Source organism: Lotus japonicus, chromosome 1 (genome assembly GCF_012489685.1).
Source record: "Lotus japonicus ecotype B-129 chromosome 1, LjGifu_v1.2".
Classification (NCBI taxonomy): Eukaryota; Viridiplantae; Streptophyta; class Magnoliopsida; order Fabales; family Fabaceae; genus Lotus; species Lotus japonicus.
This window is the reverse complement of record NC_080041.1, coordinates 134,223,210-134,343,239: the sequence shown is the minus strand read 5'-3', so window position 1 is coordinate 134,343,239 and position 120,030 is coordinate 134,223,210. Positions and strand designations below refer to the sequence as shown.

Below are 120,030 nucleotides of genomic sequence, written 5' to 3'. Positions count from 1 at the left end.
ATTTTTTTATGCTAAACAACATTGAATGGAAAACAACATTATTTAGTGTAAGATCAAGTTTTGATCTAGTAGTACAACTCTATGTTTTGATGATTACAAGTTAACCTTTTGATATGAACAATTTGTGTACTCTAACGTGTTTTTCTGAGTGTGGCTATCTGCAGGCTCTGACCTCAACTCAATCTCACACAAATCAGAAGCACTGTGTATAAAGAGTGACCCAAGCAACGCTTTCGCATTCACCATGTTCAGTATGAACAGTGGAAAAGCTTCAGAAGTTCTGAAGTTATACAAACTCTGATGTGGACTCAGTCACTAGAAGTTCTGAAGATCCAGAAAGTCTGATAACCAAGAAACACTGAAGGCTCAGATGTTCTGATGGTGTAGAAGACTCTGAAGATCCAGAAGCTGAATAGTGGAAACTCTGAAGTCCAGAAGCAAGAAACTCTGAAGGCCATGTTCTTCCCTCTGAGTTCAGAATCAGAAGATAAATGGTCAGAGGATCTGTGCTTTCCCTCTGACTCTGATCAACCGGCTCACAAGTTCCAATATGAAGCATTCCCCTGATCAGAAGTCTCCTAGGTTTAAAGGTCGCGTCGCTATCCAAGTACAAAAGCTACTGTACCTTCCTGACGACCTACCTAAGTTCTCAGCCACAACAGAAGCTGGATTTTCCAGAACTGCCCTCCAACGGTAGCATTTCCCATGCATCGCTCAACCCTAATCCTTGGAGTATATAAAGAGGCTGAAGACTGAAAGAAATGGCTAGAAGCATTCACATACGCAAGACAATCTTAAATTCTTCTAAGTTTTCTTTCATCTGAAATTCATTGAGTTTACTATTAGCTTTTCAGAAGCAAATCTCTTGTAAACAATTCTTTGATAAACAGTTTGTTTAGTTCCTTTAGGAGATCAAGGTTGATCGGATCCTAGAGAAGACTAAGAGAGTGAATCTTAGTGTGAGCTAAGTCAGTGTAATTGTTAGTCACTTGTAGGTTTCAAGTGCAGTTGTAACTCTTACCTGATTAGTGGATTGCCTTCATTCTAAGAAGGAAGAAATCACCTTAACGGTGGACTGGAGTAGCTTGAGTGATTTATCAAGTGAACCAGGATAAAATCCTTGTGTGCTTTTCTATCTCTTATCTTTAGCACTTAAGTTCTCGAAAGATTTGTCAAAATCTTTAAGGTGGAAGTTTTATACTGAAAACGTTATTCAAACCCCCCCTTTCTACCGTTTTTCATACCTTCAATTGGTATCAGAGCGCAAGTTCTGATTACCACACCTAACAGTGTTCAGTGATCCGGGCCGGTGTGAAAAACAATGGCTGCCACCACCAGTGAAACTCAAAGAGATGGTTACAATGCAAAGCCTCCTATGTTCGACGGTCAAAGGTTCGAATATTGGAAAGATAGACTGGAAAGTTTCTTTCTGGGTTTCGATGCAGATCTCTGGGATATTATCGTGGATGGCTACGAGCGTCCAGTTGATGCAGATGGCAAGAAGATCCCAAGGTCAGAGATGACTGCAGATCAAAAGAAGCTGTACTCACAACATCACAAAGCAAGAGCAATTCTTCTAAGTGCTATTTCCTATGAAGAGTACCAGAAGATTACAGATCGTGAGTTTGCAAAAGGCATTTTTCGAATCTCTGAAGATGTCTCATGAAGGAAACAAGAAAGTCAAAGAATCAAAGGCATTGTCTTTGATCCAAAAGTATGAATCCTTCATCATGGAGCCAAATGAGTCCATTGAAGAAATGTTCTCCAGATTTCAGTTGCTTGTAGCTGGCATACGACCTCTCAACAAGAGCTACACAACAAAAGATCATGTCATAAGGGTCATCAGGTGTCTTCCTGAAAGTTGGATGCATTTGGTGACTTCAATAGAGCTCACGAGAGATGTTGAGAATATGAGTTTAGAAGAACTCATCAGCATTTTGAAATGCCATGAGCTGAAGCGCTCAGAGATGCAAGATCTGAGGAAAAAGTCCATAGCCTTGAAATCTAAATCTGAAAAGGCTAAGGTTGAGAAGTCAAAAGCTCTTCAAGCTGAAGAAGAGGAATCTGAAGAAGCATCAGAAGATTCTGATGAAGATGAGCTGACTCTGATCTCCAAGAGACTCAATCGCATCTGGAAGCATAGGCAGAGCAAATACAAAGGCTCTGGAAAGGCAAGAGGAAAGTCTGAATCCTCAGGTCAGAAGAAGTCCTCACTTAAGGAAGTCACATGCTTTGAGTGCAAAGAATCAGGGCACTACAAAAGTGACTGTCCAAAATTGAAGAAGGACAAGAAGCCAAAGAAGCACTTCAAGACAAAGAAGAGTCTGATGGTGACATTTGATGAATCAGAGTCAGAGGATGTTGACTCTGATGGTGAAGTCCAAGGACTCATGGCTATTGTCAAGGACAAGGAAGCAGAGTCAAAGGGAGCTGTTGACTCTGACTCAGAATCAGAAGGAAATCCTAACTCAGACGATGAAAATGAGGTATTCGCTTCTTTCTCTACCTCTGAACTGAAACATGCATTGTCTGATATTATGGATAAGTATAACTCCTTATTGTCTAAGCATAAGAAGCTTAAAAAGAACTTATCTGCTGTTTCCAAGACTCCTTCTGAACATGAGAAAATTATTTCTGATTTGAAAAATGATAATCATGCCTTGATAAATTCTAACTCTGTGCTTAAGAACCAGATTGCTAAGTTAGAAGAAATTGTTGCCTGTGATGCCTCTGATTGTAGAAATGAATCTAAGTATGAAAAGTCTTTTCAAAGATTCCTAGCTAAAAGCGTGGATAGAAGCTTAATGGCTTCAATGATCTATGGCGTAAGCAGAAATGGAATGCATGGCATTGGCTATTCTAAACCAATTAGAAATGAGCCCTCTGTGTCTAAAGCTAAATCCTTGTATGAATGCTTTGTTCCCTCTGGTACCATATTGCCTGATCCTGTACCTGCTAAAGTTGATAAAAACCCTCTTAAAAAGGGATCCTTCTCTATGACTAAATATCATGCAAATATTCCTTTAAAATATCATGTTGAGACACCCAAGGTGATCAGAACCTCTGGGGTAACTAACAAGAAAGGACCCAGAAAGTGGGTACCTAAGGACAAGATTATCTATGTTGCAGATATCCTTGATAGCTCCACTGAAACACCAATCATGGTATCTGGACAGTGGATGCTCGCGTCACATGACGGGAGAAAGGCGTATGTTCCGAGAGCTGAAACTTAAGCCTGGAGGCGAAGTTGGCTTTGGAGGAAATGAAAAGGGTAAAATTGTTGGTACTGGTACTATTTGTGTAGATAGTAGTCCATGCATTGATAATGTGTTATTGGTAGACGGCTTAACACATAACTTATTGTCTATAAGTCAATTAGCTGACAAGGGTTATGATGTTATATTCAATCAAAAGTCCTGCCGGGCTGTAAGTCAAATCGATGGCTCTGTTCTGTTTAACAGCAAGAGGAAGAACAACATTTATAAGATCAGATTATCTGAGTTGGAGGCTCAGAATGTGAAGTGCCTTCTGTCTGTTAATGAAGAGCAGTGGGTATGGCATAGACGGTTAGGGCATGCCAGTATGAGAAAGATTTCTCAGCTGAGCAAGCTAAACCTTGTCAGGGGCTTACCCAATCTGAAGTTCGCTTCAGACGCTCTTTGTGAAGCATGTCAGAAAGGCAAATTCACAAAAGTCCCTTTCAAGGCAAAGAATGTTGTCTCAACCTCAAGGCCGTTGGAACTTCTGCATATCGACCTTTTTGGACCAGTGAAAACTGAGTCTATAGGTGGCAAGAGATATGGGATGGTTATCGTTGATGACTATAGCCGCTGGACATGGGTAAAGTTTCTAACCCGCAAGGATGAGTCTCATGCTGTGTTCTCTACCTTCATTGCTCAAGTGCAAAACGAGAAGGCTTGTAGGATTGCGCGTGTCAGAAGTGACCATGGTGGAGAGTTTGAGAATGACAAGTTTGAGAGTCTGTTTGATTCCTATGGAATTGCACATGATTTCTCTTGTCCCAGAACTCCTCAACAAAATGGTGTTGTTGAGAGGAAGAACAGAACTATTCAGGAGATGGCTAGAACCATGCTCCAAGAAACTGGCATGGCTAAGCACTTTTGGGCAGAGGCAGTAAATACAGCATGTTACATTCAGAACATAATCTCTGTGAGACCAATTCTGAATAAGACTCCTTATGAATTGTGGAAGAACATAAAGCCCAACATTTCTTATTTTCATCCTTTTGGCTGTGTTTGTTATGTTCTCAATACTAAGGATAGATTGCATAAATTTGATGCTAAGTCTTCTAAGTGTCTATTACTCGGTTACTCTGAGAGATCTAAAGGTTTTAGATTTTATAATACTGATGCTAAGACTATTGAAGAATCTATTCATGTTAGATTTGACGATAAGCTTGACTCTGACCAGTCAAAGCTAGTTGAAAAGTTTGCAGATTTAAGCATTAATGTTTCTGACAAAGGCAAAGCTCCAGAGGAAGTTGAGCCAGAGGAAGATGAACCAGAGGAAGAAGCTGGTCCCTCTAACTCACAAACTCTGAAGAAGAGCAGAATCACTGCAGCTCACCTTAAGGAATTGATTCTGGGCAACAAAGACGAACCAGTCAGAACCAGATCTGCCTTCAGACCCTCTGAAGAGACCTTGCTCAGTCTGAAAGGATTGGTGTCCTTAATTGAACCCAAGTCCATAGATGAAGCTCTTCAGGACAAGGATTGGATTCTGGCCATGGAAGAAGAATTGAATCAATTCGCCAAGAACGATGTTTGGAGCTTAGTGAAGAAGCCTGAGAGTGTCCATGTTATTGGAACAAAATGGGTATTCAGAAACAAGCTGAATGAGAAAGGAGATGTAGTCAGAAACAAGGCAAGGCTAGTTGCTCAAGGCTACAGCCAGCAGGAAGGAATAGACTACACTGAAACATTTGCTCCAGTAGCAAGACTGGAGGCAATCAGACTGTTGATCTCTTTCTCAGTAAATCACAACATAGTTCTACATCAGATGGACGTAAAGAGTGCCTTCCTAAATGGTTATATCTCAGAGGAAGTCTATGTTCATCAACCCCCAGGTTTTGAAGATGAGAAGAAACCAGACCATGTGTTCAAATTGAAGAAATCACTCTACGGTCTGAAGCAAGCTCCCAGAGCATGGTATGAGAGACTTAGCTCATTCCTTCTGGAGAATGAGTTTGTAAGGGGTAAAGTAGATACAACTCTTTTTTGCAAGACTTATAAAGATGATATCTTAATTGTGCAAATTTATGTTGATGATATTATATTTGGTTCTGCTAATCAATCTCTATGCAAAGAATTTTCTGAGATGATGCAGGCTGAATTTGAGATGAGTATGATGGGAGAATTAAAGTACTTTCTGGGAATCCAAGTTGATCAAACACCAGAAGGAACATATATCCATCAGAGCAAGTACACTAAAGAACTTCTGAAGAAGTTCAATATGCTGGAATCTACAGTGGCCAAGACTCCAATGCATCCTACATGCATACTGGAGAAAGAAGATAAAAGTGGTAAATTATGTCAGAAGCTCTATCGTGGCATGATAGGTTCACTTCTATACTTAACTGCATCTAGGCCAGACATACTATTTAGTGTTCATTTATGTGCTCGTTTCCAATCAGATCCAAGGGAAACCCACTTAACTGCTGTTAAGAGGATCCTCAGGTATCTGAAAGGCACCACTAACCTTGGCTTGATGTATAAGAAAACATCAGAGTATAAGCTTTCAGGTTATTGTGATGCTGATTATGCTGAAGATAGAACAGAGAGAAAAAGTACTTCTGGAAATTGTCAATTTCTGGGAAGCAATCTAGTCTCATGGGCAAGCAAGAGGCAATCAACCATTGCACTATCAACTGCAGAGGCAGAATATATCTCAGCAGCAATATGCAGCACTCAGATGGTCTGGATGAAACATCAGCTGGAGGATTATCAGATCCTTGAGAGCAATATCCCAATCTATTGTGATAACACTGCTGCAATCTCATTGAGTAAGAATCCTATCCTGCATTCAAGGGCAAAGCACATTGAGGTAAAGTATCACTTTATTAGAGATTATGTACAGAAGGGCGTACTTCTTCTGAAGTTTGTTGATACTGACCATCAATGGGCAGATATCTTTACAAAGCCCTTAGCAGAGGATAGATTTAATTTTATTCTGAAAAATCTAAACATGGACTTTTGTCTAGAGTGAAGATGGATCAGAACCTCTGACTATGATACTTCTTGATCAGAAGATGTCTAGTCCAGAAGGTAACTCAATCAGAGTGTGTGTACCCACTGGTACTGACTCTGAAGCTGAGACAATAACACGTGTGTCAGTATTTCTGATGCATAGTTCCTTGTGCCCGTGTGACAGTCTGTTATGATTGCGTGTAGATGTGCTTCTCTCCTGTGTGTGATTTGTGTATTTATTGTTACTACCTATCTTTAATTTTCAACCGTTGATCTTAAAGTGCTTTTTGAATCAACAACGGTTATTTGTTAAAACCCACTATACACACACGATCTCTTTCACTTCCGGTTTTTACTCTCGCTCTCTCTGCTTTTCAAAACCGTTTATTCTCGATTTCTCTCTCGATCTCTCTTCATCTTTCAACCCTCATCTTCTACCTCAAACCTTCAACCGCTTCAAAAATGGTGAGTCAAACCAGAAGATCTACTGCAGATGCACCTCAGTTCCCTCACATGGTAGTTGGTCTAGCAACGGGTCAAAGGGGCCCTGAGAATCCGACACAAGATCAAGTTCAAGCTCAAGAACAGAGTGTTCCAATTGCAGAACGGGGCTGTGCCGTTCACTGTGTATATGCTCCTGAGGAACTCCAAGTCCTGGCAGAATGGAGATTCGACCTCGACAACCTGGCTACAAATGGGTATGATCTTCGTCCTGAAGTCCAAGTTCAAGGTTGGGGAAATTACTTCAACAGACTTCGAGGACCGGTGTATGATAGATTGGTCAAGGAATTCTGGAAGCACGCCGACTGCGATGATACTCAGGTGGTATCTTACATTCTCGGAAGAAAGATCATCATCACCGAGAAGTCTTTCGTGAATTTGCTGGGTGCAGACACTGCTTATGGGTATCGTTTCCAACTCACGGAATCGAAGCTGAAACCCAGCACCAAGGATACAATCAACCAGGCCCTGTACACCACTTACAAACCGGGCAAGACGAGTTACAAGGTGATGGACCTTCATCCCAAGCTCAGAATCTGGCACAAGATCCTGCTCCACTGCATAAACCAGAGACCAAAGGGCAGTTCTCCAGACTACATCAACTTCAACCAGAAGGTGATGTTGTTCTTCATCCAAGACCAGAAGAAGATCTGCCTTCCCTACTTCCTGTTCTCCTACTTGAAGGAATGCATCCGGAAGTCTCGCACCACTGCCTCCATCAAGTCAGCCATCAAATATATCCCCTTTGGGAGACTGCTCTCAGACTTTCTCATTGAAAGCAACCTGGTGCAAGATCTGGTCAATGCTGGATGTGTAGAGGATCTGAGCACCATGGTCAGTGATGTCTTCACTGCAAATTCTCTGAAGAAGATGGGTTTGGTCCAGAAGAAGATTGCTCCTGCTCGTGAAGACACATCTTCTGAGATCAGAAGTAGAAGGATGCCTCTGAATGACTACCCTCTGTGGACACAGGCAGACAATCCTGACGTCATTAGGTGCTATGTTGATGACCTAAGGGCTCAAGGATTCGAAATTGATCTTGATGATTTCGTCAGCAGACTGCCGCCAGCTCCAGAGTTTCCTTCTCCTCCCAAGAAGAAATTTCAGAGGAAGATGGTCCTAGAAGAATCCTCTGAGGAATCAGATGTCCCTCTGGTCAAAAAGAAGAAGAGAAAGCCTGATGATGGTGATGATAGTGATAATGAGGATGGTCCTCCCAAGAAGAAGAAGAAGCAGGTCAGAATCGTGGTGAAGCCTACTCGGGTGGAACCAGCTGCTGAAGTGATCAGAAGGACTGAACCTCCTGCCAGAGTGACTAGATCATCAGCACATTCAAGTAAGTCTGCACTTGCTTCTGATGATGATTTGAATTTATTTGATGCACTTCCCATTTCTGCCATGCTCAAACACTCTTCAAATCCCCTCACTCCTATTCCTGAAACCCAACCAGCTGTACAAACCACCTCTCCACCACATTCCCCAAGATCTTCATTCTTTCACCCTTCCCCTACTGAAGCACCTCTCTGGAATTTGCTTCAGAACCAATCCTCTAGGTCAGAAGAACCTACTTCTCTCATTACCATTCCATACAACCCACTTGAACAACCAGAGCCTACCCACACACAACCTGGACCCAGAACCTCTGATCACTCTGTCCCAAAAGCATCAGAACGTCTGGCTCCCAGAACTACTGATACAGACTCTTCCACAGCCTATACACCTGTATCCTTCCCAACCCATGTTGTTGATTCTTCTCCCTCCAATGACTCTGAATCCATTAGAAAATTCATGGAGGTCAGAAAAGAAAAGGTGTCTACCTTAGAAGAGTATTACCTCACTTGTCCAAGCCCTAGGAGATATCCTGGCCCTAGACCTGAACGTCTAGTTGACCCAGATGAACCTATCTTGGCCAATCATTTACAAGAGGCAGACCCTTTGGCTCAACAAGCTCACCCTGCCCCTGACCAACAAGAGCCTATTCAACCAGAACCTGAACCAGAACAATCTGTGTCTAACCAATCCTCGGTTAGATCCCCTCATCCTCTGGTTGAAACTTCAGAACCTCACCTTGGAACCTCTGAACCCAATGCTCAAATGTTTAACATTGGCTCTCCACAAGGTGCCTCTGAAGCCCACAGCAGCAATCACCCAGCCTCTCCTGAAACCAACCTCTCCATAATTCCCTATACTCACCTCCAACCCACATCTCTCTCTGAGTGCATCAATACTTTCTATCATGAAGCTTCTTTGTTACTACGCAATGTGCACGGTCAGACTGACCTCAGTGAGAATGCTGAACGTGTGGCTGATGAGTGGAACAATCTGGGCACTTGGCTAGTGGCTCAAGTTCCAATTATGATGCAGCTCCTGCATGCAGAGGGAAGTCAGAGCATTGAGGCTGCAAAGCAAAGGTTTGCTCGAAGGGTGGCTCTTCATGAACAAGAACAGAGACACAAGCTTCTTGAAGCTATTGAAGAAGCCAAGAGAAAGAAAGCTCAAGCAGAAGAAGCTGCACGTCATGCAGCAGCTCAAGCTGAACAAGCCAGACTAGAGGCAGAGCGACTTGAAGCTGAGGCTGAAGCCCTTAGATGCCAAGCACTTGCACCAGTAGTGTTTACTCCTGCTGCTTCTGCTTCCATTCCAGATCCTCAAGCTGCTCAGAATGTTCCTTCCAGTTCTACTCAGTCCAGCTCATCCAGACTCGACATCATGGAACAGCGTCTTGACATTCATGAATCCATGCTGATTGAGATGAAGCACATGATGATGGAACTTCTGCGACGAACTGATAAACCTTAGTTTTTAGGATCTCTTCGTTTTTCTTTTTCTTTAACGTTGTTTTATTTTTGTTAAACTCTGTTTCTTTTTACTTACTTATTCTACTTTGTTCGTTTGTGATTATCTATGCATATCTATATATACTTGTGTCACATATGTTTGCCAAAATCTTTTTATTCATAATATCTTTATGTTTACATCATACATTCTTTCCCTAAAGTCTAGAATGGAGGATCTCTCCTCATTCTTCTGCACTCCTGGCGCTGCTCTGACCTATCCTTCTCCAGACGCTCCAGTGCATGCTGGATGTTGCTGAGCCTGTCCTTTAGCTCATCCCTCTCCAGAATCTCTTCTGCGGTCTTGAGCTTCTCTTCCAAACTCTCTTTTTCTTCCAGCAGCTTGAGTTCAAGCCGGCTGAGTTCTTGCACCTCCTCCACGAAGGCAAGAAATTCCCTCAGGTCTCTCTTCACCTCTGGACGCAGGTCCTCCTCCAGCAGTGTCCATGTTAGCTCCGAGATGGTCGTCGTACCCTCTGGATGCCTGATGTTCAGGAACAAGTCCTCCTCAAAGGCCTTCTTCCTCAGCTCTTCTAGTGCTACGATGTATGATGCCATTTTCTTTACTGACAATTGTTCGAAGTGTGAAGCTTACCTTTCTCTCCAACACTTTATATAGGCTTCACCTTCTCTCTGAAAGTTAATGCTCCTACAGTTTCTCGCGGTTAAGTTCTTGGTAACTGACCCTTCTCTTTACTCCCTTGACCGGTGATAAACGTTCTTCTCTTGCATTAACTCCTCTATTTATTTCGCCTAACTCTGATTCTTGCATAATTTTCATTTTCTTTAAACTTAGACCTTCTCTAAGGGGGAGTACCTTGTACTTCAAGCTAAGTTTTTCACACCCCGAGCTTTTATGCTTATGACAAAAAGGGGGAGTAAACCCAGTTTTTGATGTGTAAGATGTGTTAGTGTGATTTATTTTTCTTTTGGAGATTTTAAGAGTTCCACCTTCATGACCATAGATGTGTCACTGGGCAAATACAAGGAATACATTTCACTTCTTCTGAAGTGATTATAAGTTGACTCTGATACCCAAGACTCTGATACCTTGTCCATGACTCTGATTATTTATGCGCTCTGATTACTCGTTTTTCATCTATGTCATAAGTTTTTCACTCTGAACTCTTATATCATTTAGCTCAGAATCTAGACTTTACTAACGTTTTCATCAAGTATTAGATTCAGGGGGAGCTAAGCTCAGAATCAAGCAATGACTTGAATTCAGAATGAGCAAGATAAACTATTCACATCAGGATAAGTCTTGTTCTATATCTCTAAACTCTGAGTGAATTCAGTTTAATGTTTAAGAATTGTTCATCAAAAATCTTAGTTTTGTCATCATCAAAAAGGGGGAGATTGTAAGATCAAGTTTTGATCTAGTAGTACAACTCTATGTTTTGATGATTACAAGTTAACCTTTTGATATGAACAATTGTGGTACTCTAACGTGTTTTTCTGAGTGTGCTATCTGCAGGCTCTGACCTCAACTCAATCTCACACAAATCAGAAGCACTGTGTATAAAGAGTGACCCAAGCAACGCTTTCGCATTCACCATGTTCAGTATGAACAGTGGAAAAGCTTCAGAAGTTCTGAAGTTATACAAACTCTGATGTGGACTCAGTCACTAGAAGTTCTGAAGATCCAGAAAGTCTGATAACCAAGAAACACTGAAGGCTCAGATGTTCTGATGGTGTAGAAGACTCTGAAGATCCAGAAGCTGAATAGTGGAAACTCTGAAGTCAAGAAGCAAGAAACTTTGAAGGCCATGTTCTTCCCTCTGAGTTCAGAATCTGAAGATACAATGGTCAGAGGATCTGTGCTTTCCCTCTGACTCTGATCAACCGGCTTCACAAGTTCCAATATGAAGCATTCCCCTGATCAGAAGTCTCCTAGGTTTAAAGGTCGCGTCGCTATCCAAGTACAAAAGCTACTGTACCTTCCTGACGACCTACCTAACGTTCTCAGCCACAGCAGAAGCTGGATTTTCCAGAACTGCCCTCCAACGGTAGCATTTCCCATGCATCGCTCAGAGTATATAAAGAGGCTGAAGACTGAAAGAAACGGCTAGAAGCATTCACATACGCAAGACAATCTTAAATTCTTCTAAGTTTTCTTTCATCTGAAATTCATTGAGTTTACTATTAGCTTTTCAGAAGCAAATCTCTTGTAAACAATTCTTTGATAAACAGTTTGTTTAGTTCCTTTAGGAGATCAAGGTTGATCGGATCCTAGAGAAGACTAAGAGAGTGAATCTTAGTGTGAGCTAAGTCAGTGTAATTGTTAGTCACTTGTAGGTTTCAAGTGCAGTTGTAACTCTTACCTGATTAGTGGATTGCCTTCATTCTAAGAAGGAAGAAATCACCTTAACGGGTGGACTGGAGTAGCTTGAGTGATTTATCAAGTGAACCAGGATAAAATCCTTGTGTGCTTTTCTATCTCTTATCTTTAGCACTTAAGTTCTCGAAAGATTTGTCAAAATCTTTAAGGTGGAAGTTTTATACTGAAAACGTTATTCAAACCCCCCCTTTCTACCGTTTTTCATACCTTCATTTAGTAGCACTTGCTCTTAAGTGTGTGTTTTTAGCTACTTCTCTGCTTGCTACCTTTTGAATTTCATATAAGAGTTATGATTTCTTAAAACAAACAACACTCTCTGATCCATCAAACATAAATTGATTCAACTAAACTATACATCAAGCATAAATTGATTCAACTGAATTAGACATGAATCGATTCAACTGAACTAATCATCAAATAATAGGGGGAGAGATAGAGAAGAGCACCAGAGATGGAGAAGTAAACCAAACAAACTCTGATTTCTATCTTCAGGAATTGGACAAGCCGATTCAGCAACAAATTTGACCTAGCTCTGAAAATCAAATCACAATCGGTGATTACCTTCGATTAAATCCCTAATTCCTGAACAAAAAACAACTGTAATTACCTTTGATCCAAATCACAGTGGTTATCATCGATCTAAGACTGAGTGGGAATGAAGAGAACGAGATGGTTACCGTCGAACTATGAATGAGAGAGAATAAAGGAAGAGGAAGATGATGTAGAAGAAGAAGATGTAGAAGAATTATCCAAACGAGTGAATTATGTACTACTTTATGCACTCATTTATACTGTTGAAAACAAAAACACGGACACATGGGAGATTCCTGATCTTAACACATTGCATTTGTATCCCATATGCCTTGTTCTTCATGGTAGCATTTTTATCCCATATGCCTTGTTCTTCATGGTAGCGTTTGGTCCAGTGCTGGTAGTGTTTTGTATAAGGTTGGAATGGAACATAACAACAAGACAAATGACTTATATTTTGTGTTTGTCATGTTTTTAAGATCGAACATAACCGTAACGGGACAAAAACCTCTTAGAACAGGACATTGGAATGGAAGGAATAGAACAGAACACACTCATTAAACTTTTAAATTGACAAAATTATCCCTTTCACCACTTTCTATTTTCCATGATCATCTCTCCCAATCTTTTTTATGCAATTACAGTTCCAATATTCGGCCCAAAGCATCAAATCGATGGTAAGATCAATTTCAATCGTTCTAGGAGATGAGAGATTAAAATTAGATAATGATCAAATTTCGGCGCAATGATATAATCGATGAGGTTTATCAATTTCTTGGCGAATTATAAATCACTAGTGTTTTTTTTCCCGTGCGTTGCACGGGGAATATGTCTATTGTATTTTATATATCAATTAATCATGAATGTGATTATGTGTGTTTGTTTAAATCTTAGATAATTAGGGTAAATATTTTAAAATTCGGTTTCAAGATCTGTTTTGGAATTAGGAAACACGTGTCAACAAAATATAAGTTATCTAATTCTTTTCTAATCTATCTATATAATAATATACTAAAGAAAGGTTTTTTTCTAGAAGGTTTTGCCACGTGTCGCTCCCACATCATCCCAATAAAAATTAAACAAATTTTGTTTTTCAATATTAAATCTGCATTAAAAAACAAATAAAGATTTTGTTCAATATTAAATGTGCATTAAAAAAACAAATAAAGATTAAAAAAATAAAGATTTCAAAACAAATCAAAATCTGCATTAAAAAAACAAATAAAGATTAAAAACTGTTTTAAAAAAAAAACCATCCAAAAGATTTCTAAAACAAATCAAAATGTGCATTGAAAAAAAAAATAAAGAATAAAAACTGTTGTCGAGGTGAAGATTAGAAACTGTTTAAAAAAAAACGTATAAAATAAGGATTTCTAAAACAAAAATATCCGTATACATCATGCACCTTTTTTTTTCTTTCCAAATCATGCATACACTCATACGTAGATTGTAGAATTTTTTGAAATAATCTATTTTTTAATGAAATCATGCACTTTTCTTTTTTTCCAAAAACTATTCGTATACATATTTGAATACATATTTTAAATTAAAAACAAAACCTATTACCCACCTAAAACAAACCAAATGAAAGATTTTGATTTGTTTTTGTAAGATTTTGATTTTGATTTGTTTGTCTACCCAGGGGCTATTTATACTACGTTTATGAGACTAAAATATCATATTTTTCATCACATTGTTAGTGACTTCATAGCTAAACACACAATGAACTCTAAGGTGGAGTCTAACTCTAGAATCAAGCTAACCTCCAACGGAAATAATACTGGGAAGATAGTACCCCTATATCATCCCAAAAAAAATACAAATTTTGTTTTTCTTAAATTTGAAATACATATTTTTTAAAACACTATTAAATCTGCATTTAATTTTGGTATCTTAAAATCAAATATTGAACAAAAATCCATCATATATAAAAAAGTGCAATATTTGTGAATATTTTAGTTTTTTTTATCCATCCAATATTGATCTAATTAATTGATTACAATCATTAAATTAAATTTGACAATATTTTTCAAAATTCTTAAAAACCTAATGATTTTTTTCCTAAATTTGTCTAATTATTCTACCCACCTTTTTCAATCTCTTCCAGGACTATTTATTAAGGTGAGTACTGGGGTGTTTGGTTCTATAGTTTTTTTGTTTTTTAACATGATTTCTCTTAATCCTTTGTTTTTACGTTTTCTCTTCTCTTGAGCTTTCAACCCACGCATCTTTGGTTAGTTGGATTTTTTTTCATTCATCTGGTATGTAAATACTAAATATGATGCCAGGTACGCTCTAAAAGTTAATTTTTTTCCTCTCATTATATATGTTTTTTTAATGTATATCTTACATAGAGTTCTTTTGCTTTTCTAAGCACTTCGTAAATTATTTGTTGTCTTATGTATCTTATATGAATATGGATATGTATTTTTTTATGGTTCCAACTTATTGTAGTTTTTTCTGTAATTTATCAGGGGTGGTGATTGATGATAGAGAAGAGAATATTGGAATGAAGTGCATGGCTTATGCTTTTCAATGTTGCGGTATAGAATATTGGCATTGTGCTGATGACCCTTGGTTGCCTCCATGTTAAGGTACAATGGAAACATTCAATAACCTATAGTTCTTGATCATAACTTTCACTAGAAACACATTTTGTGCTTTTTTTTTTGCTATTAGATTTGCATGCAATTTTTGTTGTTCATTTGTGTTCAATTCTTTTATATAGAATTGAAATATTCTATGAAGGTTGTCATAACATGCATGGTCGTGCACACACAACAAAACTTTAAGGACTATAAAAGGAAGATTATGCATCACTGGCAGTTGCACGGAGGTAATATGTTTTAAACATTACAAAGCTTGTGATGTCCATGTTGCAGGTCATGGGATGATTGTGAGAAAGGTGTATGGTTTGTGTTTGTGGCCTCTCATTTTTTTAAATATTTTTCACTTCATACCATGTGTTCTATAGTTGATAGAAGGTTTTGTTTCTTTTTTCTGCATTGTCCTGCATTCATATGAATCTAAAATGTGACATGTGTGTTTTTGGTTTATTGATCACATTCTTTCTTTTTGTCTAGCGTTAGTGCACTTTGTGATTCAGATTTTTGAAGATAATGCAGAGCCTTAAAATTTTACAGTTTTTAAAGATACATGTTTCATGCATGATAAGTATATGCATAGGAAGGACATTCACTTCACCTCTTTATGGCAAGATGGTGACAAGAACAATGTTCCAAACTGCATGACTCCTTATGTGTCTAACTTTCCAAGGGGAGCATATGTGAAATAATGACATCTTGATTTTGAATCAATTACAATAAGTGCTTCGATTCATACATATTTTAAGGATAACTTCAACAGTTTGGTGAAGATAAATACCAGAGTAGATCCTGAAAGTGTCTTTAAGCATGAGTAGAGCATTCCACCACTTTCAATCAAATACAAGAAATGGTGAATATAAGAAAAACTTAGACGAGTGTCTATATTTGTGAAAGGGATGATTAAATAGCTTTGAGCTATTAAAATAAATTCAGATTTCTTACTTTGTATGAGTCTCTTTGATTTTTTTTGAAAGTGGCCTCTTTGATGTTGTAATATATATATATATATATATATATATATATATATATATATATATATCTATCGGAAATTAGATGTTGTAATATATTGATTAAGAGCATATATTAATGTTGGTTAAATTTGTACAAAATTAGCAAATATAATCTATTATATATGATACTGTAATAATATATATTTCTATTCTCCCAATCAATTATCATATCCATCTGATTTAATGTTGTATGCACGGGCCCAAACGAATATCACTCAAATATATATATATCAATCTTTTTCTAACATATATCACTCCAAGTCCCAACGAATCTAACATATATCAATCTATTTTGTTCATATTTCCAATGAATCTAACATATATCAATCTATTTTGTTTTGAACTACCAATTTAATTGTGGTTATTTTTAACAGTATTCCAATCAGTCAATAATTTGTAATCAATGCAATGATTTTACAAATTAACTTAAGCACCTTCTTACCTGCTTGATAATTTCTCCAACTTGAGCACCAATTAGCATGGATGCCAGACAAGCTCAATGGAAGAGACAGTTGATATTGAGAAATAAAAGAAAAAGACAACATCACATCAACCATCCAAACATAATGAGTTACATGTATGAAAATGTTTTATTGTTTGTAAGTATAAATTTTGTAATCTTTAGTTTTAACCTAGAGATAGTAGAGAACCATGACACATTCTAGCTATAGCAACCAATACCAACAAAGCCTATATAGAGAACCATTATAACGTAACTATTGGTATTTGATAATACCATTTTGATGGAGAAATTGTGCTTCCTGTTGGACTCCAGACATGGCCTAAAGGATAAAGGCCCTTGACAAAATCTCTCAAACCAGGTAGATATAACTCTTTCAGAGCTTTCGCCCATCAACATGATTTGGATCTTTGTTTCTATATTCTACAAGTACCCGATCATTGGAGTTAAAAAGAAATTTGCTCATGAAACATAAGTCGAATTGAGATAGGAAATTGCAAAGAAAAATCTAGAAGGCTAATGCAAGATCAGCACAAACCATTCTGCACCAAAATGTTCAAAAACTAAATCATAATGGAAGAATTAAAATCATGTTAACTAAGGGTTTAGGCATGTGAATTTACTAAGCTTGCAGATCAACATTCATTTCCTTTCTCAGCCTTTGTACTAATATTACTAAAGAAGCAGGTAGATATAAAAATATTGAAGTAAATATGAAACCTTTTTCAAAGTAAGGATTAGTACTGATTGCTAAAATTAGCAAACGAAGAAATAACCATTTAACTCACAGAGAACTCCTTCGTTCTTTTCTCCTGTGTGAGAGAAGACCAGTAGATCATCAAAGTTATCCTACATGTATCAATAGTTTATGTCATGCATCAAGAACAGTGGTTGGAATATGAATTGATAAGCTTTTGGGGCTTTTAGGAATGAACAAGGGTTGTTGAACCATAGATTAGAGAAGGAACGTGATTTAGTTGTCAATCTATCTAAAAATTTTGGTTACACCTTAATATTATATCTTCTACTTTACAAGAAATTACTGGCTCAACTTGTTATATCTGGTCACTTTAGACGGCCTAAAGTAACACTTTTTTAAAACTGGTCCATATTATGTGACACACTTAGTTAAAGAAGAAAACTTTTGAATCCCAAAGCAAATAGATGGATAATACATGAAAGACATAATCAGCCAAAAGAAAAAATGCAAATGTAGTATAAAATCACAGAGAAAAGGCTTACTCACATAAAGATGGAATTCATTTGAAGAGTTGAAAAACATTCAAGCATGTTAGGCGGAGCTGCTTGCTAGGCTTAGGTCTGTGTTGCATGGGTACGGGTACGGTACCCGGTACGGGTACGGTATTGGGTACGCGGTACGCGATTTTTGAAAAAATAGGGGTACAGGTACGTTAGATATATATATATATTTTTATACATAATATTTAAATATAAATAAATTATGCAAAAATATATATATATAACTAATTAAAATAACATCCAAGACATAATATTAAAAACTTGCACAAAATGGAACTTTCTAAACAGAAAAATGCTTGTATGCAAGACCCACCAAAAAATTGACAAGCTTCAACCACTATGCAAGCAATACACAGAATCAAAATTGACCAGGACATCAACCATTCAACCAAATTCAACAAAGCAGAGGAAGAACAAATGAAAGGAAAAAAGCAACATAAAAATGATGTGGAGGAGCGCGGCTGCGCGGGTACCTGCGGTGGTGGCCGGCGGTGGAGAGGGACGGCGGAGGCGCACGCTAGAGAGGAAGGTGGTGGCCGGCGGAGGCGCACGGTGGAGAGGGACGGCGGAGGCGCACGCTAGTTTCCTTGTGGTTCGTGAACTGAACCCTTGAGAAGCCAGACTGTTCCCTTTTCACGCGATTTGTTCTGTTTTTTTTTTTTTAATGGCCAAAACGACGTCGTTTTGAGCCAGGGGAAAAAAAATAAAAAAAAAAGGCCAAAACGACGTCGTTTTGGCCCGGAACCCCCCCTTTTTTTTTGAAAAAGGTACGTACCGGGTACGTACCGTACGCGTACCCGTCGCGTATTCGTACCGGGTACGTACCCGGTACGGGTACGCCGCCCAAATGAACGTACCCATGCATCAGAGGGTAAATCACACAGTCCATCAATCATACTAAGTTCAATGAACTCTTTCTTCTTTTCCTCAATGATCTCCCTCACAAACGCAATTGAATCTTCAATATCATGTTTTGGTTTCTCTAACAAGTTGACCAGAACATAGTTCAATTTTCCATCTTTTTTTTTCCTTCTGCAGAAACATATATGTGAAAAATTAATATCAGGATCCAAGAAAGTGACAAGCCAATAAAAATTAATATAGGATCCAGAAGACCATAGCTATAATATAAGAAAAGGTACCTTGAGAGAGCATGCTCCAGCAGGTGGAATAGCATGCCATGTTGGATGTGAGTCTGGCATTAGCAATTGCGCTATGGAGTGGCATCGTAGACTCAACACTCCCCATTTCCGACAAAATCCTTCAATCAAAAACACATAAACAACACAAATTAACGCTAAAATGCAAAAAAAAAGCCAGAGTTTGAAGTTGAAGTATGTTCATTGTGTTGTACCTTGATGCATGAGTAATGCCCGCAGAGGAAGGTGAAGAGAACAAAGAGGGAATCAACGATTTCTGAACGAAGGTTCTGAAACGATTTGTGAGGGACCTAGAAGCTACTCTCAACGCTGAGTTGCAGAACATGGAAGCCATTTCTGATTTCTGAGCTTTTTCTTTTGGTCAAAAGATTTATTAGCTTGAACTGAACCCTAACTGACTGAAGGGAAAACCCTGCCAGTATTCTTTTTTTATTGGGCCGATCCAGAGAAAAATGGGTTAGGAGTCCAATCTTATTGGGTGTTGAGGTTAAACTTCAAGTACACTCCATTGATTTGCCACGCTCTGGCCCTTCATTCTTCATTCACCCGGTGTTAGAATTTAAGTGTGAGTAAAAACCTTTTAAAAAGTCACACATTGACCGAAAATGTGAGTGTACAATAATTTATAAATGAAATGCGAGTGTTGAATAATTTATAAGTGAAATGACTAAGTGAAACTGCAGATGATGGCCAAGACGACTTCGACGCCATGGTCCATGGTGGGAAGAGAGAGAGAGAAAGAGGTTCTTACAGGATGAGAGAAAAATGATTTAGTGTAAGAATAAAATGGAAGATGGGTGAGTGAATTTTCGTGGAATGTGTGTGGTGGGAAATAAGACTTGACGAGACAACGGAAATACAAAAATATTTCAAGAACAAACGTGGACTACAAATAAATTTAACAATTTTTTTAAAAAAAGTATCATAATAAAATAAGAAAAAAGATCACGGTAGATCAAAACACATTGTACTACTTAATTTTTTTTTATTCAAAACACATATATTTAAAACAATGGTTAAGATGTATTTACTCAAAAGATTAAAAAAAATAGTGTTACAAAACATTAAGAATTAAAATTTTAATAAACAAAAAACAACTAATAAAATAAATTAATTTATGTTTATTTACAAATGCAAAATTATAATTCACTTTAAAATTAAATGCAAAAAAAAATACAAACACAACTAAAAATCAAAATATAACTAAAGTCACCCGTGCAGGGCACGAGTAATTTCACTAGTATATATTAATATATAGAGGGGGGGAGATGACTGATGTTGTATCTTAGACAATTAGGAAAAATCTTTTAAATTTTAATGGATTATAATCTCAGCATTACATATTTTTTTATATTGTAGATCATGAGAAATAATAAAAGGATAAATCACGGGATTCCTGTAAATATGCAGTAAATTAGGCTTGATCTTTTTCCTAATTTAAAGAGATAATAAAAAAGGTTTCAAGATTTGTTTTGGAAATAAATTTAGTTAGGAGTAATCTAGGTAAATCTTAGATAATTAGGACAAATCTTTTAAAATTCGGTTTCAAAATAAAATAACACAACATAAGAGAATCTATCAAATGGAATGACACGTGAATTTTTTTTATGAGAATTAACCTGACAATGACACGTGGAATTTTTTTTAGAGTATTAATTAATTTCAGATAAAAATAAACAACCTAAATCCTAATTAATTTATACTCTAAAAATAACTTTAAAATAAAATAAAATATTTCATGAAATTAACATTAAATAAATAATAAGATAAAATCAAGAAATAAAAAATATAAATCCTAATCAAATCTAAAATCTAAAAAGGTAATAAATAAAGATTTAGAGAAAAACTACAAAAATCTAGCAAATCACAATAAAAACTCATAAAATCCTGAATTAATTAAAAATCCGAAAATTAAATAAAAATACCATAAAAAGTAATTAATACTATAAAAATAAATAATAAGATAAATTATGATAAAATTATGAAATAAACACATAAATCCTATTCAAATCTAAAATTTTAAAATGTACAAAATAAATATAGATAAAAACTATCAAAATCTAGCAAATCACAATAAAAACTCATAAAATCATGTATTAATTAAAAATCCAAAAATTTAATGAAAATACAATAAAATTTAATTAATACTCTAAAAATAAATCAAAAATAAATTAAGATAAAATCAAGAAATAAACAACCTAAATCCTTTTCAAATCTAAAATTTAAAAATGTATTTTTTATGAGAATTAACCTGAAAATGACACGTGGAATTTAAAAGGTATTTTTTTTGGTCCCCTTAAACATAAGGGTCAATTTGGGGGATGAGTATACTATGAGAACTGAGGGCTAAATGCCGTTTAGTCACTCAGAGCCATGTTTAAGAAATGTAGTCATGACTCCTTCAAGGTTATATCAATGTTGTTTAAATAAATCATAGAAATTGCTGAGCCCTGTTTTTGAAATATTTTCAAAAACCATATAAAAATATAATGGAGGTAACTTTATCAATTGAAACTACACTTTACTATATGCAAAAAACACTGAAATCTGAATCTATTAGAAACAATTGAAGGCATTATTACATCTAGAGAGGTTATAGATGTTTGCTCCCTATTGGAGTATGTTATCACCTCTATGCGACAGAAGGATGCAAAATCAACTAAGTAATTATAGAAGATATAATTTATGCTTACATACTTGTCCACCGCTGAATCAGGTCAAGCAATATAGAGAACAAAAGAATCGGAATCCTCAAAGGATCTGAACTCCCCACTGTTTCCTCACCTTGTTACCCTCATCACTCAACAATGTAAATGGAAGTCTGTACTTGTGTGCAAATGCTTGCATTCCATGCATTCAGAGTAAAATAACATGATCAAATGCAAATAATAATAACAAAAAATAACAGTGGAAACTGTAACTTTTGATTTTTACCTTGTGAGATGAAGAATCATCACCATCAACTTCAGCTTCTGCTTTCTTGAACTTCTCATATGAATCCATGAAAGCGCAAGCCTGTAGTAATAAATAAATTAAATTGGCAGTGAGACTACATGATGTAGCATGGTTTTAAATTGCAATTGCGGTTGCAGTAAATACGAACCCAAATCAAGAAGAGAAAGAGCGGTGGAAAGAGTAAAAACATAACAAATAAAGAATGAAACTAAAAACCCTAATGCTATGATAACGGAACAATATGGAATCCTAACTAAACACTGCTTCAAATGATCGAAGAACAATCGTACGGTGGGAAAAAAGAGAAGTGTACGAAAATGCGTTGGTGAGTGGGACGGTGAGAGAAGGGAACAAAGGGAGGAGAAACACGGTTGGAAGAGAGGGTGGAGAACCACGGTTCGACGATGATGGATCAGATAGAGCCGCGACGAGCCCAGATCATGAGATCGTCGACCTTGGAGATTCTTTTTTTTTTGAGAAATAGGTTTAGCCTTAAGGACAAATTTAGGACAATTTTTTTAAAATAATCAACTAAAACATAAGTATGTATATAACACATACTAATTTTTTTTTTACAAATTTTTTAAAATATATAAAATTAAAACATAATATTTATTTGATTTTAAAATAAAATATGTCAAGATAAAATCTAGCAAATACCTAAATCCTAATCAAATCTAAAATTTAAAAAGGTACTAAATAAATATAGATAAAAAATACCAAAATCTAGCAAATCACAATAAAAACTCATAAAATCCTGAATTAATTAAAAATCCAAAAATTCAATAAAAATTAATTAATACTCTAAAAATACCTGAGAATGACACGTGGATTTTTTTTATTAGAATTAACGTGAGAATGACACGTCACTAAGAATTAATCTGGTGCTGACACGTCATGCTAGAAGTTGTTCTTTTCTAATATATATTGATATTGATATTGATATTGATATTGATATTGATTTGAGGTAAAATTAATCGTTGCAGATCAATTTCTTAATAAAGCATCAATCTTTTGAGGTAAAATTAAAATTAACTAATTAATTGAATTTGTATGAATACTTGCAGGAGATGAAAGATTAAAATAATAAATACATGCCAAAAAATCACTATTATGCTTAATCAACCATTAGACATGATAAGGATATATATGTAATTATATTATGGTTCTGTTTTGTCTAAAGTGCACTCCCTCCGTTTTTTTTTAAGGGTCGTTCTAGCAAAAAAAACTCTCCAACCAAGATAGTGGGTTATTGGAGCTCACATCCTAATCCCGAAGTTATAAAGTTTTCAACCAAAATAGTGGATAATTAATTTTTTGTTCCACTCTCTCATATCATTAAACTATTTATCATTCTTCCCACCCGAGTAGTAATAAAAATTTATAACCTCCCTCCAATTTTTAATGTTAACACATTTTTCTATGTAACTTTGAAAACTCTTTTGGGTACTTCCATTGGAATTTAATTTCCACTTACTAGACAAGACTTTGAATTGATGTAATGGAAATTTAATTTCCACTTACTAGTAAGGGTATAATTGAGAAAATAGATCTTAAAACATCAAAACGACAATTAAATAGGAACAAGAAATTTCTTCTAAAACGACACTTAAAAAGGAACAGAGGGAGTAACTATCAAACACAGCGTACATAATATAATTGTCATGTTTCGTTCCATTATGTTCCGTTCTGTTCAACTCCCAAACGCTTAGTTTTTAATATGGAAGAAGAGGAAAAATTGTCTCTATAATCTTATTAAATCAAATGAACATACATGACTTTTATATACTACTATCTCCCCATTCTTATATAACTGTCAAGAAAGAGAAGAAACACACATATTAAGGAGAATGATTAATTTTGTTAATTTTCATGAAAGTATTTTTATTTTTTCATATTTCACTCTTTAAAATGCATTTTATATTTCCTCATTTATTGTTCCAACAATGACATTTCTTGGAAAAACATCATTCAATGCTTTCTTGAAACTCTAAGTGAACAGATGTATATGAACAATTTTTTTCTTCAAAATGAACAGTTAATAAGAAGTAGTAGTAAACTACTCCCTCTGTTTCAATATAAGTGTCCATTTAGAGCAAAAATATTTGTTTCATAATAACTATTCACTTAGAATTCTAAGGTTGTATTAATTGATGTTTTTCCAAATAATACCCCTATGAGAACAATAAATGAGAAGAGATATAAATGCACCTTAAGAGGCAAACTAGGAAAACAAATAATATATTTAACAATATTTATTGCACTTTTTAATATGTGTGCATCTTCTTTAAATGAACACTTATTCTAAAACGGAGGGATGGAGTACTATTTATCTCCTGTAAAGTAGAAAACCATTGAAATAGGAAAATTAAAAGGGTTAAAGTGGTGGTAAATTTTGAGAGTGCTAATTCACCTAGAGATGCAAAAATGGAGTCAAAGAGATTATGATATTGTATCCTTCCAAAACGTCTTCCTAATGTTCCTTTTATTATTTTATAATGAAAGTACTAAACCAAAAAAGAAGTATTAGCATTTTATTCGTATAGATGGAAACGTTTATTTAGAATTTCACTAACTTCAGCCTGCGAGGAACAATTGAATTTAACTTGTTTTACTTTTGATATTTTTTGGGGGGACATTTCAGCCTCTGTGACAGTGCTTTTAGGACATTTTTATTCATTTCAAACCTGAAGTACATGAATGAGAAAAGGATAAACTAGTGACACAGCATCAGAGATTTTGATTGAACAATGAACCAAACACATGAATTAGAAACTTGGGATAAGCAAAGGAAAACGAATTCATAAAAGCAGCTCATGAACATTATTTTGTTTGAATTTTAAACTCAAGGGCTTGATATAAGCATTTGAATTTTATCAAAATATAAGGATTAGTTCCAACTTCCAAATATGAGCATCTATGCCACTGAGAAAACAAAGATCATTGCATTTCAGTGGAAGGCCGAGATGGCTAGAGTGATGTCTTTCTGCTATTTTTCAGGCCTCTCAGCTTGAGAGGACTCCATAGTAAAGATTTGCGTTGCAGTGCAAGGACAGTTGGATGCCTCGCCACCTGGGAATCTGCCTGCGTTGGACTGCCGGCAAACTTACTGCTGTTCCTCATCAAAGTCGGCGAGGTCTCAACTGATGCTGGTGCTGGGGAAAACAATCTTATATCCCACAAACCATGTTAGTTGTGCCCCCAAAACCAAACTCAAAATTTTAACAATCCAATTTTTTTTTTAACAATCCAACCAGCAATTCACCCTGAGTACAAGGTGAATCTTGAGTTGGGGACTATTTCTAGACATTATAGTATAATATCAAGAGTTAGCAATTGCAATTATAGATTGAAAAGCAAGTGTGTTCATATCGGGCAACAACACTTCGCCTCTCAAGCAAGTGGTTGAAGATTTAATTCTCAAGTTTTGTTAATGGAAAAAAACTCATTTGTCAATCATCTACTGCTTAGTGAATTAACCGTGAAGAGATTAATTAGTCTCACAATTATCGGTTGCAAGGATGTCTTGATTAAGAATAAAAAAAGTTATATATTGGAAGAAGAGGTGTGGTTTAGATGATAGAAGGGAGAGAGGAATCTTTGTAAACATTGTAAACAGTGACTCCATTGTAGAAGGGGAAAGTCTCATGGAGAGACTTCTTTCCGTTTCCATTTTCTATATTGTTCCCTCTACTTTTCACTATATTTTCAGTTATGGTATGTGGATTCCGATCACCCACATTAAAATGGCATATGCTAATGGGGGCTGATTGTGACTGAAAGGAAAAGAAAAAGAAGTGATGAGGCATCTGATGCTGTATTGATAAATTGATAGGTCTCTAGACTCTAGTGTACAAATTGAATTCATCTTCAATTACCTCTGCCACTACTCATTCAAGATATTGTTTCTGTATCAACAAGATTTCTCTTGTTATACATATTCTTTTTTGGTGCCCTTAACCTTTTTTCAATGCCAAATTCTTAAATCCTTATTATTCCTTTGCTTCCTAAGCATTTCCACCAGTTTCAGACCATCTCTATCTAGTTTCTATCTTCTGAAAATGGAAGCACCAGCAGAACCAAAACCAGAAGCTAAAGAACCAGAAGAACAACAACATCTAGGACTAGAACCACTCATGTGCAAGGTAAAGCACTGTTCTACAATTTACTCTCCTCTTTTCAGTTTACCAATTCTCTTTCCCCGCAGGTTCTAATCCTCTTACGCCTCTGTTTATCAGAGCTGTGTGTTGAAAGTCTCCATCCACTGTCAAGGCTGCACAAGGAAAGTCAAAAAAGTTCTTCAGAGCATAGATGGTAATGAAATTTGAAACCAAACACTTCCAGTTTCAGTGTGTCTTACGATTTGAGTTATTTGATTTCAATTTCAATTCCTCATGAACTCAGGTGTTTATCACACAACCATTGATCTGAAGCAGCAAAAAGTAGTGGTAATGGGGAACGTGGACAGTGATATTCTGATTAAGAAGTTAACCGCGACGGGGAAACGAGCTGAATTATGGCCGGAAATGGCAGATGCGATCAAGAAGAAGAAAAAGAAGAAGAAGAAAAAGAAAAAGAAGAACAAGGAAAATTCGGAAAACAAAGAGGTACAGACTGAGCCAGAGAGCGGTGAAGATAGCGACCAGAGCGGCGATGGCAACGAGAAGGAAGCTATCAAGGTTGTGGTTCAAGGCGGTCCTGAGGGCGGGAACATGAATAGAAATGGGGGAACCTGTAGAGGCAGTGTGCAATTTCAAGAGCTGAAGCCGGAGGTGAGGCACGTGATGATGTTACCGGCTGGTTATCAGCCATCGATGGCAGCGGAGAAGAAGGTTACCATCGGCGGTGATGGTCATGGGAATGGCGGGGATTGTGGATACCCTCCATCGCATTACCATGCACCAGCATCTCCGATGTATCATCATACAAAATATCATGATCAACACAATCCCATGAGATACAATACATCGTATTATACTACTCCAGAACCGTATTCGAACGCTCACGTGTATGAAGGTACTGTGCCCGAATTGGAAAGTTTTACGTATACGTCACAACCCTCGTCATATTCGTTCGAATTATTAAGCGATGAAAATCCTAATGCATGTTCAGTCATGTGATGAGTGATATGTCAGTTGAATTGCAAGTTTGCAACTACCCTAGCCGACTTTCTTTTGTGATTAGTTGATATTATGATGTAATTAGCTTTTGTTAATCTCATGGTGCTTTGTTGAATCTAAATTATAAACACCAGCTTTGTCAGCTTCAAACTATTGAGGCAAAGTGGCTAGATGCTTTATGTGTGTTGGATATTCATGTGTTAACTAGTAACTACGACATTTAAATGTTAAATTTGACATTTCCAATCACTAACAACATGTTATGCATGATAAATTGATAAGTATTGTAGTAGAGTTTTTAAATTACTTGAATTTTAGAGTTATTATTCAAGAGTCAATTTTAATATTCATACTTTCAAAAAAAAATTTAATATTCATAGTTCAAAAAAGTGATGGTGAGGTAATGTATTAAATTCTTTGTGGAATGTGAATCCAACAATGATATATACCCACCTCACTTCCTAAACACTTCATTTCCACTCATTTTTATTTCTATTTCTCTCCTCTTATCATCTATCACATCTCAAACTTTCCCTCTCTTACTTTTTTTTTTCCTATCTCTCTCATCCTCTACCTCTCTCTACCTCATCTTAGAGGTGTGAACATAATTAACATTATTCATGTGAATCCAACTTTAGGGAGAATTTTTCAAAATTGGAATTAGATTCGGCTAAAAGAATAACTAAATTAAAATTATTCAAACCACTAGTATTAGCTTCTTTAAATCTCAAGAAAGCTCTTTACAACTTTGATTCTCCTTTCAAGTTGAAGCCTTTTTGTACATTTCCTTTTAGTTTTCAAGCAAATGGAATTTACCGAAATTTATTCTTATTCTTTGGAAGGATATCAAGGAGATAAAAATTTATAAGGGTTTGTACAAGTATCACAAAAGTGATTGCGATAAGTGTAATGGCCACTAGAATGGGTTATTTTTTCTCTTATATAATGTATATAATGTATACAAGAAAGAAAAGAGCTTACAAAAAAAAAGGGATATTTTGCAACAGAAAAGTAATCCGTCGCAAAATTCTTGGATAAAAAGATTCGTCGCAAAAGCAGTGACAAGAGTTTTGTGACAGCTTTGTTTTCCGTCGCAAACAATCAATTTCTCTCTGCTTATTTTTTTGATAAAAAGATTTTCGATTGGAGCGCGTTATATTTCCTTTCCCTTTCCCGCCAGGCAGAGGAGAGGAGGAGGAGCGGGGTGAAAGAAATGGAGTTGACGTTAAGCGACAACGCTCTGAAAACCTTCGCGCGATGCATCACCTGTCTCGCGCGTATCGGAAATGAGCTCTCCATTCAAGCTTCTCCCTCTCAGGTAACATCAACTATTGATTTTAGGGTTTTGGAAGCAAATTCACAGTTGCTATTGATTTTTCACAGCTTCTTCTGCACACTATCAATTCTTCACGATCTGCATATCAATCCATCACTTTCAAACCTGGATTCTTCGACGTCTACACCGTTTCCACTAACCCCGTGCAATGTAGTGTGCTTCTCAAGGTTTTTGTGGAATGCTCTTTTCTCATTCAACATTTTTTTTGTTTGCAAATGAAGAGTTTTTGTTCTCACTCGCGTTCGCATACTTTGATTAGGCCGTTTGTGCTGTTCTTAGGACACCGATTGCAAATATTGATCACTTGACCGTGAAACTGCCAGATCCAGATGCTTCCAAAGTTCAGTGGATTTTGGACTGCTACAGTGGTAAGCTACTCAGTACTTCAATACACTCACAATCTCTGGTGGTTGGCTAACAATGAAAGAATCATGTTTGTATGTTAGTAATGTTACTATGAGAGACTAATCATTTACTTGTCTTTTGTAACTGCAACCTGGTTAATGTATTTGGTTTGTAGATCTAAATTAGGTAATTGTTATGGAATCAAAGCTGCTTTTTACTGATAATATGGTCTTTTTTTGGTTAGAAGTGGACTGAATAATGTGACATTTAATTCTAGCTCAGTGTTGTCTAACATTATTTCGGCGAGTAGCTTAGGGGTTTGCTACAGCCCATGACTTTATGTAACTCTAACCAGAAAATTTGAAATTGGCCGCATATGAAGTCTTGAAACTGTATAGTTGCAGTTTTTTCTTAAAGTGGACTCTAGGATGTAGTGTGTGTTTGAGAAAGCTTCCAACACACATATATGTTTCGGATGTCAAAGACTTGAAAGAGAGGGAAAGGGTCTATTGGAGTTCAACGGAATTTCACATCAAGCCAAACACAATAGTAGTAATTCGAAGCCTACTCTAGACATAACATAATACTCAGGGCCAGGGGTACTATGTAAACGGTGTTAGGCATCTCATGATATATGTGCCTATTTTCTCATCACTCTACAATTTATTTATGTGTGTGTGTGTTTCACCTTATTGTGGGTTAAAATGAATGTTATTTATTAACTACTGCAGGTATGAAGAAAACCTACTGGATTACTTGCAATGTAGAACCTGACATACAGAACTTGTCTCTTGATAGGCAAAAATTTCCAAGCAACTTTGTCGTGAGGCCTCGAGATATGAACAGGTTACTTTCTAATTTTCAGTCATCTCTTCAAGAGATCACTGTTATTGCAACAGAACCTGCTTCACTACCTCCTGATTCAGCAAATGACATTGGTGGAAAGGCTGTTGAACTTCGAAGTTATATTGACCCAACCAAAGGTAAAGAAGATGCTTTTGTAGTAGCTTCATTGGAAACAGTCATTTTATGCACAGTGTTTACATGGCAGACAATGACTCGTCGCTACACACCCAGCTGTGGATAGATCCTAAAGAGGAATTTTTGCAGTATGTTCATACTGGAGATCCGATAGATGTGACTTTCAGTGTAAAGGAACTAAAGGTAAAGTAAACCAATCCTTTTGTATTTGGTTGACAGAAGTATCTTGGGCAACTGTTGACACAGACTACATTTACCTGATATTTGGATTTTTATAATGTTATCCTCCATTATTTCTTTATTCTTGCTTTCTCCCATGCTAAGGCTAATTTATTGTTTTTAAAGGCACCTGATGTTCTTGTCATCAATCTGCAGGCATTTCTTTCATTTTGTGAGGGCTGTGAAGTTGACATCCATTTTCATTTTGAGAAAGCTGGCGAGTAAGATATAATGATATATTTAGTTTCGGACATGATTTACACTCCTTGTCCTCTAATATATAAGTTGTACGATTGATGGCATGCATTTTACCAATGAATATGAATGCATGCTCTACATTTTAAGTTTTTCATTTGTCAGTGTACATGTCATTGTCTAGTGAACTCCAAATAAAATCAAGGAAATGAGAAAAATTGCAGAGATTGACTTGTCATATAGGGTTTACAGTGGAGAAACATCCTGCACACACAAACATTGAATTACAAAAAAACCTATTTTTCTTACATTCCATATTTTATGATTAGAGTATTTGATAGTTATGAATTATGATGTGTTATTAATCTTTATTCTTGGATGATATTGTGATTGCCAAGCAGACCTATCCTTATGGCACCTAAATTTGGTTTGGAAGATGGATCTCACTCAAATTTTGATGCGACCCTTGTACTGGCGACCATGTTAACATCTCAACTACATGAAGGCGCTGCCTCAGAACCTCTGGTGGTAGATGCCAGAACACATGCTCAAACTGAAGAAAGAAATGGATCTCATGCGGAGGAAGAAAATTGCAGAACAAATACATCAGAGCTTCAATCTGACCACACCCGTGTTTGGTCAGACCTCTCAGGTAATTTCAATATTGAGATGGATAATATGTTATGGATCTAAATTCATATTTGTTTTTTCATTTTGCAGCAACTGCAGTTAAAAATATGAGTGGTTTGGAAGAAAGGCCGGCACAAGAACAAACAGTTTTGAATGATAATGAGCAAAGAGAAATTCAAAGGATTAGTACAATACGAATTTCAAGAAAAACATCCGCTGCGGGAAATAATCCCACTGGTTCCAACATGTATCCTTTATGTCACCATTTACCTCTGTATCTTAGCATTTCCAGCACCGTGTTTCACTTTCCCCACAAAGTTGTGCCGGCAAATATTACAAATGCTGCATTTCTTACCATCTGTTATCTGGATAAAATTTTTAGAGCAGTTACAAAGCATGCATGCTCATACCAGACCCTAGGTATGAAGCCTTTTATTGGGGTTATAAATTAGCATGCGAGTCCCTTTCATTTAAGCAATTGCAAACTGCAACATTCTCGCAAAATTGTTGAGATGGCTGTTGTTGAAGGTCTAAGAAGCATAGGCACTTACAAAGAGCAGTCACACATGCTCATACTCATATTGAACATTTCATGGACACTAATTTCTAGCTGTATTTTACAAACTTCTTTACTTTTATTTTTTGGACTTATATGCCAATATGGTTGGAAATATCAAAATAATCAGAAAAATTACGGCATTTTAATATTTTATCATGTCTACTATGACTAATGTTTACTTTTAAAACATTAATTCTATCTTTTAATTTAAGATTCAGGTTGTATTAACTGTTTACTAATTATATGTTCTATTTCAGTGGTATTGTGCTGTATCGGTGATTTTCAGCTTACGGTTTAGTTGGGATTTTTATGACCTAATTGTTGGATTTAAGTATTTTTTACCTTGACTGATATCTCAGCTGCCGACCAACTGAAAAAGATAGTGTGCAAGCGCCTCAAGGTTAGCTAACCAGGCTATTTAACGAGCTTATCTGACAGTCTTTTAGTTCTTTCAGTAACTGATATAATCAATACAATTATCCAGATATGTTGCAAGATAATAATCAAGCGTTTTCACAGCATCATCCCAGTAATTGGGTAGATGCTGAGGAGGAGGATGAAGATGATGCGAATGAGAATGAGCAGTACATTCAGGCAACACCACCATATTATGAAGATTAGAACTAGAACTATACTGCAATGGTTCTTCTTTATCTTGGTAAGTGTTCAGGCCATTCTTGTAACATGTTGCTCCAAGTGTTTCTACTTGAGTCAGTAACCATTAACCATTCATCATCTAGACTTTAAAATGACTGAACAGCCATACATTGCTTATTTTCTTGTACTTTGATGTGATTAAATCTGCCAGTTAAAAGCACTGATTCTTGCCTTTAGCAACCATATAATATTTCACGCATTAATGCTGCATCCTTTTATCATATACAGCTTCCCATATCCATGCACCAAAATTTTGATTGCAAAGTACAGTCACTTGAATTGGGCTGAATGGCCTAATTTCTAAGTGTGTTCGGATTTCTAGTACATCCACCTAAAAGTATTTTTTTCTTCAATTCATTGTGAGACATGGGTTTCTGTTCGAACAGCAATCCGATAATAAAGCTTGGCCATAATATTCTCCGTACTCAGCCTTAGGGTGCACAAGTAACCATGCCTTTCTCCTCATTCGACCCTGTTCTTATAATGTTATTTATTACATTGCCTAAACCGTACAACTCATTCCTTTCCTAGGTCCTAACTTCTTTATTGCCATAATCACAATTCCTTAATGATGTTTCCACTTCCATAACCATGATTCCTTGATAATGTTTCCACTGCCATAACCATGATTTCTTCCTTGAATTCGCCTAGTCCAACTAATCGGTCGATCAGTCATAAAATGAGAGAACAATGTGTCTTCCTGATTTTGGATGACTATTATCGCAGCTCTAGTGGTTCAATCAGTCTCCATGTAGGAACAATTTCCATTAACAGTACTTTTAACCATTGCTAACAAAAATCCAAACATGTACTAAGCCCACAATTGATCTACCTTTTTGGCTTCCCGTACAGTGAACGATACAGAATATGATCTTATGATATGGCATATCTTTTCTCTCCTACAATTTTATCCTGACTCCCTTATGTAACCTCGAACTTTACACTAACTAATGAACAACTGAATGCCAGTGATGATTGCATGGTAAATGGCTCAAGGATCCAAGTCATTAGCCATTTTACAGCACCTGATGATATAGGAACTAGTTAAGGAAGCATGATATAGTCCAGAAAAGACAAATGAAGTGATCTGACTGTGAGGAACATCTTAAACAAACCTTGTAACTTTGTGATCCTAAGTGTTAAACAGCACCTTCCTTATGTGTACAAATGGTTAAGGAAAAAGTGGGTGTAATCTCCAATACAGGATCTTAACTACGGGGTCCTCTTAGGATGGGGTTGTTTAACATTTGGGGTAAATTAGACACTCCCTATTTATAGATACTCTTTTTATTCATGACATTTAATAGAACTTTAACATGTATCGGATGTTTCCAGCAGCACGTATCTGGTTGCAAAACTGTTTTTATGAGTGTAACTAAAAAGAATTCATGTGTATCCTCATTTGGGTCCTAGTTTTGTTAGATAGCTTCCGATTTGATGGTTCGTGCATCTGGTACATGCTGCAGATGTGCTCTGGTATTTGCATGTTGATTGCCTAAGTCTGGTATTTTTTATGTTACTTTATAATTTTGATTGCCTTATAGTTTACTTAATATATTATATTTATATTAAAAATATTTACTTATTACCGTTTATTCATAATTCAACTATAGTTAAACCAGTGAAACAGATCATACTTTTCCTGGTCAATAACATGCCTAATTTTGAAGAGTAGCTTACAGGGGGAATAATGCCAATGAATGAACACAAACAACATTGAAATATATATAGTAAGTACTGCGTAAAATAGTTTGTACTATTCATGTATACTAATTAAATTCATATAGTAAATTTGACATTTTATAGTTGCTCCAAACAATTTATTTGCCATGTCTCATCTTTCTGCTGCATCTTTTGCCAGCTATTTTTGTTGACTATTTGGAGGCAAGTGAGCTTGAACCCCTCAACAGAGCCCACCAAACTAATCCAGAAGGTTAAGGAAGTAGGTACTTGCATATTATATTACATTGGAGCATGGATTTTATGCAAAATTAGTTAAGGGAATTCAACTTAATTGTATTGTTCAACGGTTTATACCAAAATTCCATGATTGTACATTTGACTTTGATTTTCTGGATTCAAAATTCCCTACTTTTATGTCTCCAATGCTCCTAGTCTCTAAATCATAGTTACTTGACCAAGAGCTATTACACCCTTATTCTTTAATCTCATTCTATATATTGTATATTGAAAATTATATAATTAGCATATTTTATTGTGTAATAAAGAAAGAAGCAAGGTATGAAAGGAATGAATACCTAGTCTTTTTTCATAATTGATTTGTTACGCGGATAATAAATTCTAATACTACATGTTTGGTAATTATTTTTGTAGAGAATAACAAATTTTTAAGTTCTTTCGAACAACTACAGAAAAAACCTATCTACAAAATGAAAACTTCCACTAAGGAGGGAGAAAACCCCTACTAAAGTGGATATGAGACCTCCCTTAAGGGAATATTCTTCCAACTTATCACATTCTAACTCAGATTACAGATAATTTCACTTTAATTCTGATTCAATGTTTTTATCTCAATACATGTTCTTCAATTTTCTAACAAGGCTAATAGACTTGTTAGATAAAGGAACGTTTCCATCAAATCAAATATATAAAATGTGATTAGAGGTTTTTGTGATTACGTGGCTGGTTTGTTAGAAATAGGAACGTTTCCATCAAATACAAATACTGCTAAAAAAAGCATTGAATAATTATTTGCTTTCATTCATCAATCATCATATCATATCATATGGCAGCTGGAACAAGAAGTGAAGGGAAGGTAGCTTTCGGAACGCGCAAGCACCGTCTAGCTAGATGAACCGTGGGTCCTCCTCTCCACTTCAACTTCCCTATTCTTTGTCTCTTGCTATTTGCTTGATTTGGTTCTTCAGATTCAAATATTCAACTTAATTTCTATTTTTTATTCTTAAAAATGAAAAGTCACCCCACCCTTGCAAGTGATAATATTTGGGGTCAACTTAGTACCTTATGGAGCTTCATGTTGGTTACAACAACAATTTAGTTTAACTAGCTTGAGAGATGTCAAATATTGAATAAATTACTCTCTTATTAACTCTATTTTAACTAGCTTAAGTGCACATTCTCAAATTTAGATTAGTCAAAAACCATACATTCGATAAACTGCCAATATGAGTTGCACTCCTTACTTACTATACCAAATCAAAGAAGTTTTTATGACTGGGCCTCTCTCTTCCCATCTTTTCTTCAAAAAATTATTCAATAATTAATTACTATTCCCTTCTTTGTTTTCTGTCTTTTTCTACCTTGTATGCTTAACTTAGCTGTTATCCATCATTGAATTTGCGCGTTTTCAATATGTAAGCTAGTTAGAAAATTCAAAAGACATTTTAAAAATCATATGAAAGTATGTCTATATTTCATCAAAAAATAATTGAAATTAGGAGTAGGATATAAAACTAACACATAAGTCATGCTGGCTTAGGTTAGAGATATCTGTTTTATATATATATTGTGACTTGTGCGTAACTACTACATGTGAGAGGGAACTAGTTCAGGAAGACACAGTCAACTTGCAGAATTGAATACCATAAACTTTAGCAATGTAAAAAAAAGAAAAACCAATACTTACTAATACTCAGCCGGAATGCTCCACACGTCTATAATCTATTCTTTGCCTTCTTCCCACTCATGCCTTTGTTATTTGTATAACCAAATATTGTATGGAAGGTATTCTTATTCATTAGGATTAGACCTTTCACATTAGGACATCCATATTTCATTCTTCGGTAAATAGTTTATCTTTTTGCCTCAGTCAAAACTTAGTTGGTAAATGTAGGCGACTTGGTTGAAAAAAAGGTAATTTCATAAAATTAAAAAATTGAACGCAACTTTTTTTTCTTTCCTAAGATATCATCACATTCGGGAGCTATTAGAGTAATCATCGTCCAACGATTAGCGCACTAAGCAGTAGGGGAACTAAATTTAATAAGCGAGGATAAATTTAAGCAAAATTAAACATAACAAATAGTACACAAGTTCAAACCCCCGAAAGTCATATGTTCGGAGAGACTCTCTCAGTTTCTTAAATAGATTAACACCAATTGAAAGATAACAAGTTTGTACTGTGCATTAAAATTGTTTTAATTTTCAAGCCCGACCTGAGCTAAGTAATTTGAAATGCCATTAACCTCTCTATAGACATATTCTGAAACCTCATAGCCTCATGCTTTTCCTTCATCTGACAAATAAACTAAACTGAGTTAGAATTCTATAAGAATAAGAGCTAACAAATTTACTTAGTATTTTATTTTGAAAAAAAAAATGTAGTGTAACCATTTGATTGTATAAAACACATATTTGGAAACACAAAACACCTTATTATCCATTTAAACAATATATACATATTTTGTACATGTATCCTCATTCATAAGCAATTCTGATCGAATTAGAAATATCTACATCACAGGGGGTTCAACTCTCACAACAAGATTTTTTTTTCACCTACAATACTCGAACCCGAAAAAAAAAAACGATAGAATCCAACTCCAACCGGATGAAACAGGAGTCAAGTCCAAGCTGTAACCAATGGCACTTATGTAAATAAAGGTCATTCTGGTGTCGTTTTGTAAAGCAAGGGTCTTTTAAACTTGACCCTCTAAAGTTGTTCTCATCATTACTCCTTTCATTTGCAAACACCAAACCAACAACAACCAAAAGGGGCACCACACTCAGCCCCCAACACCTTCTTCTTCTTCTCCATTCCAACCTAGAAACAGCGAAAATCAAGAAGAATCAGCTGCAACACAAGCATCAATCAATGGCGAAGAACAACAACTCGCGTTCATGGCTCTCACTGTTGATTTGCGCCACCGTTCTGGTCGCGATGGCTTCATCAGTGGATGCAGGAGGAGCAGCTGTCGGAATGGGATGGATGTCGGCGAAAACCCTCTGCCAAGGCTCAATCGCTGACTGCATGGGAGACAGCAGCGAGTTCGAGATGGACAGCGAGATCAACCGGCGCATCTTAGCCACAACCAAGTACATCAGCTACGGTTCACTGCGGAAAAACACTGTCCCCTGTTCTCGCCGTGGAGCCTCCTACTACAATTGCCGAACCGGTGCTCAGGCCAACCCTTACAACCGTGGTTGCAGTGCCATCGCGAGGTGCAGAAGTTGAATAATAATTTCCCTTTTTTATTTTTTTTATTTGAAAAAAAATTGAAATTGGGTTTTGTTTGTTCATTTTTATTATACATGAAGATTGGATGTTAATCTCTATTTAACTTTTATGAATGAATACACTGTTATTATTATTATTGTTGTTATTTTTTAATATATTTATATTATATTTGGATTTTATTATTAAAAAAATGTGAATTGTGACATTTTTTGTTGAGTCCTTACCCGTTTATCCAGCACTATGCTAGCTGTCGGTGTATGAATTGAATTGTCGTGTTGTTGATGAATAATTGAATGTGAGTGATTGATAATTGATTTCATCGTCCACTGTTTTCATTTTTCCTTATTTTTCTTTTCTTTTTTGGCGCTTCTCACTATCTCTCTATCAAATGTGGCAGATTCTTCAACGTTCAAATAGTTTCCCGTTAACTTTGTTTGATTGTTCAATGTTTTTTCTGCTTTCCGTGATTGCCTAAAGTATAAATAAAAGTGCTTTGTTTAATTTAATTTTTCTAGGGATTGGAATTAGGAAACTTTCCATAAGTCATGTTGAAGATGATTAGATGAAGTAGTAAAAATTGTGGTAGGGGAACTAGTGTAAGGAGGAGAATCAAATACAACTGTGAAAGAAAATAAGGGGCCAGTTTCTGGTTAAAACGAACTAAGGGCGCATTCGGGTGTAGCTTAATTAAGCTTTCATGACAATGAATGTTTATCGCATAAGCATTTATTCTAAGCAGAAAAATAGTTTATGGCTATGTTTGGCATGTCATTTCAGCTAGCTTATAGCTTATTTGACTAGCTTAAAACTTATTTGACTAGCTTAAAAGCTCTTCAAAAGTGTTTGGTGAATGAGTTTATTTCAGTAGCTTAAAGCTTTAAGCTATAAGCTATCTCAGGTAGCTTATAGCTTATTAAATTTATTCTCATTTTTATCCTTATTATTTTGTTAAAATTTCACCATTACCCTTATATATTTATAAAAACACTAAACATATTTTCCTCTCACACTTACGTATGCAGTTCCCGCCACACCGCTGCGCACCATATGTATTAAAAATATTATATTAATAAAAATAAGTAAAAATTAATATTATATTTTTAAGATGATAAATAACTTGAGTTAATAAAAATATTTAAAGTGATAATAATTTTAATATTAATATCATATATGTATTAATGTGAAAATAAGTAATGTTAAATATAAAAATAATTATACAAGTATGTTCTTTTATGTCATTTTACAATTTCAGCTTGTTTAACAGATAGTTTTACCAAACACTTTTATTTTAATCACGTAGTTTTTCAGCTTTCAGCTAGCTTATCAGCTTTCAGCTAGCTTTTCAGCTTTCAGCTAGCTTATCAGCTAAACATGCCAAACATAGCCTATATGTAAGAATAAACTTATATTTATAAGCTAATCTGATTATGAAAATGATCTCAAATGAGATTATAAGCTTTTATTTATAAGCTAGTTTGAGCAGGTTATGAAAATGATTTCAAAAGAGATTATTGAGAGATCATAGGTTAATTACATAAATTTTTCAAAACACAAAGCGCTTGTAAAATAAATTTAAATAAACTCTTCCAAACAATGCCTAAAAGTTATTTAGAAACCTAAAAGCATGTTTGGATCAGTTTTGTCATCAATCCAATAAATTTTGCACTCTAGAAGCTATTCACAATATTTTTTTCTTAAAATTGATTTTGTCTCAAAGTTTTGAGGGATTGCAAATTCCATTGTTTTTAGGTGATAGTTTACATTACTTCATTGTGAAAAAAGTTTATGTCCTTATCTCAGGTCAATAGAATTATTATTTAATACTTTATGCTTATTTCATAATGATCTTTTTATACTTGTTTGTTAAGACTAATTCAAATGAAAACGCGGAAAAGAAAGAGTTGGTGAGTAGTGAATGAATAAATTAATAGCCAAGGGGCCAAGTTGCCGGCACGAAGAGTTCATAATTTTTTTTTTAAATTAGGTTATTAATTTCCCACCTTTTATATATTTAAGTGGTTGGTTGGTTAATGATGGGTTCCATCGCATTCCAAGTTCAAACATTGGCTAAATTAAAGGTAAGAGTGGTCCCTTTGCCAAACCATAGCTAGGTTTATGTACACAGAAGTGCCCCACAAATAATTTTGGTACCTTTTTCAAATGTAGGAAGGTTACAATTGCCTTTCTATGGAGTTGCTTCCTTCATGATATTATCATAGAGGTGAGATTCAATGGTTATGGAGATTGGGGACCACAGACAGTAGTAAAGAACTGAAATTGTTAATGTGCAAGTTCAATGATTTGGTAAATTTCATTTATTTGCTTACCCGAATCATTGGTGTTTGGTCATCATTTATACTCATATAACCCAACACGTTTTAGAATTAGTAGGATCATTTACTTTGGGGTATTCTCACATGGAAAGGCAGAGCTTGTAGAATGTTTGTTTTGGCGATTGTCATGCTTATAATTATGTTCTAAAATAATTTTATAGTTTAATGGTCATGCATTGTTAATATAAAAATATTTTACACAAACGTCCAACAATTAAGTGTTGCGTATTAAAAAAAAATTATGTTTCTTTTTATTTTAATTAAATTAAAATTATATTTTCTAATTTAACAACTCATCATTGAATGTCTGTGTACAAAATATTTACATTAAATTCATAATGAAATAATTTTCTTTTTTTTTTTTGGTCTCAAGATGTGGACTGTATTCATAAAGGGCTAGGCCCAAGATACAAGGCAAGAGCCTAGGAGCAATCGTTCTGCATGGCTACAATGAGGACAAAGAAAGCTTGCCAGCCGGTTGGTAAAGGAATCAATGCACATGATAAAAGAAAGCAATAATGCAGCATAAACTATTGGAGCAGACAAGACTACCCTGACAATTTAACTCCCATGAGATAATGTTCCCCTTACTCTATTCCCCCTTTAAACTTATCAACCTATGCCTCTTGGTGGATTGTCCTGAATTGGGCAAAGAATTGTCCCGATTTGAATTGGTAGCTGGTTTAGGTGGTTGCTAGCTGTGTTGTGTTGTGGATGGTAGTTTCCTGTGTGGTGGTTGTTTGCTCTGGCTAGGTCCCTGTTTAGAGCTTGAATTAGCTGAGGCGGTTGGCTCCAGATCCAGTGCTCTGGTAAGGTTCCATGGTGGCTGAGGTTGGCTACACAGTGAGCAGGTTGGTTGCCTTCCCTCTTGACCCAGCTGAGATCCCAGTGAGGAAATTCTCTTGACCAATTCTGGATATCATCCACAAGGTGTTTTACTTCTCCTAATTGGATAGTACCTTTGCAAGCTTGAATGAGTTTATGGTTGTCAGATTCGAAGATGACCTTCTGCCATTGCATGTTTGCAGCTGAGAGTACAACATCCCTAAGGATTAGAGTTTCTGCAATAAGGGGTGAGGGGGAGAAATATTTCCTCGTGAGCCCCCAGGTGAGTGTTCCTCTGTCGTCTCTGATGATAATTGACCCTGTGGTTTTTTTGCTGAGTGTGGAGAAGGATGCGTCTGTATTTACCTTGAGGTATCCCTCAGGAGGTTTCTTCCAGCAGTCGTGTTGCTCTGATCTGTTGGGTGTATTGAGGTTGCTTGAAGGCTGAGGGGGGATAGGGAATTGGTTTGATGTGAAGTCGTGGACAGCTAATTGAATTCGATTAATGGTGAGGAGTGGATCTGGTCTTGCTCCTTTGAAGATCAAGCCGTTTCTAGCCTTCCAAATTTCCCAGAGATTGAAACCGAGGATTGTGGAGGGAAGGTCAGTGTGTGGATTAAGAATGGAGGAGAGGGTGTGTGAGAGCCATTCTTGGAAGGTGTCTTGTGTTGCAATGGAGGGAAGGAGTTGCAGTTGGTTTCCAAACCATACAGCTCTAGTCCAAGGGCACCTTAGGAAGGTGTGGAAGGTAGTTTCATCAGCCTGGTTGCGGACAGGGCAGAGGTTGTCAATGGAGCAGTTTCTTTTCCATAGGTTGTGTTTGACTGCCACCGCATTTTGGCCTAGTTTCCAGAGGAACATCTTTATCTTCTGTGGTAGGCTTAGTCTCCAGATCTGGTTCCATAAATTTTGGTGGGGGGGGGTGTGGATGTAGAGGGGAGTTGTGATAAGGTTGAGTGATTGTTCTTGAACTGCCTGTAGCCAGACTTTACAGAGTAGATTCCAGTTTCCCGATGTGGCCAGATGAAGGTGTCGTTGCTATCCATCAATCTAATTGGTGTTTGCAAAATTTTGCCCAGGTCTGTTGATGGTAAGACTTCCCAGATCTTCCCGATATCCCATCTATGATCTGTGTTGTTTATGATTGAACTGACTTTTGTTCCTGTTGGCAGGTTATCACAGTTTAGGGATCCTCCACAGGCAAGCCAGTTTGCAGCTCTTATGTCTACCGTGTCCCCGTTGCCAATTAGCCATCTTCCATTTTCCAGGAGGGCCTCTCTGCCATGTAGGATACTTGACCAAGCCCATGATGCTCCTCTCTTCTTTTTAGCTTGGGTAAAGTTGCAGTCAGGATAGTATAAGGCTTTGATGATTTGAGCCCATAGGGAAAGAGGTTGCTCTATCAATCTCAAGGCTTGTTTGCTTAGCAGGGCAGTGTTTAGTTTCTCAAAATCCTTAAAGCCCATGCCTCCTTCCTGTTTGTTGAGTGTCATAATATCCCATTTTCGCCAATGAATTCCCCTGTTGCATTTGTTCCGCCACCAAAAGTTTGCCACTTTTGCACATAGGTCTGTGCAAAAACCTTTAGGGAATTTCAGTAGGGACATGGCATAAGAGGGGATTGCCTGGAGGACTGATTTTATCAGAACTTCCTTTCCAGCCTGATTAAGAAGAAGGCTTTTCCAGCCTTGGATTTTGTTCAAGAGCTTAGTTTTGATCCAGGCGAGGGATTGGGTTTTGGAGCTGCCCCACTCCGCTGGGATTCCAAGGTAGGTTCCAGGGTTTCCCCACACTTGAATACCGAGGATTGCAGCCAGAGATGCCCTCCGGTGTGTGGGTAGGTTTTTTCCTCCAACAAACCCTGATTTCAAGATGTTGATTCGCTGCCCTGAGGCTGAAGAGAAGTTGTTTAGTATTAGTTGTAGCTGGTAGAACTCCTGGTCTGATGCTTTGGCAAAGATCATCGCGTCATCTGCAAAAAACAAATGGGTTAGAGTTGGTGCTGTTGGTGCTAACTTCAGCCCTTTGAGATGTCCTTGGATTTTGTGGTTTGTGAGCATGTGAGATAGCACGTCAATGCTAAGAATAAAGAGGTAGGGGGAGAGGGGATCCCCCTGCCTTAGGCCTCTCCCCGGAGTAAGTTTGTCCCCAATTACCCCATTGATCTTGAATCTGTAGGTAGCTCCGGTGAATAGGTTCATGATAAGATTTACCCATCTTTCTTCAAAGCCATAGGCAAGCAGTGCCCTGTGAATGAATCCCCATTCCAGCCTGTCGAAGGCTTTGTTGAGGTCTAGTTTTAGAATGGCATTTTCCTTGCTGGCCTCCCCATTAGATTTTAGCTTGTGGAAGGCCTCTTGGACTATGGTCAGGTTGTCTTGTATGAGTCTCCCACCTACAAAGGCGCTCTGGTAGGGGGAGATGATGTCCTCCATGAAGGGCTTCATTATGGAGACAATAACCCTTGTGATGACCTTATAGATAAAGTTGACACAGCTAATAGGTCTGTACTGTGTTAGGGATTCTGGGTTATCAATCTTGGGGACTAACACGACAAGGGTTTCATTGATGTCTTCTGGGATGGTGCCGTTGGTGAAGAAGATTTGTATGGCTTTTGTTACCTCCTCTTTAATTGTTGGCCATTGCTTTTGGTAGAAGAGGCCATTTAAGCCATCAATTCCTGGGGCCTTCATACCCCCTAGGTTGAAGATTGCCTCCTTTATCTCTTCTTCTTCTACTGGTTCCAAGAGGGTTCTATTCATTTCAGTGGGGACCAGTTTGGGGACATGGGAGAGGCATTCATTCAGATGTGTGATGGGAGAAGCGGCGTAAATGTCTTTATAGAGTTCAATGACAGCTTTTCCTATGTTTTGTTTCCCCTCCATCCATTGGCTAGAAGCGTCCTGTATCTTAGAGATGCGGTTTCTTTCTCTCCGTTGAAGGGTTGAGGCATGGAAGAATCGGGTGTTCTTGTCACCCCAATTCAGCCATTTGATTCTGGATCTCTGATTCCAGAAGATTTCCTCTTGTTTCCATAATTGCTTGATTTGTTGTTGTAGTTGCTGGGCCTCTTCACTATTCATGTCAGTATTGGCCTCATTTTGAATTCTGCGAAGGTCCCCCTTTAGCTTTTGGATTTCAGTGTCTGCCCTTTTGAAGTTCTGTTGGTGCCATGAGGTGAGATGGAGTTTGCAGTTTTTACTCTTCGCAAGCCAATTTCCCCAGGGATCTCCATCATTGCTATGTGCATCCCAACCATGGCCCACCACTTGGGCGCAGTCTGGATGCTCTTCCCAGAACGCTTCATACCTGAATTGCTTTTCTGCTCTGATGAATGGTTTCAGGGAAATTTTAATTGGTGAGTGATCGGAGCTGATAATGGGTAGGGCAGTAGCAACCACGTTGGGATATATTGTCTTCCATGGCCAGTTCACTAGCACTCGATCCAGCTTTTCCTTCGTTGTTTGTCCATTTCTGGGATTACTAACCCAGGTGAATTTGCAGCCTTTTAGGTGGAGGTCCAACAGAGCATTGGAGTCTAGGAAGTTCCTGAAGAGATTCATTCTCATCCTGCTGTGTGGTCTGAGCCCCACTTTCTCATGGGGTTCTAAAATCTCATTGAAGTCACCCATTAAAGCCCAAGTCGTGTTAGTGTCTGTACGCAGGGAGGAAAGGAAGTCCCAAAACCCTCTTCTTTGTTCAAAAACTGGGGGAGCGTAGAGAAAGGTGCAGAGCCAGGAGGAGTTGGTGCCATTGTCTTTGATGCTGGTATGGATGTGGTTCATGGAAGAGGAAATAATGGTTACTTGGATGGAATTTTTCCAGTACAAGGTCAGCCCTCCTGAGGTTCCAAGAGCATCCACGCAGTGAAAATTTGGAAATTTTAAAGAAGTATTGGTTCTCTCTACTCTTTCTTGATGTGCTCTGGTCTCCATCAAGAAAAGTATGGTCGGCTGGGATTTGAGGTTGAGCTCCTTCAATTCCCTAATTGTCGCGGGCGCCGCCATGCCGCGACAATTCCAGCAGATGATACTCATGGGGAGGTTGGGGGCATGGGCAGGCCCGCCTCCTCAGCCGTATTGGTGAATTCATTCTCTGTGAATTTTCTTTTAAGTAATGGGGTGGATTTTTGCAACCGAAATAAATGGGCTCTATATATATATTTTTTTTTGTAAATATGGGCTCTATATTTTTAGCACAACCATTTATCTACAAACATCAACCTCGTTCATTTCGGATCCAGGCCCACAAAATTAATTAAGCTAAGGTGAAGACAATTCAATACATTAGACTCAAGAAAGCGACCCATGCCTAAAGGACCTTCCTCCCTCTCCTAATGAGAGCCCTAATGATAGTAGGATCAAGTTTGCCCACAAATTTGGTTGTGAAAATGATGATCCTCTACATAGTGAATAAATCCCGTCAATAATTCAACAACCATAGTGTTTCCTGCTTCCCTTTTACAGGATTGTTAATTTTTATTGCTGAGGTTTGGTCAGCATGTGGAAGAGTACTTTTTTTTCTGGTATGAACATGGAGCTTCCGCTAAACGAATTTGGACAGTTAACAAGGCACCAAACTTATTGCAATTAACCGACTCGTGAGGGCACATCCAATGTCTCTTGAAAGACTGATGTTCAACGTTGGAACTAGTCATGAATGTTTGAGTGATTAGTAGAGATGTTTTATTGATACTTGCCCCCAGTGGCGGATCCACCGCCTGGCCTGCTAGGGCACTTGCCCGACCTCCATGACAAAAAAAAATTTATTGCTTAGGGCGAGGGGCTCTTTTTGGGGGAAAAAATAAGGAAAAACTGGGTAAAAAAAGAGCAGAGAAAGAGAAAGAGGGGCGGAGGACGTGATGGAATCGGGACAGACCAAAACGGCAGCAACAGGAACAGAGTGCGAGCGACGACGGCGGCGTGGCGGCGTGGGAACCAGAGAGCACGGCCAAAATCTTCTTCAGCCGAGCAACCACTGCCACCACACCTGTTTTGGCTGACGACTGTCTTGTTGAGGATAATAAAATCTGATAGAGGGTAAATGAAAGGGTAAATAAATTAGGGTTTGACATTTGGGCTTTTCTTAAAAGAGTTTGGGCCTTCGTTTGTTTTTCTTTAAGTGGGCTGTATGGTTTCTTTTGAAAGATTTTAAAAGGTAAATGAAGTTGAAAAAAAAAAGGTAAATGAAAAAAGTAAAAAAACAGACTTAGGTAAATATTTTTAAACTAGTGAAGAAACCACTGGTTTCGTCAGAAAAAAATCTATATATATATGTAAAGCACACTTGAGTTTTGCATTAAATACATAAGCAAAACACAAGTGTTGCATTGTATTAAAAGCATAGTATTAAATAATAAAATTTTCTTTATAATAAATATATTAAACAATAAAATAAAAAACTGAAAAAAATCATATTATCAAAAACTATTCAACTACTTACATTAAATAATAACATTCAAAAACTTCAAATTTACTTGAGTTTTACATTTCTAATATATTAAAAACTAAATTACAATATAAAATACTTTCAACAAAAAAGTCAATGATAAAATAATATTTATTAAAAAATAATAAAGCTAAAATAGTTTTAAAATTAAAATATTTCTATCTATATATATAAGTAAAGCACACTTGAACCATTACATTAAATACATTAGTAAAGATTGCATGTATTATAATGCATTAAGTAATAACAAATTATCTTTGTAATAAATATATTAAATAATAAGATTAAAAACTGAAAAAATAATGTATTGTCAAAAGCTATTTAACTACCTACATTAAATATTCACAAAAATATCTATATTAAATAATAATAGTTATAATTTTAAAAAATAACTTGAGTTGACAAATATTAAGAATTAAAATTAATTAACTATAAATAATATTTATAATTAATTATTTTAGATAAAATAGATTTAAAATTAAAGAAATATTTTTTATTAAATAATTATTGATAGTTAAAATTATCATAGAGTAATTTTTCTATTTAACTACATATATGATGATAAATAAATTAAATATATTAAAAACTAAGTTAATTAAATTAGGAGATATATATTAAATATGCTATGCATGTCATGTTAGTTATAAAAAATAATAGAATAATTCAACTGTCAAAATTGTTTAATTTTAAAATTTTTGGTCAATAGTAGTTATAATTTTGATTTAAAATATGTTTTCTAATAATATTTAATATGAGTTTAACAATAGACAAAATGTAGTATGCAATGAAGTATTTAATAAAGTTCTTAAATGAAATCATATTTGATATATCTACAATATTTCTTCATTGATAAAATATAACAATCATTCTTAACCAACTTTCACTTTTGCAGATTATTATGCTACACAAGTTTAAGAATCTTTTTTAACTAAGTCCTTATAATTTATTTGTGCTAACCACATGTATCATCTACTGAGAGAATCATGTTCTACTCAAGTATAGTGAAAGTTAAAGGTCTATCATAAAGTACATTCCTTAAGGACGGAATATCAGAGATCCAAAGAGTTTATAACCTCCGATTTGCACCACCCCCTGCGCGCACGTACATGGGCTAGACTTCCAAAATTCTTTTCTTCCCTGACTTAGTTCCTGAGTAATCTTCTATATCTTTTTTAAGATTCTATACAAAAAAAAATTTAAATAAAGGGACAAGACATAAATTGTGTATATAAGATCTATTTTTATTCTAAAAGTTTTAGCTACTTTTGTTTAATTCAAATCATTCGAGATACTTTTAGAAGTAGATAAATTCATATAAATATATGCAATAAATTTGTGCCCAATAGGATTTGAACCTATAATTGACTTGAGCTTTGCATTTAACAAATTTAAAAAATTAAAATTAAAAACAAAATAATATTTATTAATAATTAATTTAGATAAAATACTTTTAAAATAAAAATTTTCTATATATATATATATATATCCATCTATATACATATGTAAAGCAGACTTGAAAAAATAACATTAAACATATAAAAAATAGTAAATTTATTTTGAGTTAAAAACATTAAATAAAAAAATTGAAAGCTAAAATAAAAAATACATCAACTTTATTATTCATTATATTAATTATTAATTGTTAAACTTTTCAATTTCTCATATTTAAAAGTAAATATTAAAATTTAAAACTTTTCAATTTCTCTTATTTAAAATGAAATATTTAAATTATTTAAATTTTAATTATTCATTACAACTTGAGGTGAATTTTTAAAAAATAATAATAATTGAAATTGACTACCTTACATTAATGACAATAATAGATTGTTAATAATAATTTCTTTATATTCTTTACATTATTGTTAATAATAATTATAAATCTTATTAGTTATTAATCATAAGTTGAGAAATTTTAAAAAAATAAAAAATAAAACTTATTACTATTTATTACTTATAAAAAAATATTTATTAATAATTAATATCGAAAAAATAGTTGAAAATTAAAAAAAATGTCTCTATAAGATATTATTACTTTACTACTATATCGAATGTGTATATTATTTGAAAAAATAAAATTAATATGATTTTTGATCTATTATATAGAAGTAAAAATAACTTGAGGAAGCATAACAGAGAAAAATAATTATAACAAAAGTTGAATAAATTTAAATTTACTAAATAATATTTTACGATACTAGAATTATAACTTATTATAATTTTTAAGTTAAAATTATTTCAAGTTCAAAAAAAAGTTAAAATTATTTTATTGTTGATAAAAAGTATAAAAAAAAAAACATGTTATTATAACTTATATTAAAACCTTAGGCTTAATTGCACTTTTGGTCCCCAAACTATAGCATTCCTGTGAAAATCGTCCCCAAACTTTAAAATTAGCAAAAAACGTCCCTAACGTTTACACCCGGTTGCAAAATTGGTTTTCCGTCCAATTCCATCCAATATTTAACGAATTCTGGGATAAAAATAAGAAAATAAAACAAAAACCTAAAAATTGATGAATGTTCATCTTCTTCAATCATCTTCATCACCATCTTCAACATAAAGCTGAAAAAATTCCAGAAAAAAAAAAATCAATCTCCTCAAACCCAGTCACCATCAAACACCTTACATAAAAAAAAACCATCAAACACCTTACATAAAAAAGCAAATCATTTCCATTCTCCTTTCACTCAAAGAAATCACAGTACATTTTTAGGATTTGAGGTCAGATATGTGGGAATCTAGATCCAGCACCACAACCACCTTCTTCTTCGAAACCACTTCCTTCTTTCGCTAGAGCCATTTGCCACCACTTCCTCCTCTTCTTCAAAATCAAAATCTGGCAGTATCACCACCAAACGCGCCGCCACCACTACCTCTGGGTTCGCAACGCCTCCTTTACGTGGATCTCCAGTCCACGAAGCGCCGCGCCATCACCACCTCTGTTGAAGCTCTTCAGTCACCGACCACCGCCGTCGCGTATCTACTCCTATGCCTTCTTCATCTCTACTCCAAACCAAACAAAAACAGGCAAAGAAAGAGAGTAGGATCGAGGGAGGAAGAGAGATGGAGATGGAGGATTCAAAGAGGAGCGGCGGTGGTGCTTCGGTGACGACGAGGAGCGACGGGGTGGTCTATGGCAGATTCAGATTTGGGTTCAATGGAGGTGGGTCAAAATTCCAGGTCAAAACCCCACCTCCTCTTCTTTGGTGCATGTCAAAACCCCACCTCTAAACAATATTTTTGAATTTTTGGATTTGGGTGAGGGAAAAGGAGTATTGGCTTTTATTTCTGGAAATTTTTGTGCTTGAATTTAATATGGGTTTGTTGTTGGGAAGATTGTGAATTTGAGTTTGAGTTTTTGAATTTCTGGGTTTTTAATATGAAGATGATGAATGTTTCAGATACTAAATTTTTTAATTAATTTTTTGAGGAATATTCTGTTAAATATTTGATGGAATTGGACGGACAACCAATTTTGCAACCGGGTGTAAACGTTAGGGACGTTTTTTGCTAATTTTCAAGTTTGGGGATGATTTTCACAGGAAGGCCAAAGTTGGGAGACCAAAAGTGCAATTAAGCCAAAACCTTATTACTTGAAAAATAGAATAACATATGGGGACAATAATTGAGTATCAATGTTTACAACCGGATATATGATAAATCAGCACCTCTGCAATTGAAACCACAATAATAAACCTAAAAACAGAGAACCCAACTCTTTTTTTTTATTTTTTATATTACAACCAAAGTTTTTAAAATTAACTTAATACTAATACAAAAGAAATTTAATTACACTGTAATAATTTTTATACTATATTAAAAAAAATAGTGTAAATAAACTCGTGCAACGCACGTGTATTATTTCTAGTTTATATGTAAATGACACTTCAGTATACATTAAACTAGATATAAAACCCGTGCAACGCACGGGTTTATTGATAATATTTTTTAAAATTATATACAATTATTATTGTTTAATTAAATTTATAAATATTAAAATATTTAATTATAAAATAGATAATAATGGAGGTGTGACATTTCATTGAATAGAATTAGAGTTTTATTGGTGTAAATAATTAATATAACTCAAATTTAATAATTGATGTAAATAATTAATAGACATTTTATTTAAGATTTTTTATCTGATAATATAGAAAATAATTAATTGAATTTGAAATATTTTAAATCAAGTAATAATTTTTGCCCGGTTTGCGTCAAGAGAAGGCTCTCCGCATCGCATTTAGCGAGTTCTCCCGTTGTTCATTATAGCTTCGTTGTATTTGGACATCGCGGTGTAGTTTTTTGTGTTCTTTTAGCCTTCCTCTTGTAACAAAAAAAAGTAATAATTTTTTAATATTATAAATAAGTTATAATGACATTTTTTTACTTTATATCAACAATAAAAAAATTTAACAATCATCAGTGTAAAAAATTATTTATTAAATTTAACTTTATTCAACTTTGGTCATGGTTATTTTCCTCTGTTATGCATCATCAAATCATTTTTACTAATATAAAATCGATCAAAATTATATTTAAATAAATTTTTCAATCAATACACATATTAGCAGCACAAAGTTAAAGAAAGGTGCAAACAACAACCTTTCAATAACCAGAGATAAAGTAAAAGTTAAACTAAGGAAAGGGATGTAATGTTACAGTTTGAATGAAAGAGTTATATTTGAAAAGTAGTTCTGCAATATAAATCATAAAGGAAAAGAAATTTTTTTTCACCGATATCATGAAATGCTATTTATGTATATAGTTAAGCATACACATTACACAATAGTACATCTGAAATACATGTTTCTTCAAGTTTTAGTATAAAATGAAAGGGAATGATGAAGAATAATTAAGATAAAATAAAAAACCACAAAAATTAGTAAAAGAAAAAATGTGCAAAAACTGAAATCCTTGAAGAATTTAGTTTATACATACAATATTAGAGCCTCAAATTAAACACCCCGGCGTGAAAGCTAGCAAGGAAAAAGTGAGTAAGAAACCGAGAAGGGTTAAGCAAGGTGAGGGTAAAAGGGTAGAAAAAATGGTGGTTTCAGAGAATAAAAATATCAAAGTAGGTGAGAGAACAAAGAAGAAGCCATAAAAGGACAAATAAACCTTACCAAAGCGAGATATGAAAACAAATAATAAAAGAAATACATGTTCCACCCAAGATCCATGGCCTCTATCTCCATATATATCTCATACTTCATGGGGGTTGAATGAAAGTTGCATAAAACTCAAACAAATGAGGTGTATTTATACTTGAAGATTAATCATTGAAGAATATGAAATGTCTCACTAATTTTGAATAAGAGGATGAATGATTAATGGCTCATAAAAAATGAAACCGATCCATATTTGTAACCGATAGTATTAATTGAATTTGGGAAAATGAATTGGTGAAGAGAAAGATGATATATTTCCATTAGTCGAAGGGAATTTGCACTTTCAAAAACAATATGTATTTAAATTTGCATTTAGAAAGATTGGCATGCGATTATTATATATCTTTTTCAATTATAGAAGCTATATGTATTATTTTCAAGAGTTACATTATATTAGCATGTGTATCGTAAAAAAATAAAAATTAGAGAGATTCAAAAGTTACATTATAATAAAATAAGTTGAATAGAAATTTGTCCAACTTCATTGTTTAATGCTAGTATTTGTAACATTAAAAAAAACACAAAAAGATTGGAGAGTTTCAAAAGTTACATTATATTAAAAGTTGAATAGAAATTTTGTTCAACTTCATTGTTAAATGCATTCAATACTTACATATATAGAAGATATATATATATATATATATAGAAGATAGATAGATTTAAAAGTATTTTATATAAATTATTTATTAATAAATATTATTTATTATTAATTTTAATTTTTAATATTTGTAAAATGCAAAGCTCAAGTCAATTTTAAGTTTATGAATGTTGTTCTTTAATATAAGTAGTTGAATACTTTTTTATTATATAATTTTTTTTCAGTTGTTAATTTTTTTTTAATGTATTTAATATAAATGTATGGGAGCTTTATGGTTTAATGCATTTAATACATGCAAAACCTCAAGTCTCCTTTACATATATATATAGATATAGATTCATTAGATCATAGAACTCTCATACATTTGTATTAAAATACATTAAGAAACAATAATTTTTCTTTGTAAAAAATATATTAAAAACTGAAAAAAAATTATTGTCAAAAACTATTCAACTTCTTACATTAATGACAACATTCATCAACTTAAAATTGACTTTAAAAAAATGAAATTGTCTTAAGTTTTGCATTTGACAAATATTAAAAGTTAAAATTATTTATAATCAAATAATATTTTTAAATAAATAATTTTAGATAAAAATTTTAAAACTTAAAAAATGCCGCTAAAAGGTATTTAATATTAACTAAAACATATATGTGAATTATCGAAAAAAAAATATTAAAATATATCATGAGTAAAAATTACTCTACTCGAGGAAGCATAATAGAGAAAAATAATAATGTCCAAAGTTGTATAAATTTTTGTTGTGGAAGAGCTATCCACTTAACGTGATCGTAAAGCCTCGAAGGATGAGTCTCATGACTATCATTTGTGAGGAAACATTTAGAATCCAAATAAGTTGAATAAATTTAAATTCACTGGATAATCTTTTACGTTATTTAAGTTATAAATTATTATAATTCCAAAAGTTTAAATTAATTTTTATTCGTGGTCTTGACAGGTCCCAACAAATATTGACTTTTTCGGTTAAAGGTATAAAAAATAATATTAAAACTTATTTCATGATTTTTTAGAAAGTAGAAATATATCCATTATAAGTGAGGGAAATAACAAGATTCACAACTCTCCTCAAAGGGATCAAAAAAGTGGCAAAACCAGATAGTAACCATACAATCCCCAAAGCCTAAGATTACTAACCCAAAGAACAACGAAAAAAACTTATTTTATGATTTATTTTTGTTACAATTTAATGATATTAAACACTTATTACTTAACCTTTTTTCCTAAATTTAAATATTTCAAATTAATTTAAATAATTTTTCATATTAAAATTATAAATAAATTTATAAATTGTTTTTATACTAATAATAAAATATCAATAATTATATTTGAGTATTATTAATTATTTTCACACAAAAAACTCTAATTATATTTATTGAAATTTCTTAACACAAATTTTCTATATTTTTAATGAAAAACAAATTTAATTTTAATTTAATTTTATTATAATAGTTTATATAGAATTTTAAAAAATATTGTAAGTAAACCCGTGCAACGCACGGGTGTAATATCTAGTTAACTAATATTTAGTTCATATATATTGTAAAAAGTTTGGCCATATGTATTCATGTTCTATGTTTCAATATTTAAAAAAAAACTTACCGTTATTCTATTAGGAAAAAATAAGTGAATGTTTTAAATTATGTTTGGTAGCATGTTTAAAGCTCAAATAATTAGTATAGATTATGATTACTATTTTACAAAATATATTAAAAATATTAGAGTGATATAAATAATTATTTCTTTTAATATATTATATATGTTGTTAAAAATAATATTTTAGTTATCATCGATTCGAGTATGTCAATGTTTCGAATAATTATTATCTCTACTACTATTTATTCAAGTAAAAAAAATTCACAATAATAGTCACTGCAACAGACTATTTACGTCGCTATACCGCAACACCTGCAATCACGATCACAATTTAAAAACATGGGTGAGACACCAGGTGTGGGCAATTAGGCTCAGGCTTAACCTTGCCCAGACTCCACAAAATTCCTGGTTCCGCCACTGCTTGCCCCTACACCCTTATTTTAAGAAGGTAATTGTTTAGCGGAAACTGAGTGAGCTAGGGTGATACATAGATATAAGCATGTTCACTCGAATATTAAAAAAGACTAAGTTTTGAATTCTTTTATGCTTCTTAACTTGATCTCTAAAGGTTCACTTCATAAACATTGACGCCCATTGTGGGCTATATAAAATATATAAAATCATGTGATTGAACGTATTTATACTAATTAAGTCATTAACTATTTTTGGTATTTGACGAATGTCACCACCTGTTCAGGAAACAGTTGTATGTCAATCTCAACAAATACTTTTTCCGTAATTTAAACTTGTGCTCGCATTCTCACGAGTCTAGTTTGCTTAACACTCACCCAATACCTATCAGTTAAATCTATAAATGTTAATTTTAACATCTACATTTACTATTTTACCTTCAATCAAATAAACAAAAAGAAAAACACTGGTGTGTCAACACAGAGAGACACACACTCACTCAACTCACGCTTGTTATATTGGATTTTCCGGTTGAAGTGTGAGTGTGTGCACCCGAATTGTTAGCGGAAACATGATGGCTACGTATTTGCGAGTACCCGCAGTTCCCACTTCGATTCCCACTTCATCTTCTTCCTCAAACTCTCAACAATCCCTTCCTTCCAGAAGAAGATGCAGAAATCTCAGGTCATTTTGCTCCGTTAACGCTACAAGAGCCAAAATTCCCACACCCCATCTCAACCCTAATGACCCCTTTCTCTCCAAGCTCGCTTCCGTCGCCGCCTCTTCCCCCGAAATGCTCCTCAACCGCCCCGTCAACTCCGATACCCCTCCTTATCTCGATATCTTCGATTCGCCAACTCTCATGGCTACTCCCGCTCAAGTAATTTATCTTATCTCTATTTCCATACACTTATTTCAAGGTTTATTGATTTGTGCTATGCACTTTTTTTCATGAATTCTAGATTTGTAGTCATGGTTTTCTTTTGGGTGATTAATTGTGTGGTTGAATTAGGTGGAGAGGTCTGTTTCATACAACGAACACCGGCCCAGAAGGCCACCGCCTGACCTGCCTTCCCTGCTTCTCCATGGTAGAATTGTTTACATTGGAATGCCTGTAAGTCTGCAATTGTGATTTGGTTTCTACATTCTTGCATTTTAAGTGCCAATTCCTATGTTTATGAACTTAGGTCCCATTTGGATGAGTTTCTTTGAGCTTATCTTATAGTATAAGCACTTATACAAATGTCTGGAAAAACTTATATAAATAGCTTATGACTTGTCTATAAACTGTTTTGAGTTTATTTTCATAAGTTGCTTAGAATAGCTTATGACCTGCCTATAACGTATTTTGAGTTTATTTCAATACACATCTCAAATTAGCTTATGAATAAACGATAAACAATTATTTAATAAACGACTATTGCCATAAGCGCTTAATTAAGCTGTTTACCGAAATGCACTCTTAATGGATTATGCTGTGATGAGCTTAAGTGTTGTACTTATCGGTAGTTCTCCTATCAATACCCTTAATTGATTTCATTGTTTCTACCTCTCAGTTGGTGCCGGCTGTTACAGAGCTTATTGTTGCAGAGTTGATGTACCTGCAGTGGATGGATCCTAAAGAACCGATATATATTTACATAAATTCCACTGGGACTACACGAGATGATGGAGAAACGGTAATTGGCTTCCAGCTCGCAGTTTATACGAAACGTTTGATGTACTATGGATAATAGGGCACGTTCTGCATGTAGTGCTTATATCAATAGTTTAAAATAATGTACTGTGCTTCCCTCCTTTCTTTGGTCTCATCTCATGCATTTTAGTTCTTTCATTCAGGTAGGGATGGAGACAGAAGGTTTTGCCATCTATGATGCAATGATGCAGTTAAAAAATGAGGTTTGTTTCTTTCCATTAAAAATGCACTTCGGATGATTATTTACTCATATTTCTTGTTGACTTTTGTTGATGATTGTACTGAATAGTAATATGATGAGACAATAAAAGGGGTTGCTTTGGGGTTTTGCAAAATGAAGAATGGCGGAGTAAATATGATGATTGTGATGCTATCACATCAACTACTGGGTTGTTGGATAGATGATTCCTGCTATGGGTATACCATGGTGGCAGTGCCTTCTGTTTATGATGCATAGATTTATTTAATGTACCACAGTTCAAGTTTTATTGATCTATAACCTGGAATTTATGTTATGTCTTAATCTTAGTAACTTAAATTTAAACAATTCTGATGGACAATAGGTTTATTTTTATTTTATGTTTAATTGTGAGACTTAGAAATGCTGGCAAACCCTCTCTACCACACTCCTTTCATTACTCTCTCTGTTATTGGTTGAAAATCATGTGGGATCCACTAAATCTTATGGACCTCACTCCCAATCTCGTGGGTCTCACTCTTTATTTGATGGAACCTACATGAATTTCAACCAAGAAACGAGAATGTGTTGAAAAGTGAGTGTTAGAGTGTGTGTTGGTAGCTCTCCTCTTTATGTGTAAGCATTCATCCTTTATGAGCTGTGTGCTTTTCTCTTCACTAACATTTGGATATATCTTTCCTTGTGTATTTGGCTTCTGTGTCTTGAGTAGATACACACAGTGGCAGTTGGAGCTGCTATAGGTCAAGCCTGTCTGTTACTTGCAGCAGGGACTCAGGGTAAACGCTTTATGATGCCACATGCAAAAGGTATCGTGAAGAGCCCGTGGTTTTTTAAGTTTGCGAATTCGGTCATATTCCTATAATTTTCACAGTTGTGATACTTCTCTATTAATTACTGTTTCAGCCATGATTCAGCAGCCCCGTATTCCATCATCTGGGTTAATGCCTGCGAGTGATGTTCTTATTCGTGCAAAGGAGGTTAGTTAATTTTATTTGTTCTACATTGCATTTTTTCATATTACGAACAAAAAACTTTTGTGGTATTTTCAATTTTCTCCCATGTTATTGTTGTCCAGCAATTGGCATGTAATACTACCATACTATTTTTCCTAGTTGCAGATTTGCCTCAAATATTTAAGCAAAGTCTCATTCTGTTTTTCTTTCTTTCCGGTCCTAGTTTCCCCAATTAGCTGTGAAATGTAAACTTGCACACCTTTGTAGTTGTAGAGTCTCCAACTCTATCTCCACTTACATACATAATTGTAAACTCTTGATGGAATACCTAGTCACAGATTTTCACCTTACAGTTAGGAGTATATGTTGAATCTATCTTTGTTTCTTTTCTATAATTAGATGCTAAACGTGAACCTGAAAATCTTTCTTTTACTTTGTCCTGTCTTCTCTTGAAGGTCGTCTATTTTTGACCTAAATGTCCAGTTTACATCTTTGAAAGTTTGAAACCTTTTTGCTGCTCATTATTTTTGCAGGTGATAATAAACAGGGACACTCTGGTTAAGCTACTTTCCAAACACACAGGAAATGTGAGTATCACTTGTACTAGATGTCATATTTATACGGGGAAGATGTGGCAGAATCTAATATTTCCATTATTTGCTTCTTTTCTATATTACTAGGCAGAGGAAACAGTAGCTAACGTGATGAAGAGACCGTATTATATGGATTCAACAAGGGCTAAGGAATTTGGGGTCATTGACAAAGTAAGTGCTTATATACATTGTCTCAGTAGTTCATCTTCTTTAGTCTGTTTTCAGACATGCATTGCTGACCAAACCAATGTTGAAACACACTGTTCCCAGATTCTTTGGCGTGGCCAGGAGAAAGTTATGGCTGATGTTGCTGCTCCAGAGGAATGGGACAAGGGTGCTGGCATTAAAGTTGTGGATGGATTTTAGCTCCTCTTTTATGGATATATCTCTTGTCAATGTAAGTGAATTCAATCTGCCCCTCTCAATTTGTTACTGCAAAATGTGGAATCTTTCGCTTATTGGCGTTGCCGCTGCTCCTATTTTGGAGGATGTAGTGTTAACAGGCTTGCAGCATGAGATTTGATAGTAAGAACTAAGTAGATGATATATCCCTCGTTATAGCTCCTAAACTCCTGTTGGAAGAAAATTTATAGGAGATTCTTATCTACTTTATGTGATTAGTTTGCTCTGGCATGTGATTAGTTTTATAAGAATGCTCAGTGCAAGGTGGTTACTCATTTTTGTGGTGTAGGATCTGATCTGAAGTTTCATGATGCTGCCTTGCAGGTCATATCTTTAGAGCGCTGGTACCATGTAAAAGAATGGTTGTCTATGGGTCCTAGAAATGCTCCATAGCTAATCACTGAAATATGAACTGCAGAGTGATGCAGATTTTCCTTACAATGGAAAAAAAAAGCTAGAGTGATAGTTCATCCATGTGGGGGTATATACTATGTAGTGTTTGGTTCGGATAATTAGTCAACCATTGATTTCGCACCGGCTCCTTACATAGGAATTGATATTTTCTCTTACACAATCTAATGACAGAATACATGGACAGTTTGTAATCTTAGTTTTAATGTCTATCAATCAGAGATGAGCTAAAAGTTTATCACTGCAAATCACATACTGCGCCACATTCAGTTCATTGTGTTTTGACAGGGAAAATATAGCATTTCGTTACTGTGTTAGAGATCATTACAAACGAATAAGTGATTAAGGCCCCGTTTGGATAAACAGCTTAATTAAGCGCTTATGGTCATAAGCGCTTATGACATAAGCGCTTATTCATAAGCTATTTTTAAAAATTTATTGAAATAAATTAAAAATAAGCTGTGTATAAGCATAAGCTGTTTTTCATAAGCTATCCTGAGTAGCTTATGAAAATAAGCTGAAAATAGCTTATGACAGACCATAAGCTGTTTGCATAAGCTCTCCCAAACACTGGCATAAGAGCTTATGCTGTCAAATAAGCTCAAATAAGCTCTTCCAAACTGGACCTAAATTTATGAACATTTTTTGTATGTTTGAAACCGGTTTGAAATACGAATTTACTTGATTTGCAGTTCATCATAGTCCAAGCTTGTGATGTGAGGGAAAAAATAATCATCATAATTTTTTAACTTTTTCATTATTTCATTTTTTCTTTACTAGATAAAACTCATTAGATCATACTTTTATTTTTATAAAGAACTTTGATCTATCTTTCTTATGGAAATGATACCTACATGAGCTATAAGAAGAAACAAGATCGGTGGAGAATAACTATATTGTTGTCTGTCAGCTTCATCTTGTGCCAAATAGAGTTTCTCATAAAAGAGGTACTACATGGCTTTGAAAATTAATGCACGAATTCAAGGAACTAGTGTAATAGGAACCGCAATTCATGGAAATCATACCAATGTGAGCTATAAGAAAAAACATGACTAATGGAAAATAACTACAATGTTGTCCGTCAGCTTCATCTCATGCAAAACAGAGTTTCTCCAACTATAACAAGATATGGTAGACTGATGTGTGTATAATTCTTTCCCTTTTGATTTTTGTCAATCATATGTGTTTTTGCAGCAAGTCCTTTGCGAATTATCCTTGAAAACTCATAACAAGTTCACAATTTTTCTTTTCTTTCTATCTTTCAGATTAAAGTAACATTTAAACATTCTTATGGATGTGTGTTTAACCCATTTAGCCTGGTTTGTTTTCTATATTGGGTTCCTATGCATTTGTAGGGAGAAGTAACAAGTTTCATGTGTGAAAGTCAATGAGAGGGTGAGAACGCCAGAAACAAATGAGACACCCCTCTCCTTCAATCTCTTTGGGGCTGGCAATTTTCCTCTCATTTTCCATTACGACGTCGTCACAACAACACTCATCTTTTCCCTCAATAATCCCATTCTTCTCCAAACGTGACGACGCTCCTCTTTCGTTCAATCCAATCCCCAAAGCCACTCCCTCAGACTTGTTATCTCTGTTAGGTTCCAATTCTCAGTCTCAAACCGTCAACCCCGCCGTAGCGCGCCACCTCAAGTCATGCCTCAAGTTCCTCGTTCCGTTTTCTCCGCCGGAGCCTCGTCATCGGAAATTGGGATTGGGCCGTGCCGGCACTAGTCTCACCGGCGCAACCGGTAGAGACACCGCGAACAACTTAATTTGGTTCCCGCCGGAGCCTGTTTTGGATCTGGCGCGCATCGCCGTCGATTCCGGTGGTGATCCTGCTGCTATTCAACGCGCTCTTGACCCAACCATCATCCCAGTTACTCTCTCTCTCTCTCTCTCTCTCACGCTTCTCTTTGCTTTCTCACCAATGTAACTTAACTTGCACTCTTTGTTGTTGTTGTCATCGCTTAGGTACCTGATGTTGAAGGATCAAACAAAAACCGTTGTCAACTCACCAGAACTCCCTATGGCAGACACTTCATTTCTCAGGTTTCTGTTAGATGAACAGTCTACACATTACACAGTCTTATACTGAGCTAAATATTTAGTTTAGTAGTGTTATTCAATTTGGAATCAGTAGCTATAGCTATCGATGAAAAGTGCTTTTGCCTTTTTGCCGTTTCAACTGTTTGTTATGCAAAATAGCTTGAGAGAGAAAAAAGAGGGTGCTGATGTTACATTTTCTCTCAAATTGCAGGAGTTGAACCTGTATCTTAAGTTTTTGTTTGAACTCATTGCTGATCGTGCTCCCTCTGTTGGGTTCAAGGTTAGCTTGAACCGGTTTGATTTGTTCCACGGTCACATGTTTCTGGCAGTCGACACTGGAAGACTTGGTATATTGTATGTTGATAGAGAATTAGCGATACCTTTCTCTGATTGTTACATGTTTGAGAGGCACATTTATTTCCTGTATCATAGATATATTTTACTTTGTGAAAGTGTTTCAGCTCGTTAGAAATAAAAATGCAATGATTTCATGTTTGACAGATTCCATGCACGGGAATACCCCGCATATGATGAACAAGTATTCCCGTACAATTTGGGTTTTTGTCAGAAAGGTGAATTACTATCTGCTTCTATAAATGTTATGGATAGTTCAGGTTACATTCATCGATGTTAATCTTCCAATTTTTTGTAGGCCCTGTGTTTGGAAGAATATAGTTTTGTAATCTGTAAATCTCGTGTGTTGCTTCTTAGTTTTTCTGCGCACTTGCTTGTGAGGGAGAGAACATGACATAAGAGCTCCTTGTAAACACAAACCCATATAAATTTTTTATTGTCTATTATTTTGATACTGAAATTTTAAGAAGCTTCTGTTCTTCTTTTAATCTGCCACTCTTCTTTCAGGGACCAATGTGACATATGATGATTCCATGAACTTGAGAAATATTCTCTGGCTGGCTCCATTACCTGGTGATTCTGCAAAATCTTGGTTGGCACCAGGTACCCCCAGTACATCTGTATAAATTTGAGTGCTTTTCACATCGTATAAACTCTTAAGTTCCACGTTAACTTTTTAATATCAATAATGGGATCAACCTATCACTTCTACAAATCAACCCATGCAGCATAAGTTTGTCATAGCTTAGGTATGTGGACCTGAATTTGATGGTAAATGAAGTTCAGAAGTTGATATGTTCTTCCTGGTTTCTGAATTTATCTGTTATTGTCGCTCTTGGTAGCTTGGACTAAATAGCTTCCTGTGTTAAACTCGTGACGTCATTGTCTTATTTGTGGCTAGTTGCAAAGAGTCCTCTTTAATGTTAGGTGAAGGCTCATGAATACCTTCATCACGTCACTAACATCCTATAGATATATTTTGAGTGGAAATTACCAGAGACTTAGACTAATTGATCTTTAAGCTTGTAGCAAATAGAAATTAGTGTCTTTTGGCTGTATTTCACCAACGTTTCTAGACTAGGATAATTACTATATAGCTTAATACCAATTGCTCAGGGGTTCTGGTAGTGCTGGATGCTCGTCCTGATGGAATCATCTACAGAGATCTAATACCCGATTATGTAGATTTTGCAAGGACAATCTATGAAGGTTCTAGTTTCTATTTCTTTTCTATACCGCTAATTTGCGTAGACTGAAACTTAAATTTTTTGAGCTTTGAATCCTTTTCAGAAAGGTTGACTTTATTGTGCTATCACTTATTTTTCCTTGTAGATGATCTAGGGAATTGTGCCGTTGATGTGAACTACTTGAATGTGGGATCTGAAACTGGAAATTATCAACTATTCATATGCTGATGAAGTGATGCTATCACATGGTAAATGAAGATGGATATGATTGCAATGAAGATTGCATATGAAATTTATTCGAACTCTAGGTAAATTGTAGCTATGTTCAAGTGCTGTGTATGTCGATGCAAATTTATTAATTGGCCGTCAAACTCTATGCACTTCATTTGTGCAACAAATGTTGTTTGAGTTCTTTCACTTACTAAATTGAATTTGCACAGTCCGGCAGTAATCATGAATGATTTACTACTTCGGTACTCCTAAACTTTTGATGGTTCTTATATAAGACTGATTAGAAAATTTTAGAAGTATTGTTTTGTATTTTTTGTTTGCCCTTTATACTTATTGAACCTTATAAATCCAAAGCTCTTTGCTCGAAAGGTGTAACCGCAAGGGATAGGAGGAAACTGTATGAAGTTTGTCCCATTACTCTTGTTCGTGAGCTTGGTAAGTATCTTGGTTTCCCACTTAAGAGTGGGAGAGTCACTTGTGATAGGTTCCAATACCTTCTTGATCAGATTCAGAACCAGCTCTCCTCTTGGAAATCTCGCCTTCTAAACACGGCGGGAAGAATTTGCCTCTCTAAATCTGTGGTTACTGCGATTCCAACACTATGCAAGTTGTGTTGCTTCTGAGGAAGGTCACATCGGATGAATCAGGTTACCTGTGATTTCATTTGGTCCCTGGAAAATGGAGGGGGAAGTTGGCACATGCTGAATAGGGAGACCTTGTCAAAGATTAAGAGTAAGAGATTCTCCTTCAAACTGGGGGATGGCAGATCGGAGTGGGCAGAGTGCAAATGCCCCCAAACTACCGTATATTCACATTTCAAGTTTCCGATTTTTTGTTGCGTGACATTATTACAGATGCTGCCTGGGATGTATCTTTACTGCATACAAATCTTGCCTCAACAGTTTTATGGTTAGGGGTGGGAGTTGGGGAGTGGAAGATATTTTGATCAAATTGCTAATTGTGAGAATGTGAGGGAATAACTTTTGTGGCTATAAACAAAAAGCTATTTTTTGTTTCTTTTAGTGCGGCTAAACCCAAAAGCTGAATAGAAAACCAAACATGCTGTTTTTTTTTTACGGTCCAAACATATCTTTTTTTATAAGTAAATATTAGTTGTTAGTATTAGTAAATTAGTTTGTTCCCCTATACCTTTCATTCCCGCGCCCAAACATGCTGTTTATTTACTTGAACAAAATCCACGATAGGCCGACACAGTAAGAAGTTATAAAAACCATTACAACAGTAATTGGAAATTCATTTAAAACCTTCACCATTGAGTATTGACATGAAACCTTGTTACGATTGTATTGAGGTCAGGGATGACTAAAATATCTCTCACTTGGGGTGATGTGTCATGTTAACATTGATCCCTATCCATCCAAATCCGCTAATGAAATTAATCAATCAATCAATTAACTATTTGAGAGCGTGTAATAGATAGGTAGCATTAGCAATGCCCTAAGCTTGGGCGTTCTCTAAAGTTAGCACAACACGTTGCTACTTTGAGCTTTCTAAGTTCTAACTAACCGCACCGCACACACAATTTCTGTGTTCGAGATTTCAATCTCTCTCGCCGTTTCAATGTATTCGCCGATGCACCGTCTTGATCGCGGCGATGTTTGGAAGAGCAAGGCCCGATCCCTACAGTTACAGCTCAGGGACCGCCTTAGAGTCGCCGTCGACCGCCATTGGCGCCGCCGCCACCACACCCTCACCCTCGATTCCGACGGCTACTTCTCCTCCACTCTTCAGCGCTGCCTTAACCGATTTCGCGATTTCCGCAGGGACTCCTTGCCTTCTTCCTCCTCTTTCTATCGCAAGCGAGGTAATCTCCATTCCTCTTTTTATTGAAATTTTCCGTTTGAATATCATTGTTATTCTCATGCCTGTAAATCTCTACAGTGACTAGGGATTTCAGTTCCGAAGAAGATTCAATGCTTCTTCGTATGATGCAAGCCGTTGCTGTTCCTGTTCTAGGAAACGTTTGTCACGTGTTTATGAACGGATTGAACCGTGTTCAGGTATGCCATTACGCCAACTATCTGGTCTTCTCTTTCCATTGGTGTTTGATCTGAAATTCTGAATGCTATGTGTTTGCCGATAACAGGTTTATGGTTTAGAGAAACTACACTCTGCTTTGCTTGAAAGACCTAAAGGCAAACCTCTTCTTACGGTATGTGCTCTTTGAAGCTATGCTTCTCGGCTTCTCGCAAAGTGTTTGAATCAGCTTGGTTTTGATTTTTGTTTTTGCTGTTCCTTTTCAGGTCAGCAATCATGTTGCTTCCATGGATGATCCCCTAGTTATTGCTTCGTTGCTTCCTCCACAAGTTCTTTTGGATGCTAGGAACCTCAGATGGACACTTTGTGCAACAGATAGGTGTTTCAAAAACCCTGTGACATCTGCGTTCTTTCGATCCGTAAAGGTCTTGCCTGTTTCTCGGGGTGATGGAATTTATCAGGAGGTATACATCCAAAAACAAACACTTGCTAATAATTTGTTAAGATTTGGTGAATGATTCTAGTTAAATCTCGCGGTCTAATTTGAGGCTTTGAAGTCTGTCTAGTGTCATACTAGTTAGCTTATTGTGAAATGGCAATCTCTCGGTTATTTGTTTTATAATCTGCCTTCACTTGAATTATTCAATTTACCTTGTTGTTCTGTTCTGAAAACCATTTGTTAAGTCCTTCTTGTTGTGACTATTATGAGGGTGCTTCTTTCTGTAGTGTTATCAAACTGAGTATCCCTGTCTCTATCATTTCGTATTCCTCTCCAAATTGGATGGGTAATTACTGTCCCTTCCTTGTCCCTCCAATGAAACATAAGCCCTCAGCAAAAAAATGTTGGAGATAATTTTTTTGCGAAGTGTAATGATTTTATTGGAGGAACATGAAGGAAAGGAAAAGGGGATATGTGATGTCAATTCCTCCAGACTGAAATGTGTCCACTTGCACTCATTGCTGTAGGGAATGGATATGGCACTTTCCAAGTTGAACCATGGTGCTTGGGTTCACATTTTCCCTGAAGGTAGTCGCTCCCGGGATGGTGGAAAAACCATGAGCTCTTCCAAGAGAGGTGTTGGGAGGTAACAATCTTCCATAGTATTTTGGAGTTAATACTTACTGAAAAAATTGCTTGTTTCTTGTTACGAAAGCTGGTTCTTGATATTTGCTTGTCTTAGGAAAAAAAAAAAACTGATATTTCAAAGCATTATTGTTGAAATTTTTGAATGAAGAAATAGTTTGTTCTGTATAAAATCATTGAAATTGTTCCAGTGGTAACTTCAGAATGGTAAAATTACCAGTTTTGCTCTTGACATGATTGTTAGTTGTGATCTGTATTTTTCATCTAGTTTCCATGACTTCACTTTATTTCTGCTATTTCGTATGTGTTAGAGCGATACATCTTTCCTGATATAAATCTCCTCATCAGGTTGGTCCTGGATGGAGATACCATGCCCCTTGTTATTCCATTTGTACATACAGGGATGCAGGATATTATGCCAATAGGTGCCAGCTTTCCCAGAATTGGCAAGATGGTATGTAAATCTTCTGAATATATTTCACCAACATATGGGGAATTAATAAAATTGGTCCAGCTTTAATCAACCTAGGAACCTTCTGAGGTTTGAATTACTGGAATGGTGCTAAACTACTGCTAGCTGTAGAGGATGCTGCACTCTTTGTCCATTGACTTGGGAACTTATGTTCCACTTCCCCATAGAATAAGATTTTCAATGACAGAATGTAATTTCTCATGGCATGATTTTGATTTATCTTTTTATTTATGTGATGAGTTGAACTTTAACTTTTTTTAATTCTAAATAAACTTCATTCTGATTGTTTTGACGTGCTTGGATTGTCTAGGTTACAGTACTCGTAGGTGATCCGATCAACTTTGATGATATACATGACTTGGAGGAAAGTCTAGATGTTCCACGAAAAAGACTATATGATGCAGTAGCGGCAAGAATTGGTGATCGCTTACATGAAATGAAGGTCCAAGTTAACACTATAGCATTAGAACAACAAATGCAGCTACAAGATCACTACTCAGACAGCATGGAACGAGCATATGGAATCTGGCAGCAGGTTGATTGGGAATTATTTGGAATGGACGATAGCTTCATTTCTGCAGATCATGATTCCAAACAGAAACAAGAAACAGTTGTCCTCCCTAATATAAGTGTTCCTGAGCATGAGCAATCTCATAGCAGGAGAGTGGGTTTTTCATACAGGATGCGTGGTTACATGGATCAGATGGAGCTCATGTCCTTTGCAGCTAGAGGCTTGTTTATGAATATTAATACAAAGAACTCTGCTAGCTGTAGTAGAGAGATACGCCCTTTGAAGGCATGGAAACAGTTTTGTGAAGCTAACCTATTAAGGCAGTGGAATTATGCCCTCTAGAGGGTGTAAGCTCAAGTATTTGGTTCTTAATTAAAGTAATTCTGAGACATTGTTAGGCAAACAGCTTAACATGGAAGGATTGCTAAAATTTTGTAACTCCAATGGTTAATTTATTAGTTTAGTTGCTGGATTGCTGTAAGTAGAAAGGCGGTTAGGCGGGGAATCATAGGAAGTACCTTGTCGCAGCAGTAACTTTTTGTAACTAAATTGTGCAATAAGCCTTTATCCTCGGCGATAAAGAGTGTCTTTGGTAAAGAGCTGTGGACAGACTCCAATGCGCGTTTAGGATACAACTTGGAGCTTCAACTGGATAGAAGCTACAACTTGGAGCTTCAACTGGATTCACGGGCTTCAAACAACCACGAAGAAGCAAAGGAACCAACCAAAGCAGTTTTAGTGGGTTAGAGTTTTCACTAACAATATTTTGTAGTACTATTTAAGTTTATGTAAAAAAGGAATTTCAAAGACAAATGAACTTCCGTAGAAATTTGTAGTTTGAAGGAGTTGTCTTTCCTTTTCTTTTTTTTTGTCAAATTTGTATGTCTTTAATTTTTAATTAATATGGATTAAACAGCAAAAGCTTCAAATGATTGCCAACTTCATTTCAAACTTATTCAAACAAGTTGGAACATGAATGTTATTTTGCATTATTTAGGTGGCTAGAAAAATCACACAAGATAACATTCATTTGATTTTAAAGAAAAAAAATTAAAGTAAATTATACTTCCCAACCTTGAGGTTTTCCTATGGCACTAAACTCTAAATTTTCTTAAATATTACACTCCCCTCATTTTCACTCATGTACTAGTTTACTTCTTCCATTGAAATAATATTCAAAATCATTTTATTGTATTATATTATCAAATTTACACTCTCATTTTCAGATCAATGTCAATTATTATCATCTAGAGTGTGAAGCGTGATTGTCGACCAAAATCATAATCTCTCAACATGAGGGGGACGCCACTTTATTATAGATCAAACACTAGACACTGCACACTACACAACGAAGTGTTAAGTATGATTATTGGACGGTTGGGCCCTAATGTCTTCGATCGTGGAGCCCACATCATGGACGGTCCCGATTGCCCAGAAACCTTTTCTCTATTATTCAGAATAAACGAAGCGAGATCTTCATTCATTCGTTCATTGTTTTGTTAATAACTGCAGTTGCATTTTCCATTTCTCCTTTGAAGAAAGAGATATAAAAATGGCGGAAGAAGAAGAAGAAGAATCAGAGCTGAGCGACAAGCAGAAAGTTGAAATCGCCAAATGGTTCCTCCTCAACTCTCCCCCTGGTGAAATCCAATACGTTGCCAAAGGTTCTTCTTCTTCTTCTCTCTTCCTCTTCCTCCCTCTTCCGCATTTGCATTTTTTCCCCTCTTTCCCATGAATCTGAACCAACTCCGTTGAATTCAATGTTTCTGCAGATGTCAAATCCATTCTCAACAACGACGATTTGTTCAACGAGGCAGCTACCGAGGCATTCCCCGTCTACAACCTAACCCACTTGATTTCCCTTCAACTCCCCAACCGAACCGGAGACGTAACTTTCCTTCCAACTTAGGGTTTCCTCATTCATTTTCTTCATTTTTCTTATTAAGATCTTTCAATTCATTCATTGGATATGGTTTTTATTTTTGTTTTTTTTTATCTTGTTGTGTGAATATGATGAATCAATGTGTCTTCTATATCCGATTTTTTGTGAGTTTAATCACTGGCTTAACGCGTGCATGCAGGTACTGGTTACTTCATTTGGTGAGCTTGAGGGGAATGCATTTCTTGATCCCAGGACTGCCCAAGTAGCAGTAGTTGACCATGTTAAACAAGTGAGTCCTCTCTCTGCCTGACCCTGTGTGGATCAGTCAAATGATGAGTGTGTGTTGGGGTGAGCATTTACAAAAATAGATTTTGAATGATTAGAATTTTGGATAAAATTGATTTCGAAATGAAAGTGATTTATGTTTAGATGTTTATTTGTTTGTTATAAGCTTGGCGTGAAGTTTCCAACTTCAGCTGGGGTTTGAAGGTGAAATCAATTCAGATGGTAGGTTTGCATTGAGGGCTAGAACCGTGTATGTGTTTGTTTGCATTAGCTTAAGCTTAACGCGATTCGTTACTATATGCGACTTTAGTACCATTCTGCAAACATGCGCAGACTCAAAGTAGCGAAACATCTTGGTTTTTGACAAAATCACGTCTGGCTGGAGAAAACTCATGCTTGTACACTCCCATCACATATACAAATCATAGAATGATCAATGTTCTAAAAGGGTGGGCTTGGGGTGGGGGGAAGTTCATCACTAATTTTTTGTTTTGAATATTACATATTTTCGTCTTTTGAGATAAATCTGGTTAAGTGTAATTGTGTGAAGTTTTTTTACCTATTGTCTTATGATAGTCTGCTAAATGTCTTAGGTTTGTACGGATGTGAGACCTGCAGCAGATGAAGAACTTCCATCTCCATACATTGAAGAATTTCGGTAATGCTCAGCCATTTCCATGACAGATATATTTTGTCTCTGATCATCTGATATGATATTCCTCTACTTAAGTGATTTTCAAAATGTTTTGTGAAACTGAGGAAAGGAACAAACTGTTTCAAGTTAAACAAATTTCAATAAATTTATCCAATTTTAAAATAAAGCTATTATTTTTTGTTGCTTTATTTAGTTTGTTATTCCTCAACTTTTGGCTGTATGAAGTACAAACTCAAGAGCGTTTTCTTTTCACAGTAGATTGCCTATGGGATTTCTTCTATGTTTTGTCATATACTGTTCTAGATTCCTGGTCTCCATGCAGCTGTTTTATTGAGAACGTGTAGCCCTATTTTAGATGGGAAGAGAGACTCATACAAGTGATTGTTTATATCTGCTATTTATTCCTTATTTTATAATAAAAACCTGATTGGACGCATTTGAGGACATGAAAAAAAACAGATTAAGAGTAGTTTGAGTAACCATACTATATCTTTCTCATACTCTATGCTTGCATAACACATGGTTTGCTTATTGCAGATGCAGTCTGGACGCAGAAATACTTAAATATGTTGAAGAAGCTTATCCAAAAGGGGTCTGCTCTGTCTACTGTGGAAATGGGAAAGATGTTGAGGGCCCAGGTTGTGATTTTGAGCTTGCTGTGGTGATTTCTGCTGCTAGGCATAGCCCACAAAATTTCTGGTACGTGAAATTAGTTGAGTAAAATTCTATCTGTTCTATTTGAGGACTAATTTCAGCTGCAGCAGTTACACCAAAAGAACATTGATACATTTTAATATTTTCTTTGGCTTTTGTTTATAGCAATGGGAGTTGGTGTTCAACATGGAATATTGAGTTCAAAGGTGATAATCAAACAGTGGAATTAAAGGGTAAAATGCAGGTAATATTGCATAGATATTTGATGCATTGATTTGAATGATTCAGTAGAAGCTTTTATTAACACGGTTATTTTTAACCTATTTTCAGGTGGGTGCCCATTATTTTGAGGAAGGAAATGTGCAGTTAGATGCAAAACATGAATGCAAAGATGCAACTCTTTTTCAGGTTACCATAGATCAGTATTGTCATTTCCTTTACATTTTATTTAATTAGGTGTGAATTTATTGCTTAAGTTATATGTATAATTGTATATGTCCTTACATATGCTTTTTGCAATGGAAGGTACTGCCCTTCCTTGTTTTCTGTTCCATGGGATGCAAGGCAGAGAGCATTTTAAGAACTTTCCATGATATATAAAGGATAGGATATGTATATGTGATATGTATAGAAAGACAATAGTTATCTATTCACATTTCTGTGCAAGTCGATTTACTCGTATTTCATCATTTGATTTTATTTTCAGGCCCCTGAGGATTGTGCGGTTGGCATATCAAGCATTATTCGTCATCATGAAACAGAGTACCTTGCTTCTATAGAGGTTCTGAATTTGTTTTCTTGTTGCTTGGATCTTTCTTTCCTTTTTAACAATGTTTAGATAATTTGCTAACGACCATAACTTTGCAGGCTTCATATCTTAGCCTCCCTGATTCTACTTTCAAGGTACTTTTTTGTTATATCTTCTAAAATGTGTTCTTTTTACCTTCACTTTGACTTTTCAAATGTGGCATTTCTGCGAAGTCTATGAATTATGATAGTTATTGATTCCCATTAAAGCAATCCCATATACCTAATGTTTTCAGATGTGGTATTTCTGCTAAGGCTATGAATTAATATAGTTATTGATTCCCATTAAAGCATCCCATATACCTAATGTTTCCTCGTTAGGCCCTTTGTCACAACCAAGACCAAAAGCACCTCTAAGATCCTTTTGTTTGTTATTCTTTTACCAACTGGATCAATCCATTTTATTGTTCTATCATGTTATGCTGCATCTGTGGTTAGCCGTGAAATTCCTAATGCTTGCAACAATCAATATCATATTCAGTTCATTCTAAGGGTTTGTTCTTACATTGTGGAAGCTATGTGTAGTTATATAAATTATAACTGTCTTAATCATCATGCCGGAGTGTGTTCAAGCAACAGAAATAATAAAGTGGGCAGACACATTTCTTGTTTTGCATGAGTGTTAAATCTACCGCATTACCTGTTTGAATTTGAAGCCTTCTGATTGCAATTATTTTCAGGATCTTCGGAGGAAGCTTCCAGTCACCCGCACCTTATTTCCATGGCATAATACTTTGCAATTCAGCTTGACAAGGGACATCTCAAAGGAACTTGGCATCGGAAAGTAAATACATGCACACATACACAACACAACAAAGAAAAGATGTGTTTACTTGAACTTGGTGGTGACAAGTTCACAATATGTAATTTGATCAAGTCAATCATTCTTAGGGGTTGGCTTTGACTTTCTTCCTTTGTCCGAGTCTCCTCCGCATGTGTACTGTACTGTAATTCTTTTTCAACATTGTTGTATAGCAGTAAAGAGTTACGCTTGTTCTAGCCATTACAACTTTTTGTGACTGCAATTACTGTGAGAACTGGTTTTACGTTGGGTTTGGGGGGGGGGGGGGGGGGGGGTTGGATTTTGAAGGAAAAAAATTCTGGTGGTGGTTTGACATAGATATTAGTACAACCATGGTATAAAATCAGTTCCCTTGAATAGTGTGAATGAATCAAGTTCTTTCTTTCTTCAATATTGTCATGTGAAAAACAGATCCTCTTGGATATGTACTTTATGTTGTCTTATCCTATTTAATAGGTGGAATCATATGAATATTTATGCGGTGAGAGATAGATAAACTTTTATATGACATTATCACATGACATGAGATGACCATAATCTCAATCTATGGAGTTTTGCTATATAAAGTCGGCTTTTTAAATAATATAGGTTTAAACTTAATTTTTTAGGATTTGGAAGATGGAAAAAATTATTCACACTCAATTCCACCTCCTCCTTATAGAAGTAGGAAAGGGAAGGATATCATAATCATATGATATAGAAAAAGAAATGACTATATTATTATAAAATACGTAATTATATATATATATATATATATATATATAATTATAGGTAGTGGATGTATTATATGAGAAATGTGTTCTTATATGAGAAAATAAGAATAAATCATGACTATTAGATCTAATTTTAAATTGTCAAGATTAAAACATGAAAGCATGTGACATTTTAAAAAATGTCACATGACATTTTTAAGTGGTTATGTGAGCATTAAATTATTTTAATCTTAATCATTCATGATTAGATCTAACGGTCATAATTTATTCTCATTTTCTCATATAAGATCATTTTTCTCATGTGATACATCCCCATTATAGGTAAACGTCTAATTTGTATTCAAGTTATTTCATTAATAGGAATCGTTATACAATGAGATGATGGTATTTGATATATTTTTTTGTGAATACTCGATTTTTCTAGCGCAGAAGTTTCTCTTGACAGTGTTGGGTTTAACTTGATTTTGGAGGCGAGTATCTCGTATACTGCCAAACATCTTTTATTTTGAGAAATCAAGTTTCAACCACATAATTTCACGTTTATTAAAACTCAACATGGAAACAAACATGCTGATAAATGTCAAATAATTTTGCCACAAAAATTAAACTCTAATTATTAAAGAAGAAAAACTAAAAATAACTAATAAGCCTCATTTGGGCGTTGGAATTGAAATTTCTAAAAAGAGGGATTTCTTATAAAAAAAATAGAGGACCTTAAAGATACTATGAAATGGTGTTAACTCATTTGTAACTCTACCAAAAAATGGAGGTAACTTTTGCTACTGAGTAGCTTCCTCATCGTCGCTCCACATCTTGTTCCTCTGTTCTCTCGAGCACTTCAGATCCTTTTCAGTGTTCACTGTTTGAGTTTTCCTTGCAGAACCTCCACGTTGATTTGAGATTTAAGGTTAGATTTTGCATTTGTTATTGAGGAGTTAAATGCATTTTCTGATTTTTTGCTTCCAATGCCAACGTGGTTTATGAATTATGATACTGATTGGGAACAAAGGTGCTTATGTTAATTAATATGCCTACTAAATTATTCAGCAACAGCTTGTGGTTTCTAATTTTGAACAAAGTTGGAAACAAAATGGTACATAAGGTGCTCGATGAAATACCTCAGTAAGGTTTGATGCCCAATTTCCCCTTAAGCTTTCAGTTTTTGAACTCCCCTCAATCTCTATGAACCGTTCGTCTTTCGAACCCCTTAACCTCCAGGGCTATTTCATTGTTTGGTGTGTTTTAAGCCAGCCTCATTTACATAGTTTCATTAGCAAGAGTCGAAATGAATGGTGAATCACGTTTCATATCTCTTATAATATGTAACCATTTTGAACTAAAAGTAATTAAATAAATGGGTTCACTTTCCTCTCTGGCTCTAGGGTGATGTGACTTAGCCAAATCAGACATTCATGTGCTTCATGAGGTGACAAACATTATCTTCAAAGCTTGCTTCCGTTGTAAAACTATAGCTTATAGGTATGTGGGCGAGTTTTGGATCATGTTGGTGACTTTCATGTTGAAGTGCACCTCTGATGAGCAACTCCTCATCCGAGCAAACTAGCCCACAACACTTTTTGTTTCTTAGACCAGGGAAGGGCAGTAGCCATTAGCCATCTTTAGACTTGATACATGAGAGGACATTTTGGTGTTGCTTGGTCTATGTAGTCGACCCCGTTAAGTGGGAAAAGATTTGGTTGTTGTTGTTGTTCCGTGTCCATGCCTAAAGCTATATTCAATATTAGGTATTTAATAGATTTCATTTTGCTGCATGTCATTGCTCTGAATTTTGACTCTTTGGTGCTTGTATTCTGGTGCTTTTCTTAGTTTATCATATCTCAGATTCTTGTTTATGTTATGAACTTTCGGAAGAGCAAATTCATTCAATAAAGTTGAGAAGGGGAGGGGAGACATTTCCGCATATTTTACATTATAATTTGTTTACAGTTTGCGTTATTAGCCTAATCTTATATGTTGCTTAGTTGGGTTTATAATGCTCATATATTCTAGGATCATCTATAAATGTCTAGATTTATCTTTTCATCATCTTCTGACTGCTTAATAGGTGCACCGTGCACATGCTTGGCAGTTTTAAATTATCTTTACAAGCAGGCTTTAGTTTATTTTAAATACTTTAGCGCAATATTAATATAACTGTCATATAGGACCTGCTACTCTCAGGTTACCTCGTTTGCTATTATTGATTTGTAATTGCTTCTGTGCATTTTCAATATTACACGATCAGTTAATATTACATGACTACAAACTCTAACCTTTATTTCTGTTTCCAAACCATGTGTTTAAGTGTAGGTTTATTAAATAATTTATACACGCCCTTTTTACACTTCAGCTATGGCCAGTCAAGGAGTTGAGTTCCTCTGGAGTCTGGACTGTACCAAAAATAAAATAAAATTCTGCCACTTGTTTATCATTGTGTCATTAATGCTCCAGAGCCCTTTCTAGTCTCTACCTCCAGCTAGGTCCAGCGATGGAGTTGAGTTCCTTTGGACTCCAGCGATAAAAATACTTGCTAATTTATCATTGTTTTCTTCAATGCTTTAGAGCCCTTAGGGCAGCTAACATGTCCACTCTTTCACTGACTAGAAATTTATAAATTTAGATTTCTCACCCTTGGGAAATTGTGTGTTGGGGGGGGGGGGGGGTACTTATATGTTGCAAAATATTGAATTCTGCTCAATTTGAAATGATTCAATTCTTACTGAAATACATGATCTTTTGCAGGTTTGAGTTGAAGATTCGGGTGTCATATTCATTATCAATCCATTACAGTCACATGAGCAATATGCTTATTTTGTTTTTCATTCTCCACATCATGGTGAAGGGCCCAACCCTCTGCTTTGGGAATAAGTGAGTGTATAAAAATCCTCAATTATATCTTCAGCTTAATTGTTTGGACTTTACAAATCAGAAGCCTTCCACGTTATTAACTTTGTCTTAGTGGTCACTACTCATTGCCAAAGGGTTGAGGATAAAATTTTGAAAGTTGGAGAAGAGCTTTGGAGAGAAACTTTGCCGTTACAAGGTGGTTCTGGCTTTTATCAATTACAAGGCCTGAAACCCCATATGTGGTATGAAGTGAAGATATCATACCCAGCTTCTGTATGTATGTTATGTCTTCTTCCAGTTCTTTGTAGAGGATCTTTCCTCTGGAAACTGACACACTCTGATTAAAATACCAGATACCTGCGAGCTTCAACATACAACTGAAGAGAGACAAATCGGAAGCGGTGCTGAACAATAACAGGAGATTGCTTAACACTGAAAAGCTCATTTTTAAGACCCATAGCGACCAGGTCAATATTAGTATGAAGCCTTTCAGTCCTAAATTTCAGAAAATTCTGCATGCGCTTGATTTTATCTTGTTTTGTTTTGTTCTTGCAACATTGACTTAATTCAGGATGAAACCCATTTAATATTAGTAACAGTGGAGCCAGAGGGAGTTCCAGCCAAGTTGAATGTTACAGAGAGGCAGTTTATTATCTTCAATATAGGTATATTAATAATTTTGATATTAGTAATTGTCACAGCTTATGCTTCTTTACTAGTTTAATACCGTTTTGAATTTATCTGATATTTTTGTTAGATTACTGTTCCAAAGTCTCCTGTATTATGATAATTTCTATTTTTGCTAATATTCTATACTGTTTTTCTGCTGATACAACAGTATGTGATGAACTATTACTGGGCATACCTCACAAAGCTTGGTGGGTAGTGATACTGGCTTTACTGTGCCTTGGAATTGCATTCATGATTCCTTCTTTTCTTCCATCGTATTTGCTACCAAAGAACCCAGTCTCAAGATCCGATGATCGTCCTTCGAAAACTTCTTAACAAATCTCCAAGTAAGATTAAGTGGTTGAAGGGTTGTTTATCTCAAATGCTACGAGGCACAGAGCATATGGCATTAAAAATATAATTTTGGATAATTTTTCAAGTTTTCTAAATCTTGTTCAATCAGGGATCATGTTTGATGTGCTAGAGAATTTTAGGATTTCTTGTCTCCATCTCATTTTGCCTGTGTTGATGCTCATAACTTTATTTATGCTGTTTTACATTAGTTGTTATCCTTTTCTGTCCCTTCCGACTCGAATAAAATGAAGGTTGGTTGGGTCTTCTAGAGTCTGAAGTCTGGAAATTCATTATGGGAATGAATATTGAGAAAAGTGTTGCAGAATGGCATCTTTGTTATGATAATCAATTACTTAACTTCAACTTTAAAATTTAACTCGCAAGTAACCCTGCAATGAGGATTTTTTTTTTGTAAAATGTAAACATTAAATTAAAACCATTTTCAAAAATTGATTTAGAAGATTATTTTAATACTTAAAAAGTTATTTAAAAGAGAAATATAAACTTCGTGGAGTGGAGATTCTCTTATTTGAAGATAAAATTTTGTTAATTGCACTCTATTTAAAAAGATAATTATGCGTGCCAAATATTATATAAATTATCTAGAGTTATTACACAATTTAGTTACCAATATTTATTTATATTTTATAAAATACCATATACATTGAAATAAAATTATGTATTAGTGTTTAAATTATTCGAATTTTGTAAACATTATCTTGTTAATAAGAATTCTTAATCCAGAATGTAGATTAATAAAACCAGTTTTTTTATAAAACACTAGATCAATTTTAAACGGAGGTTGTAGTTAAGATTAGCGGCGGTTTCAAGCCGCCAAAATTCTTTACAGATTCACGCAGTTAAGTAGGGCTCGCAAATGAGTGGATTGCGAATTTGCGATGGAGTGGTTCAAGTGAACAAGTGTGTGATATATGAGAGTTTATACTTATGTGTTTGAGCAAATGAGTGAATTAGGGGCTCGCGTGAAAATATGTGTTACTTTTAGAAAAGGAATTAATTGCTATCAAATATGGATCAGATCACTAATGTGACAAAAAAAAAAATACGGATCACTCAATCATTTGGTCTATCTTGACAATGACACAAGCAAATTAATACTAATTTGCTAATTTTAGCTAGTTCGTAAGGACAAACCATGGTGACTGCACCGATGATCGAAAAAGCAAATTAATAATTTGAAGAAAGAACGTCATCCATTCTACTACACTAACTTCAAGCAGACACTCAACACTACACAGACTGTTGTGTTATGGCCGAAGTGATGAGAGGTGAGCACAGTGTTGACGTTCCATCGGAAGACAAAAACAAACCTCAATCAAAGCGCGTTGCGTCGCTTGACATCTTTCGGGGTCTCACTGTTGCGGCACGTTCTTCAATTCTCTCCTTTGTTAATTTCATTTCACATTCAAACTTATTTTGTTTATCACTACAACTCGAATCTCCACCATCTTCTTCTATTTCAAACTTGTTTTGCTTTAGTAACATGTTTAATTTGGCCAATTGTGTTGCAGTTAATGATCTTGGTTGATGATGCTGGAGGAGAATGGCCAGTGATTGGTCATGCGCCATGGAATGGCTGCAATCTTGCTGATTTTGTTATGCCTTTCTTCTTGTTCATTGTTGGGATGGCTATTCCACTTTCTCTCAAGGTTAGTTGAGAATGACAAATACTACTTCAACTCTCTGTTTCCCTCATTTCCTCTTCGTTTTTTTTGTTTCAAATCGGTCCTTTACTTATTGATTCCTTCTATTTGATGTCCAGAGAATACCAAATAGACTCCAAGCTGTGATAAAGGTGCTAGTTAGAACACTCAAACTTCTCTTTTGGGGTCTGCTCTTACAAGGTTAGTTTTCCTGTTAAAAATAGAAGTAATATAATAACTAATAAGTAGGCTAATAATCTCAATGATGAAGGTGGTTTCTCGCATGCTCCGGACCATTTAACATATGGAGTTGACATGAAACTCATAAGGTGGTGTGGTATACTTCAGGTGATTTTGATTCTTTTGTTCTGCTTATTTTGATAGCATGGAACATAAGTATAGTAAGAGTAGGTAACACTTGTGTTTGTACCTCCTTCTAGAGAATTGCTCTAGCATATTTGGTTGTGGCGCTGGTGGAGATATTTTCAAGAAGTGGACAACCTAGAGATCCTGAACCCACCCAACTTTCAATATTCAAGTTGTACTATTGGCATTGGTTAGTCTGTGATGGTATGAATTTGGTTGATTTCCATTGCCAATAAGATCTTCTTTTTAAACATTTTGTTCATTGAAATTTCAGGGTGGTCGGGGCATGTATACTTACCGTTTACATGGCTTTACTTTATGGAATATATGTTCCTGACTGGAAATTCACTGTCCATGATCCAGACAGCATATATAATGGCACAACTTTCACCGTAAGCTACTCGTTGCTAGCCTCTCTACAAACACTTACATTAATAGCATGTTTGGATACAATTATGGAATCTAGAAATTACTCATAGATGCTTCTCCCTAGATTGATTCTGGCTCTAGAATCAATTGTAGAGGAATTTCCAAACATGCACTTAAATAGTGTTAAAATTCATAGGGGAGAATTCCATTTAACTTTTATTCTCTGATAGGTTAAATTATGTCTTCAGTTTTCAATACTTGTATTATCACTTAAATTCATTTTTGAATACATTGTGGTTTCTGCTAGACATGAAATTTGCAAAAAAATTTCATGGGTGCAACTTCTCAATACTCTGAAATTTTTCTTCCTGTTAGCTTTAGCAGTTTCTATGCTTTAATGTATTCAGAAAGAGAATGGTCTAAATATTTATGATTTTTTCCCCTTTGCAGACCTCTCTAATTTGCTTGTCTGTCAATTTTTAGGTTGCATGTGGAGTCAGAGGGAAACTTGATCCCCCTTGTAATGCTGTGGGATATATTGACAGAGAGATTCTTGGAATTAATCACATGTATAGGCATCCAGCTTGGAAGCGATCTGAAGTGTGTTGCCATTTTCTCCCAGACACTTTTTTCTACTATAAATCTGTAGCACTTTATGGCTCATGTCAATTTTGAACACTTATTGCCTTTTTGTTTTAAGTGCCGCAGTCTTGCACTGAGAAACCCCCATATGAAGGGCCTTTTAAAAAGGATGCACCTTCATGGTGTTATGCTCCTTTTGAGCCAGAAGGAATTTTAAGGTCAGTAAACAGTCTCCAATTCTTCTTAGAGTATGTTTGGTTTAGCGGAAATCCCAGATATAAGATTAACAACTCCAATTTCTAGATTTCAATCAATTCATAACCACACTGGCTTTGCTTGCTTCAAATGCTAATTGCTATCATTATATGTGCACTGAAGATGTTTTTCACATTGTTACTGAGAAAAAGAGTTGAGTACTCCCATATTCACTGCTCTTTTGTTTAACAGCTTGGTTAGAGTATGGCATAAATTTTTTTGCATGCAATTTTGATATGCCCCCATTGTTGGGCACACCAGATGTATAGCTTGTTCCACTGATCCTTAAAGCAATGTCATATGAAACTGCAGCTCAGTATCTGCTATTCTCTCCACTATCATTGGATTGCATTTTGGACATGTACTCATACACCTGCAGGTAAAGCCTGTGACTCAAAATATCAGTGCTTGGCATCTCTTTTTAACTTGGGCTTACTGCACTTTTGTGATTTTAGGATCATCCTTCTAGGTTGAAGCACTGGCTTCTACTAGGCTTAGCGCTCCTTACTTCAGGAATTATTCTTCACTTCACTCATGGTGTGAACTCTTAACTTGGTGACGGCTGGAAATTACTATGTAACCATAGATCCATCCTCATTAATAGCATGTTTTGATCAGCTTTTATTTCCACATAGTCAATTATGGCATCCGGAAGCTACTCACAAAAGCTTCTCCCATAATTGGTTTTGTCTTCATAATCAATTGTTGAAGGATTTCCGATCATGCGCTTAATCTGACAGTGCCCCCTCTCATTTCCTTTCTTCCGTTTATGTTACAGCCATTCCTTTGAATAAACAGCTGTACACACTAAGCTATGTATGTGTAACATCTGGAGCAGCGGCGTTAGTTTTTTCAGCCTTCTATATAACGGTATGTTTTTGGATCTCTACAATGAATACTGGGAATGGCACTGGCCTTCTTTCTATTATGCTAGATTCTTTTTGTTCACTTTTCTCATCTGGCTCATATAGATAGGTACTACTCTATCATTGCAGGTTGATATTTGGGGATTAAATTTCTTGTTCATGCCGTTGAAATGGATTGGCATGAATGCCATGCTTGTCTATGTCATGGCAGCTGAAGGTATCTTTGCAGGATTTATTAATGGGTGGTATTATGGTGACCCTCATAATACACTGGTACCTTGACTACTTTCATCTTATCTAAGTTTCTGCATACTTTGGTTCCATTTAGGCACCATAATCCTTATTTTATATAACTATATTGATTAGCGCTAGCAACATACTCTCTAACAAGCTTTTTGATGTTTCATTTGTTTTATCTCCAGGTCTATTGGATTCAAAAGCATATATTCATTGGAGTTTGGCATTCAACGAGAGTAGGCATCCTTCTGTATGTGATCTTCGCGGAGATCTTGTTTTGGGCCATCATAGCAGGCATTCTGCATCAATTGGGCATATATTGGAAGCTTTGAACTTTAGAAACCATGTGTTCTTAATTTTTTTCATAAACTTTGCATCTAATATCAAAGATGTGCCTGTTGTTGTATCTTCAATTTGATCAATTACTGAGTAAGGAGCCAGGTTGCTTATTTCAATTTTAATATTCCAAGTTGTGAACACCATTTTTGTCATACCTTAATAATAATAAAAAAAATCAAAATAAATAGACAAATAACTAATATTTTGAAAAAACGAAATTCAACTCAAGAAAATTATAATAATAAACGGTTTTAATTCAATAAAGATAAATAAAAAATAATTATAACATAATAATAATAATAATAATAATAATAATAATAATTGAAATTCGAAATTTAAGAATAAATAATATAAAATTTGAAATAATAATTTCAGAGATAATTATCAAATTAAAATAACTCAGAAATTCAAAGGTAATTTAAAATTAAGTAAAAATCTTATCAAATCAAATCTTAACATAGTAGGGAACAAGAAACGTTAACGACTATAAATAAGGAGAGAGTTTGGTGGTAGTGAGGCAGGTTCAAAGTGTAAGAGAAAACAGTAAATTGATCACTTGCGAATTGTGTTCCATCCTTCTAAAAGTTAGCATACGTTAAGTGCGAGAGTTCTTGAATCACCTAGGTAACTCTTCTCCATTTACATAATGAACTTGTGAATTTCATGTTAACCTTCTACTAAACAACCAAACAAAATCAAATAATGGAAAAGATAGAACATTTCATAAAGTTATGATGAGCTTTGGTTCCTTTAAAATTTCTTTCATTAGTTTTGATCATACTCTGATACTGGGCCTATAATAATTGTCCAGAAAAAAGACCTCAGCCCACTACTACAATCCGGCCCACAAAATCCGTTTCACAACTATAGAAGAAGAGAAAAAGGGGATTTCGCGAAGAATTGCCCTCTCGAACAAGTTTGTGTTGTGTGTGGATCAAAAGCAGTTGAATCGCAGAGCAATTAGGTTACAGTGAGTGATGGCGAGCGCTATGCTAGAAGATACCAACATGGAAGACGATCAACTCGCGTCTATGTCCACCGACGACATCGCCAGAGCTTCTCGTCTTCTCGATAACGAGATTCGCATTCTCAAGGTCGAGATTTCTAATTCTTGTTAGATTCAATGCGTAGCGTCTTTGTTTTCATGTTTTCTTGTTGTTGAATTGTTTGTGAATTTGTGTTTGAAGGAAGAGTTGCAAAGAACGAATCTGGAACTGGAATCGTTCAAGGAGAAGATTAAAGAGAATCAGGAGAAGATTAAGCTTAATAAGCAGTTGCCCTATCTCGTTGGTAACATTGTTGAGGTTAATTTCCCATCGCCCACTCGTTCTTCCTTCTCTTCTATGTTATTGATGTTCTTTTTAGCCTAGAATTAAATTGCAGAACTATTTTGAAGTAGTGAGGTTGAACTCCATAGGAATTTAGACTCTAAATTTGACCCCTTTCCACTATAGGGTTTACTGGGGAATCTCTGGTGTTGATAAGTTGATAACTAATTGTTTACTTCAGTGTTTTTTTTTTCTTTTAAAATTTGTCATGTATCATTGTTCATTTTGTTGCATTTGCTACAATTAGCCTAGGGTTTGATTCCATATTTAAAGTTGATCTATCAAGATGAAAAGGGTAATCAGTGATTGAATATGTTGGAGATCTAACTTGGTTTTTTTCCTCCCCCTACATTTAATGTTCTTTCAAATTGTTGTGACATGGTGTTTCTGTATTTAGATATTGGAAATGAACCCGGAAGATGAAGCTGAAGAAGATGGGGCCAACATTGACCTTGACTCCCAAAGGAAGGGAAAATGTGTTGTGCTAAAGACATCTACTCGACAGGTGACAAAGCTGATAATTTCATCTTTTTTACAGCTATTTAATGTTTCCATATTTCAAATTTAGTACTGTTTTTGCTTTTCTTTTGCGTCCCCAGAAAATCATAATGGACTTGGAGTTAGTTGACAAATGAATTCCCTTAATATAATTGATTTTGATAATGAAGTATGTTTGCTTTTGAATACAGACAATCTTTCTTCCTGTTGTTGGGCTTGTCGACCCTGACACGTTAAAACCTGGGGATTTGGTTGGCGTTAACAAAGATAGTTACTTAATCTTGGATACGCTGCCTTCTGAGTATGATTCTCGAGTTAAAGCCATGGAAGTCGATGAAAAACCGACAGAGGACTACAATGACGTTGGTGGGTTAGAAAAGCAGGTATGATTTAATTACTGGGAATATGTTAAAACTTAAAACACCTTTAATTTTTTCTTTTTGTTATTTATGGTTGGGTAACAGGGTTTCTGTGATAATAACTTGATATTTGCCAACAGATCCAAGAATTAGTAGAAGCCATTGTTTTGCCAATGACCCATAAGGAGCGGTTCCAGAAATTAGGAGTTCGCCCACCAAAAGGAGTGCTCTTATATGGACCTCCAGGGACTGGAAAAACATTGATGGCTCGTGCTTGTGCAGCACAAACCAATGCCACTTTTCTTAAGCTGGCTGGACCCCAGCTGGTGCAGGTATGGCCCTTCCCAATATTGTTTTCCTCTTAGCTCATCGTGGCTAATGATTTCATTGTTGCTTATTTGTTAACTTTTTCTCCTCTTCGTTATATAACTCAGTAGTTAGTATTTTCTGTTTTGCTGGATTTCACGGGCATGCATTTTGATACTCTCCAATCTTTTCTGGCTTAAAATTTTCTTGTGATCTATGCTGATGAAACTTGTTGATTGTTTGGGGTTACTTATTCTTATGTTTTCCTTATGAAAGATAAATATTCTTGGTTGTAATATCTGACGATTCCCCATCTCTTCAATTCATCTAAATAGCCAGAGTTCTTTCCTCTGTTACATTTTGTATTACTTGCTTAGATGTTTGTACTCAGGTCTTTATACTCGGTTTGGAATGGAGTAATCTAACCTGGAATTTTACAGATGTTCATAGGAGATGGAGCAAAACTCGTCCGTGATGCTTTTCAGCTGGCAAAAGAGAAGTCTCCTTGCATTATATTTATAGATGAAATTGATGCAATTGGAACAAAGCGTTTTGATAGGTATGAGACGGCAGGACTTCAGAACTACATTTGCATTTTCCTTTCCTTTTTTTCTTGGGGTTCTGTTTTTTCGAGTGGGGTGGTTTTTCTTTGTTTTGAATAGTAGTTCAGCAACCTAATGATGTACCGGGTGGCTGATTGCAGTGAAGTAAGTGGAGACAGGGAGGTACAACGTACTATGTTGGAATTGCTCAATCAGCTTGATGGTTTTAGTAGTGATGACCGGATTAAGGTGTGTCTTCTACTCTTCTCATGCGTGTCTCTCTGATTAATGTGTACAATAAGCTCCAAAGATGTTTTGTTTTCTCTGGGTTAAACATATTAGATTATATCTTCTGAAAACCCATCTTTCGGATTAGTCACTTATACTATTACTTAATTAGTGATTATTTAGGTTTAGAGCGTAGAAGCGTATTAGATTTTTGGTCAGTCAGGATTTTGGTGTTGAAATGCCATGTTCACTTATTCTTTTAAATTACAGGTGATTGCAGCAACAAACCGTGCAGATATTCTTGATCCTGCCCTTATGCGTTCTGGTAGATTGGATCGAAAAATTGAGTTCCCACACCCTACTGAAGAAGCTAGAGCCCGAATTCTGCAGGTTTGGAATCTTGGAACTTTATCTGTTAATATTTTTTTTTTGACAGAACATTTACTTACAGCTTTCTCGTTAATATTATAGATCCATTCTCGTAAGATGAATGTTAACCCAGATGTCAACTTCGAAGAATTAGCTCGGTCCACAGATGATTTCAACGGAGCACAACTTAAAGCTGTCTGTGTTGAAGCTGGCATGTTAGCCCTTCGCCGTGATGCAACCGAGGTTTGCTTTCTTCCAGATATGCAACAACTTTAATAATTTAAAAATCATGACTATTGCACGAATTTATTGGGTTGTCATTGCTGTTTGGATCTTTCTTTCTTTTGTTTTCTGTTGACTTGCTTAATGCCATGGCTTTGGATCAAGCTAGAATTTATGATATGAAATGTCTTTGCTAATGTGGAAATAATCATTAAATCTGTTTTTTGCCCTATGACAGGTGAACCATGAGGACTTCAATGAGGGTATCATTCAGGTCCAAGCAAAGAAGAAAGCAAGCTTGAACTATTATGCATAAGCACACTACAAGCAACGATCAACCAGCATTGTTGTTTGACATTTGTTTGCAAACTTCACTCGAGTCAAATGTAACCTGCTTGGCACCATTATCTATTTCTAAGAAGCAGCTTATATACATGTTGTATCTATTTTGATTTTTGAATTCATCGTGTTGGTCATGCTGCAAGTTTATCTTCGATCATTAATGACTCATGAATTTATTACCATTTGGTGTACAAGGGATGATCAAAAACAGGACTGAGCAAGTTAAATCTAACCTGTGATTGCATGAAATCAAGCAGCTAAAGATTATCAATATTAAAAATAAGACAATGTTATTGAATAAGTAGGATAATTACGTTATAAAAAAGTTGGATAATATCTACCCAAAAAAAAGTAGGATAATGGTACAAAATCAATTCGTACAAATTTTTCTTATTTGTATGTTTTATATGTTTATCTATATTTGGTACTAATATTGTATTGTACATGCTTTTTCATCAATCCACACTTATACGTTGAAATGATGAATGATTTAATCCAACTTACGGATGTAGGATAAGACATGATTGATGATACGATTGTGACTTAAGTTATTTGAAAAACTTAATCCACAGTCACCAACACAACCACTCTTCACCACTGCCACACCAATGCAATTGTTGCTGCTATCACCGCCACCTCCCTCCATCGTTGTTGTCGTTGCCACTGACCACCATTACCAGTATTGTTGACACCACCCTTCGCCATCGCCACCACCAGAACTACCAACCTCCATCGCCGCCACTATTGCCCCACAACATTGATGTCACCACCACCATACTGCCATGTGACCACCACAACCATCACCCTCCACCACCACCACCCATACAACCGCCTCCACCACCCTTTATCATTGTCACCATCCACCACTTCTGTCATCGTCAGAACCAAAACCACTACCGTTGGCACCACCCTCTCCCACCACCGCCCCCGCCATCATCATGATTCATGGCCATCACCATCCACACCTGCAAACGCAACTATTTGATACTATTATCAAATAGTTTTAAAAGCTAATTATTTGATATCAATTTGTATACACTAACGATGGAAAGTATTTCACACATGCATTCAATTACATTTCTCCATTTTTCATTGTCATATAGTTTTGCTTTCTATCTCTACTTTATAACGAATAAAGAAAGGGCGAACTCGATAAGCTAAGCAATTTACTATTTGTTTGCGATTCTTTCAAAGAAGGCTCAGATTCAATATCGGTGACGGAAGAATTAGACTCATACAAGCTTGGTGCCAAAAAATCTTAAATTAAGTTAGTTAAGACATGACAAATTAATGAATTATAATTGAGTGATGGTGCAAAACAAAGCTATCAATGCATAGTAATTAAATTCTTCTTAAAATTTAATCAGTTAATTGTATAAAAATATTTTACAACCTTGGGTGCATAAAATTAATCCCATATTTATTTTTCTATACTAGGCTCAGATATGTATTAGTAAAATCAATTGGAAAATATAAAAAATAAAAAATATTATAAAACGCGTGCGGGGTGAATAAGGTAGAAATCCAAAGACGGTTTCAACTAAAATTAAACGGGATAGAGAAAGTGGAAATTGATCTAAAACCATCTTGGACCTCTCTTCTCTCTCTTTTTATCTATCTATCTATCTATCTATCTATCTAATCTATATGCTGAAAACCATAAGAATAAGAATTGAAAATGAAAAGAAAAGAAACTGCTTAGAATTCTGATACATACATACACAGATCTAACTAATACCCACCAAACACGCTTCCTTCCACCTTCTACCTTCTCCGTCGCATTTTCTTCTCTCCGGCGTCCCTAATCCAATCACAGTAGCACTTTTACTCCCTCCACCGCCGCACACAACTACCGCAAATCACACCCAGCCTGGTGGTTCTAGAGTTACTCATGTGATGCCATTCTAGGTTTTTTCAATTCCGATGGGTCTTGGAAAACTCGATGATGATGACGGTGGAGGAGGTGGTTCACCTAACTCCTCCGTCCCTTGTTCAATTTGCCTCGAGGTTGTTGCAGACACCGGCGATCGATCCTTCGCCAAGCTTCTATGTGGCCATCAATTTCATCTCGGTAACTCCTCACTCCTTCATCTTAATTTCGATCCAATTGTTGTAACTGTTTATCAATTGATTTCGACTTTCACCGTTTGAGATCTGAATTTTCATATTCTTCACTGGTTTACGAGATAGAAACTGAGAAATTTGAGTTTTATTATCATTTTGTAACAAGTATTACGAGCACTGAGGTGGATCTTTGCTCTTATTGTCCTCAATTGGCTCAATCCTGTGCTCCTGCCATCGAATTACAGCAGAGATAGGGGTTTTAAGAATTTCTGTTTGCAATGGATTTCTTCTGTCCTGTGCTACAGATAACAATAGTAGTCAATTGAATTTTATGATTCTGATTGTTAAACGCTTAAACTGACAGTAGCTGATTCTGTTGGAAGACTCATCTAGTACTAGTACTTTAATTTACAACACTTGTTTCATTAGTGCATATTCTTGTTTTAAGCAACATTTCTAGGTTATATGTTTTTGGAAATGATTTCTTAAACAAGCTGATTGCTGCATCCACGCGGCATGACATCGTATTGTTATGCTTCTCATGTCCTTCTTTATGTTGTTGTTGTTCAGATTGCATTGGATCAGCCTTCAATATGAAAGGGGCAATGCAATGCCCAAATTGTCGCAAGGTTGAGAAAGGTCAGTGGCTTTATGCTAATGGTTCCCGTTCTTATCCAGAATTTAGCATGGAAGACTGGACACATGATGAGGATCTATATGATCTTGGCTACTCTGAAATGGTAAAAGGAACTGCATGCATCCCATTAATTATATTGGTGCCGTTTTTTTGTGTTACACAATAAAAATGTGCTTGCAATGTCTTATTGACAAACGATTTTATGTAAATACTAAATACTGACTGTTTATTTTGTTTGTTGATCACCTTTTGTTATTTATCCATTTCCTTCAAGCCGCTTAAATTGGTTATCTTCTCATTTGCATTTGTAAAATTATTGCTTCCTGACATACCCATTAATCTCATAAGATCTTATAGATCAAATATTTGTTTAGAGAAGAAACAACAGATTGGAAAGAAAGAAGAGAGGGAGAGTTTGGCAGGATATTGATTTCTCCTAAGTAGAGAAGAGTAAGAAAACAGAGAGCCGAAGTATATTAAACATGAACTGGGCTGCCCAATCTTACCAATAATGAAAAAATAAACTAGAAGCACAACCTTGAGAAGGAACCTAAAGAGTTGTCCCTTTTTTATTTTCCTTTTTCATTCCTATACCTCTGCCAATCTTTGAATCTTCGAAATGTACTACTAATCCCGACGGGCGCAGTCTTTTTTTCTCCCTTGTTACAGCCCTTAAATGTAGCCAAAATCTTTATTTTATTGTAAGTAGTTAGAACTTGGAATTTCAAGTTTGGCATTACTGGCTTTAGTTGGAATTATTTCTTCTTTTTTCATTATTGTGTGGGTATATATATATTCTGCTTACCGTTTTGACTAAACTTTGATTTCTAAATGCTTTGTGCAGTCCTTTGGAGTTCACTGGTGCCCTTTTGGTAACTTGGCCCGTCTTCCTTCATCTTTCGAGTAAGCTTCTAGTTAACATAACAGAATATGCATGCAGACTAATCTCAGTTCAAATTTTGTTAACTTTGATGTGTCTGGGCCTTGAGAAAAGCATGCTTAGGGATTTTTTGTTAAAGCCAGTTCTAAGATATAATCGGTACTTGAAGTCAGTATTAAGGGTTTTGTTATGTCTACTTGAATGTAATCTTCTTGTCACATATTTTTACATCATATACTTGTCATATGTTGAAGATAATTATATTTGTGAAAGTTACAACTTACAAACCGGAATTCTGGATGAAAATGTTGTGTGTCTATGAACAATTAACCACATCACAACAATATCTTGGATGTTTGTTTCAGTGCCCACATTTTTAGATCTTGACGGAAAAATCTAAGGTGTTTATGCAGAATGAGCTTTAATGTTGTTTTGGGCATATTTGTTGACTATGACTTCATTTGAAATTTTTGTTTGTGAAAAGTTTTTCATGTTTGTTTAATCAAGTCATTAACATATTGAAGGGAGTCAGGTTGAACTGAAGGTTTTGTTCTTGAAAAGGCCTTAGTTGCTGGTAAGTGGTTTGTGTTAGGAGGGGGATTGTTGACCGTAGGCTAATATTTTGCTTTGGCAAGGTTAGGCGGGTCATAGTTAGATTCAATCCAGGCTTGATTCTTGTTAAGACACACAAACTCCTGGACACTAGTGATGTGAGGGGATTGATGGTCTGGGCCAGCATACTGCCTTGGCAAGGTCCAGTTAGAGTTGGAGTCATATTGTAATATGGTGATTGGTTTTGGACATAGGTAGTAAAAGTTAACCTGTGACTAACAAGTGAAGCTTTTGGCTTATGGTAAGACTTGGTGCAGCAAGTAATATTAGAGCCAAGGCCACATGTTTGTTTCTTCGAAAAGGCTTTGTTAGGCCAATATCCTGCCTGAACAATGAACTTTCGAGGCAGGTGCTAGGAGAAAGAATGTTGGTCACTTGGCTGTGACGTAAGGCCAGAGGCCCATAGTTAGATTGAACCATGACACTTGCAGATGGAATTAAGTAGATAAGTATGCGTCAAATAACAACTATTATAGCTTATGGCCTAGTTGCAAGTGCTCAATCTGACAATATCTTTTCTTTTTGATGCAATGTATAAGGAGGATAACCACTAGGTTCACGGGGCTGTGGCTTGTGTGGAGGATTTTTGGTTTAAAAATCTCATGTACACGAAAAAAAGGGTTTAAGGATATATACCCTATCCCCCTTGCTCGTAATTCTCCTTTCCGAGATATCTTATTTTGTTGGTAGGACAAAAAATGAATCAATGTGGTATGTATGAATGGTGTTGGTTTTGCATCCCTGGTAATTTTGCTATTGCTAGTCATTTCCAACATATGATTTGTCTAGACTGGAATGTTGGGGTTTGAAAACTGATCCAGTTCTGTAACTATTATTATATTGTGGAGCCGACATACTGAAATGGAATATTGGTTATGGTTATATTAGCATGTGTTACTACTTAATGGTGTTTAATGGTTTTATTCTTGCTTTGGTAATATCCGTACATCCCCCTCCCCCACAAAAATCTTCTAGAGCAGACGTTAAATCATATTGTGTTTTTCTTTTTCCAGGGAAGGGGAGATTTCCTCAACTGCATGTAAGATACTTTTTCCTGCTTCAGCCTCCTTTTCATCATCTTGCATTTGACTGAATATGTTATCTCTACTGGAATTTTGAGATGCAGATCATGATTTACTGGGACAACATGCTGTATTTGCTGAACATACAGCTGTATCATCTGCTAGTCATCCTTGTCCATATATTGCTTACATTGGACCGATACATCCCTCGACCTCCAACTCTGGTGGAACTGTTTCAGAAGATTCTAACTTTCCCCACTGGAATGGTCCACCCAGACCTAGTGACATGCCAACCTCCTACACATATCCTGCAGTAGATCTTCATTATCACAGTTGGGAACACCATTCATCTCATTTCTCTTCTGCCACCAGCCGTCTAGGTGTTGCTGATCAGCCTTCAGTATCAGCTGGTACTCAAAGGCCTGCTAGGGTTGGTTCAGAGGTCCCTCGGTCCGGATCTTTTGTGCATCCCTTCCTTGTCGGTCACAGGTACCTCTTTAGAGTTCTTGTACCTTACCGGGACACTTTTTTGTTTGCAGAAGTTAGTATATTGCTGAATCCTCAAATGTAACTTGATGTGAGACATCATATTATACGCTCAATGTCATATGGTGTCATAAAATACACACTGAAATTGAGTTGAATCATATTATGAAATTTGCTAGGGTCATGAGGTTGACACTCAGATGCTTGTAATGTTGCAGTTCGGGTGCCAGAGCTGGGAACTCTGTTGCATCTTCAATGATCCCTCCTTATCCAGGAAGCAATGCTCGTGCTCGTGATAGAGTCCAGGCTCTTCAAGCATACTATCAGCCTCAGCAACCTCCTAATTCTACGACAATGAGGACACCTGTTGCTTCCAGCAGTCGAAGATCCAATAGTCATTCTCTGTTAGGTCCATTAGCACCAGGGACCTCATCATCAGACAATGCTCGCTTCGTTTACATCCCTAACAGTGTGCCAGGACCAAATTTTCAGGAAGAATCTGATCTGCCCAGCCGCTTCCATCCTTGGGAAAGAGATCACTCGCCTTCATTGTTATTGAATCAAGTTGGTAGAGCATACCACCAGAGTGCCAGCGGGTCAGATCCAGGTATCAGATCTAGTAGAAGGCACGAATCAGAAAGAATGCCTTCACAAAATCGGTGATACACTGATTTTATATTGAACATTCAAAATTCATGTATGCATGAGAAATGTTGCATAATGCTTGGGAATTGATCTTTCTGGCAGCCATGTGGTGACATTGTGATTTGGCTTCTTCCTCTGGTTTTCTCTGCCTTGGAGAGCATAAAAATAAGATGCTTTTCAATTGGGTAAACCAGGTATTTAAAGAACTATTGGGGCATTGTCGATCTAGTATGCTCATTTGTGGTTGCATATGTTATTGTGGCTCGCTCATGCAACTGTTTTGTACTGAGATACACACTGCGTGGCAAATGTCTTCATAAACTGTTGTGCAAGAACTCGCTGGGGGTTTCGAACTCGCTTGATAACTAGTCAACTAAGGTATTTGCAAGACTGATTTGATTAAATAATCTTTAGTGGTTACTAAATAAGGTGCTTTTGCACCAAATTTTTTTTATAAGCTTGCACCAAATATAGTACTATAGTTTGGATTAATAGACTATCATATATGCATGCCATGTTTGATGTAGATTTTTTATATATTTATTATAGAACTAGTTTGTAAGTTTTTAATAAAATTTGAATTTATGAAAAGTATGTTTTAAAAACTTCAAAACATATTAAATATGATTTTGGACTTAAATAATTTATTGGTCCCTATTTTATGTGGTTCATGTATACAATAACGTTACTTTTTGGTGCCCCAAAAGTTTCACTTTAGTTTATAATCATTTTTGTTTAAACAAATGAAATACAGCTTAACGTGATGTGGCAAACATGTGTTCGCTCCCTCGATCACCTTTCTCTTTGAACCCTCTCTCTCTCCCCCCTTCTCCTTCGCCCTTCCCCCCTCCATCGCTCCCATTGTTCTTCCTCCAACCCACCTTTCTCCCTCTTTCACCCCATCGCCCTCCCTTATCTTCACGCTACTCACCTCTCTCCCTACCCCTTCATGTTTCCTTCTCCCCCTCCCCCCTAATTGAAACACCGAAACTAATTACAGTTTTGATAGCTTGTTGTGGTGCACTTGTAGAAGAGCAAGAGAATGGAGGATTTGGGTTTGGTAGCTCCCATTGTTGCTGGAAAGGTCTTTTGGCACATGGGTATGCTGATGTTAATCCAAAACGCTGAAAATGGAATAAATGAATTGTGTGTAGTTGACAAATCAAATCAAATAAAGCATGGTATACTGGGGGAGCAGCAATAGAAGGAGAGTACAAGAGAGGAAAAATAAGCATTTGGTTGTGGTTTGTGGTGCTTTACCTCCCTTGCACTCACATTCAAGCACGTTAAATGGAGCCCATAGAAAAGAAAAGGCCACACAATTAACAAAAGAAATGGAACATAAGTAAGTGTTGAAGAGACTAAGATTGGAAAAAGGTTTGATACGGTGTTGATTTGTGTGAGTAAAGACTCAAGTGACGGTGAAGGTGGCAGATGTAGGAGTGCTTTTCGTGGTGGTTTGGTCTGATCTTAGTAGTGGACGGCTTGTGGTGACTCATTTTGGTAGAGAAAGGAAAGCCAGTGGCTTGGGACGATGGTTATTAGGAGTGGTGAAGGTTCTAGGTTTGGAAATAATTTCTGGCGGGGTTGTTCGAGACTTCAATCTGGTGCATGTTATGGACTTATGGTGAACATTTGTTGAATTTGTGGGTTGGAAAGGATTTGAGCACACAATCTCCTTATTTTATGTGAGCTGAAAATTTAGTCCTTAACTATTTTTTTTTTTCGAAAGGAGAATGAATATATTGATAGATAATAAACTTGTGACCAACCTTCTGAAGTAGGTGAATTGATACAACAAAAAACATAAGGCTAAAACATGACAGACAACAAGGTTTTGCTCAAGATGAGCTCAAACCGTAAAATACAGACATAGGGGAAGCTCCATCACACCCAGTTTTAGCTAAGTGGTCAGCTAATGGATTAGCTTCCTTCCTTGAATACATGAACAACCTCAAAACAATCTACTTCCACAACAAGGATATCAATTAAGTTCAATTTGTTTCTTAACTTCCAAGGTCTATTGGATTTGTTGTTAACCCAACCTACCGCAAGTGTGGAATCACATTCAATCACCACATGAGAAAGAGTGTGTTGTTTGCTAAATTGAAGAGCCTTCAAAATAGAAATAACCTCCGCTTCATAAGCTCATCTGATACCCAGAGCTTCAGAAAATAGACCCACAAAATCCTTCTCATGAAACTGTTGAACATCTAATTTTTAATTCATTTTACAATATAAAATTTCCAAACATAATTCACTCTATCAAACTTAAACTACCAAAGCTAAGTATTTTTGGTCAAGGGATTGAGGATGAGTAGTACTTTCCTAAATTTTAGTATCTATGCTTGCACACAATGCTCATAACCCTTAACCCTACCACTTGTGAGTAGTTCCTAACAAATTTAAGTTTTCCTTCCTTACATTCACGCATTTACAAAATTTGAGCCATATGATTAAAATCAGTCGGCTCATATTTTTTCACCAAAATCACACAGTAGAGATGTCTTACAACTTAAACAATCCGATCAAGAGAATGGAGGATTTGAATTAAGCCAATTGCTGATGACAAGCCATCCAAATTTCACTTAATTCTACTAAAATTTATAACTAATAATGTTTCCTAAGCTGCATTTTCCATAGGATGATAATATTTTTGTAACAAAACTAGACTTGTTTTTTATATCCAAGGCCCAACTAATGACCCTAAAGCAAGCATGTGGCCCATTAGCAATTATCGTTCACTCTCGAATCCACCGTATAAAATTCCAATTCCAAACCCTAAATAGCCATCGCCGTTGTCATCCCTCTTCGCAGTCCTCGCCGCTGCTCTTCTTCACGTGCATCTCCGGTAACGCTCTTTCCATTCAACATTCATACACCTCTGTTTAATCAACAACGAAACCCAATTGAAGTTTTCTCCATTTTTCACTTGAAACTCTCACTTCTGCTCAGTACTTTGATTAGATTTGCAGAAACAAAGATTTTAACTGAGTTTATTAGGTTTCTGGGATACCCAGATCATGAAATTGCTCTGATTTCATGAAAAGTTTATTTTTTTGACATGTGTTATGAATAAGCGTTTTGGTTTTTGGTGGGTGGATGCAGAGAGTTGAAGAAAATGAGTCGAGGTGTTGCAGCTGGAGCCAAGGGGAAGAAGAAGGCGGTGACCTTCACCATTGACTGTGCAAAGCCAGTGGAGGATAAGATCATGGACATTGCTTCACTTGAGAAGTTCCTTCAGGAGAGGATCAAGGTTGGTGGTAAGGCTGGTGCTCTTGGTGATGTTGTCTCCATTGCTCGTGACAAGAACAAGATCTCTGTTACCTCTGACAGCAACTTCTCCAAGAGGTAATTCCCTTTCCCCTCCTTCATTTGTTTACACTTATCTTTAGACTGTATTTGTAGTTTTTTGTAATCCAACAGCTAGTTTCATATGATAGGAAATGAATATACCCTTTTGTGTCATGGTTTAATATATGTTGCTTATTAGCTTGAAATTGTGGAGTTTATTGGTTTTTTTCTACATTGTTTGATAATTTTGAGTGATTGAGTTTTGAGATTGTAAGCCATGATGGAGAGCATGGTTCTAATCTTTAGTGTCAATTAGCCCTATGTTTGATAAGCTCCTTCCAATTGCTTTCTGGCTGTTGTCTTCGCTGCATTTTATACGGCCTGATACACTATCATTAACAGTAATTCATGGAATGTTATGTTGTGTTTTCCTTGTTGTAGAACGAGTTATGTATAGAATGTGTTACTCTAGATTGCTTAAATATTCAAAGTATGGTAGCAATTTAGCACCAAATTCACAGCATCATGTCAGTGTTTTGCAATATGATGTGCTTTGATGTTTTTTAAACTTTTTTCCAATCATATTGTTTCTCATATACTAAGGTCTACCTGCTTAACATCTAACTTGGCTCCAGGTACTTGAAGTACTTGACCAAGAAGTACTTGAAGAAACACAACGTTAGAGACTGGCTCAGAGTGATTGCTTCAAACAAAGATAGAAGTGTTTATGAACTGAGGTACTTCAACATCGCTGAGAACGAAGGGGAGGAAGAAGATTAATTGTTTAACCAGCTTATTTATTTTAAGAACTTTGTTTACCATTTTTCCTAGGGCTACTTTCCCTTTTGGCAAGTATTGCTTGAGATACAATGTTTTGTTTAGATCTGTTGCAATTTCACAGTTTTGATTGTCATTGATGTTGAATTGGGAATAGAGTTTGCATATTATTCTGTGTTGTTTCCACCTTAAAGACAGTTGCTCTGCTTTGTGTTTCTTTGAACGAATTTTCCCATAAAGACACATACCTCGCCCTATATCGATACATAAGCTCAGTGTCTTGTTCAAAGTTTTTACTCAGTAATTTTTCTTCAAATTGTGTATTTTGTTTTGAAATAATCAATAGTATTGAAGGTATACCCTCCTCAACATGTGTTGGATGGGATCTTGTTTTCCTAAATCATGGATTATAATCCTGATAAGGTTAAATGTAAATTGTCATGGGATAGTAAGTTATACTTTAATAAAGCTATTTAAACAACAGCATATTAAGGCCAAGAGCTTTTTATCCAATATAATTCATCCATCACTAAATTCCACCTCCTTGTGTGAGTGAGATCTAGAAGAGATGGGTTGTGATGAAAAAAGAAGAAAATATGAATAGGAAGTGGGTAGAATTAGAAATGATATGGAAGAGAAAGTAGAGTGTGAATATTCATATCAAAGTTGGTTTATGTTCCATTTTCACTCATTTTTCATCATATATATCTTCTTTTTCTATCCAATTTTTCATTTTCTACCATTCATATCTCTTTTCAATTAATTTCTCTTCTATTCATAGCTTTGAGCTAATTTTATCAAAACATTTATAGAATTTAGTCCAGCGAGCCTTGCGCTGCTTAGATGTTTAGCCTTGCTCTGTTTAGATGTTTAGCTTTTCTCCGTAATTGATTTTGCAAAGACACTACAAATTTAAACTTTTTAGTAGTCATAATCATTTATGAGATTGCATAACTTTATTTCACGTCATTCCCCTACATAATCAAATTTTCTCATCAATATATTCAAAAATCTCAATTCAAACATCAAATTCAAGCGTATGTTTGGAATTATTTTTTGTATCTTCAATTCTAAAATCAAGATCAATTATGAGAAGAATGCTGTGTAAGTAAGTTGTCTGTAGGAGGAGAAAGAATGTAGAAATCCGCCGTCAATTATGAAAATACTTATCAAACAGGCACAAGAACAAAAATAAAAATGTTTTAGTGTGTTTGATTGATTGGTTCTAGAGTCTCCATCCATTAAATTACTAAGTAAAAACCACTTCTTAGTAAAACTTACTAAGTGTAACTTCTAGAGTCTCCATGCATTAAATTGTGTGACAACCGATTTAACTGATTTTCCATATTCTTCTCTCCGCTTAGATACGTATCCTTTAGATGTCCCTACTCTTCCTTCTTCTCTCTAGCATTGTGACATAATCATATTCCAACATTAGATGTTGGTGCATTGCGTGTTGAAATAACTTGATATTTAAAGTTGGGAACATTGCCTTACTTGATTGTCTCCTCCATCTTACTTACATTACACTTCAATTTCCAACAACACATAGCAAATGAGGTTCCTTTCCATACATGTAGAACTAAAATGAGCCAGCAACAGCCAACAAGGTCAGACGAACAGAACCCCCCACTTTCTAAGGCAAACTTTCAGTTCCACTGAGATTGGTCGACTGTCACAACACAACACACGCCATCTCTTATGTCATTTACACAAATCTACTGCCATTCCATCCTTTCTTGTTCATGCTTGTCTTTTTGCCATAGGATGAAAATGGAAGTGCATGCAGTAGTACATTTTATTACATCATATTTCATGTTTGTCAGTCTTGGTTATAAAAGAATTTACTTTTTTTTTTCTAATTCTATCTTTATAATTTGTTAAGTGTTTTGTAGACATCTCACATCCCATAGTGCATACATTCAACAAACTATCATAAAATAAATTTTCTACAAGGAGAAAAAAATTACTCTTTTGTTTAATTAGAATATTTTTGGATATATGAAACCTAATGAAACAAAGTAGAATTAAATATAATGAAATGGAATGAAAATTATTTTTCATTGTTTGAATAGAACAAATTTACCACTTAATTGCTTATGTAATTGACTAGGTGGAATGAATTGTAAATCTTTTATTCATATATTTCTCTTAATTTTAAAACACTAACCTTGAATCTTTCCATCTATATCAATCTATCTATCTCTCTCTTTATTTATATATATATATATATGTATATATATATATGTATATATATATATATATAAAATATACTAAAAGAAGGTTTTTTATTTAGAATGTTGTGTCATGTGGCACTTTCATAACATCCCAATTTCTCTCCAAAATAAAAAACTAATAACACATTCGTATATACCAAAAAAAACATATTCATCCGTAAATATGAAAAGTAATTTGTAAAACACATTCCTATATATATATAAAAAACATATCCATCCGTACCAATAACGCATTCGGCATTCCTATATATAAAATAAAAAACATATATATTCGTAAATATTAATACTTTAAGAACAAATTGGTACACTCGTACAGTCCTTGTACATGGCATATGACTGACCCTTTGTGTATTGAAAAACATGTCACGTATCAGTTCATTGAAAAGATAGGTACCTGACATATGGGACGAAAGGATTGAGGGACTTTTAAGTTTTATGGATTCAGTGGTAAATGTTGGTTTCTGATGAGGTACGAAAAGAAAAATGATTCCTGAACCACTACACAGTAAAACACCCCTAAACACCCCTTTTTTCTGCGGATTTGGTCAAATAATACACTGAACTAGCAACCTAAATATACATGACTAACCATAAAGCACAGAACCGTGTAAAGTTGAAATTCCTAAATTAGGGATTTGGCCAAATAATACACTGAATTAAGGAATTTTAATTTTACACGGTTCTGTACTTTATGGTTAGTCATGTGTATTTAGGTGGTTAGTTCAGTGTATTATTTGGCCAAATCCCTAATTTAGGAATTTCAATTTTACACGTTTCTGTGTATTATGGTTAGTCATGTGTATTTAGATGGTTAGTTCAGTGTATTATTTGGCCAAATCCCTAATTTAGGAATTTCAATTTTACACGGTTCTGTGCTTTATGGTTAGTCATGTGTATTTAGGTGGTTAGTTCAGTGTATTATTTGGCCAAATCCCTAATTTAGGAATTTCAACTTTACACGGTTCTGTGCTTTATGGTTAGTCATGTGTAAATTAGTTCAGTGTATTATTTGGCCAAATCCCTAATTTAGGAATTTCAACTTTAGACGGTTCTGTGCTTTATGGTTAGTCATGTGTATTTAGGTGGTTAGTTCAGTGTATTATTTGGTCAAATCCGCAGGAAAAAGGGGTGTTTATGAGTGTTTTACTGTGTAGTGGTTTATGAATCATTACTGGTACGAAAATAGAACAAAAATTAAATTTTTTATTTTTAATGAACATGCACGGCAGGTACTTTTTTTTTTTGTCAATGATGTATGGAATAAAACTCAAAGGATTGCCTCACGGTACTTACAACATGCGAGAAATAATCTCTAAGAGTGTTACACAATGCACACAACCCTAAGCAAATGAAAAACAAGCATACCACTCAGCTGAATACACCGGCTAAAAACATAAAGTAAAATCCATAGGGACGTACAAAAACCCCTAAAACCCAAAAACAGAGAGCCAATTATTGAACATGCAGAGCAGGTACCTTATCATGGATGGGTAGTCAACACTATAAGAAGTGATGCAAAAGCCCTTCAAACCTATTTGGGAATAGTTCACCCAAAACAAAAATCTCCCTATAAATTATGTAGTCCAAATTCCTCCATGATCGTTTTTGCTAATGAGGGTAAAAAACCTTCATTTAACGGAATTATAATAAGATTTTGAGTTGAAAAGATGACTAAAATTATTTAAAATTTTTAAAATCTTAAATTATATCATAATTAAAAAAGAAAAAAAGTGACGGTAAATTAAAACACATTGTACTTCTTAAAAAAAATACAATATTCAAAACATATATATTTAAAACAATTGTTAAAATGTATTTGATCAAAAGATAAAAAAAAAGTGTCACACAACATTTAGATTTACAATTTTATTAAACAAAAGTCACCCGTGCAGGGCACGTGTAATTCCACTAGGTATAAAAAATGAGGTAAGCTAATTTTCCACTATAACATTTTATCTTGTTCCTTCAATTGAACGGCCAAGTAATTATAAACTAGTTCATTACAATAGGTAGTAAATGCATGATGGAAAATCCTTATAAAATTGCTACTAAAACAAAAAGAGGTAAACATGAAAATCGTCCCTGAACTTTGAGCGAGTTTTGATTTCCACCCCTCGCCGGAAAATCTTCCTATGGACGCCCTCGAACTTAGTTTTTTCTTTGGAAACCATTCTTGTCGTTAAAAAGTTCCGACCGTCGTGGCCAAGTGTCCATTTTGGGCCTCTGTGGACATGTGTATTTTTTTAAAAAAAAAACTCAATAATTATATTTGTAATTAAGCCCCCCAAATTCATCATCATCTCCAACAATCTTTCATCATCTCCATCCTCCAACAGCAAGAACCCAGAAAAAAAATCTTTCAGCCATTTTTTTCTGAAAGATATTTTTTTAAAATTGTTGTCTATTGAAGATTCCTTCATTTTTTTTTCTATGGCAAGTCGTAGTAGGGAGCGGTGGACAACCCTAAGGGGCCGCGTGGGAGAGACGCGCCGTGTTGGGGCTCGATTTGGTGGTGGTCGAAGAAGATGTCGTAGGGTTTGTCGTTGATGTAGAGAGGGGTGAGGGATCGTATATCGATGATGGTGGTGAAGGTGTTGGAGGAAGGGTTGCGGAAGGAGTAGGAGGAGATGATGAAGCTGCAGAAGGGGCGCGCGGTGGCGAGGGTGAAGAGGGAGAGGAGGCTGACGACGGTGGCGATCGGGATGCAACGTAGGAGAGAAGCCATGGGTCTCAGACTGATAGATGAAGAGAAATTTGAATTTGAAATTGAAAACGAGAAGGGTTGTAAGAAAGATAAGAAATTTATGAAAGACAAAATGCCAAAAGGATGTTGATTCCAAAGATCTAGGTTTTTTTTTACGGTCTGAGTTCTTGATGTTGGAGGATGGAGATGATGGAAGGTTGTTGAAATATAACATTTTTTTAAAAAAATACATGTCATTTAATGAAATAATGTGGCATGTCCACATAGGCCCAAAGTGACACCTGGCCACGGCGGCCGGAGCTAAATCGGCGGCAAAAACAATTCTCAAACAAAAAACTAAGTCTGAGGGCGTCCATAGGAAGATTTTCCGGCGAGGGTGGAAATCAAAACTCACTCAAAGTTCAGGGACGACTTTCATGTTTATCCCAAACAAAAATGAATTATGTATTAGCTTTGAGTTTTTAAATTGAGTCTTAGAAAATAGAAATTGATCCAAAATTGATACGTTAAAATCTTCAAGAAGATTATCAACGCCATTATATTGTATTCTAGTGATGAATCCACCCATGTTGGAAAAGTGCACTTGCAGTATGCCTTTGTCCATAACCACCTGAAACTCAACAAAGATCAAAATCTCAAGCAATATATTTTGACATAAATTCAAACGAGTTTCTGAAACTTTAGATGAAGAAAGTGTCTAACATTATTGCCTCAGATACGCAACTGCACTGAATGTGAAGACATATTGAATGCTTTTTCATGGCTAGTTTCTCTAGCTATTTTTTGCTATATATTTGTTAGGTAAGTTCTTGAGGTTTGTTTAACTCTGGTTTGGTTTTCAAATAATTACCAACAATATTTTCTATTCATTTGATTGATTTTCACGGTGATTCTTTACTCAATTTACAATGGAAATTAAGTCAATTGCCATTGTAGTCGTGTACGTTTAGGAATGTGGGGCAAACTTAATGTGGCATTAGATTTGTATACAATAAGCTAATTATCAAGAGTGTTTGTTAATTGATTGCTAATAATAATGCCATTTTTTATGCCCTCAACAAACATCACAAATGTGCGTCCCATTATAAAAGGTTTCATTAATGTTGTGAACCATGTGATCATATTTTAGTTAATAAGTTTTCTTAATTTTTCTTATAATTATGAGATAAGTTGAAGCTCTCTCTTTCTTTTACTTGGAAGGTAAATGTTGTTCTTTGTGTAGTAACTTGCGGCAAGAGTGAAGATAAGAACATATTTGTAAACAATTTAAAAAGAAAATCATTGAAAATACTTGAAAGGAAGATCCATGTGATGTCAGGTGTTAGAGCAGTGTTAATTGAATTTGAAAGGAATGTGGTGGCAAAAGGAAAAAAGAAATGGGATAGAGTTTATTGAAATGGTTGGGAGCAACTAATCATTTTTCCGAAGTTTCTCTTCTCATGTTAAATTTTCATATCTTGTCCCCATTTATATCCGTTTAGTAAATATGATTCTATTAATAGTGAAGGAATTGTATTATGTACTTTTCATTGATACACAACTCATTATTTATATATAAAGTTCATAGGCTAATAGTTAACTAGGAAATTAATCTAAGTTAGATTACATACGTAATTACATCATAATAAATCAAAAATAAATATTCTAATATTTTATTTTAATATTATATTCTAATACACCCCCGCAGTCGAAACTGGAGGTTCACCGATGCGGAGACTGGAACGAAAATCATCGAAAAAGAAAATACCCTTCAAACGCAAGAGCGGGCGGAGGAAACTATTGGTGACCCAAAGAAGAGGAACCATTGTCAGCCTAAGGAACCATCGTTGGCGTCAGAGAGCTGGGACCGGAGTGTGATCGGTCATAGGAGGATAAAAAAAATGGACAATAGTTTTTTGTTTGGTTTTTTGTTTTTGTTTTTGAGTTCTAGTTGGGGAACCGGTTCGGTTTGGGCGAGCCGGTTCGCTGTTATGCAGTCTGAACCGTGAAGCAACTTATTTGCTGAAAAGGAACTGGGTCGCGGGTCAGATATGGGATGTATGGAAACGCGGAGCATGTGCAACGCAGCTGTGCTGGGTGACGTTGGTGTGGCCGGATATGCACCTGGAGCGTGTGCGACGCGACGGAGGAGGGCGAGGGCGGCACGGAGTTGGCCCGCAACGACGCGAGCCTGGTACGGCACCTAAGGCTTAGACAGCAACGCTGAGGATGGAACCAAGAAACACGCAAAGGAGCACGCGTGGGTATGGGCGGCGGCGCAAGGAGAGTGCGACAGTGGGAAGAGGAGCGACGACGGCTGCACTTGTAGGGGGAGGGGTGGCGATTGCACTTGTTTGGGAAGAATAAGGAATTTTTTTTTTTGAAGCAAACTGAAAAATTAAAAATTAAAAATAAGCCGGTGGCTCAATCACGGTGAGGATCATACGGGAGAGCGGCTCAATCACGGCGAGATTGCACGTGAGAGCGACAGTCTACTAGTAGAGTGTGGCGGCTGGGGCTCAAAGCGAGGATCGCACGTGAGAGCAGCGACGACGACGACGCTCTACAAGTAGAGGGCGGCGACAGCGGCACGTTCAAGAGAAGGTGCGGCGGCGGCGACGAAAGGAATAAAAATAAATAAAGAAATAAAATATAAAAAGAAAGGCCAGGTAATAGGATCAGAACTAGCTTCTGACACCATGAAGGAATTGTATTCCGTGCTTTTCATTGATAAACAACTCAGTATTTATATACAAAGGTCATAGGCTAATAGTTAACTAGGAAATAAATTTAAGCTATATTACATGCGTAATTACATCATAATAAATTAAGAATAAATATTCTAATATTATATTCTAACAAATATGTATAATTTAATAGACACAATTTTTATGTGACAATATCATGTTACATAAAAAGATCCAAATCCAAATGTAGTTTATCTTTTTTTTTTTTTTGGTGAAGTTCACCTAATTTATTTTCTTTTTCAAGGGAGTTTAATTTGTTCTTGATTTATATTTTTTATTTAGATTAGTTTTGTAATGTTTTAAAGGGCCTCGAGCATATATAATAAAAAGAGTATTATTTAGGAGAGAGTGAGAGGATTAATTTTTAACTATTAGTATCTAAAAATTTTAAAGGTATTAAAAATCACATGCATAACACATCCTTGGAACCTCTATCCCTGTTGCACACATGTCTCCAATTTTCTCTTAAAATTACATGGGAAACAAAATTTTCCTTAAAATCTCAGCCACTAATTTTAATCTGATGGTTATAACTTGGTTCTCTTACTCTAACCTCTCTCACTATATGCTCCCCTAAAGGGCCTAGTTCCATTCTTCTAGATGGATATATGTCAGGGTATAAAGCCTGGACTAGTTGGGGTTTGGTATGAGAAAGACTTGGTCCAGCATATTTTCTTTAGGTTACAGTTTTTCAACAAATAAGGTATGGATCATTTTTGTAGGATCTATGTTTTTCTTTACCCCTAAGTTTCTCCAATTCTAACCACTAGCCTTTCAACAAACTAGAGCCACTAAAATAGCACAAAACCCAACCATCACAACAAAATCAACTGGTGTGCACAAAAAGTGGGCTTGCCACACAATTTGATATGCTATTTATAGAAAATGAAACAATTAGTTGTGGACAATCGTGCTTTAAAAAGTGATGTTGTCTAGAGTTGTTGGCCACAAACTGATAGAAAGGAGATGAAGGAGACAAATCATCCAAACGCAAACACCACATCCAAAATACAACTCATCCATAGCCAAACCAGGTTTTTTCCTCAAGCAGATCCATGAATCTTCCCCTATTTCTTCTTCCTTTTCTATCGTGCCACCGTGAAACCGTCAAAAGTCTCAAAGCAGGAATATCAAAGGTGTTGACGAGCAATAAAAATTGCTCAAAGCATATGGAGGAGATTGAAGGAATTTCGCCTCTGAGCTGTTGAGAATCAAACTTGCATTATTAATATTGTTCATCTTGTGGACTCCTTCAAGACTCTTATATATGAGGTCATGCTAAATGGTTCTATCGACAAGTTCCTTTACTCAAATATGCCGAAAAATTTAAGATTGGAGAAACCACTCAAACAAGACATATGAATATTGTTCGTATTTTGGGGTATTGTTGGACTCTTCCCCACAATACCCCACAAGAAGAACAATATTAATATGTCTTATTTAAGTGATTTCTCTAATCTTATATTTTTCGGCCTATTTGAGTAAATGAACTTGTCGATAGAACCATTTAGCATGACCTCATATATAAGAGCCTTGAAGGAGTCATCCCACAAGAAGAACAATATTAATATGACGAGTTTGATTTTCAACAGCTCAGAGGTGAAATTCCTACAATCTCCTCCAGATGCTTTGAGCATTTTTTATTGCTCGTCAACACCTTTGATATTCCTGCTTTGAGACTTTTGACGGTTTCATGGTGGCACGATGGAAAAGGAAGAAGAAATAGGGGAAGATTATCCATTAGGATATTAAGCCTCATAATATACTTTTGGATGAGGATCTCACTCCTAAGATCGCATATTTTGGGCTTGCGAATATTTGTACCATGAATTAGAGTACTTTTGCATTGTCATATCCTAAAGGGACAAAGGGGTATATAAAAGGTGTTGATGTAGCAGTAAAAAGGCTCACAACATCTGGAGAATATTGTAGGGATTTCACCAATGAGCTGTAGTTTGAAACTAACAACAAGATTATTGAAAGTTGTAGTTTGAGATGGATATTGTAGATGGTTAATAAGTGAAAATTTTATCACTTTTTTTCTCGATTGTATAAATTTTCTCTCTTGACCAATGGCGGTTATTTAGTTTATTTTTATTAAGTAGTTAGGCTACCTAAGAGAAAACTTTTGCAATGTAGATTTTTCTTTACATAAAAAACCAAGATAATACCTTGCGTTAAAACGAATAAATTTTACAATTGTATTAACATGATTGCATTTAAATATTAATTTAAAATAACTTTATTCCACATTTTTTTGTCACCTTAATATCGAAGTTAAATAATAATCATGACAAAATAAAAATTAAAGATAGAATTATTTTGAATACAACATAACCTATTTGTCAGAAATTCTTTTTTTTTACTGAGAACTTAAATTCTTTAATATTTTGTCGACAAAGAAAATATATATTAAAGATAACATGAGAGCAAAACTCTCATGAGTACTACAAAGTACAAACATTACAAAAGAGAATTAACAAACACACCAAAGCTTCAACAGGGAGAGCATTGACACAAAAAACAAAAACAAAAAACTTATACAAGAGCAATAGGAGAAGAAAATAAAGGAAAGCTCGACATGAACAATTCCAGCCCAGGCGAGGAGGCTTTCCAAGCACGAAGCAAGCATATGCAAAAGTGCCCCAGAGGAGATGAATAACATAAACCAAACATCCACAAAAGTACTAGGCCAAAATTGTGATGCAAAGAGTTCTTATCCAAACACGGGAAAAGCACAAACCAATACCCTTCAATAAAGAGATGCAGATCAAGACACTCAAGCAAGAGAGAACATGAGACCAACACTAGAAAGCATAAAAACATCAACCAATAATCACAAAAAACATAAAAGAAGGAGCAACAAGAGATGAGGGTAATTTGATCAACCAACCAAAATAAAGTAAAAGACTAAATCACATCAAAGCCCAAACAGGGCTTACCTGATTGCACCCTGATTTGGCTAAATAATCAGCCAAATTATTCGACTCTTTGTAGATATGTTTTACCCCAATACTGTCTACCTCAACACACATAAGGTCAATGACATTCAAATCCTGAATTAATTTCCAAGACCTATTCACTTTGCTATTTACCCAACCAAACGACAAGACTTGAATCGCTTTCAACCAAAATATGGTGGAGTTGGAATTGATGGCAGAAAATGAGAGCATGGAGAATTGCTTTAACCTTGGCTTCGTAAGCCCACATGTCACCCATTTCCTTAGAGAAAACTCCCAGCGTTTTCTTTGTAGAGTTGCGAACCAGACTCCCAATCCCACTTCTTCCCGAATTACTGTGAGAGGACTCATCCACGTTGAACTTTAGAACCCCAACCGAAGGAGGGGACTAGCATCTAACTCGATGTCTCGGAGGATAATTAAAACGAAGATCAACAAAGCTAAGAAGAAAATTGTTACCTAAATACAGGCACTCTCTCCACCAAGCCTTAATCCACCATTATATCCTCGCGATATGGAGATCCCACACAGTGTCCGAAGAGAAGGCTTTATTTTGAAACACCACTTCATTGCGAGCCAGCCATATTGAATAGTCAAGGGCATAGGTAGAGATGCCAATGAGTACGGGTGGGCATGGGTAGTATATACCCACCACCCGCTCCGCAGGTAAAAATTTATACCCGTACCCGCTCCATACCCGCATGGATATCCATTCAATGGGTTTTAACCGGATTTTAAAATATCTGTGGATATCCATGGGTACCCAACACCCGTGAACATATATGAATTTGCATATATTTGTTCAATTGAAAATAATATTAAAAACAAAATTTAAGATTTGACTTTACAGTCAATCAATGTGTAAAGGAAAATACTTCTTTTCTATCCTAATTTGGTCTAAGCTTTTTTTTAACATTATCATTGTACAAGTTTACTTGAAGAAAAATCATAATTTAAACACAAATTCATTAGATATATATTATACTTAATATACATCTCTTCCTATATTATATACATCAGGTGGGTATTTATGGGTTTGGATACATCAATATTCGTACCCGTTCCATTAATAAAAATGGATAGTTGAAATATTCATTAAATAAATATGTAGATACCCGCAGGTGCGTGTAATTTTACCAATAACAGATTTTTATCTGCGGATATATGTGGGTATGGGTAATTTGACATCCCTAGGCATAGGGGATCAGTTCCAAGAACAACCTCTCAAATAGCCCCACTCGTCAATCAAAATCCGCAAAGATTGGGGGCAGCACCACAAAACCCATTCTCGTTCCACAATAGCATACCAAAGTGGCTCGATCCTCGCACAATGAATTAGGAAGTGATTTGATAATTCCATAACAACTCTACACATGCTACATCTGCCTGCATTCTCAATTATAACCCCACAAGCCACCAGATTAGCTTTGACTGCATATTTATATGTCACTGCTTGCCACAAGAATAACACAAATTTAGGAGGGGCTATTTTGCGCACACGTTTGGGAACAAGCCAACTCGCAGTACCCAAGAATTTCTCCTTTGTTGAGAAGCATAAAGCCTTGAATGAAAGTTTAAAACAGAAGTAATATACAAACTATAAGGATTATTTAAATAAAAAATTGTTTCCTAAATTATTTTTCTTAAAATTTAATCACATAAAATTCTTAGCTAAATCACCTTCACTCAAACTCTAGAAATATATTTAAAAAGTTATAAATAAAATTTTGAATAAAAAAATCACTATACACGGATGGAAATAAGTTAATGTGGAAATAAGTTAAAGTTATATATATATATAATGAAATTTCATTAATATAATTGATTTTGGATATTAATTATTTTATCTTTTCTAATTAATATACTATTAAATTAAATCATAACTAGTGGAATTACCCGTGACCTGCATGAGTGACTGTTGTAATTTACAATCCAAATTTTGTGAAGTATTATGTTTTTGTAGTAAATATATTTTAAAAAATGTTCAAATATATGTTCTTAATAGTGAACATTTTGTATTAATTTACCTAAATTTGATTTATTTAAATATGAAAAAAATTAAGATTTTTAAAATAAAAAACTTAAATTCACTCAACATTTGAAGTAAAAATCTGTTTATAATTAACTTGAATTTTAACCTAAAAAGTTGTGAAATAAAATATATGAGGAATAATATTTTTTTGTTAAATGAATAAAAGATAGAAAATTTTATTTTGAAAAAAAATATATTAAGGCTGTCAACTTTCTCTTTCTTTTTTGTCATGAAGGTACTTCATATCTTCAAAAAGAAAGAAGAGACAAAGCAAGCAGAATTACCTGCATTGGTTGCAGAATATAATCAAATGATAGCACAACTTAAAATTTTAAGTTGTTCTTCATTGTTTTATTTGGTCTTTGCTCCAGTAAAGTTACATGTTAAATTTGTTTTTTTATCCACTATTTTACTTTATCTAGTGTTCATCACTCACATTTTAGTTTGTGTTGTGTAATTTCTCTTATTTCAGGTTGAACTTGTTTTATGTAGTTTAAGAAATCATTTCCATTGCTGTGTAATTTCAAGCTGCATGATGAAATGAATTTGTGTCACTGAAAAGTTATTTCACTGCAGTTATGGCCCTAAACAATTGAATTTCACTGAAAAGTTTTTAAACATTGTGTTTTTTTAAAATCTTAAATTATATCATAATTAAATAAGAAAAAAAGTGACGGTAGATTAACATACATTGTACTTCTTAAAAAAACACAATGTTTAAAACAATTGTTAAGATGTATTTACTCAAAAGATAGAAACAACATTTAGATTTACAATTTTATGGCTTAATACATCAGAAGGCCCCTGTAATTGTAAAGGGAATCAATTCCAGGGCCTAGAAAATTTTTCCATCAAATTGGGTCCCTGGAAAAAAAAATTTAATTCAATTAAGGACAAAGTGCGTCTGATGCTGAAGTGACTTCAATTTTAGCCTACTCAGCTTTTCCACGTGGCATTTGGAATTATTTTTTAATTGAAAAATTCTAAAAGTTAATTTTTTAATTCCAACTCATTTTTTAATTATTCAAAAAATATTTAATTAATTATTCATCATTTTTTATTCATCATTCATCATTCTGATTGAACTTCTCAGTTCTCATCTTCCTCCCTTCTCTCCCACCATACCCACCCTCAACCTCACCCCACCCCCAACCCAACCCAACCCAACTCAACCCAAACGAAACCCCAACCCCCTAACCCCAACCCTGCAAACCCTCCGTGTGGGTCGCGCTCCACCGTTGCTTCCTTGTCACCACCGCCCCTCATCTCCCTCTCTCTAAATCATCTGTGGTCGTCCTAGGCTTGTGGTGGCTTGCGGTGGTGAATGGGTTTGCTGGGTTCGTCGTCCTTTTCTCTCGCCCCCATCACGCTCTTCTCTGATTCGTACTGTTCCGATGATCTTGAAGCCCTCAGGGAGCGCTGCTTGGAAGCAACATCGTTCCTCTTCTTGTGATTCGATGGATCTGAGGGATAGTGGTGGGTTCTGGGTGATGGGTTCTGGGTTTGGGGTGGCGTGAAGAGGTTGGTGATGGTGGTGGGTGGTTTCTGGGTTTCTGGTTGATGGTGGTGGTAGGTTCTGGGTGGCGTGGAGGTGGGTGGGTTCTGGGTTTAGTCTAGCTCAGAATTCCTTCTTTGATTCCAACATAGATGGGTTGCTTTGAGGAGATAAGAAACAGAGGAACGAGAAAGGTGATTAGGAAGAAAAGGACCAGTGTTGGTGTGATTCAGAGGGGAAAATGGAGATGGTGGTTATGGTGATGATGGTGGCCGCCGGCTAGGAGAGAGGGGGAGACTTCTCTGTGTTCTTAATCTTTCTTCAGTTAGGGTTTAATTTGGGGGAAGATTGAGATTGGTTATAGGGATTATTAGATTAGATTAGGTTAGATTATTAGATTAGTTTATTAGTTAGATTATTAGTTTGTTTAGTTAAAGATTATTAGATTAGGTTATTTATTAAGTTTTTAAATTTTTTTTTCAGATTATTTAATTGAGTTGGAATTAAAAATATTTTTTTATTATTTTTCTAATTAAAAAATAATAATAAAAGCCACGTGGAATTGATGACTGGGATAAAATTGAAGGCTGGCACACTTTGGCCTTAATTAAATTAAAAAAAATTCCAGGGATCCAATTTGATGCAAAAATTTTCTAGGCCCTGGATTTGACTCTCTTTACAATTACAGGGGCCTTCTGATGTATTAAACTCAATTTTATTAAACAAAAGTCACCCGTGCAGGGCATGCGTAATTCCACTAGTTTATTCTATAAGACCTTGAATGCATATAAACGGGGGCAGAAAAATAATTTTGTAGTTTTAGTAGTTATGAGCGTCATTCTTTCATCCCTTCCATCAAAATTGCGAGTAAGAGATTAGTTTTGAGTATTTCTATTTGTATATTTTTATTTGATATCATTTAAATTTTACATTCTCTTCCATCTCATTTTCACTCATTTCTCTTTATATCTCTCTTTTCTTTATCTATCACATCACATATCATATCTCTGATTACTTGATTACTCTGTCGTTTTTTTCTTTCAATTATGGGATTGTCTAAATGACCCATGTGGGTTACTAACCCACAACCCAATGTACCAATCATATTTTTTATAAATAAATTAATAAATAAAATATAGAAATTCTAACTCACTTATCTTCAATGTGATTGGACGATGAGTTATTTAACCCAAACTTTCTCATAGGTCATTTAGACAATCTCATCAATCATAGGTGTGTATAGGTGTGTGTGGGTGGATTTTAAGAGTAAGTATATAGTTATTCATATATTTGTGACATCATTATTAATTGATTCACTTAAAACTTAAAGGGAGATAATTTTAGATAACCTTTTTTAAAGCAATTTTCAGATAATTTTATATAACCCTATACTTTCTTGAAAGGAAAAGCCATGATATTATTCATTTGTACGTAGCAGCAACAACATCCGATGTCGAATATCCTCCAAATCGGTAGGGTGCTCCTCAATCCAAACAAAACAATGATAACATTGTGCTTACATGGTTCACTAAATTTTTTGTAAGTACCCTGTGAGCATAGTGCATCACTGAGTGTATAATGAGATCATGAAACTACTTAAAACAGTAAAGAGTTCATGTACATGGTCTAAATGCACTCTTCCATCATCGCATTGTAACGGAGGTGCAGAGAACCAGGCAGAGTTCGGTAAATACATGGACAGCTTTATTGAGATGGAGATAGCTCTGCGCTCAAGCCAACCATTTTCAATTTCTTCGGCTTCTAGTCCCAAGTCTACAGCACATTCCCCTGTATAAGGCAAATCCTACTATAACATTAACTTAAAAAAGCTCTGTTTCTGAAAGGAACGTCCATCAAACTGGCCATGATAGTGAATAAGGCCCATACATGCAACCATCTCTACCTGTACCTCTTGCTTTCAATATGTTCTTCCAGAAAATAGAGGAGATATACCCCAGGCCAATGTATGGCGATGCACGGTGATGAAAGAGGCCGAGAGCACAATAAAGTTGTGAGTATCCAACGGTGGCGTATGAAGTACCTGTAAATGACACTCTGCAACTCAAGCCAATGAAGACACTTAGAGAGAATTCTATAATAATGAAAGAAGTAATTGTAAGCAATAATGCTTAACTTACAAAGTGATCAAACATGTATTTATAACAAATTAATCGTGTAGTAGTAGGAGATTCAAACTTTGCTAGGTTGTCCTTTTTACTTCCATTAACTTAATCATTTGTTTAGCCAATTTACCTTTGGATAAGCGTTCACTTTGTCTTTTGGTCGTTTATCATGACATTCACTTATTCGTGAGCCTTTTGGATTGACCACAACTACTACGGGCTGTTTGACTGATGGGGCTGGCCAGAACACAATCCTAGAGCTGATCTTGCCTTACCTGGTGTCGGAGTAGTGATAAAAGAGAAAAGGGGATAGATAATAAAGCTAACATATTAGTTATCTTATTAGTTATTGCCTATGATGATCACCATCGATTCTTACCAAAATTTCAAATGGAATTGGTAATGCATGCGGCTGAGCTTACAACAACAGAGAACATGGTGGGAAAATCATGTTGGAAAAGGGGAGCACGTGCAAATTCAAGGTTTGAGCTTGTGATGAGAGAAAATTGCACGTGCCCTGCTTCTCCAACAAGACCTACTCACCAATCACAACCACACTCACAATATTGATTCACTTGAGAGAGCCTCATGCAGTTATATATACACCACTGGAGAGATAAAAAAACATTGAGTGAAAGAGAATTTAAAGAGATTGAGTCTTGAAGTGGACATTCATTAAAGACATATATTAGCTAAAGAAGCAATCATGAAGTACTTCCCCGGCTTACATTGCGTATTGATTTAGTGTGTGTTTGAAAAAATCAAAATGGATCTACATCTAGGTTTAGTAGAAGTAATAAATAATTATTTTTGAAAAGATGAATCCACATTTAATAATAATTGAAACCAAATATGCACTTAGAAAAAATTTGTGAAAACAAATTTGTTTGTGAATTGTGTGATGTACGTTGTGTTGTTATCGTTGGAGGTATATCTCTTACGGTCATAACATGAGAAATTAAAGAAAAGAATACATATATATATATATATATATATAACAACATTAAATGAAGAGCAAACCATATTGAATAATCTTTTACCAAGTGTGAGTTATCAATTCTTACTATATTATCATACTCTCATTTTTTTTTTAACCAAAAAAAAAAATATTATCATACTCTCACTCAAAAGTTTTTTTGTTGTGAGATTTTTAAGTCGTACAAGATATCATAGATATGTTTTTTATAACTATATTAAATGAGAAGTAAATCACAATATTATTAAAAGACAATACCACATCTACTTCACCCAAAATTTTAAAGCATTTAATACTTATTTTTCATCCAAAGTGAGATTTTTTTTACTTCCTTACTCCCACTGTCCCACACTTGAAATCTTGACCATTAGGATAAAATTGTGGAACCAATACCCACTCGGCAACTCCTGCATTGCACATGTTATATGGTATTCTAGATTTGACCTTTTAATTTTGACACGGACCACTGAATCTTATGATGTTCTTACACATTCTGATGAACGCATGATTGAATCAAGATGCACTCATCATCGTTGCGTATGTATGTCAGTTAATATGTTGGGAGTGTTGGACGCTTTCAGGCTCAGCACTACCCCAGAACAAACAGATAAGTTTCGAGACTCAAATAATTGCTGGAAATAATATTGTCAAAATTTAATTCAAGATCAAAGAAATTAAGTAGTGTGATTTATATAAGATCTGGGAGAGACCAAACTACCCGTTGACGAGGGGTAGGTGAGGGGATCTGGACGAGCTGAAGGACTCCAAGCTGGCAAGGTCCCGGGGGGGCTCCTGCAAGACACTCCGATGCTAAAGTTAGTAAGTGAAGTGGTGAGAATGGTGAGAATAGAGAGGATACGTTACCTTTAGCTTGAAGGAGTGTTTCCTTTATATAAGAGAGGTAGAATTAGGGTTGGAGCCATGCAACGTCATGCATGGCTCGTACTTGGGGGCACGGACCACCGTTGGATCTCCTGCAGAGGAACAGTGATCCAACGGCTTGGAGGCCCCTACGGATCTGCACCAGCCAACCTACCCCCTAGGGTAGTTGGCCTAGGTCAACCTCTACATAGTGGGCCCCGGGCTCCTTGTCCTCACCCTTGGTGGTGGGGCCCAGGAGTGGGGGGCCTTTAAACTTCCTGAAAGATGTCCTCTAGCCGGGACGTTCCGTGGGGCCCAGACCCGTCCTGGGTCCTATCCGTTCCCGGTCAGGGTTCCCAGAACAGTAACCCCCTAGCCCTGGTCGGCTGTTCCAGCGGAGCGAGGGCTATTCATGTCCTGTGTTTGTGGTGTCATAGACGTTCTCGGGAAAGATGGGCAGGAGGAGCGTTGTGCAGATCAGCGTGCCTCTGGCAGGGGTCACACTGCTTAACATGCTCCGCAGCGTCTTTCTCTAAGGTTGGCCAGTAATAGCCGGCTCGGAGTACCTTTCGGGCAAGGGAGCGTCCACCCGGATGGTGGCCGCAGCTGCCCTCGTGGATCTCTGCTAAGACATAGGCAGCTCTGTCCTTGGGCAAGCATTTGAGGAGGGGGGTGGAGAACCCCCGCTTGAAGAGGTCATCATTAACTATGGTGTACCAGGAGGCGCACCTAACCAGCTTCCTGGCTTCAGTCTTTCCCTCGGGCAGCCATCCAGATCTGAGGTATTTGATGATCGGGGTCCTTCAGTCTTCCTCGGTACCGATCGACATCATAACCTGCCCCGTTGGACGATCAGGGTCCGCAACATAGGGGAGGGCCAGGGTCCCTTGGATGACTGTCCCGTTCAGGCCTGGTTTTCCAGTGCTGGCTAGTTTGGCCAAGGTGTCTGCGCGATCATTTTGGGCTCTAGGGACGTGGCGGAACTCTACCTTGGTGAAGGTTGAAGCCAGTCGCTTCAAGTGGGCCAAATACTGCTCCAGGATGGGATCCTTAGCTTGAGCCTCCCCCTTTGCCTGTGAGACGACCAGAAGTGAGTCGCAGCAGACAAGTATCTCCTTAGCTCCCAGGTCTCGAGCTGTGACTAGTCCCGCGATGCAGGCCTCATACTCGGCCTGGTTGTTTGTGGTTGGGAAGTTAAAGCGGAGGGATTGTTCGACCACCATCCCGGTGCTACTTTGCAATACGATCCCAGCCCCGCCGCCTTCCTTGTTGCTCAAGCCATCTACGTTGACCACCCAGGTAGTCTCGGCAGGGGGCTCTTCCTCATCGGTGAGTTCGACCAAGAAGTCTGCTAGGACTTGTGCTTTAATGGCTCTTCTGGGTTCGTAGCGGATGTCATGCTCGGAGAGCTCGATGGACCAGCTAACCATCCGACCGGCCAGGTCGGGTTTATGAAGGACTTGTCGGACTGGCTGATCGGTTCGCACCACGATGCGGTGAGCTTGAAAGTACCTCCTTAGTCGCCGCGCCGTGGTCAGTAGGGTCAGCGCCACTTTCTCCAGCATCTTATACCTGAGCTCCGCACCCTTCAGTGAACGGCTAACAAAGTAGACCGGTAGTTGGACTCCTTCCTCTTCTCTGATTAGGACAGAGCTCACTGCTTTTTCCCGCACGGCCAGGTATAGGTATAGTGTCTCTCCTGGTTTAGGGCTAGCCAGAATAGGTGGGGAAGAGAGGATCTCTTTCAGCTGAGTGAATGCTGCGTCGGCCTCTGCCGACCACTCAAAAGTTGCTCCCTTTTTCAGGAGGGTGTAAAGAGGTAGGGCCCGGAGAGCAGCCTTTGGCAAAAATCGGCCGATCGCAGCCATGCGACCAGCCAGCTGTTGGACTTCTTTGACCGTTCGCGGGCTCTTCATATTCATGATCGCCTGACATTTGTCAGGGTTCAACTCAATGCCGCGGCTGGTGAGCATATATCCCAGAAACTTCCCGCTTCGAACGCCAAAGGTACACTTGTCAGGGTTGAGGCGCATGTTGTGCTTCTTTAACTGCTCGAAAACGACTGCGAGGTCAGCTGCGTGGTCTCCTCCTTTCGGGGTCTTGACTATGATATCATCGATGTAGACTTCTACCGATTTTCCCATCAGGTCCCCGAAGATTCGGGTCATCATCCTTTGGTAGGTTGCCACTGCGTTCTTGAGGCCGAAGGGCAGCATAGTGTAACAGTAGGTGCCCCGGTCGGTGATGAAGGCAGTTTTCTCCTCATCGTCCCTATGCATGGGAATCTGGTTGTAGCCTGAATAGGCATCCATAAGAGAGAGGTATTCGTATCCCGATGAGTTGTCCACCAGCGCGTCAATGCTTGGTAGGGGAAACGGGTCCTTGGGACAAGCCTTGTTGAGGTCAGTGTAGTCGACGCACATGCGCCACTTCCCGTTTGCCTTCTTGACTAAGACCACATTGGAGAGCCAGGTCGTATACTTGACCTCCCGAATGATCCCGGCCTGAAGCAACTCTGTGGTCTGTTGCTGGATAACCTGCTGCTTCTCGGCGCTCATTTGCCTTTTCTTCTGAGCGATTGGTTTGAACTTCCGGTCGACGGAAAGTCTGTGGCTGCAGAATGCGGGGTCGATGCCGGGCATATCTGCTGACGACCAGGCAAACAGCTTCCCATTGGAAAGTAGCAACTTTTCCATCCGTTTGGAGAGGTCTCGGGGAAGGCCCCGAGCTATGTTGGTAGTATTCTCTGGGAGGGGACCGACCTGGATGGGGTGGGACTCCCCGTCGGGTTTGAGGCGTTGATCGTCTCTAGACTGGTCCACGCGGGGGTCGAGATCGGTCATGAAACTGGTGTGTTGAACGTGAAAGTTGTTCTGCTGGTCGTGCGCTTTGGACTTCTTTCTCTTCCTTTCCTCCCTGGCCAGTCTGCAGCTGGAGTTGTAGCAGCTCCTCGCCATTTCTAGGTTGCCGCGTACTGGTACCGCCCTTCCTGCCCAGGGGTACTTAAGCATTAGGTGGTGGGTGGATATGATCGCCCTGAAAGTGTTGAGGCTTGGCCTGCCAAGAATGGCGTTGTACGCCGTTGGACACTCCACCACCAGAAAGCGAGCTTTTATAGTCCTGCAAATCCTGTGATCTCCCAAGGAAAGGCAAGTATCAAAATATCCTAAGGGTAGGACTTTGTCCCCTGTGAACCCGACCAAATCATGGTCGTAGGGGAGCAGGTCCTTCACCGATAGCCCTAAGCTCTTGTAAGCATCGTAAAACATAATGTCAGCGGAACTACCTATATCGATGAGAGTCCTTCGGATCTTACCGTTGCCGATCAGGGCTTCAATGACAATGGGGTCATCTTCCTCGCCGGTGTCCTCGCCGTAATCGTCCTCCGTGAAGGTAATGGCCACCTTCTGCCTCGGGGGGTGGAGGGACCCTGATCAGGGCCGTCCAGCCGCGGACATGATGACGCGGGTACTCCTTTTCCGGCTGTTGTTGGTGGGTCCGCCAGCGGCCCATCCTCCCGCTATTGAACCGACGCTGACTAGATTGCTTCCATGTTGTCGCCTGACCTTATCCCGGCCGTGGCAGTCGGGGCTTCTTCTCCGTTCTCGGCTTCGTCCGCGGCGCTCGGGGCTCTGGCGACGCGGGGGGGTCCTGTCTCGACGTCCTGCCGATCGACGTTTGGGAGGGATCTGCTCTCGGTGTCTTGGGGGGGTCGGTGTCCGCCTTGGGGGTGGTGAGCGCGGGCGCTGGAGGGCCCCCGTCGACACAGCTACATACTTGGACAGTCTTCCTGCTCTGATTAGTTCCTCCACCTTGTCCTTGAGGTTCAGGCACTCGTCAGTGTTGTGGCCCGGGCTGTCGTGGAACTCACAGAATCTCTTGGAATCCAGCTTGTCCCCTCTCGTCAGGAGCGGGGGGGACGGTCTCTGAGGTCGGTGGAGGCTCTCTCCCTCAGGATACGTGAGAGGGAGGAGTTCAGCGGGGTATAACTATCATACTTCTTCCGTTTCGACTTCCGTTCGTCCTGGCCCTTCCGTCGGGACTCCCGGGTCGAAGGCTGGTCCTTATGCTCCTTCATCTTCGGCGGTCCTTTGATCGCGAGTGTTTGACTCGCGGCTCTCAGGGTCGCGGCATCCTCCATGTTTATGAACTTCTCTGCTCGAGCTAGAAATTCCTCTAGAGTGTTGGCTGGCTTGCCGTCCAACGAGGTCAGGAACGGTCCTGGTGCAAGAGCTGCGGTAGCCAGGACCAGCCTAGTGGTAGAGCGCGTGGCTTTTAACCACGTGGTCGTGGGTTCGATCCCCACAAACGGCGCCAATTGATCTGGGAGAGACCAAACTACCCGTTGACGAGGGGTAGGTGAGGGGATCTGGACGAGCTGAAGGACTCCAAGCTGGCAAGGTCCCGGGGGGGGGGCTCCTGCAAGACACTCCGATGCTAAAGTCAGTAAGTGAAGTGGTGAGAATGGTGAGAATAGAGAGGATACGTTACCTTTAGCTTGAAGGAGTGTTTCCTTTATATAGGAGAGGTAGAATTAGGGTTGGAGCCATGCAACGTCATGCATGGCTCGTACTTGGGGGCACGGACCACCGTTGGATCTCCTGCAGAGGAACAGTGATCCAACGGCTTGGAGGCCCCTACGGATCTGCACCAGCCAACCTACCCCCTAGGGTAGTTGGCCTAGGTCAACCTCTACATAGTGGGCCCCGGGCTCCTTGTCCTCACCCTTAGTGGTGGGGCCCAGGAGTGGGGGGCCTTTAAACTTCCTCAAGGTGTCCTCTAGCCGGGACGTTCCGTGGGGCCCAGACCCATCCTGGGTCCTGTCCGTTCCCGGTCAGGGTTCCCAGAACAGTAGCCCCCTAGCCCTGGTCGGCTGTTCCAGCGGAGCGAGGGCTATTCATGTCCTGTGTTTGTGGTGTCATAGACGTTCTCAGGGTTGTTACAATATATAACCGGCGTCATTAAGTGAGATAAAGTTTTGTTTTTGTTGTTGTTTAAAGAATAATTGAATGACCGAAGTAAAACAAAGAAATTGTCTAAATATCATTTAGACAACTCCAAAAGGAAATTAATATAATGACTTACTAATATTTAAAAGAGCAATTTAGGATATCAAAGAGCTATTTTTTTGTCAAAATTAACTAGGAAGTCAAATGATACAATGATTCATTGATTTCGGCCAAACTGATTTTTAAGATTTTTTGTCCAAAAAACGATGTTTAATTTTGGTAAAAAAATAATAATTTGGTTTTTTTTTTTTGGTCAACAATCGAATATCATTGAAAAAAGCCCAAGGTCTCAAGATACAAGGATACAAAGCTGATCATACACAGCCCAATTGATATTACAAGATTAAAAAACAAAGCTATGCCAGCAGTGTAAAAAGGAGTGGAAATCAGCTTCACTAGGGACAACAACTAATCTGGGAAAGCTAACACAAAGCATTTAGTGCTATTAAGTATATACAGAGGTCCCCAGCGTGATAGACATAAGGAGACTTGACTAACCAAAAAACTCTAAAATGATAATTTGGTTTGAAAAGCCTAATAGAAAATGATTTGGGCCATACCATGTGCTGCAAGGTTAGGCCATACTGATTATGGAGTCAAGTTCCGGATTTGGGCTTTTCTACCCTCTCTCGCGCCGAGACCCCTCAACTTGGCTTAATTTTTGTCCAGTGAACAATGAAAATTAGTTGTATCTTAGTAAGTGGAAAGACTTATGTGCCGGAATGATATCTCCTCGAATAATAGCTCAAGTAGGAAGAGCTGAATGACATATAGGTTGAGGAGAGAAATGTTCAGGAATCAATTCCTATATGATGTGATTTATCTTTTCAATATACTGAAAAATGACTTATGCCAACAAGTCATTCTTTCTATATTGGCCCCGTTTGGAAACACAGTTTAATTAAACGCTTATGGTCATACGCGCTTATGACATAACCGCTTATGACATAACCGCTTATTAATAAGCTATCTTGAATAACTTATGAAAATAAGTTTACAACAGCTTATGGTAGGGCTATAAACTATTTGCATAAACTCTCTCAAACATTAGCATAAGAGTTTATGCTATCAGATAAGCTCAAATAAACTCTTCCAAACGGGGCCATAATTCATAATCAAACCATTGATTAAGATCCAATTTGGGAAAACAACTTAATTAAGCACTTATGGTTATAAGCGCTTATGACATAAGCGCTTACTCATAAGCTATTTTAAAAAAAATTATTGAAATAAATTTAAAATAAGCTATATATAAGCATAAGCTATCCTGAATAGCTTATGAAAATAAGCTCAAAACAGCTTGTGGTCTATCATAAGCTATTTGTATAAGCTCTCTCAAACACTGACATAAGAGCTTATGCTATTTAAAAAACTCAAATAAACTCTTCCAAACGGTGCATAAATACTTAAGGAGTCTAGTTATTTAGCAATTATGCTTAAACCATGTTGGTATCAACATCTTTGGTTTGTGCATTCATTTGTACAACTTTCCGACCACCCAATATCAATTTAGCACTCATTTAAGTAATAATAAACATTTATCGTTTACACATATTTTTCCTGCGTGTGTTTTTTTTTTTTTGGTCAATAATCAAATTCATTGATTTAAACGGGCCAAGGCCCAAGCAAATACAACAAAGAAACTGGACCATACAAGGCCATAAAGATAGACTAAACAAATCAAGGCCAAGGCCAAGGCCAGTTCAGCAATTGGAATCTTGGAAGCCAACAAGCAATAGACAAAACACGTGAAGGTTTTTAAAAGATGAAAAAACTGCGTGTTAAGGCACACTAAACAGAAATTTTACAGGCTTTTCTATTTGTCAGGACTAAGGACTCATTTTAGTTGCGAATATTTCCTCTAATAAAAAAAAAAAAAGACTGATGTATTGATCAAAGATTAGTGACCAGAATTTATGTTTTATGTTGGGTGACCAGAAGGTCCATTAGACTCGTGGGATAAAAAAATAGACAAAAATTAGGACATAAGTAGATAAAAATGGAAAATAAGTCCAGCATTCAAATGTAAACTAAAGTCAATTAATTTGCCAGTGCCCAGTGGGCTCTTCCTCTACTGGTTGATGTCTGTGTCTAATGTCAATATCTAAGAGCAATAAGGGAGAAGGGACAAAGAAGGAATTGATTTTAAAAATTGTAAGGAAAGAAAGAAATTGAAATAAGTTGCCTCTCTTGGACGTAATCAACATTTAGATATTATTATATATATACACTAGTTGAACAAGATGGACCAGCTTCTTGTGAAAATGACCTGGCTTTGGTAATTATTCAGCCATGTAATTAGGCGTGGTTCAGCTTAATTAGACCAAAACTGTTCTCTCGTCTATTCT

The 120,030-nt window shown here is 36.4% G+C and overlaps 13 protein-coding genes and 1 non-coding gene across 18 annotated transcripts; 13 read left to right on the top strand and 1 right to left on the bottom strand.

The window, feature by feature from the left end:
• Positions 1-18,715: 18,715 nt before the first annotated feature.
• LOC130726761 (protein NONRESPONDING TO OXYLIPINS 2, mitochondrial-like) lies at positions 18,716-19,243 on the bottom strand. The gene is made up of 3 exons (XM_057578071.1): positions 19,104-19,243; positions 18,866-19,010; positions 18,716-18,781 (listed from the first exon to the last, which is right to left on the bottom strand). The coding sequence occupies exons 1-3, from the start codon at positions 19,241-19,243 to the stop codon at positions 18,716-18,718; spliced, it is 351 nt and encodes a 116-aa protein (XP_057434054.1).
• A 6,486-nt stretch (positions 19,244-25,729) lies between these two features.
• LOC130731169 (heavy metal-associated isoprenylated plant protein 36-like) lies at positions 25,730-27,134 on the top strand. The gene is made up of 3 exons (XM_057583373.1): positions 25,730-26,009; positions 26,103-26,178; positions 26,269-27,134. The coding sequence occupies exons 1-3, from the start codon at positions 25,926-25,928 to the stop codon at positions 26,982-26,984; spliced, it is 876 nt and encodes a 291-aa protein (XP_057439356.1). The 5' UTR covers positions 25,730-25,925; the 3' UTR covers positions 26,985-27,134.
• A 943-nt stretch (positions 27,135-28,077) lies between these two features.
• Positions 28,078-34,064, top strand: LOC130731168 (uncharacterized). Of its 3 annotated transcripts, none has more exons than XR_009016584.1 (12): positions 28,078-28,302; positions 28,368-28,487; positions 28,580-28,688; positions 29,397-29,648; positions 29,717-29,829; positions 30,022-30,086; positions 30,462-30,712; positions 30,781-30,937; positions 31,609-31,649; positions 31,734-31,907; positions 33,582-33,636; positions 33,768-34,064. XR_009016584.1 is itself a non-coding variant. In XM_057583372.1 (11 exons), exons 1-10 carry the CDS (start codon positions 28,198-28,200, stop codon positions 31,868-31,870), a joined length of 1,350 nt encoding a protein of 449 aa, XP_057439355.1. In that variant the 5' UTR covers positions 28,083-28,197; the 3' UTR covers positions 31,871-31,907; positions 33,768-34,064. The 3 variants fall into 3 exon arrangements, 1 of the variants encoding a protein (XP_057439355.1); XR_009016585.1 differs by having other exon boundaries at positions 33,520-33,636; XM_057583372.1 differs by lacking the exon at positions 33,582-33,636 and having other exon boundaries at positions 28,083-28,302.
• A 2,486-nt stretch (positions 34,065-36,550) lies between these two features.
• LOC130731167 (rapid alkalinization factor) lies at positions 36,551-37,197 on the top strand. Its single transcript, XM_057583371.1, has one exon. The coding sequence runs from the start codon at positions 36,702-36,704 to the stop codon at positions 37,059-37,061; it is 360 nt and encodes a 119-aa protein (XP_057439354.1). The 5' UTR covers positions 36,551-36,701; the 3' UTR covers positions 37,062-37,197.
• A 16,756-nt stretch (positions 37,198-53,953) lies between these two features.
• Positions 53,954-57,964, top strand: LOC130731165 (ATP-dependent Clp protease proteolytic subunit-related protein 3, chloroplastic). The gene is made up of 10 exons (XM_057583369.1): positions 53,954-54,342; positions 54,475-54,576; positions 55,019-55,141; positions 55,302-55,361; positions 56,067-56,163; positions 56,261-56,334; positions 56,844-56,897; positions 56,991-57,074; positions 57,174-57,300; positions 57,630-57,964. The coding sequence occupies exons 1-9, from the start codon at positions 54,034-54,036 to the stop codon at positions 57,267-57,269; spliced, it is 999 nt and encodes a 332-aa protein (XP_057439352.1). The 5' UTR covers positions 53,954-54,033; the 3' UTR covers positions 57,270-57,300; positions 57,630-57,964.
• A 957-nt stretch (positions 57,965-58,921) lies between these two features.
• Positions 58,922-61,757, top strand: LOC130731164 (uncharacterized). The gene is made up of 7 exons (XM_057583368.1): positions 58,922-59,595; positions 59,691-59,768; positions 59,977-60,119; positions 60,267-60,337; positions 60,627-60,722; positions 61,236-61,328; positions 61,452-61,757. The coding sequence occupies exons 1-7, from the start codon at positions 59,131-59,133 to the stop codon at positions 61,532-61,534; spliced, it is 1,029 nt and encodes a 342-aa protein (XP_057439351.1). The 5' UTR covers positions 58,922-59,130; the 3' UTR covers positions 61,535-61,757.
• A 129-nt stretch (positions 61,758-61,886) lies between these two features.
• LOC130731163 (uncharacterized) lies at positions 61,887-66,463 on the top strand. The gene is made up of 7 exons (XM_057583367.1): positions 61,887-63,362; positions 63,440-63,558; positions 63,645-63,710; positions 63,802-63,999; positions 64,502-64,620; positions 64,968-65,073; positions 65,402-66,463. Exons 1-7 carry the CDS (start codon positions 63,119-63,121, stop codon positions 65,942-65,944), a joined length of 1,395 nt encoding a protein of 464 aa, XP_057439350.1. The 5' UTR covers positions 61,887-63,118; the 3' UTR covers positions 65,945-66,463.
• A 616-nt stretch (positions 66,464-67,079) lies between these two features.
• Positions 67,080-70,888, top strand: LOC130731166 (F-actin-capping protein subunit alpha). The gene is made up of 10 exons (XM_057583370.1): positions 67,080-67,266; positions 67,375-67,490; positions 67,684-67,773; positions 68,363-68,427; positions 68,962-69,123; positions 69,244-69,322; positions 69,409-69,486; positions 69,785-69,859; positions 69,946-69,981; positions 70,566-70,888. The coding sequence occupies exons 1-10, from the start codon at positions 67,155-67,157 to the stop codon at positions 70,671-70,673; spliced, it is 921 nt and encodes a 306-aa protein (XP_057439353.1). The 5' UTR covers positions 67,080-67,154; the 3' UTR covers positions 70,674-70,888.
• Positions 70,889-72,120: 1,232 nt separating this feature from the next.
• LOC130731162 (uncharacterized) lies at positions 72,121-75,538 on the top strand. 2 transcript variants are annotated; one of them, XM_057583366.1, is made up of 6 exons: positions 72,121-72,307; positions 74,143-74,268; positions 74,360-74,520; positions 74,601-74,714; positions 74,819-74,912; positions 75,086-75,538. In XM_057583366.1, coding segments are annotated over exons 2-6 (537 nt in total). In that variant the 5' UTR covers positions 72,121-72,307; positions 74,143-74,267; the 3' UTR covers positions 75,253-75,538. The 2 variants fall into 2 exon arrangements, with proteins under 2 accessions (XP_057439349.1, XP_057439348.1); XM_057583365.1 differs by having other exon boundaries at positions 72,122-72,307; positions 74,382-74,520.
• LOC130734950 (small nucleolar RNA snoR127) lies at positions 72,779-72,871 on the top strand. The gene has a single exon (XR_009018282.1). It is a non-coding gene; the product is annotated as a small nucleolar RNA snoR127 (small nucleolar RNA).
• Positions 75,539-76,377: 839 nt separating the features above from the next.
• LOC130731161 (uncharacterized) lies at positions 76,378-80,064 on the top strand. 2 transcript variants are annotated; one of them, XM_057583364.1, is made up of 13 exons: positions 76,405-76,654; positions 76,803-76,940; positions 77,054-77,135; positions 77,206-77,282; positions 77,375-77,490; positions 77,575-77,692; positions 78,153-78,269; positions 78,378-78,469; positions 78,819-78,885; positions 78,962-79,043; positions 79,285-79,376; positions 79,502-79,645; positions 79,795-80,064. In XM_057583364.1, the coding sequence occupies exons 1-13, from the start codon at positions 76,541-76,543 to the stop codon at positions 79,939-79,941; spliced, it is 1,386 nt and encodes a 461-aa protein (XP_057439347.1). In that variant the 5' UTR covers positions 76,405-76,540; the 3' UTR covers positions 79,942-80,064. The 2 variants fall into 2 exon arrangements, 1 of the variants encoding a protein (XP_057439347.1); XR_009016583.1 differs by lacking the exon at positions 79,795-80,064 and having other exon boundaries at positions 76,378-76,654; positions 78,962-79,082; positions 79,502-79,525.
• A 772-nt stretch (positions 80,065-80,836) lies between these two features.
• Positions 80,837-84,391, top strand: LOC130731160 (26S proteasome regulatory subunit 6A homolog). The gene is made up of 10 exons (XM_057583363.1): positions 80,837-81,042; positions 81,136-81,252; positions 81,674-81,781; positions 81,966-82,157; positions 82,274-82,465; positions 82,880-82,998; positions 83,143-83,230; positions 83,480-83,599; positions 83,681-83,821; positions 84,039-84,391. Exons 1-10 carry the CDS (start codon positions 80,926-80,928, stop codon positions 84,114-84,116), a joined length of 1,272 nt encoding a protein of 423 aa, XP_057439346.1. The 5' UTR covers positions 80,837-80,925; the 3' UTR covers positions 84,117-84,391.
• A 1,316-nt stretch (positions 84,392-85,707) lies between these two features.
• LOC130731158 (E3 ubiquitin-protein ligase RFI2) lies at positions 85,708-91,014 on the top strand. The gene is made up of 6 exons (XM_057583361.1): positions 85,708-86,213; positions 86,777-86,946; positions 87,688-87,746; positions 89,349-89,374; positions 89,462-89,846; positions 90,062-91,014. Exons 1-6 carry the CDS (start codon positions 86,066-86,068, stop codon positions 90,504-90,506), a joined length of 1,233 nt encoding a protein of 410 aa, XP_057439344.1. The 5' UTR covers positions 85,708-86,065; the 3' UTR covers positions 90,507-91,014.
• A 2,177-nt stretch (positions 91,015-93,191) lies between these two features.
• LOC130731159 (60S ribosomal protein L22-3) lies at positions 93,192-94,752 on the top strand. The gene is made up of 3 exons (XM_057583362.1): positions 93,192-93,339; positions 93,597-93,839; positions 94,418-94,752. Exons 2-3 carry the CDS (start codon positions 93,610-93,612, stop codon positions 94,560-94,562), a joined length of 375 nt encoding a protein of 124 aa, XP_057439345.1. The 5' UTR covers positions 93,192-93,339; positions 93,597-93,609; the 3' UTR covers positions 94,563-94,752.
• The last annotated feature ends 25,278 nt before the right edge of the window (positions 94,753-120,030 follow it).

Bases quoted from the DNA above. Each gene is read 5' to 3' on its own strand.
- LOC130731168 (XM_057583372.1), top strand. From the start codon at position 28,198: ATGGAGTTGACGTTAAGCGACAACGCTCTGAAAACCTTCGCGCGATGC. The intron at 28,303-28,367 runs GTAACATCAACT...GATTTTTCACAG, and splicing joins TTCAAGCTTCTCCCTCTCAG to CTTCTTCTGCACACTATCAA. The intron at 30,087-30,461 runs GTAAGATATAAT...ATTGCCAAGCAG, and splicing joins CATTTTGAGAAAGCTGGCGA to ACCTATCCTTATGGCACCTA.
- LOC130731158 (XM_057583361.1), top strand. From the start codon at position 86,066: ATGGGTCTTGGAAAACTCGATGATGATGACGGTGGAGGAGGTGGTTCA. The intron at 87,747-89,348 runs GTAAGCTTCTAG...TTCTTTTTCCAG, and splicing joins CGTCTTCCTTCATCTTTCGA to GGAAGGGGAGATTTCCTCAA. The intron at 89,375-89,461 runs GTAAGATACTTT...TTTGAGATGCAG, and splicing joins GGAGATTTCCTCAACTGCAT to ATCATGATTTACTGGGACAA.
- LOC130731160 (XM_057583363.1), top strand. From the start codon at position 80,926: ATGGCGAGCGCTATGCTAGAAGATACCAACATGGAAGACGATCAACTC. The intron at 81,253-81,673 runs GTTAATTTCCCA...TTCTGTATTTAG, and splicing joins TCGTTGGTAACATTGTTGAG to ATATTGGAAATGAACCCGGA. The intron at 82,466-82,879 runs GTATGGCCCTTC...GGAATTTTACAG, and splicing joins CTGGACCCCAGCTGGTGCAG to ATGTTCATAGGAGATGGAGC.
- LOC130731164 (XM_057583368.1), top strand. From the start codon at position 59,131: ATGAGACACCCCTCTCCTTCAATCTCTTTGGGGCTGGCAATTTTCCTC. The intron at 59,596-59,690 runs GTTACTCTCTCT...GTCATCGCTTAG, and splicing joins TTGACCCAACCATCATCCCA to GTACCTGATGTTGAAGGATC. The intron at 61,329-61,451 runs GTTCTAGTTTCT...TTTTCCTTGTAG, and splicing joins TGCAAGGACAATCTATGAAG to ATGATCTAGGGAATTGTGCC.
- LOC130731163 (XM_057583367.1), top strand. From the start codon at position 63,119: ATGTATTCGCCGATGCACCGTCTTGATCGCGGCGATGTTTGGAAGAGC. The intron at 63,559-63,644 runs GTATGCCATTAC...TGCCGATAACAG, and splicing joins ACGGATTGAACCGTGTTCAG to GTTTATGGTTTAGAGAAACT. The intron at 63,711-63,801 runs GTATGTGCTCTT...GTTCCTTTTCAG, and splicing joins AAGGCAAACCTCTTCTTACG to GTCAGCAATCATGTTGCTTC.
- LOC130731162 (XM_057583365.1), top strand. From the start codon at position 74,195: ATGAGCAATATGCTTATTTTGTTTTTCATTCTCCACATCATGGTGAAG. The intron at 74,269-74,381 runs GTGAGTGTATAA...TCATTGCCAAAG, and splicing joins ACCCTCTGCTTTGGGAATAA to GGTTGAGGATAAAATTTTGA. The intron at 74,913-75,085 runs GTATATTAATAA...CTGATACAACAG, and splicing joins GTTTATTATCTTCAATATAG to TATGTGATGAACTATTACTG.
- LOC130731161 (XM_057583364.1), top strand. From the start codon at position 76,541: ATGGCCGAAGTGATGAGAGGTGAGCACAGTGTTGACGTTCCATCGGAA. The intron at 76,655-76,802 runs GCACGTTCTTCA...ATTGTGTTGCAG, and splicing joins TTCGGGGTCTCACTGTTGCG to TTAATGATCTTGGTTGATGA. The intron at 79,044-79,284 runs GTGTGAACTCTT...TTTATGTTACAG, and splicing joins TATTCTTCACTTCACTCATG to CCATTCCTTTGAATAAACAG.
- LOC130731167 (XM_057583371.1), top strand. From the start codon at position 36,702: ATGGCGAAGAACAACAACTCGCGTTCATGGCTCTCACTGTTGATTTGC.
- LOC130731166 (XM_057583370.1), top strand. From the start codon at position 67,155: ATGGCGGAAGAAGAAGAAGAAGAATCAGAGCTGAGCGACAAGCAGAAA. The intron at 68,428-68,961 runs GTAATGCTCAGC...TGCTTATTGCAG, and splicing joins CCATACATTGAAGAATTTCG to ATGCAGTCTGGACGCAGAAA. The intron at 69,487-69,784 runs GTTACCATAGAT...TTTTATTTTCAG, and splicing joins AAGATGCAACTCTTTTTCAG to GCCCCTGAGGATTGTGCGGT.
- LOC130731165 (XM_057583369.1), top strand. From the start codon at position 54,034: ATGATGGCTACGTATTTGCGAGTACCCGCAGTTCCCACTTCGATTCCC. The intron at 56,335-56,843 runs GTTAGTTAATTT...TTATTTTTGCAG, and splicing joins TTCTTATTCGTGCAAAGGAG to GTGATAATAAACAGGGACAC. The intron at 57,075-57,173 runs GTAAGTGCTTAT...CACTGTTCCCAG, and splicing joins AATTTGGGGTCATTGACAAA to ATTCTTTGGCGTGGCCAGGA.
- LOC130726761 (XM_057578071.1), bottom strand. From the start codon at position 19,243: ATGGCTTCCATGTTCTGCAACTCAGCGTTGAGAGTAGCTTCTAGGTCC. The intron at 19,011-19,103 runs GTACAACACAAT...TTTTGATTGAAG, and splicing joins GGCATTACTCATGCATCAAG to GATTTTGTCGGAAATGGGGA. The intron at 18,782-18,865 runs GTCTTCTGGATC...ATGTTTCTGCAG, and splicing joins TTTCTTATATTATAGCTATG to AAGGAAAAAAAAAGATGGAA.
- LOC130731169 (XM_057583373.1), top strand. From the start codon at position 25,926: ATGGAAGCACCAGCAGAACCAAAACCAGAAGCTAAAGAACCAGAAGAA. The intron at 26,010-26,102 runs GTAAAGCACTGT...TCTGTTTATCAG, and splicing joins TAGAACCACTCATGTGCAAG to AGCTGTGTGTTGAAAGTCTC. The intron at 26,179-26,268 runs GTAATGAAATTT...TCATGAACTCAG, and splicing joins AGTTCTTCAGAGCATAGATG to GTGTTTATCACACAACCATT.
- LOC130731159 (XM_057583362.1), top strand. From the start codon at position 93,610: ATGAGTCGAGGTGTTGCAGCTGGAGCCAAGGGGAAGAAGAAGGCGGTG. The intron at 93,840-94,417 runs GTAATTCCCTTT...ACTTGGCTCCAG, and splicing joins GACAGCAACTTCTCCAAGAG to GTACTTGAAGTACTTGACCA.